General features: G+C 41.7%; 2 protein-coding genes across 6 annotated transcripts; both read right to left on the bottom strand.

Moving 5' to 3' along the window:
• Positions 1–14,105: 14,105 nt before the first annotated feature.
• Positions 14,106–24,408, bottom strand: NKRF (NFKB repressing factor). The gene is made up of 3 exons (XM_089684904.1): positions 23,998–24,408; positions 22,320–22,444; positions 14,106–18,935 (listed from the first exon to the last, which is right to left on the bottom strand). Exons 1-3 carry the CDS (start codon positions 24,198–24,200, stop codon positions 16,858–16,860), a joined length of 2,406 nt encoding a protein of 801 aa, XP_089541030.1. The 5' UTR covers positions 24,201–24,408; the 3' UTR covers positions 14,106–16,857.
• Positions 24,409–36,863: 12,455 nt separating this feature from the next.
• SEPTIN6 (septin 6) lies at positions 36,864–121,630 on the bottom strand. 5 transcript variants are annotated; one of them, XM_089684902.1, is made up of 11 exons: positions 121,476–121,630; positions 85,258–85,372; positions 78,929–79,124; positions 73,145–73,331; positions 70,171–70,332; positions 69,905–70,001; positions 69,006–69,174; positions 67,892–68,024; positions 63,472–63,662; positions 61,697–61,733; positions 51,535–54,526 (listed from the first exon to the last, which is right to left on the bottom strand). In XM_089684902.1, the coding sequence occupies exons 1-10, from the start codon at positions 121,503–121,505 to the stop codon at positions 61,730–61,732; spliced, it is 1,284 nt and encodes a 427-aa protein (XP_089541028.1). In that variant the 5' UTR covers positions 121,506–121,630; the 3' UTR covers positions 51,535–54,526; positions 61,697–61,729. The 5 variants fall into 5 exon arrangements, with proteins under 5 accessions (XP_089541027.1, XP_089541025.1, XP_089541028.1 ...); XM_089684901.1 differs by lacking the exons at positions 51,535–54,526; positions 61,697–61,733 and adding an exon at positions 36,864–43,325; XM_089684899.1 differs by lacking the exons at positions 51,535–54,526; positions 61,697–61,733 and adding an exon at positions 50,504–51,459.
• Positions 121,631–122,101: the final 471 nt, after the last annotated feature.

Raw genomic sequence — 122,101 nt, 5'->3', positions numbered from 1 at the left:
TGAGGGCCGCAATGGGTTCATATATTGGACCCAGGGGCCGGACCAAGAGTAGATGAATGATGTGTATGTGTCATCCATAGTAAGTATAGTAATATTCCCCCATAGTAATTCATCCCCCATATAGTAATTCATCCCCCATATAGTAATTCACCCCCATAGTAATTCATCCCCCATATAGTAATTCATCCCCCATAGTGTAATTCATCCCCCATATAGTAATTCATCCCCCATAGTAATTCATCCCCCATATAGTAATTCATCCCCCATATAGTAATTCACCCCCATAGTAATTCATTCCCCAGATTAAGTCCCCAAGTCCCCCCTGTGTCAATTCACTTACCTTTGCTCCACGCGTTCCTCTCGCCGTGTTCCCGCGCCGTTCCGCCGTAGCATGAAAATCTGTCTCCTGTGAGGATCTGTCCAACTCGACGTATCTGCGCATGTGCCAGTTTCAGGCATTAGCAGCCGATCAGCGATCTCCGGCACATGCGCAGATACGTCGAGGGGGACAGATCCTCATAGGAGACAGATTTTCATGCTACACCGGTCTTCAGGGCAGACTGTGAGAGGAGCCTAGCTCCGCGGGCCGAATTAAAAGGTCCGCCGGGCCGTAGTTTGCCCATTGCTGGATTAGACATTCTTATAATATGTCAACAAAAGTTAGATTTTATTTCCATCATTTACACTTTCAAAATAACAGAAAACAAAAAAATGGCATCTGCAAAAGTTTGGGCACCCTGCAGAGTTAATATCTTGTACTGCCCCCTTTGGCAAGTATCACAGCTTGTAAACGCTTTTTGTAGCCAGCCAAGAGTCTTTCAATTCTTGTTTGAGGTATCTTTGCCCATTCTTCCTTACAAAAGTCTTCCAGTTCTTTGAGATTTCTGGGCTGTCTGTCACGCACTGCTCTTTTAAGGTCTATCCATAGATTTTCAATTATGTTGAGGTCAGGAGATTGTGAAGGCCATGGCAAAACCTTCAGTTTACGCCTCTTGATGTAATCCCCCGTGGATTTCGAGGTGTGTTTAGGATCATTATCCATTTGTAGAAGCCATCCTCTCTTTAACTTCAGCTTTTTCACAGATGGCATCAAGTTACCATCCAAAATTTGCTGAAATTTTATTGAATTCATTTTTCTGTCTACTCGTGAGATGTTCCCTGTGCCACTGGCTGCAACACAACCCCAAAGCATGATTGATCCAACCCCATGCTTAACAGTTGGACAGAGGTTCTTTTCATTAAATTCTGTACCCCTTCTTCTCCAAATGTACCTTTGCTCATTCCGGCCAAAAAGTTCAATTTTAACCTCATCGGTCCACAGAACTTATAGACAAGCCTGATGTATTTTGGAAACATGTTCATTTGCAAAGTTCAAATGATGATTTTTGTGGTGAGGACGTAGAAGAGGTTTTCTTCTGATGACTCTTCCATGAAGACCATATTTATACAAGTATCTCTTTATGGTGGAATAGTGTACCACAACTCCAGTGTCTGCCAGATCTTTCTGGAGGGATCGTGCAGTCAAATGTGGGTTTTGAATTGTTTTTCTCACAATCCTGCAAGCTGTTCTGTCTGATATTTTTCTTGGTCTTCCAGATCTTGCTTTAACTTCCACTGTTCCTGATGACTGCCATTTCTTAATTACATTCCAAACAGAGGATATTGACATCTGAAAACGCTTTGCTATCTTCTTATAGCCTTCTCCAGCTTTGTGAGCGTCAACTATTTTCAGTTTCAGTTTTCTAGACAACTGCTTAGAAGAACCCATGGTGCTGATTGTTGGGGCAAGGTCAGATGAGTCTGGGCATTTAAAACCTTTGAGATTGACATCACCTGGTCTTCCCAGACGATGATTGAGAACAATCCATGACACTGGCAGGTCTCAGCTTGGCAAAGGGGGCAGTGCATGCTATAAATTCTGCAGGGTGCCCAAACTTTTGCAGATGCCATTTTTTGGTTTTCTGTTATTTTGAAAGTGTAAATGATGGAAATAAAATCTAACTTTTGTTGACATATTATAAGAATGTCTACTCTGTAATTTGATGCCTTTTGGAGATTTTTTCCATCTTTCCTTGGCTTCTTTATGCACATTAATACAAATTTTTAGCTGGGGTGCCCAAACTTTCAATCCCCACTGTACATAAATATTCACAGCCTTTCCTCAATATTTTGTTGAAGCACCTTTAGCACCAATTACAGCCAAGAGTCGTTTTGAGTATGAAGATACAAGCTTGGCGCACCTATTTTTAGGCAATTTCTCCCATTCTTCTTTGCAGTACCTCTCCAGCTCCATTAGGTTGGATGGGGAGCGTCGGTGCACAGCCATTTTCAGATCTCTCCAGATGTTCAAGTCTGGGCTCTGGCTGGGCCACTCCAGGACGTTCACAGAGTTGGCCCATAGCCACTCCTTTCGTTATGTGGGTTGTGTGCTTAGGGTCGTTGTCCTGTTGAAAGATGAACAGTCACCCAAGTCTAAGGTCCAGAGCGCTCTGGAACAGGTTTTCATCAAGGATGTCTGTACATTTCTGCATTCATCTTTCCTTCGATCCTGACTAGTCTTCCAGTTCCTGTCACTGAAAAACATCCCCACAGTATGATACTACCACCACCATGCTTCACTGTAGGGGTGGTATTGGCCAAGTGGTGAGCGGTGCCCGGTTTCCTCCAGATGAGACGCTTGGCATTCAGGCCAGAGTTCAATCTTTGTGTAATCAGAGCAGAGGGTTCTGTTTCTCATGGTCTGAGAGTCCCTCAGGTGCCTTTTGGCAAACACTGATAAATTAGAAAAGGGTAGGGGCTCAAAAATATACTATATCGCTGAATGTATAGTTTCTGCCCAGTAACCAAAAAACACGCATACAAAAAAAGAACCGTGAAAAGAGATTCACAAAAAAAGTGGTTACATTATAGACAGAATGCCATACTCAAAGTAGTTCCAAAAATTATGCTTTATTACACAATATAAATGTGGACAATTAAGGTAAATTCCCTGATTCACCATCACCTCAGTATGAGATAATACAAGCACAGACCTAAAATCACATAAAAACAACATCAAGACCGGTCTTAGTAGTAATGTGCTGCATATATAGTGACAAATACCTGTCTAATACATTTGCAGCACCAACACATTGGTTACACCACCAGGTAGGGAGTGTATCAAAAAATTGTACCATATAGGTATAACATACTTGGTACTGATGAAGCCGAGTGAGATACGCTCATCGGTGAAACGCGTTGACGTCATATGTCAGACACGTCACTTTGGCGCCATACATGCTGACTACGAGGGGTGCAAGGCTGCACAGGCACCAAGGGGGGAGTGGAGCCCGCCGTATAATAGTCCCGATAGTGGTGGCTGCCTCCGGGACTCCGCCTGGTAATGCAGAGGAAGGAAACTCTGAAAGAGTATCACTTATGGCTTGGGTGGTGAGTGAACCGTTACACAGCAAAACGGAATAAGGCGCTTGTCCGCCATTGCATATATTTACCACCAGGAATACAGTACATATTGACTGTCCATTTGTCACCTATTTGTTACAGGATGGGGACAGTATGTTTCACTATTTAGGTGCAAGGCACCCTACATTTATTACAAGACACGGAGGACCCAGCAGTTTTTATTATTTCATCAAAATTAAGGTGGTTAATAGTCCGCATGTCACGGTAAAGAAACTCCTTGGAACATTAAGGAATTCAACGGTGATTCTTCCATTACTTACTCTGTATCCATACAATATGGACATGTCCACTGTGATTCTACATATTTTCACCACCTACTCTTGCCTTAAACAATCATCTTTGCAATACCTTATCTGGTTATTATAGAGGCATCCGCATCCCAATATGTGTTTACAAGTTTTCACCCACATTGCCTGCAAGGTTTATGGGTAATAATGTTTTTGCCATTTGGTGCCTGTTATCAGCCATAATTGCCAAGTATGTTATACCTATATGGTACAATTTTTTGATACACCCCCTACCTGGTTGTGTAACCAATGTGTTGGTGCTGCAAATGTATTAGACAGGTATTTGTCACTATGTCTGCAGCACATTACTACTAAGACCGGTATTGATGTTGCTTTTATGTGATTTTAGGTCTGTCCTTGTATTATCTCATACTGAGGTGATGGTGAATCAGGGTATTTACCTTAATTGTCCACATTTATATTGTGTAATAAAGCATAATTTTGTAACTACTTTGAGTATCGCATTCTGTCCATAATGTGACCACTTTTTTGTGAATCTCTTTTCACGGTTCTTTTTTTGTACGCTTTTTAGCAAACTCCTGGCAGGCTGCCATTTGCCTTTTACTGAGGAGTGGCTTCCGTCTGGCCACTCTACCATACAGGCCTGATTGGTGGAGTGCTGCAGAGATGGTTGTTTTTCTGAAAGGTTCTCCTGTCTCTACAGAGAAACGCTGGAGCTCTTTCAGAGTGACCATCGGGTGCTTGGTTACTTCCCTGGCTAAGGCCCTTCTCCCTTGATTGCTCATTTTGGCCGGGTGGCCCGCTCTGGGAAGATTCCTGGTGATTCCAAACTTCTTCCATTTACAGATGATGGAGGCCACTGTGCTCATTGGGACCTTCAATCTGTGTCTTGATACAATCCTGTCTCGGAGGTCTACGGACAATTCTTTGGACTTCATGGCTTGGTTTGTGCTCTGACATGCACTGTTAACTGTGGGACCTTATATAGACAGGTTTACCCCTTTCTTAATCATGTCCACTCAACTGAATCAAGTTGTGGAAACATCTCAAGGATGAACAGTGAGAACGGGATGCACCAGCGCTCAATTTTGAATGTCATGGCAAAGGTTGTGAATACTGGTATACATGTGGGTTTTTTTTTTTTTTTTTTTAATAAAGTGCAAAGATTTCAAAACAAACTTCTTTTACATTGTCATTATGGGGTATTGTTTGTAGAATGTTGAGGGAAAAAATAAATTTAATCCAATTTGGAATAAGGCTGTAACATAACAAAATGTGGCAAAAGTTAAGTGCTATGAATACTTTCTGGACTCACTGTATATGCAGGTTTTGTGTGTGTGGTTTTTGTTTTTTTACAACCTGACTGTGTAAGCATGTACAGATATGCAATTGAATCGGTGGTTAAACCTGTATGCAAATAAATTCATGCCGTTTTTATCTAGTGAGCAACAGTAACCTTTAAAGTTATCAATCTTTATAGGCCAGCTAAGAGCTGGTACAGCAAATCTGGATGGATGCATGAGAATGTTATGGTCATATACCATCTTGTGTACTTTATTGCTGCAGTAACTCCCAATGTGTTGGTTGTGGCTCAGAGATTATGGACAATCAAGTGATTAGTTCAGGCCATAAAGTAACAGAATCTTCTGTAGCCACTTCAGGAACAACCAACAGTGTATTTCTAGTGTGGGGGGGGACCTCTTGCAAATATATTTTCATTATATTGTACAACTACATTTTTAAATGTGCTTTTAATCCACTCAAGCAGTTTGAACATGTTTTTGTTGAGAAAATTAGAAAACCTTCTGCAAGAGATTCAGGATATTTGTCTTGACACCCGAATTATATTTTGTGTTTTAGTAATAAGACCATGATGATCATTAGTGTCCTTCAGAGCACATCATTAAAGAAGAAAAATTACTTATTTACAAAATTGCATTCCAGAAACTAAGAAACTTTTTTTTATAAATCTTCGGTCCTGATTTTTATTTGTTGCTAAACCAAAAAAAATAAAAACTGATTAAATACCATCAAAAGAAAGCTGTCTCAAAAAAACTGATTAAAAAAAAACAAATTTCAGAATTAATTTTGTATCTTCAGCATTAGTTTTCTATGTTTGGAATGGCATTAAATTGAATCCAAATTTCCAACTAATGAAATTTGTGCCCGAATTTCAATCCAGGATGAAATGAACCACACGTCTAATGGCTCTGACTGCAGAGACTTGAAGTGCACTCCTGTGCCTTCCCTACAGATTTTATGGTTGATATACCTGCAGCTATAGTAGCTTCTGAGCCATCAGTTGCAGTAGCTTTATCTAAATTCAGAGTGTCTCTCGGCTGCGCCTGATGCAGTTATCCTCAAGGAGTTAGTCTCCTGCTATTACTCCGGAATTAAAAAGTCTGTTTCAATGCTTAGGCTCCATGCACACTGGGCATTTTAATAATGATGGTAATGTTAGCTGTGTAAAGTCATGTTAAAAAGGTAAGGTTTTTTTTTAGCGCTTTTGCATTAACGTTTAGCCACGTTTGCATTTTTTTTTATATATATATATATATATATATATATAAAAAAAAAACAAGTCCAGAAATGCTGGTTTGCCGCGTTCTTCAGAGTGTTTTTACAGCTAAAAATCTCGTCTGGAAACCCACTAGTCCTGGGTTTTTTTTGCCCCTGCCAAAAATCGCTGATTACAGTCTATGTGTGCATGGACACATAGGATAACATGTTGGGGAGTTTACTGGCTGCAGAAAAACGCCAAAAGCAGCAGCTGTAAAAATGTCCAGTGTGCATGAGGACTTATAGATGAGGTACACACTGCTCTGCAACTAGAGGATCAGCCTGTTCTTCTGATGCTGGTCTTTTGATGCTCTTGCAGCTGCAAGGACCTTTACATTGTTCCCACTTTTAAAGGTCCTCCTCCCATTGGGGATTGGTGGCTCTGACATGCCCCTGCCACCCCCCATACACTTAGGAGTCTGTTTACTATTGTTATGGATTTTTCTGGTTGAGACACAAAAAAAAACAAAACTGCATAGGGAGGAACAGGTTCACAGGATGCAATCTCTATGTTTGAAATATCTATCATCTAACAAAATGTATTATTACATTTTATACAGAAGATAAGGGGTTGGTGTGAGAGGTTATTAAAAACTAGCAAATAGGCTGATGACATGAAATGTGCCATAATTCTAAGTCCAGAAAAGGAGCTGTGCCCATTCTATGTCACCCTCTGTGAACAGCTCTCTTTTGAACACGAACGGGTATTCTGGACTTTGACCTGGTCATGCCGTATCTTTGCAATGCTATGGGTTGTATACAATTTTAACGTTTGGATAAAACGATTATATGCCTCTATTCTCACAAACCCAAGAAAAAGAAACCATTTTTATTTTAAAGGGTATCCTCATTTCAGGATTTTCTTGCAATTACTGCTGTGAATCCAGGTGGGATTTCCTTCCAACTTGATAGCAGAACCTGTTGTCAGAACCACCCAACGTGGTCCATCAAATTTTGGCTCTAGAAGCTTTCTGTGGTGTTGCTTGACCACCACCCAGTCACTTGGTTGGATTCTGTGAACACCTGAAACAGAATCTAAGGTTGGGGATAGAATTGTAAAGACCTTCATGCACATTATTTAATGTTCTTTGCACAATCTGAGCATATTCTAACAGACTAGAGTGCAAAGGCTGCAAAGGTTGGGGGAAATATAGCACTGCTTTGGGTGGTCCTCTAAATCTCATAAGGTGACAGACCATGTGGGAGTATTGAAAGCCTACTGTATGTTAAGTGCTTCCATTACCTCTTTCATCACTTCTCCAGTAAAGTGGGTTCCTCTGTCACTCTCAATAGTGAACTCCCTATCTGCAAACTATTTAATTCAAACATTTCTTTGCTGTCGTTTTTGCATTTGCCTTAGCCACTGATCAGACTTCAGGTCACCCTGAAAACATGTCAACACGCACTTGAGCATGCTCATAGGTACATATTCTGGGGATCCGGATGTAGTTCATTTGAATAGGAGGGGTAAATCCGGCTTAAGAAAATACTTTTGGGAACCTGAACAGGCCTCCCTGTGTTGTGCAGAGGACAAGTGAGACGTGAAGCACAAAACCTGGCTGCAAATGCACTAAATCTAGGTGCTATCCAAAAGCAGACAGTAAATGCCACGATTGTGCCCTTGATGCAAGATGACTGATGCCATGTACCAGTTGTGATAAAACTGGGTACAAACGTCTGGATGGACACCACCTGTTCTCAGCGCTCCACAGGCTCCTTTTGGGTAGCATTAGATTTGATCCACTTCCCTCTCCTCATCAGGCGCCTGGTGAGGCAATTGAATTAAAAGCAAAAATTCACCTTTTAGTGAAAAAAAATTATAAATGCACATTTTTTTGCAGGTAAAAAAATGTGCATTTATTTCATTTGTCTGCAGCAGCTTGTAAAGCATTGCACCAGCGATCAGCAGATCGCTGGTTAAAATAAAAATAATGAAGTCACGTGTTGAACGTGACGCAACGCGTCGGTACGTGGGGAGGAGCTTCCGGCAAACGCGGTGACGTCATTTCCGGCGTGGGGGCCATATTGGATCACCCTGTGTATTACCCATGCAGTACACCCATAGCATGTGGTAGGAGGCTGGAATATTCGTTTTTTATGTGAGTGGAAATCTATTTTATGTACTTATTGCTGAATAAATTACTGGCTGCACTATGGAGGGTCTCTGCTTGTGTCTCACTATGACCCTGGGAGGAGCTGGCTGCTAAACTGGTGGATGCTGGAGGTGGAAGGCGATATCTAGAGAGGAATCCATACTGGTAGGATCGTGTGATCCTGAAAGCGTGTTGGCCCTTTGGGGTCTAAGGAAGGAGGTGAGGGGGCACTTTGGCCCTTAAAGGGTTGTCACATTTGAATCACACACACTGCACATTACTTTTGCATGAAGAGTGGAGTGTGAAGATCATCATTAAGCATTGCATCATTATTATTATTACAATTTTTTTGGACTTTTCTCGTGTCTGAGTTTTGGTTCATCTTTTTTGAGCACTATATGTGTGTTACCACTTTATTATTATATATATTTGTCACTTTTTGCACCAGATATTCCCTATGAGGGAATACACGCATGCCACTTTATATTTATTGAGTACTTTGGATTTTTTGTAGGGGTGTATTGAGTTTTGATTTATTGTATCACGCATTCATCAGATATTTATTTTGATCATCAATTAGCGCTGCACTTTTTATTTTAACTGATCATTCACTTATTTTTGGGTATAAGTTTAGTGCTAGCAGCTTGTGGTTTAGGGTAGGAGTCCATGTGAGCGCAGGAGGTTTTTTGAATTATAGCAGATCGCTGGTGCCATGCCGGTCTCCTGCAGATCTGTAAAAATATCTGTTTGCTCATATGGGATGTACAAGCAAGCAGTAAAGGTTGCTACCTCATTCTTTTAAAACTGAGCACACATCAATTACACAGGTTCTGTGGCTGAATAAGGTGGTAATTAAAAAGCATCGGAACCTGTGTAATTAATAAGTGTTCAGTTTTAAAGGGATGAGGTGGCAACCCTAGCAAGCCGATATACTGACAGGAAGAATAAATGAACTACCACAGAGCTCCACAGCGCCATGGTAGTTCATTGAGGACTACAAGCTGACAGCTGCTAAGTGCCGGCACTTGTAGTCTCTTATTCACAGAGGACTGTGAATGAGTGACACAACTGGGTGGGCGAAGCCCCGATCAGCCACTTTTTAAAAAATTTGACAGCTAGTGGGGAGAAGGGGGGTCGAAGATCCCCGCTAGCTTTCAAAGTGTGGTTTGGAAGGGGGGAGGGGGGTGTTAACAGGACCCCTCAGATCGAAACATTTTACATGTTACACCCTGAATATGGGAGAAAAATGTAGCATGATATAAAAGGTGAAATTTTTATATCCCACTTCTCTTGATGAAGGGAATCTTTCCCCACTACCTGGGAAACCCCTACAGTGGGTATGATTTTAGGTCTTCTCAGCAGCTTGGTCGGCTAAAGTGGTTTCTCTGGCTGTCACGTCATTTCCTCTTTACCTTCAAAATGGCTACTTCTGCTGGTGTCTCACACAGCAGCTCCATAAGTTTTGAATGTCTTACTGGCTTCCATGCTTTCCAAACTAGTCCTAAATTATAAACTATTCCTAAAGCATATCTGCTGCCAGTGCAAATGTTTCCCTTTTGATTTTCTAAGAGTTGATATGCCTTGATAACTGCACCCAACTCGGCTCCCTGGGCTATCATCTGGGGTGTTAACGCTTCCTGATGTAAGACCGTGTCAGTATTGGTTACAGCAAATTCCATGTGTGGCAGACCATCATCAGTGTACAGACCGCAAGCTACAAGGTGTTTTTTTACCAAATGCATTAAGGTAAAAATGATTTGGCTTTATAACCCCTAAACCAGAATTAGGACAAAATCTTAAAGTGGTTCTAAAGTTTGAAGGTTTTTTACCTTTAAGCATTCTATGCATGACGGTACAAAACCTTCAGTATGCAGCTTCCCCCCCCCCCATACTTATCCGAGCATGATCGTGATGTGCACGAGAGCGGCTGCTTTCCCATGTCTTTCCCATTATCTTCTGCTGCTGTCAATCACAGCCAGTGAGGAGGGAGTGTGTTGCTGAGCCTTGTTCTGTGTATCTGATGGACATCCTAAGCGGGCTCAGGAGTTAGCACGCACGAGTGTCCTCAAAGGGACTTGCTCCAAGGATCAGGGCTGATCTGTGCAAAGCCATTGCACAGTGCAGGTAAGTATAACATGTTTGGTTTTTTTTTCATTGAACCTTTAATGTCACTTTAACCACTTCTTGACCATGCTATAGCCGAATGATGGCTACAGCATGGTAATCCAGTTCTGAGAGGGCGTCATATGTCTTCCCAGAACGCACCCCCAGCACTCTCTGTGATCACTGTGTCCTTTGGACACAGCTGATCACGACATGGTAAAGGGCCAATCACAGAGGCTTTTTACCATGTGATCAGACGTCCAATCACAGCTGACCCCATGTAAATAAACTTGCCGGTTATCAGCAGTACTTGTACTGTGCTGCTGATAAGCGGCAACTATCAAAGGAGACATCGGCACTGATTATCAGTGCCCTGATTATTAATGCAGCCCCAAAAGTGTCTATCAGTGCTGCCAATCTGTGACCCGCAGTGCCGCCTCTCAGTGCCCATCAGTGCAGCCTCATCAACGCACATCAGTGAAGGAGAAAAATTACCTGTTTGCAAAATGTTATAATAGAAACAAAGAAAAACTTTTCAAAATTTCCGGTCTTTTTTTGTTTATAGTACAAAAAAAATGAAAACCCCATTGTAATAAATCTCTATTTGTGTGAAAAATATGATAAAAAGTTCATATGGGTACAGTGTTGCATGACCGCGCAATTGTCAAAGTGCGACAGCACTGAAAGCTGAAATTTGGCCTGGGCAGGAAGGGGTAAAAGTACCCAGTAGGCCAACTAGAGAGGAGAGATTGTGTCAGAGACACAAGCGGTTAACCTATAATGTATTCAAACATGAAACACAGCGAGGTACTTATCAGTCTTCATGGACAAAGTTAAAATGAGGTTCCACAACTACAGCTAAACAACAGACCCATTGGAATAAATAGATAAGGATTTTTCCTCGACTTGGACATCAAACATAACACAAGTGCAAGAAATCCTAGCTTTGGCACCCTCAGACTTTAGCAATGAGGTGGTAGCAGCAGCTACAAGGGGGCTGTGATGTGCTGTACGCACTTCACTATGAGTTAACATAAGTCAAATACACACTCGGCACAGAGACACTGCCTGATCACCAACAGCGAAGCGCAGCCTTGCCAGTTATCTGCTGGCTTTTCTGCTGATGGTAGAATCGTGGTTATCCTATGCAATTAGAAATATGAGGCTGACTAGTTTTTATTTTTTTAAAGATACAAGCTGTAGTATTGTTATATGTGGGCCTGCCTTCACAGCCCAATAAGGAGAAACAAAAAAGCTAGTTTCAGATGTCCTGGACTTTCCATATGTTATTTTCACTGTAAAAAAGCCAGGCATAATCTACAGCACAATGTTCATGTTTTTTGTTTTTTTTTATACCTTGTGCTGAAGTACACTAGAAATTCGAACTGCAGCTCAACACAGTTTGTAGATAGGCCAACAAACTCTCTACCCAGTGCTCCAATCAGAAACACTCATGGTACACGAGTCAGTTTGCAAGTAAAGCAACAAATATGGTGTTTTTTTTTTTTTCTTTTCAGTCAAACAAACCCCATGCTCCAATCAGAAGGGATGCTCAATAAGTGGGAGCGCTGCTGCTAGAAGCACTGGCCAGGAGACATACTGAACCACTGGAGACTTAGGAGTCTCTGTTGATCAGCTTTCCAACTTTCTAGAGTGCCGATAGATTTTTTTTTTAAACCTCTGTTTCAGCACAAAAAAACAAAACACTACTATACACAATGCCTGAGTGCATTACAGTAATAAATATGGAAGCTTTGATGCGTTCTTTAACCATTTGCCGCCCGCCCTATGGCCGAATGGCAGGCGGCAAATGTCATCAGCGTTCTGGGTGGACGCCAGAGTTCTGGGTGTCCTCCCGCACATGCACAGATTGCGCTCCTGCAGAGCGGCGCAGCGGCGCGATCTGTCACCGGCCGTGTACCTCGGACACGGCCGATGACAGATCTGAGTATCGGCCCCGTTGCCGGTACCATGTGACCTGCTGTGACCAATCACAGCAGGTCACATGACAGTTGTATACAATGGATGGCTTCATTCATGCCATCCATTGTATACTAGTGTCTAGCTGTGAATGGTCACAGCTAATCACATGCACATGTCATGTGATTAGCTGTGGCCAAATCACAGCTAAGCACAAAAAAAAAAAAAAAAACCCTGAATGAATCGATGTCATTCAGGTAAATGCTTGCTTATAGCAAAGTAATTCTTTGCTATAAGCAAATTGTTTAAAAAAAAATAAATACTGATCACTTCCCCAAAGTAGTACAATGCTACTATGGTAACATTGTACTACATTGGTCATAGTGAAATATAAAAAAAAAAAATCTTAAAAAAAAAATAAAAAAATTAATTATATATATATAATTTTTTCTTTTTTTTTTCATACCGTCACCAGTCAGTGTCCCTGATCACCGCCATGCCAGTTATATGATGACGCTGTACTGCACTGGTGACAATATGTAAAAAAAAAATAAATAGTGAAACTAAGTTTAATTTTTTAATTTTACGAAAAATTATGACCAAAAAAATACAACTTCAAAAAACTTGCCATGCCTCTTAGGAAGTACGTCGGACTGTCTACTTTGCAAAAAGGGGTCATTTGGGGATATCTGTACTGTTCTGACATTCTTGGACCTCAAGAAATTAGATTGGCTGTCAGTACTTCAGGATTGATCAATATTCAGATCTATACCATAGTTTGTGAACTCTATAACTTTCCTACAAACTAAAAAATACATCCTAATTTGGGTTATTTTCACCAAAGACATGTAGCAGAATACATCTCGGCCTAAATTTACGAAGAACAATTATTTATTTGCAAACTTTTATAACAGAAACAAAGAAAAACTTTTTTTTTTTCAAACTTTTTGGTCTTTTTTTTGTTAATTTAGCAAAAAAATAAAAACCCCGGCTGTGATTAAATACCACCAAAAGAAAGCTCTAGTTGTGTGAAGAAAATTAAAAAATTTTAGTTAGGGTACAATGTTGTATGACCGCGCAATTGTCATTCAAAGTGTGAGAGCGCTAAAACCTGAAAACTGGCCTGGGCAGGAAGGTGTAAAATTGCCCGGTATTGAATTGGTTAAATAGGTAGGATCAGGCTGAATGCCACAAAAGTTATCCCTAGAAAAAAAAGAAAAGAAAAAAAATGGCAGCTAATTTGCACCTCACGAGTTTCCCTTTAAACTGCCGCATTACAAGTTAACACTCCATAGTGTATTTTATTTATTAAAGGCACTTATATTGCGTTCTCAACGTACACAGTGCTTTACACTATGAAAAAATGCAATATGTGCAATGTTATTTCTGACCTCCCAAAACTGGCAGTGGGCTGCCATTTTCTGACTTCAGTCAGAGACAGTCGACGACTTTGAATAAAGTCAGAAATTCTGATTTGCATATTTGTTCCAGATCAATAAGAGTATTAGAACTGAAAAGCCAGCATTGGAGCCAGGCAAAAAGATTTGTCAGAAGGTGGTCAACAATGGCAACCACCATGTTTCTCTCACTACAGGTCTCCTTTAAACAGTGTAATAAAATGATGGAGAGCCCAAAAATAAAGAGCATGGCACTGAAATAATAGATTGGAAAGCAAGTGACACACACACACACACACACACACACACACACAAAGTTGATATATTTGTAAAATGGAGTCATCAGAGGTTTACTGTGTACAATTATCCTAGAAAGGAAAAAATACACCAAAATAAACTTTCCATAAAGCACAACTAGACTCATTTTCTGCACCTTGAACCTATTTAGCTGATATAAACTGAGTATAAAGTTGTAGTCCTTAGAAAGTAGCCACAACCTGAGCAGAGAAGCCTGTCTCCTGTCAGCATTTGTCAAAGAAGGAAGCAGTAGTCATTCTGTAAAGGTTCAACACACCTGCTGCATCAGAACTATTCTCCCCAATCAGCAAACTATATGCTTCCTGCTGTTTGGAGAGCTCAGCAGGGGGTCTGATGGACCTCTGAAGAGAGACCAATGCTTTACAGAGAGAAAAAGTTCTTCTTTGAAGTATGCCAGCAGGGGGTAAACTTTCCTACTCAGGCTGTGGCTGCTTTCTGAACCAATAACACTGTTAAACTTTAAACATTTTTTGTTTCCTTACATGTTAAAGTGGACCTCCCCCCTTAAAACTCACATGAGCATACAGCTCTGCATGCTGATATGAAATCATTTCATTAGTCAAACATTTTTTTTTCGCTTTTACTTACACTTCCTGGTTGAGTGAGGCACTGGTGATATGACTGGGGCCTTATAGATACATGCTGGGAAGTTCCTGTCACATGTTCCAAGAGGCAGGTCTAAGCAGAATTCCAGAAAGTAAATGGAGGTGCCATCTGTCTTTAGTAAAAGTGGCCACAGTTAGAAGGAAAAGAAAAATAATGTATGCAGAGAATAATACGCCTGCAATTATCTAGAAGGGTCTCTTTGGAACTCGCGGTTACTAAAAATGACTATAGGTGCCTTTGTTGTAATTTATGAATAGGGTGAAGTTCCTCTTTAAATATATTTAGCTGATTTACACTGAAAGTTTAATAGGGCTTTAACGTATTTCTGAAGTCATTTTTTTCTAATTTTCTAAATCTAATACAGTAGTTGGATCTTTGACAAAGTAGATGTTAATCTTAAAGATATGGCAGCAAAGTCCCAACTCTGACCACAACCCCCCTTTATCCATCTCCAAAATTCTCTCTGGAACCTTCTATAACCCTTCTTTTTCTACTCTGGTTCCCTACTTTCACTTTTGGCCAATCTCCAGGCATACATCCCTTCTTTTTGGTTCCCTTAGGGAATATTGAGATTCATATAATCTATAAAATAGGTTTCACTTTTTAAAGAGGGTGCTTTTATGACAATTCTTAAAAGCAGAACTAAAAGGCATTTTGGATAGAGTAAGGGAGAGTTATAACCCCCATTGGTTTAGTTTTTTTTGCCATCTGCACCTCATTTGAGATTTACCTTCATTACATGTCCCATAGCCAAAACAGGAAGTGGAAGGAAATCCCTGCGAATTAAAGTGGTTGTAAAAGCTGAAGGGATTTTTTTACCTTTATGCGTTAAAGTAAAAAACCTTGTGTGTGCTGCTCTCCCACAGCCCCCCCAATACTCACCTGAGCCCCCTCTCGATCCAGCCATGTGCATGAGAGTCTCAGCTGTCCTGGGACTCCCTCTCTTTACTAGCTGAGACAGCCTGTGAGCCAATGGGAGGGGGTGTCTTAGGAACACAGAGCTGGGCTCAGGAGCGAGCAAGCACCTGTGCCTCCATAGCAAGCAGCTTGCTATTGGGGGCACTGGTCAAGGGGGAGGAGCCAGGAGTGCTGAAGGGGAACCCAAGAAAAAGAGGATCTGGGATGCTCTGTGCAAAACCACTGCACAGAGCAGGTAAGTATTACGTTTGTTATTTTTTTAAAGAAAAAAAGCCGAACCTTTAATAACACTTTAAGGGATTCCTTGGGGACCCCCAGGCCATCAGAACTAGTGTCTCCATTGGAAGATTTCCTCTCAATTACTTTTCTGAGGACAACCCAAAGTTTGGGATTTTCTTTTACTTTCAATGATAAAATAGTAAACAGGACAAATAAGAGAGGATGAGTCTCCCTAATGTGGGCATGGACAGCAATAAAAACAGACAAGTGTCCTCATCCTTCTGCACTCTATCCAAAACTATATAAAAAGTTTTGCCTTTAGTTCTGCTTTAATAGTAATCCTTGAATATTGTATCATTGTTCTGTACCAGTCTGCCCCATTCAATAAAAACGTATCAAAACGAAGAGACAGTGGAGAAGTTTAGGCTTAGAAGTTTAAAAACAAGAAGCAGAGATCTGTAGAACAAACCATGCAAAAATAAAAGTTCAGTTGTCTCAACCATAAAAAACATACAACTTTTTCCATAATAAATAACATATGTAACATAAACAAAATTAGTCCATTAGGGTTCCCAGTTTGAGAAACAAATGCCAACAGGTTTCAGTAGAGTCTGGTGAGAAATGATTGGAATGTCCTGCACCACACATTTTGCTGGTCCCTTCCATCTTCCTAAACCTGAGAAACAGATTTGTTAGAGGCTTCTTTGGGTCTTACAACCTCTCATAGGCAAGGTGGAAGAAACTAGAATATTGACAGCAAAAAAAAGGATACAAAATTCAGGTTTAGACACCAAGCTTACCTCCACTTTCCTCACCCATATTCACGGAGTGGGAATTTTTATCAACATTGCTGGCTGGTTTTCTACAGACATAACAAGTATTTTTATTTTTATTTTATTGGTAAACTAAAATAAGCAGGAATCATTTATTCAGTCCTTCTTTTAGAAGACATCATACACTGTGCTCTGTTGTATACAGGTACATCCTTAATTTGATCAAGAAACGCAACATCAATTAATCGGGCATAACAAGTGCATAAGATCCAACCTGGCCTTCTTGTTTAAGCTGAAGTATGAGATCTTGTCTGCTTCTTTTCCTACTTACAACCAAGAATCTCTCAGATCCTTGTCCATGAGATTTACTTTTGAGACCGTATTTCTGAGCTATCTGATGAATGTATTTTCGTTCCTCATTGGTCAACTCCCTGGAAAATGTTAAATCATCCTGATTACAGGAGGCAGCATAATTTCTTATCATCTGTTCAATGTCTCTTTTGGTGATCTTTTGGTTAGTTGTCATTAAGCCAAGCCCCTCCCGACTAAACTGCTCTTTTACAGAAATAGGTTCAGCTATTCCTTCCCCTCCTTTTCCCAAACCTCCACCAGTCCATCCCATCTTTCTTAGGAGCTGGTTTCCAATATTGTCCTCTTTGATTTGCTGTTTGTATGCATCCTCATTTGATAGCCCTCTGATCTGATTTCGAGAAATGGCATCTTCAGCTGGACCCTTTTTCAGATTGTTAACCATGACAGGCTGGGTCCTCTTTAAAGCGTCTACAGCTGCCTTTGCAGCGTCATGTTTTACGGTTTTCTTAATTCCAACAGCTTCGGCTACAAACTGTTGATCTATGAGAACCCTACACTTCCAATCCAGTCCGGAGGCCCTCTCAAAGACATATTCTATGGTAACCTTATTAAACTGAGCAGTGTCATTTAATGTGCATACAGGATTTGAGGCATTTTCATAAACCACAATGTCTTTCAGCTCTTTTGAAACACCATTGCCTGTGTTTTCTGCATTAATGGTCCTATGTATGTTAGGTTGCATCGACTTTAGAATTTGTACTGCTGACTCAGCTGCTGCATGCTTGCTGCTCTTTTTATTTCCAAATCCTTCAGCTATACAATGATCTTGCACATACACACAGCAACGCCACATATTGTTGGACATCATGTCATACTTGTAGTCAACTGTCATTTTGTTGAAAGTAGCTGAATTGTTCAGAATGCCTATTGCATCACAAGCATTTTCAGTAAGCATGAACTCTGACCATGGTCTGGTTGAAGTACCTCTAGTTGCCTCGGAAAAGGGTTGGTTTGACAGACCGCTGTCATTTACAAAAGCATCCTCTTGCTTTAGTGCCGGGGGGAAGTCATTCATGCGAGTGTCAGTTGAGCAAGCTACCACGTCATCGCGATAACCACGTCCACACTTTCGTTGAACGGTGGCAACATCCACCACTGGCTTCTGTAAAAGTTGTATTGCCAATTCAGCAGCTCGATCTCTGGCTCCAATTTTGCTCCATGAATATCCAGTAGCTAAGTACACATCTTGGTACCTTACCTCACAAGCATAGCCATCAGGTGGGACTCTCTTATGTTTTGGGATGCTGCCAGGAGGAAGGTCTTTAATAGGTACATAAATATATTCTGGATTGGTTTTACATGCCTGAATGCTCTGCGTTAATACATGGGTGAAGTTAATGTGTCTGCTATCTGAAGCCATTTTGGGATTTACTAAATTCTGTTTCACAATTGCAGATAGTTGCTTAATAATGCTCGATTTATCTGTAGAATGTATTGCACGAGCCATGAAATGGTTTACACCACTTTGCTTTTCTATTCCAGTCCTGCCCGTCTTTTTCAATGGCTTTACAAAGCCGATTCCTTTTCTCCCTTGCTGGCTTACACCCTTCCAACTATCAAGAACATTAGACCGAAAATCTTTGCCCAAGGATGAATAATGAGATTCAAATTTTGCCGAGTAGTCTTGTTCCATTTTGGTCATAAAATTGCCAGAGTCATTTCTATTCTGATCTGTATCATTTGGGTCATATATATAGGGCAGACAACTCAACTCCATTTCAGTGTGCTCTTCTGCATCTGAATGGTCACTCATTGTGACACAAGCAGCAGATGCTTGGGACTTGACATCTGAGGGATGAATGCTGTCCAACGGTTTCTGTATGTCTAAGTTTGTATTGGTTTCTCGTGTTTTTTGGAAAATTTTATCTTCCTCCACTGTGCTGACTACAAAATGCACAGGTTCAAAACGTGGCCGCGGTCCAAACTTTTTCTTTGAAGGTTGTCCATCTGAAAGCACATTAAAAAGTATTTTCAAAATTCAAATATGTTAAAGTGATTCTTTAATGTACAAGTAACACTGCCAATTATAACAAGTCTAACAGAAAGATCAAACATGCAAAACAACAATCATTATTATGCATGACCAAAGTATTTCAAAAGGATTCCTATCTACAGACATTGGTGCCTTTGGTTATTCACTGGCAAATCATGATTTTGTGTGTATCATGTAACTTTTATAAAGACAATCCCCTACCCATTATAAACCTTTCACTACTTCAAAGAAGACCATGCACAAAGATAAAAATGTAGTACTTCTTAATAATATTGTGCAGGATTGTGTTAAAGGACTTAAAGAGACAGTGGACTTATTTGCTACAAGACCTATGTGCTAAAAGGACTTATTTATCTTTGTTCAGTTTCTCTGAGCTTGACGCTTAAGGGCTCTTTCACACGGACATTCTGATCGAGTCCGGCAGCCCGTTTTTCAGGCGGAGCAGATTGGAACCTCCATTCTCTTCTATGGAGTAGCGGGTATGAATGGACATGTGTCCGTTTACACCCGCCAACATCCGATCCGCCAAAAAAGACGGCTGGGGATCCAATTCCTCTTCCGTCCATTGGATTGGGTCGGATGAAAACAGACAGAACTCCCATGAGCATGTGTGGGATGATGTCAATCCCAGACCAGCCAATCAAGAGGCCAAAAACCCAGCACTTGGAAGTAGCTGGATGACGCCAGCTGGCAAAGGATTAACCGCTGCAGCGCTGGAATGAGCGGGTGATTTTTTCTGTTTTGTTCTGCTTTCAGCTAAGGTGCCAGGGGATCACAGGGAACCTGTCTGTCGTCACACGCTACATACTCAGATGATGGAAAACAGTGCATAAATAAAGTCAGGCAGGGTAAAAAGGTAGGAAAAAGACTTCAGGTGTTCTGTGACCCTCTTGCTATCTCAGCTACTGAACATTCCCATATTTCTGTCCCGACAGGCTTTTTAAAGTGATTTCAAAGGTTCGTTTTTGGGTTTGTTTGTTTTTTTTAACCACTTGCCCTACAGAGGATTTACCCCCCTTCCTGACCAGGCCTTTTTTGTGATATGGCACTGCATTACTTTAACTGACAATTGCGCGGTCATGCAATGCTGCACCCAAATTAATAATTTTAAGATAATCGTATATTAATTGGTTTACATGAAAGTTATAGCGTTTACAAATGGTGGTATATATACTGGAATTTTTATTTTTCTTATACTAGCAATGGCGGCGATCAGTGACTTATAGCGGGACTGTGGCAGGCATTCGGACACTGGGTGGGAACTGACTGCCACCGACATCCCCAGTGAAACGAATACAGTGCTAACAAAAAGCCCTTACACTGTACTAATGACACTGGGCAGGAAGGGGTTAACATCTGGATCAAAAAGTAAACTGTGTGCTGTGTGTGTTTTACATTGTGTGCTGTTTTACTTGGGAGACATGCTGCTTTGTATCTCTCTGCTGTGCAGAGAAATACAAATCAACATGTCCATGCTGACAGGAGAGAAACCTATGTTGTTTACACACAGGTCTCTCCCTTGTCAGCTTTGCCGACAATCAGAGCCAGCGGGGACCCAGTGATTGACAATCCCAGCCGCCAATAGTGGTGCGCACGCCCCCTACTCAGAGATGCAAATCACGATTATATAAGTGATTTTGCGCAGCTGTGCCGCCCTGTAGCAGTACTTCTGCTATAGGGCAGATGGCAAGCCGTTAAATAATAAACATGTCTCACTTACCTGCTCTGTGCGCAGAGCAGCCCTGATCCTCTTTTTTTTACGGGTTCCCAACCGGCACTCTTGGCTCCTCCCCATCCCCCCTGCTCCCAGTAGCAAGCCACTTTCTATTGGGGCACTGGTGCATGCTCACTCCCAAACCACGCTCTATGCATCAATAAGACAGAGCTGCGACTCTGCCCCACCCCCACTCTCTCCTCATTGGCTCACTGGTTGTGACTGACTGCAGCGGGAGCCAAGGGCTCCTGCTGCTGTACCTCAGCCAATGAGGAGAGAGAGAGACCCAGGACAGCCAAGGTCCCCTGCACATCCCTGGATCACAAGAGGGTTCAGGTGAGTATTGGGGGGCTGTGAGGGAAGCAGCACACAGGTTTTTTTTTACATTCATGCACGGAGGGCTGCCATTGCAAGCTGCTTGTTGAATGAATATATATATATACACACACACACATACAAATAAACTTGTGAAGTTTCTTTAAAGTGGTTGCAAAACTAGGTGTGTTTTTTTTTTACCTTGATGTATTATATTTAGGTAAAAAAAAAAAAAAACCTGTGTTCTGCTCTCCCTCGAGGTCTCCCCATACTTACCTGACCCTGATCTCAATCCAGCGCTGTGTTTGACAGAAGCGCCTCTCTCCTTTCTTAAAGGTCATTGTCTCCCAATTCTGTCAATCAAAGCCAATCAGGAGACAGCAGGGAGTGGGGCAATGCCGCGCACTGTGTGTCAATGGACACACACAGCGTGACTAAGGAATGAGCCCGCACAAGTGCCCCCATAGCAAAGCCACTTGCACTGGGGGCACTTGGCAGGGGGAAGGATCTAGGAGCTCCAGTGGGAAACCCCAGAAGAGGAGCCTACTCTGTGCTAAACCATCACACAGAGCAGGGAAGTATGACATGTTTGTTATTTAAAAAAATAAAATTTGTAGGTTTACAATCACTTTAAGTGAAAGGTCACACCTTTGATCTACATTTACCTAGTTCAGCTATTACTACGAATGTCCAAAGAGTGAACTGTTAATTCCAAGCTAATGACTTGCATAAAGAGGGATAACAAGGAACTAGATGTTAGATGGTCATGCTTCCGAACAATGTTCTTAAAGTTTTTTTTCTTGTATATTTTTTATGTTATAAATCCTGAAGTTGGTAATGTATATACAGTACAATCTAAAATACAACCCATACCAAAATTCCTGGATTTTCTTCATAATTCTTGGCCTTTGCAATGTCCAAGTCTGACAGACTAACAAGGGTTACTGTGGTTCAAAGTGAGCAAAAGATTCCCAAGAAATGCTATGAAGTAAAGTATGGCCATCATAAAAGAGAGGTCCTCCCACATTATTCCAAAGACACAATTATTCCTCATTTAAAGAAAATAATAATTCCTCGGCACTCCTGACCATATCACTGCATCCCAAACTATTGGTGTATGGTATACAGGCCTAAAATAGAGACAATTATTAATCTTTCATACAGCTCTTTCAGACTTGTTAGCCGTTGTCATTGCAAGATATAGAAAGCATGGCTTCTAGATAAAGGGAACAAAGAACAAAGACAGTGTGAAGATGAACCTGTGGAATCCTGTGCATCATTTAAAGCAGCGGTGAACAAGGCAACCTACCTGCATCTGATGAACTGGGTCTTTTTGCAGCTTTGGCACCGGGAACCAGCTCAAAAGATGGCATCTCTCCAATGTCAATTCCTTCAGCCATCTGGTAAACTTTCTGTGTCAGCTGCTCTCCATAACTGACCAACAAAACAAGAATCACAGGTGAGGATTATACATACAGTGTGTGGAAATGTTTTTAATAATTTCTTTCTACGTTATTTTATGTAATTCCAGACCTCTGGTGTCATTGATGTTCAGGTGCCTCCTAGACTTGTCAGTACAAAGTTTTCTAACCTGCATGCTTGGCTGTGCTAAGGAAGGTATTATGAATCATATGACATAGGCACAGCCGCTGGGGGTGGGGGATGACATGTAACATGGACATAGCCACCACATGGGGGAGGGGGGTATACATGTGACATGGGTACAACAGCATCATGAGAGGGGAAAAACACACGTCATTGGGAAATACATGTGATGCAGAGAGGTCATAGAGGGACATACGCGCGACACAGGTGCGGTCGTCATGGAGGGGGGACGGAACGTACGTGCAATGCGGGTACGGTCGTCGGGGGGGAACGTACATTCGACGCGGTTAACAGCCGTGGTGGGAAGGGGGGGAGATACGTGCGGCGCGGGCACGGTCGTCATGGGGGAGGGATGCGTGCGACGCGGGCACGGTCGTCATGGAGGAGGGATGCCTGCAGTGCGGGCACGGTCGTCATGGAGGAGGGATGCATGCAGTGCGGGCACGGTCGCCATGGAGGAGGGATGCATGCAGTGCGGGCACGGTCGTCATGGAGGAGGGATGCATGCAGTGCGGGCACGGTCGTCATGGAGGAGGGATGCATGCAGTGCGGGCACGGTCGTCATGGAGGAGGGATGCATGCAGTGCGGGCACGGTCGTCATGGAGGAGGGATGCATGCAGTGCGGGCACGGTCGTCATGGAGGAGGGATGCATGCAGTGCGGGCACGGTCGTCATGGAGGAGGGATACATGCAGTGCGGGCACGGTCGTCATGGAGGAGGGATACATGCAGTGCGGGCACGGTCGTCATGGAGGAGGGATACATGCAGTGCGGGCATGGTCGTCATGGGGGGGGGGGGGGGGAGAGATATGCGACGGTTGTCATGTGGGGGAATACGTGCTACACGGCTGTCATGGGGATATGTGCGACACCATAGGGGGAGGGGTATGTGTGGCGCGGGCCCGGCTGTCATGGGGATACGTGCGCTGCCATGGGGGGAGGGATACGTGCGACGCGGGCACGGTCGTCATGGGGGAGGGGGGGGGGGGGGAAGAGATACGTGTGACGTGGGCACGGTCGTCATGGGGGGGGGGGGAAGAGATACGTGTGACGCGGGCACGGTCGTCATGGGGGGGGAGAGATACGTGTGACGCGGGCACGGTTGTCATTGGGGGGGGGGGGGGGAGAGATACGTGTGACGCGGGCACGGTCGTCGAGGGGGGGGGAGAGATACGTGTGACGCGGGCACGGTCGTCATGGGGGGGGGGGGGGAAGAGATGCGTGCGACGCGGGTACGGTCATCTTTGGGGGGGGGGGGTACATCTGACGTGGACACAGTGCGTGCGGCTGTCATTAATGGGGATATGTGTGATGCAGCAACGGTCATCTTTGGGGGGGGGGGGTACGTGACGTGGACACAGCGGTACAGGCCCTGCTCTCACCGGTTTCCAATGTAGACGATGTTGCTCCACACCACAGACAGGGCGATAAGTTGGTCCGCCTTCCTCCCGGGGTAGAGGTGGATGTGGCGGCCCAGGAACTCCCTGCGGGCCCTCCACTGCTTGTCATTCTCATGGTACTGGCGGAAGTCCTCCAGACACACCGGCCTTTCCATCTCAGGGTCGTACTCGCTTTGTCCGGCCATCTTCTTCTCCGGTGATCGGCCCACCACACGACAGGACCCCCGAGCTTCTCCCGCCTGGAACCTCACCGCTCCCTCCACACCAGGCCGGGGTCTCTCTATGAGTAACACTGGAGCTCCATTGCCGGACGTCTTAAGCGGCGATACAGACAAACCATAGAGGAGAGGAGGGGGCCACAAGAGAACGGAACTATAGAGACTTGCCGACTGCTATGTGAAGCCGCGCAGCGCCCCTGGTGGAGGGCCGGGGAGTGGGCCGAATGTCTCAGTTCAGTGGACAGCAGAATTGGAGGAAATATCTTATAACAATCAGATTGGTTTTAGTCGTCTCTTCAATAAAATATAAAATTACTGTCTGATGGAGGATCTTTTCTTGAGTATTCATCCTTACAACTTAGACCCCACACCTAGGACAAGTACAATATCCAGGGGCCTGTACCATCCATACACTGCTCAAAAAAATTAAAGGAACACTTCTTAATCAGAGTATAGCATGACGTCAATTAAACTCCTGGGATATTGATCGGTCAGTTAAGTAGCGGAGGGGGTTGTTAATCAGTTTCAGCTGCTTTGGTGTTAATGAAATTAACAACAGGTGCACTAGATGGGCAACAATGAGATGATCCCCAAAACAGGAGTGGTTTTACAGGTGGAGTCCATTTTTTTCCCTACTCATCTTTGATGTTTTTCACTAGTTTTGCATTTGCCTAGGGTCAGCGTCACTACAGGTAGCCTGAGGTGATACCTGGACCCTACAGAGGTTGCACAGGCAGTTACTCTAGGAGAGCTGGACAGGGCCATAGAAGGTCCTTGACCCATCAGCAGGACCAGTATCTGCTCCTTTTTGCAAGGAGGAACAGGATGAGCACTGCCAGAGCCCTACAAAATGACCTCCATCAGGCCACTGGTTAAATGATACCAGATGACACCAGATACCAGAGTGTGGTTGTAAATGGGGTCCATTGGAAACAGAGAGCAGTCACTAGAGGTGTAGCCAGGGGCGTATTTACCACAAGGCAAACAAGGCACTTGAATAGGGTGGCATTTTTCAGGAGGGCAGAACCCCCCCCCCCCCTCCCCAGAAGAAGGGATGAAAAAAGGGACACATGCTCCATGGGAACCAAGTGGGATCCAAGAGAAGGTGCGGGCTGCTTAATGGTGTATGTAGAACCTGACCCTCATTCCTGTGGATGTCCGAAGATGAAGATGAGTGTCTTTCTCTCTATGGCCTGGGGGGGGGGGGGGCATAGTGGAAGGCTCTCCCAGGTGGGGGACAGGGGTTTTGTTGGTCAATGTCAAGCTTTCTCCACAAGAGGAGCAAGAGGGCGGGGGGGTTGGTCGGTGCCCGTGGGGGCGGACGACCTTTGCGTTGCCTAGGGCAGCACAAAACCTATATAGAACAATGGGTGTAGCCCAGGGATATGTACTAGGTCCTGTTCTATTTAATCTATATATAAGTGATATAACTAAAGGTTTGTTGGGTAAGGTATGTCATTTTGCTGATGACACAAAGGTATACAATGGGGTTGATATCCCAGGAGGTGGGAAGCATTATGATATTTACTTTGAACATTTTAAATGAGAGGTAGCAGTCTCATTTGAGTTGAATAGATTTGTGAAAAAAGGTGCAACCACATCACTAAGTTTCTTGTAATATACTGTAAAGATGAGAATCCATCAGGGCCAGAGCACTTGTGGATCTTAAGTTCCTTAATAGTTTGAAGTACTTTCTCAACAGTGTTGTGTGCTCCTGTAGTAGCAACTTTGGGAATACCTGGAAAACTCCGGACACGAACTTGAGGAAAACAAACTTTTTAGTAATCAGCGCTGAGTAACCTAGCAAGCAGGTCATACCAGCAAGCCAAGTAGCTTGAGAAAACATCTCACAGAGTATACATATTAGCAATTACTTCACAATACATATATTTCCTCTTTCACTTTTTGTAAATTCAAAAAACTTTCTAAGCAATTCAGAACATGACCTTGCTAGATAATTTATCTTCCGCTACAGATAGGAGTACCAGCTACAAGCTGGAACACCTTACTTCACAGTAAATAAGGGAGGGGGGGGGAAGTGAGCTGACAACCTTGTTTTTTGCTGTTAGAAATGTTAAAGTTTAAAGGGGAACTCTGCAATACTTGGGTGCTGCCACATTCCCAGCATCTGTTGATCATCTGTAATTTTGACAAGAAGAGTATTGTTCAAAAAGAAAGATGTCAGTTGCAGAAGCATCAATGGATTTGGTATACAGGTTTAGCAAGACGATGTTGGAATTCATCCAGGATATGTAAAGGTTTGAATGTATGTAAATTATATCTAGTTTTAGGAGAGAGGCTGCAGTGTTTAGGAACAAGGGAATTTTATTAGATTCCAATTTTATTTCCATGGGCATAAAATGTTTGACATGTCCACCCTATGTGACATTCTGCTTTATCAGGAAGACAAAGGTTAACATCCATGTAGATGCTGTCACCCTGTTGCCTCTTATGAGCAGTGGGTGACTGCTTGAACTGTCCAAAGGCCACATCCAACTCTTTTTCAAGACATTTGGTGTGAGACGCCTGTTCTTTTTTCCAGAGAAATGCATGCTGTATGCTATATTTTTGAATGACAGATTTATAGGCTTCTCAAAGTGTGGTGTAAGAGGAACACAAATGTTCATTAAGGCAGAAGTATTCAGCAGAGTGCAATGTAAGTCTTCCAAAATGTGGGCAAAAAGAGAGCAGAGAGTCATTATTCAGACTCCAAGGTGAAGAGCATGTGTTTTGCAGTAGTGAGCTCCACCGAATGAGAATAGGTCTGACCATGGAACACCAAGTACATACTCCGCAGTCTCATGTGCTCAGAAACAACACCCACAGCTTGCAGTAGGCTAGACTTTAATCTTGTATATGCTAGAAAATACCTCGCTTTGCTGCCCTCTCAAGACTGGGGACATTTGTAAATACTGGACAAGAACAGAAACAGAGGGCACACCAGCCTAGTGCATTATCCTCAAGGCTTCACTCTAATAATTGAAAAAATGTGGTAAGTATCATACTCACAAACCAACAGATGTGTCTCAGCTTACCACAATAACCGTAAGATCCAGAAAATGGGGCATGACGACTGATGGTACAGATGCAAAGAACCAACTGTCTGAGTCATTTCGAGGCTTTGCCTCTTCCTCAGAGCCATAAGCTCCCGATCCGGGGGACCATATTTGAATGATATGGGATAGGAGTAGTCAAAGGGACTTTGACCACTTTTTTTTATTATTAAACTGAAGCCGTGAGCATAACGCACTAAGCTGGTGCGTCCTCTGTTTCTTTTCTGTTTTTGTCCATGGAACACCAAGTGCAAGCTCAATCTTTCACTGCAAAAGAATAATTCCAGTTATCAGCATTTTATAAATGCGTTTGCCAGTGCCACTGGTCTTTGAATGAAGCACTAATGGAAGGATATGTGAGAAGCGTGTCTTTATACCACTTTTGTGGGTACTATGTTTACTTCAACCAAATAAAGATAGTTTGCGGATCTTTGCCAGTGCATTCTCTTTTTTTCTATAACATCGTATTGAATAAAGAGACTCTGCCAATAATTAGAACTTTGGAAAAGACTTGTAGATCCCAGCACTTTTTATGCCTCAACTTCAGCTTAAAGGTAAAAAACACTCCAATACATTTGTAGGCTCCCTGTCCCAAAACACCTTTGTCCTACTCCTCAGTAGCTCTAGGTTCCACCCATCCCTCAAATTTCCAGGTTGTAGAGCAGGGGTCTCCAAACTTTCTAAACAAATGGCCAGTTTACGTTCCTTCTAACTTTAGGAGGGCCAGACTGTGGTCATTGGGAGTAGAAAATGTTCCGGCATCAGTGGGCGTACACAATGCCTAATTTTTGCTGTCATTGGAAGGAATTGTGCCCCATTGTTGGTGTCATTAGCAGGAATTGTCCTCCATCGATGTCATTGGGAGGAAATTGTGCCCTTTTGTTGGTGTTAATGGGGGGGGAATTATGCCCCATTGTTGGTGTCAGTGGATAAAATATTGTCCCAAAAAAGTAAATAAAGAGCCGCATCCAGCCCCCAGGCTGCTGCACGAGGATCGAGGTAGCTGATCGGAGTGAGGGAGCGGCAAGAGCCGGTGAAGAGGAGGAGAACAGTGGAGAAGGAAGACAGCTGGTAGGTAAGAAAGAAGTTATAGTGAGAAAATTTCGAAATGCGTTGGGTACCCTAGGCTGACAAATCGACAATTAAGATGTTCTATTTGTAGGGTTTGAATATGAACAATTCAGGCTACCACTAGGAAGATTCTTAAGAAAGTGAGGGGATCTCAAACTCTGCAGGTTAATAATCCCATCCAGCCACAGTCCACAAAAGGGACACGCGCTATTTATGACCTCACGGTTTGGTCATATTTACCAGGTGAGAGCACAACTGGTGAAGGTGCACTCATGGTTGTCATAAATATGCAGAAGAGGTGAACCAAGCACAAGTCGTTTTCATCACTGTAAAGAGTGTGAAATCACAGATGAAATATGGACACTTAATTAATGGAATATTGCATTGATTTTGGCAAGGTTTTTGCAGATTATACATGTAATTTATGTATTTATCAGTGGAGCGCGACATCATTATATTTATTTTGATTTAGGATAAAAAGAAGATGCTACTGATTTTTAAGGCCCAGTGATATTTGTGCAAATGTTTATCAAATTGCTATTTTCACTAAGAAACACTAAAATCCTTATTTGCACACAAACGTAACATAACTTACAAACTTCCTGCTAAATTCCTACTAAGGTCTCGCTCATATGGGGTGTACTAAAGTGTATGTCCATGGAGGGCCATGTTTACCTGCATGGGGATGCATAGGTGTTCTGTGCAGGCAGTCCCATTCATGTCAATTGGGACCTAGAGGCTACAAGGACAGAACTAACATCTATGAGGGTGTAGGTGCATGGCCTCCAAACGCAGACAGTGCGAGTTCAGAGACATGCACCCACATGGATGTCAAGTTGGGAGCAGTGGCTGTGTCCATGCATCTGCTGTGTCCTAATTAGCATTAATGGGACGGCCTGTATGGGGATGCACAGAACACCTGTGCATCCCTGTGCAGCTAAGCATGACCTCACTGTAGTATGACCCACGTGAGCAAAATCTTAGGCAAAAATGTGCAGTTGAGTGGTGTTTCTGCTATCCGCCAACCACCCCCCATAAGCTTCAATAGACAGCGGAGGGGGGTGTTTACATGCTGCGGCCGTGATGCTTCGCTTCACGCCTGTAGCATAGTTGACCCAACTTGCAGTGATGCCATTTTCCGAATGCTGCACATTCAAGTCAATAGGGATGCAGCACAAAAGCCCCACAACAGCATGCAATGCACATGATTGCAGCACATTTGTCGCCAAAAATGGGGTTAAAACAGGTTGTGAGGTGGTGTGGAATTGCTTCCTCGCCGCCTGTCAGTAGCCTCTGGAGTGTGATCTGAATGTAGATCGGGCTTCAGCGACAATGGAGATTTAGACTAATGTTTAATCTACCCTTATTAGGTTTTTTATTTTTACAATTGTATTTTTTTTTTAATTTAGCTTTTTAAATTTTTTTACATAGTGTGTGTGTGGTGGGGGGTGGCTTTGGAGAGGCATCAGGGGTCTAAACAGACCCCTAATGTCTCTTTTTTTGAGACAGAGAAAGGGAATGAAGTGCATCTACTGTGATGAGAGTTTGTGCTGGGGGAGGGGGGGGGGGGGGGGGAATCACAAGCATTTTAGACAGGAGGGGAGGAAGCAACGAATGAGAGGTAGAGTGGCTTAGGCAAATAGTTTTGATCAGCGGCTTGTTAGCCAATAATCAGAGCTATTTTTTTGTTCAGCAGAGTCTGCTGAACATTTCTGCTATAATTTCATGGTCACTGAAGTGGCCAGGAGCTTATAGCAGCGGAGGAATATATGTCTGTACGTCGTAGTAGCCTGGCAGCAAAAGTGTTAAAGCATGATTCAACAAATCTCTTGCAAATCAAATGCAGGCAGATTTGCTCATGCCTAGCCTTTAAAGCAATAGTAAACTCTTAAAAATAAAATAATAAAAAAAAAAAAGTTACTTGCTGCAAGGGAATATCATAATGTGCTAGTATGGATCACATACTGGCACATTATGAAAGACTTACCTTGAAACAAAGCCCTCCAGTGGTGAACTGTCCCCTCTGTAAAGCCTTCCATCTTCACCCAGTCTTCCTTCCAGGTTGGAACACAACTCTGAAGGAACGGCATGGGTATGCCATTCCTTCAGAGCGCATGCGACGGTGATGTCACCAGCTGCTGCTCACTACAATATCTCCTAAACAGTACACGTTTAGGAGATATTCATTTTACCTATAGGTGACTTTACTACCACTTTAAGAAAAATGTCAGATGGAATGGTACAGTATACAGTACAGAATCAGCTTCCACTGCTCCGTCTGAGTGATCTCAATAGATAATTCAGCTGGATGAAGTTCCACCTCAACCTACATGGCATTGAATCTTCAGGCAATGATCTTGATAATTAGAGCTTGCTTTAGATTTCAAGCAATAAGCTACACGTCCCAAGAACCTTGTGGTCAAAAGTGGCTGCGAAAACATGACACATGACACCAGCTTGTATGTTGAAGGATCTGAAATAAAAGATTTTTACCTACCTGTAATTTTTTTTTCTCCTGTCAGGATGCAGTGGAGTAGGCTCCAATCCATCTCTATTATCCATAACACCCGGGGTTCTCTGCTTTGCAAGAGTAAATCTCTTCACAGCATAAATGGAGCTCTCTGATAATCATTGGTGTATCTCAAAATAAGGATTAGTCCTTAAAACAAAAATCCAGACCAATGTATATTCATCAATGACTCAATAGCAAATGTCATATTTGTTAAGTAATCCCAATAAAAGATTTTCTTGCTCATCATGTCAGTTTATTAAAGGCGGGATATATATGTAACTGTTGCTCACAGTTCCAAAGACCTCTCCCTAATTCTTTTGATGTAGTAACTTTAAAGCTAGGTTCACGTTGATGCGGTGCAGAATTTGCAGAGTTTTCTGTGCGAATTCCACACAGCATCAGAATCGCACCCCGTTCATGCGAACCAATGCAGGTGTGTATGTTAACAACACCCCGAAATCGGTCCGCAAAACATGGTGTGATGTGCAGAATTGGATTTCATAGGTGTGAATACGCGATCCGATTTTAGTGTGGACCCAAAAAGGGTCCTGCACCTTTTTGGTGCTGGTGCGGTGCGATTTTAGCCATATAAAATGTATGGCTCCAATCACATCGCACACAATTTGCATGCGATTTGCACAGGAATGTACTGCTGTTATTGTGCGAATCACATGCGATTTACCACACTGCATTAGTGTGAACCTAAAAGAAGTGTCCACTGACATTTTTATCCAAAGCCAGGATGGTTTCCAAGCCATTTATGTTAGATGCTTTAATAGTAAAATGCCAATCCCCGACCAGAGGTTGCATCCCCATGTTGATCACAACAGACTTTCCAGTAAACTTAGAGTGAAAACCTGTTCCATTATAATAAACATGAATCTAAACTAACGACACCAGTACTTGGTGTGAGTGCTGGTACAGTACTGCAGTTTTGTTAAAAGCATTATTATGAATGATCCCATAAAAGGCATACATATGTACACAGCTTTTTTTAAACTTTCTTTTAGGAGGTCCTCTAGGGCTGCAGTGTAGTCCAGGTTTGGCCACACGCTTGAAGCCCTACTCAGCGATACCTCCTGTTCATTTTTGATACAGAAAGGCTTTGGGACTGTCACTAGTGCTATCCTGTTGAATCTGTGTGGCGGTGGGGGACAATAGTGTTGTACCGCAGCGCCCTCCAGGGGGGACAGTCGGGTGGGCTTGCAGGGGGGGCCCTTGTGGGGGATTTGGTGATCTTGGGAGGGTCCTAGGGGACAGTGGGGAAGGGTTTTTGGTCACACATAAGTGATGCATTGTATTTTTATCTTATTTTTTGTGAATAAATATTTTGTATGAGGAAATAGCCTTATGGTGTGTACAGCCTCGTTTTTCTTTTTACATAGTAATTTGAATCTATCCTTAGACGGGGTTCCTCAAGACTGTACAAAGGTTGAGGAACACTGCTTTAGAACCTAAGTTTCAACAGCCATGTCAGGGCCCTATGACAGGAGGCCTGGCCTGTTTTAGGAGGCCAAGGCCCATCCACCAGTTATCTGTGTATGTTATGGGAAGGAATGTATGCGTCAGTCTGGTAAAGGGACCAGCTGAGAAGGTAAGGGGATCACTATACCTGGTTAAAAATCGCTATACCTGGCTAAAAACTTGTCCAGATTCTGTCGACTGGAGGCCATGAGGTTCACATCTGGTGTTCCCCATTTTTGACAGAGTAACAGGAAGATCTCATGGTGGAGGGACCACCTGAGTTAAGGTGTTGGTGATTAAGAAGGCTTCTTGACAATTTTCCACTCCTGGTATGGAGAGCTGGAATATGGTTGTCTGATGATCATGTTCTGTCAAAATGGGAATGTTGGAAAATTTTTATTCGATTATCAGCTGCAGCCAATTGGATACAGTGCTGCTCAGGGCAATCTAACAGGGGAGGAGTCTGTGCTGTCAGGATACAGTAGCACTGCAGGGAGGATTGCTCCATCCACCTCACTTGAGTGGATGGGGGAACCATCAGGTTTTGTTTTTACCAGCCTAGTGGCTGATCAAAGAAAAATGACCCATGTGTGGGCAGTCTAAGTGAGAGGATTCCCTCTAGAATACTCATGAAATGGATGTGGAATGAAAGGGCATTGGTGTGTCCAGCAAAGGATCTGCAATGCAAACACACTTTTTGCTTTCTCAGGGGAGATGGCAAGTGAGAGAGCATCAGTCAGAAGGCATAGCATAACTAATCCATCACCCAAGCAGCACCACTGTGTGGGGAAAAAACGCCCAATTATGAGAATTATGAATTTTCTCCACATGCATATACAAGACCCAATCACAAATACAGGAAAACCCTATCTTACTTTACCAATTCTGCAGGTTCCTGGAGGGGACCAAACTTCAACCGTCATGCCCCCCCCCCCCCCCCAAAGGGACTTAAAAGGTACGGTTGCCATAGGAACTAAACAGGACCCTGCGGCTAACTACACTAGCTGTCAAGGTGAACATCTGCATGCAAGAGTCACTGCCAGAGGCAAACACAACAGGCTGGCCCTGCTGCTGCGGGGTCCGGGTACAGTTCCCAAAATGTATATCAAGGGTAACTGATGCGAAAACTGCTAGTGAGCCCTGATACAATAAGCAGTTGGCTCTTAATAGAAGTGTCAGTTGAAATAGTGAAGAAAAATGTAAGAGGGTACACTGAGGGTGTTCCCAATATAGCTTTTGCCAGTATCCAATCACCTGAAGGTAGTGGCATATAACCCATGGTCTAGGACTGGCCTGTACTGTACAATTGGAATAAAGCTTTTGCCATTAAATATACTGTACTTTAATGATTTTAAATGTTTTCTTGAACACTGCTCCATATGCATCCTGAATCATGGGCATAATGAAGACCTGTACCAAGAAAATAAGGAGGCTGCTGTCAAGGATCTGGGTGTGACCAGAGGTGTGTGGATTGACACAGGGAAGTAACAGGCTTCAGGAATGATATAATAATATAAATTTATTATTAGCTACCTAAATATACAACGCAGAGTAGATAAACCAACCTTCCACTAATCTTAGTATGTGCAGAAACACAGGCGCAGTCAGGGCTGGAGAGGTGGAAGGGTCAGGCCGGCCATATGGTTCTGTTAACGACCGTCTGGTGGTACCCCTAGCAGTCCTCAGGACAGGATTCCCCAGGGCGCGGAGTCTAAGTCCCAGTCTGCTTATTCACCAGGGCCCCTGATGGTGGGGATGGACTTAGAGCAGACAGGAACTAGGTCGCGGCCCCTGAGGACACCTGCTCATGGTAGAGGGATCTGCCAGAGGTATATGCAGGGATGGCTGGATCTGTGCAGGATGGATGGATCATCTGTGTAGCGTAAGGCGTAGTCAGGCAGGCCAGGTCAGCAACATGCAGGCAGCGAGGTACCGAAGGAGCAGGCAGAGAATAGTCAGGGTCACAAGCTGGGTTCAGTAACTCACAGGCAGCGCGGTACAGAGGATTAGGCAGAGAATAGTCAGGGTCACAAGCCGGGTTCAGTAACTCACAGGCAGCACGGTACAGAGGATCAGGCAGAAGGATGGTCAGGCAAGCCAGGGGTTAAACAGGAGACTGTCAGGCACAATGCAGAGTCGGCAACAAATCAGATAGGCAGAGGAACAGCAACATGGGATACAAGGTACAGGGGCTCATGGGCAACATGGCACTGATCACAGGCCTGGTCATTCCTTAAATACACCTCCTGCAATCAGCCCCAGGTGTTGGCTGACTGCAGGAGTGAGCTTCTGGCTGCTGAGAGCACCTGCTGGTCAGCCCTGGTACTGCAGCCCACACGGCAGGTGAGTCCCACCACCAGTGCTGCGTCCATTCCTGACAGCTGCTATTGCTGTCCTTCTAAAATTAACAGTTGCCTGGCTGTTATCTTGATCTTTTCACTTCAATATCTTCCAATACTTTTGACTGAACTAGTATGTAGGCCATTAGCCAGGAGTCCTTTTTTGTGTCCCAGGTCAGCTTTTCAGATGGATCCAGACTGAACCACAATGTATGTTGATGGGTGGGCAGACAATTGGACATATGCCTGTTTACATACTCTTAAAAAAATTGGAAATGTTCTTTCCATTTTGCAACAGATGTCAGTTTATGTCATTTTTTTTAAGCAAGACAGATATACATATATATTTTTTTTTTTGTCCACCTATGACTTTTTCTTCATATAAGGAAGTCAGTTTTGTGATGGAACTGATGACATTTGTGTGAAAGGACCCCTAAAGCGCTGAAGTACATCAGGCAATGTGACAGCCAGGAACCTATAATTTTCCAGAGGAAAGGTCAGCAATGGCAGCCTCCATGTTTTTTTGCGTGACTGCAGGAGACTTCTCTAGACTTAATCTGTAACATACATGGAAATCAAATTTGTCAAAAAAAACAAGATCCCACTTTAGAAGCTGCCATTCGTGAAATGAAAACCAGGTATACATTTCAGGGGACTGTCTTTACTCACAGTGAAGCTTAATTATAGGTGGTGACATTTTAAAATGTTCACAACACCTTGATACCAAAGCTGGTGTTCCCAGGTTTTCTGCAAACATGGCTTTATTACAATTGGCCACTGGCAGGCCAATGCCTAGAGTGGCAAGGTGAGTGGCGGGCCACACCAAGCCTCAATATTTAGAGTGTAGTAAAATGTACTTACAAAATCTGCAGGGCATTAAATCATTATTTTCACCACTGTAAGTTTGCCCACTTACAAAGACATGAAGGGTCTATAAATTTTATCATAGGGGTCTTTTAAATGATAGACAGAATATCAACCAAAAATCCAGAAAAAAAACCCACATGATACAAATGATATAAATTGAGTTGCAGTTCAGTGAGTAAAATAAGTATTTGATCCCCTACCAACCAACCATAATTTTGGCTCCCACAGACTGTGCTCATGTGGTATACAAATTAGTCCTGTCAATTTAAGAAGGCGCTCCTAATGACAACTCGTTATGCGTATAAAAGAGACCTGTCCACAGAATCTATTTCTTCCATTCAAACCTCACCCCCATGGGCAAGACCAAAGAGTTGTCAAAGGGCGTCAGGAACAAGATTGTAGACTTGCACAAGGCTGGACCATCAGCAAGAAGCTTGGTGAGAAGGAGACAACTGTTGGAGCGATTGGTCACAGATAGAAGAAGAAGAAGTACAAAATAACCATCAATCACCATTGATCTGGCGCTCCACACCAGATTTCGCCTCATGGCGTAAGGGTGATCATGAGAAAAGTGAGGGATCAGCCCAGAACTATTCATGGAACTGCAATTCAATTTATAACATTTGTATCATGTGTTTTTCTGGATTTTTGGTTGATATTCTGTCTTTATTATTTAAAATACACCTATGATAAAAACAATTATAGAGTCTTCCTTTCTTTGTAAGTGGGCACACTTACAAAATCTGCAGGAGATCAAATAATTAATTTCCCCACTGTACTTTCATCTCCTCTTCTGTCAAATTCTTACCAAGGCCCATTCTGTGGCAAGGCTTAATTTAGCTTTAGAACAAGCCCTTGCTAATTTCTGGAGCTGTAGATACTGTGAAGAAATTCATCCTCAAGGTTACTAGCAGAAGCACTGAAGTCGTTCTTTCAGCATGGTGAGGTGAGCCGGCTTAGACAATTTGAGTTCTTCTACTGTGAATATTGAGAATAAACGGATTCACAGTGCCTGCAACTACAAAGATCAGTTAGACAGGCCATGTGCTAAAGCTCATTTACTGCTCGTTTAGGATATACAGTATTAAAAACAAGAAATGTAGTTTGCCTGATAAATTCTGATCACTTGTTCAGTGCAGTGCAGGAACCCAAACAAGCCGATGCCATTTACAATTGACCCATAAGTTAAATCATACTCAAGGTCTATCTTCTAGGAGACACTTTACTACAGTATGTACACTACCAGTGCTCTTCATACTTGATTTCCAAAGACCAATATAGCTGTCACGTAATGCAAAGCATGGGAAAAAAAAGGCACACTGTCTTAGTTTGTTTGTTTTTTTATTTAAAATGTACGTAAAAGTATTACATGAGATAGCGTTGGTTCTTTAAGTTCAGAAATATGTATCAGCATCTTACCATCCACACATTATCTTCATGTTTTACACCTTTAAAGGAAACCTGCATCTATGGGAATATGTAGGCTGCAATGGGTGAGCTTTTGTTTTTTTAAAAGCTGGTTGCTTGGCTGTCTCTGCCTTTGATATTTCATTTAACAAGCATGCACGAGATGATTCAGTGCTAAGCAGATCTCCAAGTCAGTGACTCAAAGTAGTAAAGTCATTGGATCAATAAAACAGCCAGGCAATAAGCATTTTGAGACCAACACTGGCAGCTTACACATAACCCTTAGAACAGGCTTCTTTCAAGCAAATTCTGCCTTTCTAGTTGTTGCTGAACTATTGTTACACTTCATTGTGCAACTGGAAGAGCTTGCTGGGAATTGTAGTTCAACAGTGTGTGGCGTGCTAAAAGTTTCTAAACCTTATTTAGCAAGAACACAAAGAGCATTGTAAAGCACTGGGGACTGTAGCAGAGATAAAGGAAATACAGTTTCTGTACCCAGTCACTAATGGGAGAAGGGGAAACATTTTTGTATATGACCTAAATGTCACAGATGTGGGAATAATAATTTCATTGATGAGTAGCTTATCAATGTGGGAAGATACTTGTACGGAAAATACAGATATGACTCTAGCAGGGCTTCAAACAGTTTTGATTTTCTGTTTTTTTATAGGATGGCAAAGTATATTTTCATATGTAATGCATGTACGGCTAGAGCAGGGATCTTCAAACTTTCTAAGCAAAGAGCCAGTTTACTGTCCTTCAGACTTTAGGGGGTCGGCCTGTGGCCAGTGGAAGAAAACAATGCCCCATCTTTGGTATTAGGGGAAGAAATCATTTGGTGTCGGTGGGAGGAATAGTGCCCCATTGTTGGTGGCAGTGGCAGGAATTATGCCCCATTGTTGGTATCAGTGGCAAGAATAATGCCACACAGGCCAGATAAAGCAAAGCAAAGAGCTGCATCTGGCTCCCAGGCCACAATTTGCTGATTACTGTGCTAGAGCTTGGACCTATGTGGATGGGTTTTGATTGCTTTGAGCAGGTTTTGCATTCCCATACAAGTCTGTGGAAATGCAAAACCTGCTGGAGGCAGGACAAAAGTTGTCAACTGCAGATCAATTGCAACTGTCAGTAAATTCATAATGGTCTCCAAAGCATCTTAAACTGACTCCATAATGTTGTCATTGGCACAAGCCCAAAGCCTGTTGGCACAAGCCCTACAGGTGGACAATATGGGTGTTAGAAAACCAACAAATTTAAGCTCCTTTTATCCTAAAGTATTATTTAGCCCTGGCTCACACCAATGTGGCTTTAAAGTCGCACTACTTTGCACAACTTCAAAGCTGACTATTCAGTGCGACAACATTGCGGTTTGCTGACAGTCTGTGCGACTTCATTTAACATCTGTCAATGAAAGTCACACAAAATAAGTGCAGGAACCGTTTCAGAGTTGCAACAATTTAAACGATTCCATGGCAGCTAATGGGGCGAGTCTTTGAACTCTCAAGTTGCATGACAAGTCGCACTGGTGTGAACCAGGGCTTAGAGTGTCTACTTACACAGCTTCTATTAGTTTTACGACTAAAGCAATGAGCAGAATTGTGTTTTAAGTACAGAAACAGCCAATGAAAGAAGCTTCGTACATCACTGGTAATCTCATCCATTGGGTTTTAGAGTAAAACTGAGATTTCAAGAGAAACTGAATTGTGAAAGCTGTGGTGAGAAAGGCACGCAGAGGGCAAAGGACTAGTCACAGCTTAAAGTTACACTAAACTCAGATTTAAAAAAGAAATTCTATTGAACAATGTATTCTTAATTAAAAAAAAAAAAATATTACTCTCAGTCCAATTTTCTTTCTTTTTTGCTTCTGTGATCTGACTTCCTGTTAGAGAGTGGCTACATTCATTCTTTATGGTCCCAGTGTATGTAGGGACATAGCCACCCTCTCTTGCTTGCCCCAGAGGCGTACTAGGGATCATGGGATGTATATTGTGCACATAGTAATGTACGTGATGGCAAATAATGTGTGCTGCTCGTTATAAATAAACGAAAGTAAGGGGGGGGGGGTCTCATGGAGGGTATTACAAGGAGGCAGAAACGGTTTAAATAAAAAATACATTCCAGAACCTTTAAGTAGTGGATGTGAATTTTGCAGTCATCTTTTAGTTCCTCGTGTCAGAGTCTCTAGTAAGACCAGCACAGACGTGACATCACCAAATTTCATAAGACTAGCAGTCAGAGGCAGTGCCTTGGCTCTCACACTGCAGATATACAGCTATGAGGCTGTAGGCACAGGAGTGCCTAGGCACACTCACATACAGGAAGTGAGCTGCTTTGTCCAATAGCAATGCAATGGACACATTGCAGACCTTCTTGCTTCAATATTGAGTCACTAACACAACACAAGTATGCCAACAATGGGTTTAGTCTGGGTCAGTGAGTCAAACCATTTAAACCAGAGGATCAGCATAAAAGCCAAGCAACTAGAATTTTCATAAGGAGGTCAGCAAAGGCAGCCATGTTTATTTCAGGAATGGTTTATGTTAACCTCCACTGATCTAGGGGTATGAACTTTAGAATCTTTTCTTGCAATATGAGGCAAGTCTGGTATGAATTTCCCTATGTGCCTACTTTAAAGAATTCATAATTATTTAAATGTTACAGTATGAAATATAAAAAAAAAAAAAAACACCTCACAATAATATGTTAAAGAACATCTGGGTAGAGAAAGCAAATCAGAGTTGTTACAGTTAGTTTGGGCAGTTTGGTTACAAACTTGGTAAAAATCACACACATACAGGGCACACATGCATCAATATCAGTACAAGAGTGCAGGAGGCACATGAAGGATCTGTACACAAAACATCTCATTGTGTCAATACTAATCTTATTGATAACCTTCATTTCTTTGCAAATTCTGATTCACAATTTCTGCTAATATTGAACTGAGCAATAATTTTAGGTCCGGTTATGGTTACTGTGGGATATCTGTATAGCAAATACACTATATGACCAAAAAGCATGAGGACACTTGAGCATCACAACTGCACTATATGGCCAAATGTGTGAGGACACCTGACCATCACACCTACTGTATGGTAAGGTGTCTTCTTACTTTTGGCCATATAGTGAAGGTGTGATGGTTAAGTGTCCTCATACTTTTGGTCATGTAGTGTACATCATCAGTATTATTATTATACAGTGTTTATATAGCGCCAAAAGGTTTGCTCAGCGCTGTATGTTAAAGTGGGGGGGACAGTACATGAGACAATATGGTGACAATACAATACACGAGGGGTTCGAGGGCCCTGCTCTTTTGAGCTTACAATCCAGGAGGGAGGGGGTAGAGGTACAGGAGGAAGTGGCTGAGGGGGATGGAGTGGTAGGAGGACGGCTGTTAGGTGAGGGTGGGGTAGGTTTGCCTGAAGAGATGGGTTTTCAGGGTGCGCCTGAAGGTGAGGAGGGTAGGTGACAGTCTGATGGATTGGGGTAGGGAGTTCCAGAGGATGGGGGAAGTCTTGGAGAAGTCCTGCAGTCAGGCGTTGGAGGAGACCAGGGAGCTAGAGAGTAGAAGGTCTTCTGAGGAGCGAAGGGCACGGGTAGGGTGGTATTTGGGTATCAGGTCAGTGAGGTAGTTTGGGGCAGCGTTATGAATAGCTTTGTATGTCAGAGTTAGTAATCTGAATTTAATGCGTTGGGCAATCGGGAGCCAGTGAAGGGATTGGCAGAGGGGGGTGGCAGAAGTGGAGCTGTTGGTGAGGTGGATGAGTCTGGCCGCTGAGTTCAGAATAGACTGGAGTGGGGATAGCGTGTGTTGGGGTAGGCCGGTGTGAAGGGAGTTGCAGTAGTCCAGGCGTGAGATAATAAAGGAGTGTACGAGTTGTTTAGTGGTGTCTGGGGTGAGGAAGATACGTATCTTGGAGATGTTGCGGAGGTGGAGCCTGCATGAATTTGATAGTGATTGGACATGAGGTGTGAAGGAAAGGTTTGAGTCCAGGGTGACACCTAGGACTTTGGCGTGTGGGGTGGTATTGATGGTGGTGTTGTTAGTTGTGATGGAGAGGATGGGGGCACGGGCTGGGGGGAAAACTAGGAGCTCGGTTTTGGAGAGGTTTAACTTGAGGAAATGGAGTGACATCCAGTCTGATATGTTGTTTAGGAGGTGGGTGATGCGGGCGGAGAGTGAGGGGGTGAGGTAAGGGGTGGAGAGGTATATTTGTGTGTCATCGGCATAGAGGTGATAGCTGAAGCCATGGGAGTGTATCAGTTTGCCAAGGGAGGAGGTGTAGATGGAGAAGAGAAGGGGTCCAAGGACAGAGCCTTGGGGGATCCCAACAGAGAGGGGGAGAGAGGGGGAGGTGACAGCGTTATAGGTAATGCTGAAGGAGCGTTGGGATAGGTAGGAGGAGAACCAGGAGAGAGCAGCATCGCTGATGCCAAGGGAGTGTAGTTTATTAAGGAGAAGGGGGTGGTCAACTGTGTCGAAGGCCGCGGAGAGGTCGAGGAGTAGGAGGACTGAGTAGTGGCCATTAGCTTTGGCGGTTAGCAGGTCATTAGTGATTTTAAGTAGGGCGGTTTCGGTGGAGTGTAGGGGACGGAAGCCAGACTGTAGTGGATCAAGGAGCTTGTTGTCAGTGAGGTGGGCGCTTAGGCGATTGTAGGGTATCTAGGGTCATTCAACTAGTAGTAAAGGTCTTGCTTTCTTACAGTGGTGGTCACAAGTTGTAGTCTTTGCTCATTTGTGAAAATGTCAAATCCTACTTTAAAATTAATACAAAATTACTGCTTAGCTTAAACACTGATCTTCTGAGTAACTTGACTGCCAAATCTGAAGTGGAGTAAAACAAAGCCTTCACACATCTTATGTTGGACATGTACAAGCAGATGTCTCAGTAAAAACACTGGGGTTTATTTACTAAAGATGGAGAGTGCAAAAGAAGGCTCACTTCTGCATAGAAACCAATCAGCATCTAAGCTCAGCAATAAAACCTGGAAGCTGATTGGTTTCTATGCAGAAGTGAGCCTGATTTTGTACTCTCCAGCTTTAGTAAATAAACCCCATTATGAGCAGTAGGAAATCTGCACATGTTTAAACAAGTCATTTGCCACCAAGACCCATCAAGATCAGCCCTCCTAATCAGCAGTGTGAAAAATGCTGCAATTTAAAAACTACCTTCATCTCCTGCACCATGTTACACCCGTATTTAGGATCGAACATGTAAAATAATGCAAAGTGGCTCCCTCCTCCCTCAAACTGCACCCCTTTCCCTTCTAACCAGTCTTCCATTCCTCTCTCCTGCAGTCACTGTCACTTTTAAAAATAGCACGGCTGTGTAGGGGTCAGCCGTGGTGATCTGTGAATGAATAAACTACAAGTCTCCTCTGGCACTGTTGCAGATGGACTTGTAGTTCTCAAAGGAACACGATTGCAGTAATCACCGCCCTCATAGTCCATTGATACTTCTGTGTAACTGAAAGCCTGTACTTCTGTAAGGGCAGAGCCTAGAGGATGCGAACCCACTATCCACTGATCACGGTTGCAGTACTTTGCAGGCGCCTGTAAAAAAAAAAAGCACTTGTTTTCTGCAAAATATGTGCATTTATTATTTTTTAAAAAGGTTCCGGTTTCTCCAGTCCCAAAGTCTTGAAGAAACTCACTATCTGTAGTATAATTATATGAAAACATGGGACCCGTTCAAGCTTTCGGACAAGACCCTTTGGTTTTCCACAGCACATGATCTCATATCTTAATAAAACATGCTGGGACTTTAGGAAACACTGTTCAAGATCTAGAGAAAGAACACCAGAACATTTGCAAAAGCTGCAGACATAGACAAAGAGCATGTGCTTCAACATACCATCACACATCCACACTTACCATTTCCCTTAGGCACTACCCCACTATCAGATAAAATGACTCCCCCCCCCCCCCCCCCTTCTCTGCTCCATCATCCAACACATTCACAAAGCTGAGGACTACTTGTGAAAATGGCTTTGTTAGCACTGACCTGAGCATTGCTCTCTGGGTAAACAGGACAGCAATATGCATTAGCCAATGTCCATCACAAACATGGCAATAGTTACAGTATGTATAGGTACATTTGTTAGTGACAGATGTTATTATGCAGTACTATTTAATTGGATTATTGATAGGCTGCATATACCTTCAAAATGTTAACCATTTCCTAACATCTCAATGGATACCATGCAAGTCACAGAAGCACACTGTTCAATTATTGACACCATTGGTTAGGATAATTGTGTTTGTTTTTTTTGTTTTTTTTAATCTATTATTCCTCTCTCTCCCAGATAAAACGGACCTCTACATCTTCTACAGAGCAGTCTTCTCCTTCTGACAGATGCGGAGACAGATTAAAAGAAGCTATGAAGAGAAAAAAAAGGGAGAGAAAAGAGGGCATTATCAAGAGGCAGAAAAATAAAAGCGCAGTGATTAAAGCTTTGGCGGCCAAAGATCATTAAGGTTATTAGCATTCAGCAGCAGTAAAGAAAATAGCAGTTAAGGAGGGCAAAAAATCCATAAACTTGACTGAGATACAAAAATAGATTAACATAGTAAATGCCATCCAGCTTAGAGCAGACCTGTATTAAACCTAAACCTGTAAAAGGCATCATAGCATCTTAAAAATAGGTAAACAAAATGGGGTTTATTTACTAAAGCTGGAGAGTCCAAAATCAGACTCCCTTCTGCATAGAAACCAATCAGCTTCTAACCTCAGCTTGTTCAATGAAGCTTTGGCAATGAAACCTGGAAGCTGATTGGTTTCTATGCAGAAGGGAGTCTGATTTTGGACTCTCCAGCTTTAGTAAATAAACCCCAATGTGTCTAAACCCAGGGACAAAATGTAATTATTCAGGTGTCAGACCTTACATCTATCAAACTGGCACTTGCAAATAGTGCAAACCAAAGTATAGAAGGTTTCCAAACATATTACCCGTTCATAAAGGATAAAAATGAGAAGGTCAATTGAAACAAAAAACTTCTCAGAACAAATCAAGAAGTGCATAATCAAACCTTTCTTTTTAGCTTCATAGGAATATCGCAGATGACATTGGTGACTTCAGGTGCGCAGGTACTAATCAAAATCTGTACCCCCCCCCCCCCAAAAAAAACAAAAAAAAAACCTGTAACTCAGTTTCAGGCTGGATGGAGGGAAGGAGTGAACCAGCAGTACTTCACATTTTGAGTGAAGTTACACTTTAAGGCAGCATTATGATATGAACAGGGCACACAGGAAAAAAATTTGTGTGCCCTGGCAGTGAGTTTGCATTGATCTGTGCAGAGCTCCAGTCAATATAAACTACACCAATTTATTCAGTTCTGCAATTAATACATTAAGCCCTGGTTCACACCGGTGAGACTTGTCATGCGATAGGACAGTTCCAAATGGAATGACAGGTCACATCCCATTGCCAGAAATGGAACCATTCAAAACCCATCTCTTCAGGGAAGCCCACCCCACCCTCACCTAACAACTGATCTCCTCCACTTCTCCCACCACTCCATCCTCCACTACCACTTCCTTCTTCCCCTCCCTCCTAGATTGTAAGCTCGAAAGAGAAGGGCCCTCGAACCCCTCGTGTATTGTATTGTTATTGTCTTGTCTCATGTTCTGTCCCCCTTGCTATTGTACAGCGCTGAGCAAACCCTTTTGCGCTATATAAATACTGTATAATAATAATGTCGCAGTGATTATGAAGAAGGTTCCTGCGCTACTTTTTGCTGATCTCATTGCGCCTGGCATAGACTTTTGCTATATGAAGCCACAAGATGCAATGAAATAGTCAGTGCAAATCGCACTGAAATGCAGCTTTGAAATCTCATTAAAAGTAGCACGATTCCAAAAAGGCACCAGTGTGAACAGGGGCTAAATATGCCTTTTTTTCATAAAAACACCTTTTTTATGCTTTTTTTTCATAAAAACACCTTAATCTGACTGTTAATGGCCTCTTGTCTATACAGCAAAGCTCAAACTAGGAGAAAGAGAAGCAAAGGAGCCAGAAAACTGTACTGCAATGTTCATGTGCCAACAAGCAGCAAGTGGGAGAAAGTGAGTGGGAGTGCGGGTTATTAGTCTTCTGCTTCTCCTTTCATGGTCTAGTCACTGACTGGAGGAGGGAGAAGAACCGTGTTAATTACAGCAGAGAAAATTCAGGTCTTCTGTCCCATCAAGCTGTGCTGTGTGGCAGAGCTTTGTAAACCTCAGGACAAGATAGACAAAAGTTAAAATCCTGTAGCAGGCAAAATAGCTGCTTTCACACAGAATGTATTTCTTCTGTGTATTTAGCCATTTAAATTCTTTAAACCTGAACTCCCAAGTAAAGGCCAAATTCACCTTTGAATCTTGTTACATGTTCCCCCCTTTTTAAGAGTATAACATGTTCCAGGTCTTGCATCACAGAATTCTGTGAATGAATGAACCATAAATAGGGTCAGCCACTGCGGCCAATGGCTTGTAGTTCTCAATGAGCTGGGGGACACTGGTGACTGCTCTTGTAGTTTGTTGATTCTTCCTACAATTCAGTAGCTGTACGAGGAACCAAGCAGACAGCTATCCTGACAGTCTGCAGGATCCTGGGCATTGCACATGCAATCTGCTTATTGCAGGTGTAATGCTTTACAGGCTCTAGTGTGTGTAAAAATAAATACAAATTATATATATTATATATATATATATATATATATATATATATATATTTTAAAAAAAAAAACCCACAATAAATGCACTTTTTTTTTTACCAGAAAAAAAGATGTGCATGTGTTTGTTTTAAAAATGGTGAACTTATCCTTTCACTTTCTTTGTTATGGCACAACTATTTACTCACTAAAGATACTTTATCAGGAATTTTTTTTTCATTCACCACTTGGAATTGATTCTCTCTTTTCCTCCAAGTCTCTGGCTCATAGGGATCTATATGGAGTCTCAGATGGACAGTCTACAAATGAGAAGCTAATTGCTTGGCTTTCTAGAAACCCAGAATGCTTTGAAAACGGTCATTAAAGACCACGTATTAAACATTTATTTTTTTTAAATGATTTTATAGAAATAAAAAAATGACATACGTTCATACACTGTTAGACATTCAATAAAACAGCTTCGAATAGACCAAAATGTATATTGTTTTCCTGCATCATGTCAAACCCTATGTATTGTAGGTGTTATTCTTGGGCATTTTAACCATACTTTGATACCACAGAAGTTATGTTGGTGTAGAAGTGACCAGAGTGCCGCTAGTGCAAATATTCATAAACGTCAGTTACTTGGAAGTATTGTGTAGAATAGTCACCATTCCCAATTTATAGAGCTACCTGTCCACCTACACTGGTAGACTGCTATTCATTTACACATGCTTAGATTAGATTAATTACCACTAACTACTAAAGTCCAATCAGGATGCTACCTTCTGCCATGGCTATTGGAGTCTAGTTGCGCTTTCCCATCAGTTAGTCCCACTCATTGTCAAATGCTTGGCAGACAGCAGAAGCTGTCTTTAGAGCAGAGGGTCTCCAATCTTTTGAAACAAAGGACCAGTTTATTGTCCTTCAAGGGGGCTGGACTGTGGCCAGTGGGAGTAAAAAAAATGCCCCGGTTATCAGTGGGAGTAAACAGTACCATAAGCTTGGTGGTCAGGAGCAAAAAAAAAAAAAATAATGCCCCATTATTGTCTGTGGAAGGAATAGTGCCCCAAGGGCCAGATAAAGGCAGGCAAAGGGCCACATCTGGCCCACAGTCCGCAGTCTGGAGATCCCTACTTTAGAGGCCATATGTTCTATTCCAAAACTACTAGTTCAGGTCATCTCTAGCCCTAATCTGCTGGTCTTAGCATGAACACTGTCTGAATATAAACAGTACATTTGCCAAAAGAAAACCGCATTATGTCGTTGCAGCCCTGCCTTTCTGGAAATTCTAGCTGCCTGACTGTTATTCTTATCCAGTGGATTTATATAGACTAAAGACCAGTTTGTGGATTGGAAATTCTTGTAATTTCATTCACTGCATGCTTTTTCCCATGTCAAGGACTCGGAAATCATAGAAAACATTTGGACCAGCAAATCTCTAATCACTGTTTATTACTATTATTCAGGGAAACCTAAAAGTGGAAGTTCAATTGAACACTAACTACATATATATACTCCCATCTCCATTCTAATCCTATTCCATATACCCTGTGAAAGGAAAGACCTATATACTTACCTATTCTGAGGTCGCTCTGGTCCAGTCACATGATTGAGTCCCAGCTCTGGCTTCAGTGTAGTGGAAGGACAGCCAACAATGGACGTCCCATAGTAAGCCTTTAAGTGACATTACTGCCCAGGCTCCGCAGTCATTGTTGGCGATCTCTCTTCTTCTCTAAAGCCAGTCGTTGGAGAGATCATGTGACCGGACTGGACTTCCCTCTGCATAGGCAACTATACAGATCTTTCCTTTACAGGGTAGATAGAACAGACTTAGAATGGGGGTGGGAGTAGATGAAAGAATTGTTGGTGTTTGACTGAACTTCCGCTTTAAGCTGTTCGTACACAAAATAAGTCAGATATGAATGAGCTATAATGACTGCCCCAAGGCAACAGAAATTGCCCAGCATGGTCATAAACTCAATAGTCAGAACACTTGTAGACAAAGTCATTGCACAATCCAGATAGACTGAGTGATGTTTTTTTTGTGTCTATGGGCTGTTCATAAAGAATTTATATAAAGGATTTAAGGATTAAAAAAGAACGCATTCATTACACATTATTTCATTAAAGTTGATGAAACCTCAATCTCATGTTACCAAATATACTTTTATTAACTACAACACAAGCAACATATAGACAGATATAAATAGGAGAGGTTGAAACCATGAAATGACTATAGGACAGAAATGCTTTGGGTGTAACATTTAAGGAAGATATGGATCACGTAACATCACCAAAACATTTAATGACTAAACAAATACAAGGGTTACACCTCACAATAAAGCCTTTAATGAATAACATACCAATATTTAAATAAGATGAAATTTAAGGAGAATCGGGTTTCCATAGTTCTAGAACAAGCCTGAACTTGGCATATACTCAATAAAATAGTGCAAAGCTAAAAATGTACAGTGATGCACAGAAACTATCAAGGGTAAAAACTTTTTAGCCTGCTGTCTCAAACTTATGAAAACTACATTCTGATTGGTCATCCAAGATCACTACACTAAGATCAAGCCTCTGTTACGTGACAGCTTAAATAGAGAAAATCTAAAGTTGAGAAATCCTTTAAAACCTAGCACCAGCCAATACCTTTAGGCACCTTTCCCACGGGGTGGACTCCAAATACGGTACACTTGCTCAAAAGGGGATCTGTCTGCTGATCCCCACCACCGAGCAGAAGGAGGACAGGTCCATGTCAACTCTGCTTATGTAGAATCGACACGGACACAGCCCACGGTCATCTATGGGCGGTCAGCTGTAAACAGACCGCCTGTCTGTTTACACCCAACTGCCATCCGATACACTGGAAGGAAGAAGGAAGGGGAATGGATCCCCATCTGTTTTTTAACGGACCGGATTGGATGTAGATACGTGTAAACAGACACTGGGCCTAACCCCAGGATTCTAGGAAAGCTGATGCCTTCAGATTTTGCGAGATGACACTACAGCACTGCACAGAAGCACATTTTTGTGGGATCTTCAGCTTACCCAGGATCCCAGAAGAAGAGCCAGAGACAGCCAGGGTATAAAATAAATATCCTTGGATGGATATGGGGGGGTTCAGGAAACTTCTCATCTTGAAGTGTTGGCATGTTATGAGCATGTAGAAATGCAATAAAAGGGTAACTAGAGTGCTGCAGAGTGCCCACCGTTCTGAAGTCCCACCTCGATTAATACAGAGAAAGGTCATCAGAATGCTACTTTTCATTTTAAATGAGAAAATTGGACTAGAAAGGACAATAATTTACTTATGTACAGTCATGGCCGAAATTGTTGGCACCCTTGATATTTTTCCTGAAAATCAAGTATTTCACACAAAAAAGGTATTGCATTAACACATGTTTTGCTATACACATGTTTATTCCCTTTGTATGTATTGGAACAAATATAAAACAGAGGCAGAAAAGCAAATATGACATAATGTCACACAAAACCCCAAAAATGGGCTGGACAAAAGTATTGGCACCCTTAACTTAATATTTGGTTGCACACCCTTTGGAAAACATAACTGAAATCAGTCGCTTCCTATAACCATCAATAAGCTTCTGACACCTCTCACCCGGAATTTTGGACCACTCTTCCTTTGCAAACAGCTCCAGGTCTCTCTTATTGGAAGGACACCTTTTCCCAACAGCAATTTTAAGATCTCTCCACAGGTGTTCAATGGGATTTAGATCTGGGCTCATTGCTGGCCACTTCAGAACTCTCCAGCGCTTCTTTGCCATCCATTTCTGAGTGCTTTTTGACGTATGTTTGGGGTCATTGTCCTGCTGGAAGACCCAGGATCTTGGACGCAAACCCAGCTTTCTGACACTGGGCCCTACAGTGCGACCCAAAATCCTTTGGTAATCCTCAGATTTCATGATGCCTTGCACACAGTCAAGGCACCCAGTGCCAGAGGCAGCAAAACAACCCCAAAACATCATTGAACCTCCACCATATTTTACCGTAGGTACTGTGTTTTGTTCTTTGTAGGCCTCATTCCGTTTTCGGTAAACAGTAGAATGATGTGCTTTACCGAAAAGCTCTATCTTGGTCTCATCTGTCCACAAGACGTTTTCCCAGAAGGCTTTTGGCTTACTCAAGTACATTTTGGCAAACTGTAGTCTTGCTTTTTTATGTCTCTGTGTCAGCAGTGGGGTCCTCCTGGGTCTCCTGCCATAGCGTTTCATTTCATTTAAATGTCGACGGATAGTTCGCGCTGACACTGATGCTCCCTGAGCCTGCAGGACAGCTTGAATGTCTTTGGAACATGTTTGGGGCTGCTTATCCACCATCCGGACTATTCTGCGTTGCAATCTTTCATCAATTTTCCTCATCCGTCCACGACCAGGGAGATTAGCTACAGTGCCATGGGTTGCAAACTTCTTGATAATGTTGCGCACTGTGGACAAAGGCAAATCTAGTTCTCTGGAGATGGACTTGTAACCTTGAGATTGTTGATATTTTGCCACAATTTTGGTTCTCAGGTCCTCAGACAGTTCTCGTCTCCTCTTTCTGTTGTCCATGCTTAGTGTGGCACAGACAGACACACAATGCAAAGGTTAAGTGAACGTCTCTCCTTTTTATCTGCTTTCAGGTGTGATTTCTATATTGCCCACACCTGTTACTTGCCCCAGGTGAGTTTACAGGAGCATCACATGCTTGTAACATTCTTATTTATCCGCAGTTGTGAAAGGGTGCCAATACTTTTGTCCAGCCCATTTTTGGAGGTTTGTGTGACATTATGTCGAATTTGCTTTCTTTCCTCCCTTTTTTTGTTTTGTCCCAATACACACAAAGGGAATAAACATGTGTATAGCAAAACATGTGTTAATGCAATACGTTTCGTGAGAAATACATGATTTCCTGGAGAAATATCAAGGGTGCCAACAATTTCGGCCATGACTGTATATGAAGAACAGAAGTTTGGAGTCCACTTGTAATATGAGAGTTATAAATAAGATTGCAGACTAAATTAGCATGTTCCTATGAAGAAATAGCTTCTAATTTAGAATAGAGCTCATTTAATAAAGCCTGGATTTAGCCTCAATGTAGAATGCCATGTTTAGGGTTCAATTCTGTAAAATTAGCCTGTAAACATTTATAATTTTCAGTAGTAATTTAAACTTTTTTTTCATATTTTTAGGTACATTTTTAGTTTTTCAGAGCATGGCAGACAGATACGTATAAGCATGGCGCATACTTATAAAGCACTCTGTTGGAATGATACTTTAGGACATCTGGGACTGAAACCTAATAGCATTGTATTGTCTTTTCAGCATTTTTTAATGATATTAATATATACCAGCATATGTTGAATGAATGTGTATTTTAGAATCGTGTATGTACAGTATATAAGAAAGCCCCTTGTGCCTATTACAAGCAGCAGACTTTGCCTCCTGCTTTTGCAAATGCTACACATCCACCCTAGTAGAGAAACTTGAGCAAGCCAGTGTTTGCTAATCTAAAATTCTTATGTGAACATTATAGAACAAATAACTAGGCAAAGACTGCAATAAGATCCGAAAATATAAAGTCACTGAAATGACACTATACTTTCACTTCAAGCTGTTGTAAATAGCACCAAAATGCAGGCCTGAGAATGGCTGATAAAATGTGAATGGTGACTATGTACAATGGTTTTATCTTTGCCCCAGTATTTAGAAAACCTTTTCAAATGACAAAAAGGAAAAAATGATAGTGACATAAGCTAGATGTAAACTAGCATACGGATTTGATCTTGCATCAAAATGATACACAGGATATAGATGCTAATTTAGAAAATGCATCTTCCATCATTGTAGAAGGCTACTCAGTGCACAGCCAAGGGTTACTGGAAAGAAAAAAGTGCAATACGAAGTTAATATGATGTAATCAAACATACAGTTAATAAATCACCAGTACAAAGTGAGGTTTGCATTTTTATTTAAACAGAAGTGAAAAATATCCCAAAATGTATTATATATCATCACATATATTAACTATTTTTGCACAGATATTGACATGGCATTTGTATTGCTAATAAGGCTATTTCTAGTCTTGCTCACTTATTCAATCTGCAGGATTAGAAGAAACATGTACTAAGAGATAGCATTTAGCCTGCCATTGCCAACCCCTGCCTTCCTAACCACTTGCCTACAGGGCACTTATACCCCCTTCCTGCCCAGGCCAATTTTCAGCTTTCAGTGCTGCCGCACTTTGAATGACAATTGCGCGGTCATGCAACACTGTACCATATGAAATTTTTCGAATTTTTTTCACACAAATAGATCTTTCTTTTGGTGGTAAGTACTCATCGCTGGGTGTTTGTTTCATTTTTTGCGCTATAAACAAAAAAAGGGCAATTTGAAAAAAAAATAAGCATTTCTTTGTTTCTATTAAAATATTTTGTAAACCGGTAATTTTTCTCCTTTACTGATGTGCGTTGATGAAGATGCACTGATAGGCAGCACCGATGATGGGCACTGATAGTGGGCACTGAATGACGGCACTGCTGGGCACAGGTGGGTAGCACTGCTGGACACCGATCATCAGTGCCCTGATTGGTGCCGATCCCTCCTCTGACAACTGCCGATTCTCGGCAGTACTTTCCTCACGTTGTGACATCGTGAGGAAAATGCAGCTGACAACTGGCAATTGCAGTTCCCGGTGATCAGTGTGTCATTGGACACGTGGTAAAAGGCTGCTGTGATTGTCCTTTTTACCACATCAGGTGATCAGCTGTGTCCGCAGGATAGTCATTCGGCTATCTGCGGTCGGCAAGTGGTTAAAGTGTCTGTAATGCGAAAAGTATGGGTGCTGCAATTGCTGACCTTTCCTTTGAATATATTGGATCCCTAGCTGTTATGTTGATGCTTTAGCTCCAATACTTTCCAAGTCCCTGACCCAGAGCAGGTACAGTATAATAATGTTTTGTTTTTTTTCCCAACACACTTGTTTGCCCAGAAGTATTAAAGCAAGAAACCAGCATTTTTAAATAGGACCAACAATGGCAGCCACCATAGTTCTCATGACAGAATCACTTTAAAAATTGTTACCTGTCTCGGTAATTGCAGTCACTGACCCAGAAGAATCATGCAGATATATAAAGTTAAGAGGGAAGTCAGAATTCCTGATCCCTATACTTGTTCCAAGTCAGAGAAGCCATTATAGCCAGGGAATTTGCATTTTTCCAAAGGAAAGCTCAGCATGGTTATCCTCAATGCTTTCCAAGTACAGGTTTCCTTGAAAAAGCAAATTTTGGGCAATAAGTAAATGTAATCGTTAAACTATAAAATGGTATCCCAGAAACAGTGCAGTTTTTGATAACACCGTGGTGTGATGGATATATGCAAATGAATTTGCTTGGGAAGGGGGGGGGGCAGGGTTGATTATTGTCACATATTGCTACAATTACCCATTTTCTGTCTGCATATAATTGTTGCCTCTATATTGTCACATGATGTCATAATTGCACTTTTTTGCACACATTGTCATACTTGTGCATTTGTTACCAGCATATTGTCAGATAATTAACTCCCCTGTAGCCCTGTCAATATCAGGCAATGTCGCTATTATCCTCATTTCATCACAGTGCAATATGGGTGTCACGATTAAACCCTGAATTTGATTTAGAGCACCGTTATCATTGCCATGTTTTGCCATGGCTCACTAAGCAGTTGATTTACTAAAACCAGAGAGCTCAAAAATCTGGTGCAGCTGCGCATAGTAGCCAATCAGCTTCTCTTCTCAGTTCAGCTTGTTCAATTAAAGTGTTACTAAATCCAGAATCCTGCACTCACTCTCTCTGGTCTCCCACAATACACTGAACATGGAAATGCAATTATTTTAGTAAATATAAACTGCTAAATACCTTTTCTCATCAGCAGTTAGAGCAGTCTTGTGACTTCTATCAGTGTTCAGCCGAGCACTGGTTAAAGCTTGTAGGAGTTTTCCCTAAGAGGATGTAGAACCCCTGACCTCTGTCTGGACAGCGCTGATTGGCCTTGTGCTGATAACATGCACTCTCCCAATAAATTAAAAAATAAATAAATAAAATTACACACCAAATTGAGCATGTGCAGATTCTCCACACGATATGTCTTATCGGGAGATGAGAGGTGCACTGGAAGAAGGGGAGGATCAGAGAAGACAGGATCAAGCACCCTTTTTTTTTTTTCTTTTTTTTTTTTTACACACTGCAGATGATCAACCCCTTAGGTTCCACAAGGAGTATAACAAGCATGCTTACTGCATATACAGACTGATTTTACTGTTGTGGGTGTACTAACACTTTAAGCTTTGACAAAAACAAAACAAAAAAACTGAAAGCTGATTGGTTTCTATGCAGAGCTGCACTAGATTTTAAACCCTGACTAGATGTCATATTAAAATGGGGGGGGGGGGTCAACTAGCCCTATTTAAATACTGCCTTTCTGAAAGCATAAATCTGTATAGGATACTAGGGAAGGTAAAAGGGGGCAAAATAAAGGGGATAATGTTCAACTCGAGTGGTCAGTTTTCTACACATAGTAAAATGTTTGCTTTCAGATTATTGCAGGAGGATACACAAAACTATTCTGGCAGCAACTTTATTACTGAAAATCTAACCCTAAGCATGAACAATAATGTAGTCAACACCCATACAATTCTAGGCATGTTCCATGCAACACTTACTGAAAAACAAAACACAAGTTTTGGTTAACAACTCCGTGTAATTAAACATGCATATAACAAAACATGCAAATGAAAAATAAGGTAACAATGAAATGTATGTTATAAAAACTCAACATGCTATGGATCACGTCTTGCAGATTTTCATGCAAAGGAGTGAATGACGATTGTCTGGGGGTCAAGGTTCATTAAATGAATGATGGAGGGGAATAATGTGCCAGGAATAAGCATGTTACAGGAAACCAGAACTGTAAATGAGAAATTAAAGGATTAATATTTACATGTTTGTAACTTAAAAATCAATTAGTGAATAAAATGCAGCAGCAAAATATAACCTCAAACAACAAACTAAAAAAAAAAATAAAAAAAGAGAGGAGGCTGAACATGAGGGTTAACACATTACTGGCAGAGTTGCAGATCATCCAAGCATTTCATGTGTCTATCCATTTTTGGCATGCACAGCCAATGATCTGCCACAAGGTGGTGTCCAACCCACACTAAGAAGCAATGCAGATTTTAGGATACAACCACCTCCCATGTAAAACCATCTATACCTGCCAAAGCCAAATCATAGCAGTGAAAGCAGCTGCTAGGGGTACAACGGATCATTGTGAAAAAACAACCTGCAATGGTTAATCCTAGATTACTAATCTGGGGGTTGTTAACCCACCTTTTAGAATAGGATTTTGTAATAAAAATGTGTGATTTTTATACATGCTTTTGTGTATTTCTTCCTGAGGGTAGATACAATAGCACAGATAAAAGGATAAGTTCACTAAAAAATAAATAAATAAATATAATAATGATAATAGCAGTTTATTTGCAGGTAAAAAAAAAGTGTATTTACCATTTTTTTTGTAGGAACCTGGAAAGCATATCACGGGTGCAATGCAGGGCTTCTGTGGACTGTCAGTGTAATCTGTCTGCTCGTACATTTCACACTGACAGGAAGAATCAATGAATTACCAAAGCGCTCAACAGCGTCATGGTAGTTCATTGAGAACTACAAGCTGCCAGCCTCAAATTATGTTGGAACTTGTAGTTTTCCCATTTACAGAACTCTAAATGAATGACATGGCCAGGCTGGGAGGGTGAAGAGGGGAGGGTGGTGGCTGCAGCATTGGGAACATGTTACATGTTCCACCTTAAAAACAGGTGGAAGATGTAACAAGTTCCCAAAGCTGAACTTATCCTTTAACCACTTAACTACTAGGCACTTCTACCCCCTTCCTGCCCAGGCCAATTTTCAGCTTTCAGAGCTGTTCCACTTTGAATGACAATTGCGCAGTCATGCAACACAGTACCTATATGAAATTATATTTTTTTTCACACAAATAGAGATTTCTTTTTGTGATATTTAATTGCCACTGGGGGTTTTATTTTTTGCACTATAAATGAAAAAAAAGAGCAAAAAAAAAAATATATGTTTTCTTTGTTTGTATTATAAAATTTAGCAAACAGGTAATTTTTCTTCTTCACTGATGTGTGTTGATGAGGCTGCACTGATGGGCATTGATGAGGCTGCACTGATGGGTACTGATGAGGTGGCACTGATCGGTAACACTGATGAGGCGGCACTGATAGGCAGCAATCATGGGTACTGATAGGCGGCACTGACTGATAGCACCGACTGGAGGCACTGACTGGCGACACTGCTGGGCAGCAATGATGGGCGACACTGCTGGGCGGCACTGATAATCAGGGCACTGATTATCAGTGCAGATCTCCCCTGTCAAATCTGCAGCTTACCGGCAGTACTTTCTTCACGCTGTGACGGCAACTGTATTTACATTGTGATCCGCTGTGTCATTGGACACAGCGGATCACATGTTAAAAGGCCGCTGTGATTGGCCTGTACCATAGGACACAGTGATCACCGACGGCGCCAGGTGTTTGCCGCAGGGGGTGGGTTCTGGGAGGATGTCCATGGCCACCCTCCCAGAACTAGACAACCGCTTTGTAGCCACTGGGGCGTTGTCCACCTTCAATGTGCAAGTAGAAGAAAAATGTTGCCATATTAATCAATAATAATTACAATTCTGCATACCTGGTAGAACAGGTGTACAGCTCCCTACAAATAATTACAGCTTACATAATCAATTCATGGGAACATGGAAAATAAAGATTGTGTTCAGGTATTAAAATTGCCAAACAGGTTCATAGACTATTGCTGGAATGAAATAAAATAATCCCAGGTTCCCATATCATTTAGAACAAATTCAGATTTTAAAAATGTATTCTGATAATTGTACTGTAGAGCACTATTTTTAACCACTTATCTACCGGGCACTTTTACCCCCTTCCTGCCCTGGCCAGCTTTCAGCACTTTGAATGACAATTGTGCGGTCATGCAACACTGTACCCAAACATTTTTTTGAGACAGATAGAGCTTTTTTTTGGTGGTATTTAATCACCACTGGGGTTTTTTTTTATTTTTTGCTAAACAAACTAAAAAGACAGAAAATGTTATAAAATTTTGGAAATAAGTAATTTTTCTCCTTCACTGATGTGCGCTAATGAGGCTGCAGTGATGGGCACTTATAGGCGAAACTGATGAGGAGGCACTGGTAGGTTGCACTGATAGGCATTGACAGGCATCACGTGTGGGAATTGACAGGCATCATGATGTGCACTGGTAGGCACTGACAGGTGGCATTGATGGGGCTACACTGATCATCAGCGCCCTGATGATCAGTGTAGATGTCCCCTCTGAGGAATGTGGCTTATCGGCTCTCCTCACACGCTGTCAGCTGGAGGAAAGGACTGCTGATAACTGACATTTCCTTGTTTACATGTGATCAGCTGTGATTGGACACAGCTGATCACATGACAGAGCCAACGTCATTGGCTCTTTACTCTGATCGGTGATCCACTGTGTCCCAGGGATACAGCGCACCACCCATCACGCAGTTAGAGTGGGAGGACGTAATAGGACATCCTCCCAGAAGGAGAGAACTGCCGCCCGTCTCATTTCCTTATATGCTTAAAGTGGTTGTAAAGGCAGGTTTTTTACCTTAAGGGGTAACTCCACTTTCATAGGAAAAAAAATAGCAAATTTAAAAAAAAAAATTAATAATATAGCATATACAATTGCGGCAGAAGTCATCTTGTAATTGATGGTTATTACCTTTCCTTTTCAATCTGCAGTGCATAATTTTCTGTAAACTGCACTGCAATGTGGCTACCTGGAGGTTTTCTGTACACAGAATGTATACAGAATGTCCCCAGAAATGTCATTTCCTGCTTGTGTGATTGGCTGATTTCCCCAGAAGTCTGCACTAAGATACAAGTCAGATTACAGGCATCCCCTGCAACAAAAATGTTATTTTTGGTAAGATACTCCCAATAGGAAATAACGTCTAAAGGGATGCAGACCCTGCAATTTTCCTCATTGCCCTGCAACTGCAGCAACTGATCAATAATTATGAAACCACTCCCATTAGATTCACTTTACACATGGACACAAGCAGCTCTTTCTTCAGAATCACAAAAAGGTAAGAATCTGCAACAAAGTTGGTTAAAATCCTTGCAATGTACATAGATCACTGAGAAGGGAATGTTTTTTTCCCCTCAACAAAAGCAGAGGTACTCTTCAAAGCAGTCTCTGTTCAGCTCCCCCCCCCAGCCCCCCACATATTTATGTGAGCCCCGATCTCGATCCAGTGATGTGCATGAGAGCAGCAGCTGTCTCCTCGCTGGACATGGAAGCTGCAGCGGGAGCCTATTGGCTCCTATTACTGTCCATCACAGCCTGTGAAGAAGGAGTGAGAAGTTAGGTCATGCACCCATGGAAACACAAAGCCCAACTCATGATCGAGCCTGCACAAGTGCCCCCATAGCAAGCAGCTTGCTATATGGGCTAGCGGAAGGGGGGGGACCAGGAGCACCAGTGGGGGACCCCAAAAGAGGAGGATCGGGGCTGTTCTGTGCAAAACCATTACACAGAGGAGGTAAGTATGATAATAACATTATTATTTTTAAAAAATACCTTTACAAATCACTTTAAGCTCCCTTGGCACATCTAAAAATAAAGAAGCAATAGTTTATACTGAATACTGACAGTTGCATGCATTAAACAACATACATTTATCAAATTATTATTGTGATAGTAGTACTACAGTCTAATTGGTCACATCTGCAGCCATTTGTACTACAACTCACATAATGATACCTCCTATTTCCTGCTACAGCAACATGTGCAGTCCAAGCATAATCCCAGTAACAACAGAAAAACCAATCACATAAGCAGAAAATGCCATTATATTGGCAGGTTATGCACACCAAAATGATACAAATTTCCCCTATATATGGGAACCATGTTCAATTTTTCCAGTTTTTTTTCCCCCAGAGTCTGCAGATTGAACTGGACAAGTAATTTTTACAAACACCGAACTATAAAAAAAAGGCTTGCACAAAAATGAGTATATGCAAACAAGTGTAAAAAAAAAAAATTCCAAGAAAATTTGCAAACCTCCAGAAGAACTGTCTCAGCAGAATATATATAGCAATTTACTATATTGTTCCAGCTTTATTTTTCAATTCACAGAAATGCCTAGATCCTAAAGTTCCTTGCTCCTCCCTGCTAGCACAATAGTGGAGTGTTCTCCTGCAGGCCTTTAAAGGAAGCTTTATACCGGCTTATACAGCCTGTCACTATAGCTTTCTCACAAAGACAATTGCTTCAGGAAAATTGTACATTGCCGTGGCTAAGGCAGATGTGTCGATTTACTTAATGCAAACAAAAAATACAGACAAACTAAAAAAAATAAATAAAAAAATAAAAAAAAAATATAAAAAAAAATAAAATTTATTATAGCTCTGTGTGCAATTTAAATGCCATTGGTTCCTAGTGTTTAGTTTAAAAAAAAACCTGACCAACTGAGATTGATTGTGGTGACGTATACAAGCATAAAAGTTAGCAAAATCTACAAGGAATACTAACATTCAACTAAATACACTGATTTAGTCATCAATGTTAGACAAAATGTTTTGCATTGATTACATTTTTAGTGTTTAACAGATGATTTATACAAGATTTAAAAAAATATATGAAGTGCTCAAAAGCAGTAAGTGAGTTTGCCTGAAATGACTAAAGTGTGAAAATGCACATCAGATAAAAGGTATATAAATGATTGGGTCCCTGCATGTTTGGCTGGCTCGATTAGCTGTATAAGTAGTAATGAGAGGGACCTGAAAAATATCACTAAACAATTGAAGAATGATATTCTAGCAATGCAAAGCAACTTCCAGATTTTCCTTACTGGTCTCACTTGTATATATGAAAATATTGGTGACATTGGAGTTGATTTACTAAAACTGGAGAGTGCAAAATCTGGTGCAGGTCTGCATGGTAGCCAATCAGCATTTAACTTCAGCTTGTTCAATTAAGCTTTGACAGTAAAACCTGGAAGATGATTGGTTTCTATGCAGAGCTGCACCAGATTTTGCACTCTCCATTTTTGGTAAATCAACCCTGTTGCTGGGGACATGGGACTAACCAAGTGTCCCCATGGGATGTGTTACCCCCTACAACCAGCCCCTTTGTCCCTTATGGTCTTCCATGGTTCACAGCTTTAATTAAATTAGCACAATAAAAAGGTATAGAATCACTCGGCTAGTTTTCCCTGTTTATTTTTCCAAGTCCCAGGTCGTCTGCCCCCCTTCCCACTTCACATCCTAGTCACTGATCAGATGGAGCAGAAGACAGCTATTGCCAGAAGATCATCTCCGTTTTGATCCTGGGCAGTTAAAAAAATGCTTAGAAGCAAAATTTGAAAGCAAATCAAAACAACCAATGGAGATGAAGTGTTTTCCTTTATAGGTGCCAGCATCTGCGGTCTGATACAACAGTCTGAATCTTCAATCACGCTGTCATATTAGTCCCACAGGTGAGGGAGGACACAGTTTGTTTGTACGGCTCTTGGTGCTCGAGTCAAAAAAGACGGAGCAGGGTAATGTCATCCCACAGGTGTGGATGAACAGTGTTTATGGTGGTTTGGTGGAAATTTTAAAACGGTGGTATTGGTCTCTTTTACAACCCAAATAATGGGGCCGTAGCCATAGTTTTCCACAATTCAGTTTTAATTTTTTTCTTTACCATCTTGTTTGATCAGATGGTTATGTTGGAGTGGAATTGGGGTGGTTGTTTGTGGGGGGGTACAGTCCCATGTGTAGGTGCTGTAGGTAGTTTTGTCAGTTTTAGACATTTTAAACTATCCTCTTAAGCCTATTATTCATAACACCTTGGACATCACCCTGATAACCTATCTGAAAAATTGTTTCTGCATGGAAAAAAAAATTACGCTTGTTTATGTAGAATAATTTTAGGCTTGGAATCAATTTTTACACGGTCACTTTAAATTTTTTAATCACTTTTATTGCTGTCAAAAGGAATGTAAACAGCAATAGACACGTGGTATTTTTATGGAGGGATCTGGGGTCTATGAGACCCCAAACCTTTTCTCTGCACTTGAAAGCATCCAAAACACCAAGATCGGTGTTTTGAATGCTTTCAACATTTTCAAAAATGGCACAGAAAGTTTCCAAGTAAACAAGGGATGTCAGGTCATCGCTTCCAGTTTACAATAAAGGAGAGCTGATCTAAGCTGATGCAGGCTTTTTTTGGCATGTCCGACCAGCTGGTGGACATGCCAGGATGGAAGAACATGAGAGAGTGGCAGCAGGTGGCGGGAGAGGGAGACATCCCCTCCATCTGTTTGTACAGGCAATTGAGCGGCTAGTAGCCGCTCTGATTGCTTGTACAAGATAGAAGATCCCCTGCTCCAAAAGAAAAAAAAAAACAACACAGAAAGTCCAGTGACGTACGGGTATGTTGCTGGTCCAGAAGCGTTTTTAAAGAACTGTTCAAGTGGGAAAGTTTTAACAGCCAATGGGGGTTGATTTACTGAAAATGGAGTGCAAAAATCGAGTGCAGCTTTGCATAGAAACCAATCAGCTTCCAGGTTTTATTGTCAAAGCTTAATTGAACAAACTGAAGTTAGAAGCCGATTGGCTACCATGCACAGCTGCACCAGATTTTGCACTCTCCAGTTTTAGTAAATATACCCCAATCAGTTTTTCCTGTTCCTTCTGCTATACAGTTTTATGAAAACCTAGTTCATGTAGAGAAAGAAGAAAAACCTCCACCAAATAAGGTTTTATCCACAAAAAAAAAAAAGAAAAAGAAAAAAAGCCTCAGCCCAAAAGGTAATTCCTTTTAATTCCTCTCTTGATCACAAGCATATTATTGCTTTAACACTACATTAATGGAGTAGACATTTACGAGTGGCAGCAGTGTTTGTCATTTTTGTGTTAGGATATACAGCTTGCTTGTACAAAGTGGTTATACACATTGCCACCTTCAGACATGTTTGTCCTACATACAAAGCCTGAGTAGTTCTAACATGTTAATAGCTTACCAAAGCCATGCGCCCATGCAGCAAACAGCAGAGTTAACTGTAAAAACAGCACAGAGGTAACAACGAATGGGAGAATGAAATGTTAATAGAAAAAAAACTGAAGAATGAACTAAATAAAAACAAAACAAACAAATGACAATGAGCAAACCCAAAAGCAAAAAAGGATCATGATGTATGGGAATGCAGTGCATAATTGCCTCTTTCCTTTTGTCACACAGCTGACATTTAATGGTTATGTAGTGAGCTTGGCATTAGTGCTAACTACAAACTAGAGTGATCCGCAAAACCCCAACAGAGCGGTGTATGTGGGCGGGGCATGGAGACACCCCGGAACAAGAAGTACAGAGGACTGACGACTGCATGGAGTGTGCTCTGATGACAGTCCATACACACTGGAGAGAGCTGCACATGCACGCCACCCTGACCACCAGAGCGGTTTACAGGTTTCTTCCATGTAAGTGTTCTACAATAAAGTGTTGCTGTTTATATCCAACACTCATCTGGCGCCCTGCTTTGTAGTTTTGCATGTCCATGAGGGATTCCCCATATCCTTGGTGAGATGCTGCTGGAATTGTGTGTGTTCTACCCCTACTGTGTTCCAGCTGCCCCACTCTTTGAAGCGGAGTTCATTATGGACTGACATGTATTTGACACTCCTTATATTTCTTTGTTTCCATTTCAGTCTATGAGCACTGAATTTGCTGGCTTGTTATTGTTTCAAGTAGCTCTTTATTTATTCTGCAGGGATTATGGCCCATTTTCGATGCTAATTCACAAGTTTGTAGCTCATCAACCAGTAGTTGGACACATCTAGCCTTACCCACTGCTTTCTTTATTGACAGCACACCCTATGCTGCTACAAACCCTTCCACTATAGGCTGCAGTGTCTGGAAAGGGGAGTATGTGAGACATTTTTTTCCACATTAGAAGGCTTGTGCATCACCCCTGTGGGACTAGTCTTGAATCTCACACAGGGGCTTTGTATATATTTTAAGAACATCATAGTTCACTCCATAACCTAGTGAACTCGCAGTGTTTGGTTGCTGTGTATTCACAAACACTTCACAGGCAAATCAGTTTTCCACAAAAGGAGGATTCAGAATGCTTAGGTAAACAGCATTTTATTACTGCAGGCCTTCAAAAGTATGCACTGCCTACTGGTTTTTTTAAAATGCATGGTATATCTTTGCTGACCCAGAACACATGGGCAGCATTGTTTGGCCTCTGCATGTGACTTGCAGCAGCAATGCCTTACCTGTAAAAGCAGCTGTACTTTCATATGGTATTGTCTGGGAGATGTAAACAAAAAATTCTGCCCACGATTTTTTTTTTTATAAATGCCTTTATCTGTAGGCAAAAAAGTTCCAAACAAAAATGTATCCTACTCATTAGTAAAAAAGTAAATAAGCCCTGTCTTGAGCCCGCTTATAAGGCTGCTTTCACACTGATGCGCTGTGGTTTCCGCACACCGCTGGGGCAGCACAGTGCACCTGCGGCTTTGCTGCGGGTTAGCTGTGCTTTGCCATAGACTTCTATTATATCTTGCAGGTGTGGTACACAATCTGACAGCACCAAAACTTCTGCATTCAATTTGAGGTGGAGGGCCACATTAGAGGGCTCCAAGGGCCATAGTTTGAGCACCTCTGCAATACCCATGTTAATTCTGACAAACTATGTACAAATATACACACCTTATATGATGATTATATGATTCATACATTAGTAATTATTTTCTGTATACACTGATCACCACTGGTTCGAATACATTTACTTACTTTTTCCTCTCCTTTTCCCTTTTTAGGGTCTGTGATCCCCCTGCTTGTTGTGCTTGGGACTGGAGTAATTCTGTTGCCGTCTTGCGTTTCTTGAATTCGTTGACTTCATCCTCCAGGCTTTTCTTTTTATCCTCAAGCTTCTTCTTCTCCTCCTGGTGCAATTTCTTCAAGCGGTCAAACTTCTCATGCAGCTTTAAAAAAGAAAAGAAAACAAAATTATCAAAAAACCAATCAACCCTCAGTGGGCTGCCTGATATAGAACTTTTCCAGAGCAGAAAGACTTAGCAGAATAGATTTGTTTACTTCTGTATTCTTAGATTAATAATCTACCATCAGAATGTCTTTATTTACGAAAGCTTCAAGAGAAATAGATGCTATTGAGCTCAGCAAGAAGGTATTGAAATTGCACAGGTATTGCCTGTAAATTATTTATATTTCCCCCTTTAATTATGCAGAATGCACATCACTTATTTTCTCCCCCCTCTATATTTAGATCTATTTACTTTAAAGCTGAACTAAAGAGATCGAAGTTGGATCACAACTGGTCGTCTTTGAAGGCTTTCTACAGTGCTACATGACACATATACCGCTAGCTGATATATTACACTGGCAATATAGCAACCATATTCATTCATGAATCTGTACAGCAAACATTACCAATTGGTTTTAACTGATCAGTCAAAACCATATTAAAAAAAAAAATGGTGAAGGGCTATAGTACACTTAACATTGTCAATAAATGTTAAAAACAGAAAACTGTCTAATCCTTACCAGTTATTTCAAGCATAAAATTTACAAAGCAACTCTTAATGGAAATCTACACTGCTCAAAAAAAATTAAAGGAACACTTTTTAACCAGAGTATAGCATCAAGTCAATTAAACTCCTGGGGTATTGATCTGGTCAGTTAAGTAGCAGAGGGGATTGTTAATCAGTTTCAGCTGCTTTGGTGTTAATGAAATTAACATGTGCACTAGATGGGCAACAATGGGATGACCCCCAAAACAGGAATGGTTTTACAGGTGGAGGCCATTGACACTTTTTCCCTACTCATCTTTTCTGACTGTTTTGCATTTGGCTAGGGTCAGTGTCACTACTGGTAGCATGAGGAGATACCTGGACCCTACAGAGGTTGCACAGGCAGTCCAACTCCTCCAGAATGGCACATCAATACGTGCCATTGCCAGAAGGTTTACTGTGTCTCCCAGCACAGGGGGTGGGGAAACGGGGACACAGACCTCTACAGGCTAGACAATGGCACCCTGACCAGATTAGGTATCTGGATGAAATCCTTGGACCCCTTGTCAGACCCTACGCTGGTGCATTAGGTCCTGGGTTCTTCCTAGTGCATGACAATGCCTGGCCTCATGTGGCGAGAGTATTCAGGCAGTTCCTGGAGGATGAAGGAATTGATACCATTGAATGACCCCCATGCTCGCCTGACCAAAATCCAATACCCCAGAACACCATCCGTCTCATTAGGAACATGCCCCGATATTGTCATGCATACAAGCACATGGGGGCCATACAAACTACTGAGTACCATTTTGAGTTGCTGCAATGAAATGTTTTCTGAATAAGGTTGGCAATGGCAGCCTTCATATTCCTCTCAAAATAAAAATTTCCATTGAGAGGCAACTACAAACCACAATCAGAGGAGTTCAGGAGTTCTGAGAGAAGCATGTGGCTCCCACACCACTGGCTGGGAATCAGACACAAAATTATTTATAAGAGAATTAACATCTGCTGTCAGTCAGCTGAAAGTATAGGTCTCACTAAAAAAAAAAAAAAAAAAAAAATATATATATATATATATATATATATATATATATATATATATATATATATATATATATATAATAATAATATAATCTCTTTAAAGTGAATCCAATGCCAAAACATTTTTCTTTTAAATATATATATTTATTATTACACATACATATATATGGATATAAAAAGTTTACACACCCCTGTTAAAATGTCAAGTTTCTGTGATGTAACAAAATGAGACAAAGAAATTTCAGAACTTTTTCCACCTTTATGGTGACCTATATACTGTACAACTCAGTTGAACAACAAACTGAAATCTTTTAGGTGGAGGGAAGTAAAAATAAAAAAACTCAAATAATAATATGGTTGCATAAGTGTGCACACCCTTAAACTAATACTTTGTTGAAGCACCTTTTGATTTTGTTCCAGCACTCAGTCTTTTTGGGTATGAGTGTATCAGCATGGCACACCTTGACTTGGCAATATTCGCCCACTCTTCCTTGCAAAAACACTCCACATCTGCCAGATTGCGAGGGCATCTCCTGTGCACAGCCCTCTTCAGATCACCCCACAGATTTTCCATTGGATTCAGGTCTGGGCTCTGGCTGGGCCATTCCAAAACAGTAATCTTCTGGTGAAGCCATTGCTTTGTTGATTTGGATGTATGCTTTGGGTCGTTATCATGCTGAAAGATGAAGTTCCTCTTCATGTTAAGCTTTCTAGCAGAAGCCTGAAGGTTTTGTGCCAATATTGACTGGTATTTGGAACTGTTCATAATTACCTCTACCTTGACTACGGCCCCAGTTCCAGCTGAAGAAAAAGAGCCCCAAAACATGATGCTGCCACCACCATGCTTCACTGTGGGTATGGTGTTCTTTTGGTGATGTGCAGTGTTGTTTTTATGCCAAACATATCTTTTGGAATTATTGACAAAAAGTTCAACCTTGGTTTCATCAGACTAGAACAGTGTTCCATGGTATATTTAATGCTTTGGAAATTCTTTTGTACCCTTCTCCTGACTGATACCTTTTAACAATGAGATCCATCTGAAGCTTTGGAAGCTCTGCAGACCATGGCTTTTGCTGTAGAATGCGACTAAGAAAATGTCAGGAAAGACCTACAAGAATAGCTGAACTTTATTTGGGGCTAATCAGAGGCACTTTAAAATGATGGCAGGTGTGAACTGACTCCTATTTAACATGATTTTGAATGCGATTGCTTAATTCTGAACACAGCTGCATCCCCACTTATTAGAGGGTGTGCACAACTTATACAACCACATTATTTTAGTTTTTTTGTGTTTACTCCCCCTTACTATAAGATTTCAGTTTGATTTTCAATAGAGTTGTACAATTTATAGGTCACATTAAAAAGGTGGAAAAAGTTCTGAAATTATTTATCTTTGTCTAATTTTTTTACATCACAGAAACCTGACATTTTAACAGGGGTGTGTAGACTTATTATATCCACTGTGTGGATATTTCTCTCTCGCTTGCTAGAAGTCTACTCTTGGAAAAAAATAATTTAAAAAATGCAGGCCTTAGATATACTTTTAAGTATAGTGAGGAAGGTTTAGGACCTCTCACCTCCTGTCCTGTTGATTAGCATGGGAAATCTCTCCCATGAGCACTACAGTCCTTGCAGTCTAACAGAGAGCACTTGTGGATAAGTGAACAGAGTGATGACTTCATAGGTGTGCCACTGCTTCTTCACCACCCCGTCACAGGCTAAACTCCAAAACAGGGGTTTTTAATCAGGGGATTCAAGTCAAAAAGTTTTCAGATTGATGTGGGATTCTCCTTCCAAAAACAAAGTTTGTCTGCACATATAATTTAATGTACATATAATAAATATTACATTAGTGTAGCCTCCTCACCTCCTTTCAGCGACCCCTAGGGGCCCACACACCACTGCACAGAGCAGGCATCTCTTTTTTTGAACTCACTATTATGAGAGTGAGAATCTACAGAGGATCGCTGTATAGGACTCCATAAGGCTTAAAAGGTGAAGGTGTGGAGGAGGCCAAATAGGAGGATAGCCTGAGAGGTACCATCCAGGAGTGTTGAGGATCCAGGGTGATCCGAGAGGCGTGTGGGCCCCTAGGGGTCGCTGAAAGGAGGTGAGGAGGCACTGCAGCCAAAGTGGAAGAGTGTGTTTACACGAGTGGCACTATGAAAATACACTGCATGTGTATATAAGCATCACTTGGATTCTATTGTTTTACATTGTTTTTTGATTTATTATTTGGACATTGGACGATTGATTAGTATAAATTGACCTGGCACGATCACATGATATGTTTATTTGAGGTGGCACTATCACAAAATATGTTTAACAGTTAAATACAAAACAGCACTATTATGATATATATTTTATTAATATTATTTATGAATTAAGTGACACGTGTGAAGAGCACAGAGGTTTACAGGCACTGTGAGATTTCTCACAAGGTTAATATATATAGTTTTATCATTCACATAAAGATTGTTTGGAATATGTTTTTTAGCGCTACACTAATGTAATATTTATTTGAGCACTGTTTTTGGTATCAGTTGGAGTGTAAGCAGCTATAAATTAAAAAAGGGGGGTGGTCCATAGAAGCGCAGGAGGACTTACAATAAATGTACATATGTTTTAAAGCAAACTTGTACCTCTTTTTCTGCTTCTTTTAATTCTGCTTCCTTCTCTTTTACCCTCTGCACAAACATTTGTCTCATTTCTTCCTCTTTCTTCTGCAGTTCACCTAGAAACTCATTCCTTTTTGCTTCATATGTCTCTTGTAGGCTAAATACAGAAAACACATTTAATTTTTATTCAATGATTTAAAACAAAAGATAAGTTAGGTCCAGGTATAATAGTTCTACCAAACAAAGCTCACACGTTAAAAGAAAAAGGGTTTACTTAAAAAAAAAAACATTTATACTTACCTAGGTGGATGTAGCATCGAGCTGATGCTGCATCTGTCCCCCGCCGGCTCTGCAGTGAGAACTGAGCAATCAAGCACCGCTGATCGCTCAGTTCTCCTCTTCTGCTCTGAGCAGAGAGCCGTGATTGTTAGTCACCAGCTCTCTGCTCTAAACCCCCCCCCCCCCCCCCCCCCAAGTGCTCACTGTAGCGCTGAGCTGGGGAGGATCTGTCTCGGGGTCTTGGCGGTTTGCTGAGAGGTTGACCCAGGTATCTGTCTGCATCCCAACCATATGGTCGAGATCTTTTCATAGCCTGGACCAGCTGAGTGATGTCAGCCGACAGTGGGCTAAAGTCTGCTGTCGGCTGAAAATAAGCCATAGGAGTGTATAACTAATTGCACTCCTGTTATCCATAGGACAAGTATAGCCAAAAAAAAAAAGTTTTGGCTATACTTCTCCTTTAAAAAGGGGATCAGATGGTTTATGGCAAACTACACCCCAATATGCATAGTTGGTGCTTTGTGACAACCATTTAGACAGTGAACTCAGTCCTTGAGTACTGGGGCCAAAAATCAAGAACTAATCCATAGGAAAGAACAGGATACCTTAGATGGGACAGAATATTGATCTATATTACTAGCTACATTGCTAACTATAACAAAAAGCAAGTTGTATCCACCAGTGAAGTAGGTAAGAGTAAAAAATCTTTTCATTAATAGTTTACTTGAGAGCACAGCATGACCACTGGGGTGATGCAGAAACAAGATGGATGCAGTGAACAGCCCGACCACTAGGATGCAATGATGTCCCTACACTAGGAAGAATGACTGTACATGATCCTCTGCAAAAATAGCAATACCTGAAAGGTTTACTGTCAGGGTCGGTGTCCTGGAACCCCATTTCCTCTAATTTGCACCGTCGGTACAACTCATAATGACGCGTGTGTGTCTGTTCCCGCAAATCTTCCATGTTCACCCGTATAAGCATTTCTCGTAACTTTACAAAGTCACAGTGTGATTCATTTTCAACTGGAAGAAAAGAGATCCTGCAGTAGGTGTTTAAATGTACACACAAATATGCATTTGTCAAACAGCAAGCAATGTGCTGTACTGAATTATGTATATGTACTGTATTAGTCCTCATGCACACTTGACGTTTTTACAGCTGCTGTTTTTGGCTTTTGACTTTTTTTCTACAGCTAGTAAACCCCCCAGCATGTTATCCCATGTGTCCATGCACACACAAACTGTAATCATTTTACGGCTTGGACGTTTTTTGGCTGGAAATAGCAAAAAAAAAACAAAAACACGTTTTTAACGTGACTTTGAACAGCTAACTTTACCAAAACGTCCAGTGTGCATGAGGACATAGGGGGCCTACACTCTGGATGAGAGACTCCAGCTCACTCATTTCAAGCAGTTACAGCAACATGGCTTGATCACCAGGTGAAAATAAAGGAAGGAAGGCCTAAAAATGAAAATCAATGCAGCCATCATATCTAAGAATTTCTAAGTCGCAATATAATCAATCTTAGCTTTTGGGCTTAATACCATTTTAAACTATTTTTTTTTTTTTTTAGAACATAACATATTCATTTAAATACTTTCTTGGGCTTCATCTGAATTTACACCAGTACACAGTATTCAGCATTACTTCAGGTTCTGAGCCATGAAAGGGAATATTTCCATGTTGAATTGGAAGATTCAGGCACAACCAGCTGAAGTCAGAGACATGAAGAATAAACAGTCAACCAAATACCTTGAACAGTGCCCCATGGGTACTGCCGGACCTTCATCATCTTGTTTCCTATTTTGGTTTCCTCTGTACTCCCAACAACTGCAAATGGCAAATGAGCCTACAGAAACCAAGAGTGTTAAAAAGCAATAAAAGGAAACAATACAAACATGCATTTATAAATTTATAATATATACACAATTTTATTCTGCTTCATTTTCATACCAAATATTTGCATGCTTTGTGACAAGTTAACAGTTTATGAAAGAAACAGTCTGGAGAACACTTACATTCATTGTCCCATTAATTTCTGCCACAGTTTCATCATCAGTTGGAAACTGATAGATCTGCACCCCATTACTGACCAGTTCACTCGTGATTTTAATCTTAAATTTAGTTAGTTCGCTTTTTGAAATGGAGTCGGACTTTGCAATGATGGGAATGATGTTAACCTGCAGAGGAAAATGAAACACACCACAGTTTATCATCACTTATGTGCCGGACTTTACCATGTATGCACAACCATATAGGACACTGTCATGGAGTCTGGTAATGTGTTTGTTTGAATGTGATGAATTACTTAAAGTGGAATTTAATTCTCTCAATCAACATTGATTATTCTTAATCTTTATGCTGTATTAGAAAAGTATATCTATTTACTATCACATTTAATTGTTTTAAACTTTGTTTTTACATTTCTTCAGATACTTCATGGTTACTGAGCCTAGACAATTGATGTCATGCATCCCAGGAAGGAGTCTTAAGGATGGGAAGAGGGGATTTCTCAGCTAAACACACCCTCCTATTTGCATGCCTGAGCCAAGGGCAGATGTACTCCAGGAAGTAAATGCTACAAGAATCATCCGCCCTTATTCAAGATGGCCATGGCCAGAAATGCTAGGGGGTGTTTTTCAAAATGATTTTTCAACAAAATAAAGCTTGAATACATGGATGCATAGGTAAGCTTGCTTTGAACATTAAACATTCATGAAATAGTGTTTTTGGTTTGTGGTGCGCAGATGCAGTGCAGTTCTGTTTTAATATAAAAACAATCATGCTTTTTTCAAATTAAATTGCTCAACACTGCAATTACAAATATGGTATGCACATTTATCCTCAGTAGAACAATTTACAGAAGCAATGAATACAATTGCAATTTAAAAATGGTTCTAAGGGCTAGACAGTTTTTACCCTAATGACTTTCTGGCATGAAGGCGAAAAAAAAAAAAAAATATGTCCTAGAAGTACTATCACTGCTCATCTCCCTATATATCTCAATCCAGCATTGTGCCCATCTGTAGCAGCGCTCTTCCTCTTCTCACAGGCTCCTGCTAGTGTCAAAGAACATCATGTCTTTAATTTTAGAAGAGAAATTCCAGCCTTTACAACCGCTTTAACTAATACTTATGATTAAATCTGAAGGATGCAACTAGTTAAAGTTAAACAGCCAGCTTACGCTATGTGTAACCTCTGTGGTCCCTCGGGGGAGGGCACCAACAGCTAGAATTCCATCTCATAACAAAGACTAGCTAACAGGTACATCCTAAAAGCCTCTCAGATATTCATCTGGTGATCAGTTAATCCTAACAATGCATGTTCATGGTAAAAAACAAAAAAACAAACACAGTTTTATATGCACCATATACAGTATATATCTATATCTGAATCCTGCTACATTACTACACAATGGCTGCCTTTGCTGCTCCTTTTCACAAGGCAAGTCTATGAGCTGTCCTTATCTGGGCCAGTTAATTGTTAGTCTCTGGGTCCCCGGAGCCACCATGTGGGAAGTCGGCTGTGACTTCCTGTGGCACCACAGTCTGCTTCCCACTGAGCATTCGCGAGCAGCGCTACACTCTCTAAATGGTCCCACAGGCTCCTGGGACTGCTGATGTGTCCCATGAGGTTGCAGGCAGGGAGGCAAGAGGGCAAACTTCTGCTGGGATCGCCTAGGCCAGGGGTGGGCAAACTTTTTGACTTGAGGGCCGCAATGGGTTCATATATTGGACCCGGGGGCCGGACTAGCTGCTGGCCGGCCCAGCCACTACCATGCCATCCATAGTAAGTATAGTAATATTCCCCCCATAGTAAGCATAGTAATTAATCCCCCATATAGTAATTCATCCCCCATAGTAATTCATCCCCCCCCATAGTAATTCATCCCCCCCCATAGTAATTCATCCCCCCTATAGTAATTCATCCCCCCTATAGTAATTCATCCCCCCTATAGTGTCAATTCACTTACCTTTGCTTCGCGCGTTCCTCTCGCCGTGTTCCCGCGCCGTTCCGGTCTTCAGGGCGGACTGTGAGAGGAGAGGAGTTCATCACGCTGCCCAGCCTACATCCTGACAGCCAATGTTTGCCACGCTCCGCAGGGCGGATTAAAAGGTCCGCCGGGCCGTATACGGCTCGCGGGCCGTAGTTTGCCCATTGCTGGGCTAGCTGCAGAGTCCTGACTTTTGGGGCAGCCGCCCGAGAGGAGGGAGGGGAGCGGGCGCCCGGCACACAGAAGAGCCTCATTAAAGTGTGTAAAGAGCCGCGGCTTGCCGACCACTGGCCTAGGCGATTCCAGCAAAGTGGGAGCGGGTTCCTGTTTAGATATACATATATGGGTTAAAAAGAAAAAAAAGAAAAAAAAAAACGGAAATTCTTGAAAACATGGGAACCATGGTTGACATGTGCTTTTCCCGCGCTTCCCTCAGCTAGTCTAGGTTCATGACAGTATTGGCGTTCTGGGATTCCTGCTTCGGGTCTTGCTTTCTTCTTTATTCCTTTTTCCTTTCTTTTCTGTTTGAATCTGTGAGGCGGTAGATACTTGCCTTTGGTATCTTGTTGGTGTTATATCACTGTTTTTTTATTTATGTACCTTTAATGGCCCCTATGTGGGCGCGCCTTTTACATTGTTGGCCATTGATAACCCCTGCGTGGGCTTGTCTTTTGCTCCAATTTTCCTTTGTTAAAATTGTTTAAAAAAAAAAAAAAAAAAAAACTTTATAAAAATCATTGAAATTAAAAAAAAACAAAAAACAAAACTAGATACTCCTTATCCTATCTACTTATACTTTCCTTTATGGGCAACAAATGTATGGCCAATATTTTTCGCGCATGAGCAGAGCCCTGTAAACCCTCTTGTATTGAACTCGCTTTATTTTGTAAGGCTGTGCACAAACTGTTGGCCCTATCCTGTATTATAATAATCATCATCAGTATAACAAGTTAAATAGGAGATGGCTATGCAATCTTAGCCTGTTTTCCAACACTGACCTTGCTGTCCAGTTTCTTCATAGTGACCAGGTCTATAGATTTCAGGGAATGACCAGTGGGGGCAATGAAGTACAGGCACGCATGAATACGAGAGTCGTGGTAGTTATGAAGAACTCGCTTAATCTTCAACTCTTCCTGCAAGTAGGCTTCAAACTGGAAGTCAATGAACTCGACAAGGGACTTGTAACTAAGATAAAAGTGAACAAGTGTGTGGGTATTTAAAACAAGAGAGTTTATACAACCTAGTCATGTGTATACAGTGTCCGCTCTGATTGCTACAAATCACCTTTTAGATTTACTACATAAAGTTCACTAAATATAGAGGGACCAATATGAAAAATCACAAGAATTAAATGTGAAGAATACCCAAAGAGATCCCTGTAACATCTTCTGTATTACAGATGAGATAAAAACAAACCAGCAACTGGCTTTGACAGCAAACAACTAAAATGTTCTGGGATTTTTCTGTTTAGCGTGGAAATATGCATTAGTACCATACACTTATATTTATACAGGAAATATTTTACATGTACAGTGCATCCAAAAAGTATTCACATTTTTTGTTACAGCCTTATTCCAAAATGGATTCAATTCATTTTTTTCCCTCAACGTTCTACAAACAATACCCCATATAATGACAACATGAAAGAAGTTCTTTTGAAATCTTTGCAATTTATAAAACACACACACACACACACACACACACACACAAACCCCCTTTGCTCAATACATTTTTGAAGCACCTTTAGCACCAATTACAGCCTCAAGTCGTTTTGAGTATGACGCTACAAGCTTGGCACACCTATTTTTGGGCAATTTCTCCCATTTGTTTTTGCAGTACCTCTCAAGCTCCATCAGGTTGGACGGGGAGCGTCGGTGCACAGCCATTTTCAGATCTCTCCAGAGATGTTCAATCGGGTTCACATTTGGGCCACTCCAGGACATTCACAGAGTTGGCCCGTAGCCACTCCCTTGTTATGTGGCCTGTGCGCTTAGGGTCATTGTCCTGTTGAAAGATGATTGCCCCAGTCTAAGGCCCAGAGCGCTCTGGAACAGGTTTTCATCAAGGATGTCTCTGTACATTGCTGCATTCATTTTCCTTCGATCTTGACTAGTTTCCCAGTTCCTGCCACTGAAAAACATCCCCACAGCATGATGCTGCCACCACCATGCTTCACTGTATGGATGGTATTGGCCAGGTGGTGAGCGGTGCCTGGTTTCCTACAGACATGATGCTTGGCATTCAGGCCAAAGAGTTCAATCTTTGTTTCATCAGACCAGAGAGTTTTGTTTCTCATGGTCTGAGAGTTCCTCAGGTGCCTTTTGGAAAACTCCAGGCGTGCTGCCATTTGCCTTTTACTGAGGAGTGGCTTCCATCTGGCCACTCTACCATACAGGCCTGATTGGTGGAGTGCTGCAGCGATGCTTGTTCTTCTGGAAGGTTCTCCTCTCTCCACAGAGAACCGTTGGAGCTCTTACAGAGTGACCATCAGGTGCTTGGTTACCTCCCTGGCTAAGGCCCTTCTCCCTCGATTGCTCATTTTGGCCAGGTGGCCTGCTCTAGGAAGCTCCTGGTGGTTCCAAACTTCTTCCATTTACGGATGATGGAGGCCACTGTGCTCATTGGGACCTGCAATGCTGCAGACATTTTTCTGTACCCTTCCCCAGATCTGTGCCTTGATACAATCCTGTCTCGGAGGTCTACAGACAATTCCTTGGACTTCATGGCTTGGTTTGCACTCTGACATGCATGGTTAACTGTGGGACCTTATATAGACAGGTTTATTCCTTTACCAATCATGTCCAATCAACTGAATTTCCCACAGGTGGACTCCAATCAAGTTGTGGAAACATCTCAAGGATGATCAGTGGGAACAGGATGCACCAGAGCTCAATTTTGAGTGTCATCGCAAAGGCTGTGAATACTTCTGTACATGTGTTTTTTTTCGTTTATTATTTTTAATAAATTGCAAAGATTTCAAAACAAACCTCTTTCATGTTGTCATTATGGTATATTGTTTGTATAATGTTGAGGAAAAAAATGAATTTAATCCATTTTGGAATAAGGCTGTAACATAACAAAATGTGGCAAAAGTTAAGCGCTGTGAATACTTTCTGGATGCACTGTATAAACCTCATTTTAGTACCTACCTATGATATATCTGCTATGGTTTTTTTCTCAATTATTCAACTTTAGCCAAATCACTAAACACCCAGCAAGAACTGGTTTACCAGAATAAGAATGATTCTGTTCATTAACATACTGCAAAAATAGCATAGTGTCACCTACCTGTCCCATCCTATTGACTGGACAATGAAAAAGCAGCAGCTCACTGATTAAACCAAATCTATGCCTCTTGGGGCTCATTCACATGGAGGTATTATATTCTGCATACAGCATATAGTTCTGTACACAGTTGTGCACTAGTCTATGGGACCACTGAAGCAGCTGCATTAAAAAATCCAAGGCTGTAATTTCATTCATATTCATGATGTATGCATGCATCATAATGTTCACAATGTATGCAAAATTTGTGCTAATGAATACAAGCAGGAAGCATTCAGAGACCCTACTGGAAGCCACCAATAGATTGACCATTGATAGTCATTCTGCCCATGAACTATGGGTGATTCAATGACTCATTCAGACTGACAGTGTATAATCAGCAGGCGCCACAGATTGCACACTGTTGATATTGACAAGATGTCTCCAGCAGCTGCAGCCAATAGAGTCCCTGTACATATGCCAACGTTGCTCAAACATTACACGCATACAGCAAATACACAGGGAGGCTTGATCTACTAAAACTGAAGTGTGCAAAATCCAGATTTTGCACTCTCCAGTTTTAGTAAATCAACCACAGAATATTTCAGTCAGCCTCTGCCAGCAAGGTCCTGTGTATATGTGGACAGATTTCAGATACATCCGTGTGAATAAGCCCTTGTTATATTATTCTGTTTAGAGTAATATATTGGCAGCACTACACAATAGAATCTGGAAGGCTTTCATGTCATAATCAGAGCGCTGCCATGCAGGGAATTTACAAATTCACATACCTATGACAACTTTAAAGCTAGGCTCCAGGTAAGGATTTTGTTGCATAGTTATATCAGTCTATGCTCAGAAAAAAATAAGTATACTTTACATATTCAATTAAATAAGGGGTGGACTCCTGCGCTGCCAAATATCCTCTCAAGGGATGAAGTAGTTGCTAACACCCGATAAAGATAAGATGAAAAATAATTTTGTAAAAGATGGTGTAGCGCTGTGTGTGCTAAAATTAAATATTATCAAATCATATTATTGTGAATAAATGATATAACCCAGTGTATCCTCATTAACTTAATAGAATTATAAAGTGCAGTATAATCCAAAAATTAGATCATTACAATCAAAGTGACCAAGTATTACACCATGACATACATAAGTTGCAAAAAGTCCCAAAAAGTGAAAAAATTAAAATGTACAAAAAAAAATTAAATAAAAATATAATATCTAGATTTTTCAATTCTTCAACTATATATTACAACTTTACATTGCGTGCTCATGTAAATGGTGCCAATCTATCCGTCATCTTCTGGTGTGTGCGCTCATCTCACAAATTCAACCCTCAAGAAGTCATAGAGCAATCAATATCGCCGGATGATTCCAGGCTGGATGGATCTCTCCCTTTAAATGGACACAGGAACAGCTCCCACCGAAATCAAACAAACGGTCAAACACATCTTTAAGGGGTCTTCAAATGGCTCAAAAAGAAGTCAGGGAATAGAGCGTGGTGACATCATTATGTATGGAAGGCAATCACCATCTTGGGACTCCTTATATGTACACCTGACTGTGGGATACACAGTACATGCTTGATGGGTCTGTGACCCTTGTTTTTAATGCGAGTAGCCCTTTGGCATGGAATCTTTTTTTCCCAATAAACATCATAAATTACTACACTATGGAAGTTCTATCTCTGACTTCTTTTTGAGCCATTTGAAGACCCCTTAAAGATGTGTTTGACCGTTTGTTTGATTTTGGTGGGAGCTGTTCCTGTGTCCATTTAAAAAGGGAGAGATCCATCCAGCCTGGGATCATCCGGGGATATTGATTGCTCTATGACTCCTTAAGGGTTGAATTTGTGAGGGGAGCGCACACACCAGAAGGTGATGGATAGACTGGCACCATTTATATGAGTACGCAATGTAAAGTTGTAATATAAAAGTTGAAGAATTGAAAAATCTGGATTATATATATATATATTATTTTTTTTTTTTTTTTTTTTGTGCATTTAAATTTTTTCACTTTTTGCCATTTATGTATGTCACAGTGTAATACTTGGTCACTTTGATTATAATTATCTAATTTTTGGATTATACTGCACTTTATAATTCTATTACGTTAATGAGGATACACAGGGTTATATCATTTATTCACAATAATATGATTTGATAATATTTAATTTAATTTTAGCACACACAGCGCTACACCATCTTTTACAAAAATACTTCACATATTCCATACCTGTGGAACTGTGGTGGAAGCGGACAAATCGGTGCTACTACAGTGGTCTTCCAAGTTCTGTGCTGTGTAGCTGCCCTTTTGCATAGTGAACCCAGGGGGTTGCTCACTCGGCACAGAACACCCATTCTTTTTTTTTTAAGACTACAATGTGTTTTTTGATTAAAGTAATGCATGCCATTTAATTTACATTATCCCTTCTCTTTCTGTATGTGGATGATGGCACTAATTATTTTAATAAAAAAAAAAAAAACACAAATCAAGTACTTTTTTCCTAATCCTTTTTCCTCCTCCCTCCTCCTCCATGCCTACTAACCAGCCTGTCTGCAGGGAAGCATAAGCAGGAGGAGCTTCTAGTCCTCTGGGTTTAGCTGGTTAGTGGGCATGCAGGAGGAGGGAGGGAGGGAGGAGGGAGTGGGCTGTCCTTTACCACTGAGTATACTTCCACATGTGTGACTCTATAGTCACATGGGCTTCTCATATGTGATAGAGAGGAAATGCTCAGCATAGAAACTCACTGAAAACTGAGCATGTGCAGTAGCAGCCAACTGCATTGGGGACATGGACAGGAGGGGGAGATAGAAAACCGCAGGATGGACCAGGCTTTTTTTTTGCAGAATACAGAAAACAAATCCCATAGTGACTGAGTAAGTATGAACAGCATGCAATACAGCATTTATTGATAGTTCTTTATGATGTGGGTTTAATGACACTTTAAATATGGTAGGTGTGTGTAGGGTCATGATCGACACCTCATTAAGAGCACCAATTCCCAAATACCCAAGTAATATGGAAGTGCAAAAATCGCTTAGAGAGTTTCCTTTGTTTCTTGCTCTAGCGGCAACTCTAAAAATGTGTATTTTCCTACCATTTGTTCTGGTGATAATGGTCACCAAGACAAAGAATGAATCACTCCAGCAGGGACACAGAGGAAAATGAAAGTCTGGTGTTAATTTTTTCCCAACTTCATCCAGAACTAGAAGCGTCCTACTCCTGCATGTGGTACTACAACACTGTGGTTGCTAATCTACAATTAAGAATATGTGCATGTCGATGAACGGGAGATAAACATTTTGGCTGGAGTTTTACTTTATTGACCAAGCTTCAATTAAAAGAAAACCTTGAGTTTAAAAAAAAAAAAAATCCATTCTGGCCAGCGCTTACAAACATTTGAATGGTGATAATCTGAATTCCATATTGAGTCTTTACTTTAAAAGGTTTAAATTGAAAAGATTACAATTGCCATGTGCTTGTTGCATAATCTATACAAAGCTCACCTGTCTTCCTTATTAACTTGGTCCCCAAATCCTATGGAACTGACAATAGTCATTTTCAGACGTACACTACTCTCTGTGAGATCATATGTGCAAGTTTTTAGTTGAACTCCAGGCTGGGCGTGAGAACTTTGTTCACCCTCAAATTTTGTGTTAAACAATGTATCCATAAGAGTGGACTTTCCAAGACCAGTTTCACCTTTAAGACAAAAACATTAGTAAAATCAATACCCTGCAGCAGCAATAAAGAACAAACCGCTACAAAGTGAGGAGAGAAAATGTGATGTGTGTAAGTGTGGTTGTGGGGCGGACATAGCCGCCATTCATCAAGACAGAATCTAAAAAGCAGACATGTTAAAAGCTGATCTCCATTTAGGATGAAAGTACAAGTAGCACAGCCTTCCATGCAGTAACACTATAGGGACCCCACCCCGTCACAAAACATATTTATTACAGGTACTTATACAGCGCTGTCAGTTTACGCAGCGCTTTACATATATATATATATATATACACATACATACATACATACATACACACACACACACACACACACACACACACACACACACACACACAGTGGGGATCGAAAGTTTGCGCACCCCAGCTAAAAATTTGTATTAATGTGCATAAAGAAGCCAAGAAAAGATGGAAAAATCTCCAAAAGGCATCAAATTACAGATTAGACATTCTTATAATATGTCAACAAAAGTTAGATTTAATTTCCATCATTTACACTTTCAAAATAACAGAAAACAAAAAAATGGCGTCTGCAAAAGTTTGGGCACCCTGCAGAGTTAATATCTTGTACTGCCCCCTTTGGCAAGTATCACAGCTTGTAAACGCTTTTTGTAGCCAGCCAAGAGTCTTTCAATTCTTGTTTGAGGTATCTTTGCCCATTCTTCCTTACAAAAGTCTTCCAGTTCTTTGAGATTTCTGGGCTGTCTGTCACGCACTGCTCTTTTAAGGTCTATCCATAGATTTTCAATTATGTTGAGGTCAGGAGATTGTGAAGGCCATGGCAAAACCCGTGGATTTCGAGGTGTGTTTAGGATCATTATCCATTTGTAGAAGCCATCCACTCTTTAACTTCAGCTTTTTCACAGATGGCATCAAGTTACCATCCAAAATTTGCTGAAATTTTATTGAATTCATTTTTCCTTCTACTCGTGAGATGTTCCCTGTGCCACTGGCTGCAACACAACCCCAAAGCATGATTGATCCAACCCCATGCTTAACAGTTGGACAGAGGTTCTTTTCATTAAATTCTGTGCCCCTTCTTCTCCAAACGTACCTTTGCTCATTCTGGCCAAAACGTTCAATTTTAACCTCATCGGTCCACAGAACTTGTTTCCAAAATGCATCAGGCTTGTCTATATGTTCATTTGCAAAGTTCAAACGATGATTTTTGTGGTGAGGACGTAGAAGAGGTTTTCTTCTGATGACTCTTCCATGAAGACCATATTTGTACAAGTATCTCTTTATAGTGGAATAGTGTACCACAACTCCAGTGTCTGCCAGATCTTTCTGGAGGGATCGTGCAGTCAAACGTGGGTTTTGAATTGTTTCTCTCACAATCCTGCAAGCTGTTCTGTCTGATATTTTTCTTGGTCTTCCAGATCTTGCTTTAACTTCCACTGTTCCTGATGACTGACATTTCTTAATTACATTCCGAACAGAGGATATTGACATCTGAAAACGCTTTGCTAATTTCTTATAGCCTTCTCCAGCTTTGTGAGCGTCAACTATTTTCAGTTTCAGTTTTCTAGACAACTGATTAGAAGAACCCGTGGTGCTGATTGTTGGGGCAAGGTCAGATGAGTCTGGGCATTTAAAACCTTTGAGATTGACATCAACTGGTCTTCCCAGACGATGATTGAGAACAATCCATGACACTGGCAGGTCTCAGCTTGGCAAAGGGGGCAGTGCATGCTATAAATTCTGCAGGGTGCCCAAACTTTTGCAGACGCCATTTTTTTGTTTTCTGTTATTTTGAAAGTGTAAATGATGGAAATAAAATCTAACTTTTGTTGACATATTATAAGAATGTCTAATGTGTAATTTGATGCCTTTTGGAGATTTTTCCATCTTTCCTTGGCTTCTTTATGCACATTAATACAAAATTTTAGCTGGGGTGCCCAAACTTTCGATCCCCACTGTATATATATATATATATATATATATATATACACACACACATATATATATATATATATATACATGCATATATATATATATATACATGCATATATACATATACATACACACACACACACACATACATATACACACACACACACACACACACACACACACACACACATATATATATATATACACACACATATACACACACACGTGTGTGTGTGTAAATAATATATATATATAAAAATTACATTCACATCAGTCTCTAACCCTCAAGGGGTGTACAATCTAAAGTCCCTAACTTACAAACATACATACACATACTAGGAACCCACACCAGCACAGGGAGAACATGAATTGTCACTCATGAAAATTGGTATCTTTCTTTATATTCTCTGTGGCAAAACCCAACTCATAAGGGAAATGGTTTCAGTAAGATAACCTTTTTTAACCGGGGTTCCTCGAGAGTAGCTAGAAGTCCTTTGAGCTGTGGATAATTGACCTCCTATTTGATGGTGCCTGCATAGTCCCAGGGCCAACACTACTTGTCAGCTGTATGACACAAGTAAGCCTTTTAGCCTTCTGTAAGGGTGGTATTCTGACCACCACTGTAAAAGGAGGGCATTCCACTCACCTACCACCAACATAAGGGGCATTTTACCCAATGATCTTCAATGGTTTTAGCAGGGGTGTTCCCCAGAGCCTGAAAATTTCAATGGAATCTTTGAAGGAAAAAAGGCTGCAAAAGCCTGCAGTGGATTCTATAAATCGCAGCCTGGAAAATCAGAATACTTCAACATTTAGTTGAATTGCATGCAAAATGACCGATTTTGCATCAGCTTAAAGGCTAACTGCAAATTTCACACCATGTTATACTTGCATTTAGGGTATGAATTCACATGTTGAATTTAGAGTATGACATACAACATAGACAAGTCCCTTACCCAACTCTATTCTAAATGAATAAAAATTAGGTTTTGCTTTAGATATACTTCAAGTCTGTCTACTTTTCAACTTTACACAAGATAGCGCTCATAGAAAAAACAAAACACAAACACACTGGTTTTCTAAATATATCAGTGCTTTGATAGCACCAAGATATTTAGCTATATGTGGATATGCACTTTAAATTATACAGTCATATGAAAAGCAAATTACGGTTTCTTTATTTTATCTGCATGAATGGCTATTTTAAAGCAAACAGCTTTTCATATGTCTGCATTGCTGTTCACAAAATGTATTGAATGAAGCTTCTCCTTTCCTTTGGTAAAACAGCTTCACTGTACCCCTCAGAGTTGCAGCATTTCTACCAAATCTGGAAATGGAAATAGTATTTCCTCTTAAAAGTGAAGTAATGGATTTAACACATATGTAAAACAGGTTAAGGACGTTCTGAAAATTCTCCATCTCCAAGGTTCTGAAATAACATAACTATATTTAGCCAGTTTTTGTTCCCCAATGTATTTTAGGCACTAAAAAATGGAACGCACACAGCAAAGTAGTTCAGCTAAGTGGAAGATCTCTCTCTCAGTTCTGAATATTTAACTTTTGTTATAAAAACATATTTAAAAGAAAAAAAAAGCCACAAGCAAAAATAACAGTCAATATATAATAAACAGACATGCATTGGTGCACACAATCATTTATTTGTACTAAAAGCCTTTTTTTGTCAAATTTATTTGATTTTCTCACCTGTTTAGTTCCAGTCTTAGGATTTTGTTTGCAAGTTTTTCCTTTAATTGTCAATTTTATTCTCACCTGTTAAAATCCAGCATTTCTCTACTTTGCTGGCCTGTAGAGCTCTTCCCTAGAAATTTTGGGAAGCCATGAGCAAATTCTACTATAAAATTTTGAAAACAAGTGTGAAGTCATATGAGGTGTAGTATACCAGCAAATGAAGATATGGAGGTTTATGTGAATGATCTAACTAGAGCTGGGGAGCAATACTGCAGTACATGGCTGTAAAAATGCATAAGAGCCTTTTTTAGCAATGCAGCACACCACAACATATGGCATGTGTGGTTTGGTACATTATGCGGTGAACTCTACTGTACAGTGCATTGGGGTACCATTCACATTGCATGACATTGCAACACACTTAGAACAGGTGAATTCAGGTAATGCACGCCCTTAACGAACTACTGCTGCAACATACAAGTTTTAATTGGCCATCGTGTCAGAACAAACAGCAAATCCAGAGATACAGGCATCCAAATTTAAAATCTTGATTTTTTTTCTTTCCTGTAGAAGTTGAGAACTAACCGGCTTTCTTACACCTTCAAAGCCTCCCTATTTGCCAGTGCCACCGCATTAAAGTATATGTAAACACTCACCTTGTAAAACAACTCATCCAGTTTAAAATAGAAATAAATTGGCAAAACATTTGTGTATACATATAAAAAGGGGGGGGAAAAAAAAGTTTTTTTTATAAGTGATAACATACCCTCTGTTCTCAGCTGCTTAAGGAGCACACTGATCATTCAAGTGAATGGCTGGGGGGGGGGAGTCAGCACAAGCTTGATAATTGGATAAGAGCAGGCTGAATTCCCAGTACAGCTAGAGAACTGACCATGCTCTTCTCTCATGCCTAGTGTGAACAGTTTTTAATAGGAAAGCAGAGGGACTGGTAGGACAATCCGGAATTTCACATAAATAAAAGCAATGCAAGGAGAACAGGATACTTTTTCATATAAGTACATGGTACAGCAGGCACATATCAGAATATGAAATGTTGGCTTTAGATATTCTTTATAGGACCAATAGGAAGGTCCAGAAGGTGTCAGGGGAAAAAAAAAATTGCACAAAAAAAAAAAAAAAAAAAAAAAAACAAAACTTTAGCTGCCTTTATCTTGAGATGAAAAACTCTGCTTAGTCCTTTTTTCACTATACACTCTGGCTGAATTGCCCGATTTTGTGAACAATCACACATGGGTCCAGTTTAAGTGTCTTTTGTTTGCAGTCAAGATGCTTTTCTTTATGTCTAATAAGAAGAAAGCTGCTGCTACAGCAATATTTAAGGCTCCATGCACATATAAGCTCAAAAGAAAAAAAAAAAAAAGCTAGAAAAAACTCTGGATGCAAAATGCTGATAATAACATTGTTGTGCTGGCTTGTAGTAGCTTTTTAGAAGCATTTAGGTGCGTTGGCTTTTTATTAGCATTTTTACAGTACATGAAGAAAAATAAAATAAAAAAAAAAGCGGTTAGGAGCATTTAGGAGTGTTCAGTTTTTTTTTCTGCCTGGAATACGCACCCAAAACTCTACAATTTTTTTTTTTGCTCCTAGAAGCTGAAGCTTGAAAGAATACCTCCAGCATAAAATAGTGTGCATGGATACATAGGATACTATTTGCTTCTAGGTGCAGAAAACTAAATGCTCATAATAGCTTCTAGGAGCACTAGTGTACATGGAGCCTAAGGGCCGGTTCACACTATAAAAACGCAGTCCAGATGCATTTTGTATGCGTTTGTTGTGTGTTCCCATGCGGTTATGACGAGTTCCAGTGCGTTTTTTAAGCATTCTAGTTCATTTTTCCCCTTTTGCTTCAATTTAAATAGGGTTCTACTTTTTTTCTGCATCCGGAATGCACTGGAACTGCAAGCACTAATGTAAACTATGACATCGACAACCATATAACCTACTTTCTGTGCGTTTTGGATGCAGAGAAAAAAGCAACTGAAACGCATGGAGTGTGAACTGGCCCCAAAAGGCATATGGTGCTTTTGGTGGACAATTTCAGATGTCTTATTAATAAAATAACCGATCTCTGCGTTGCCATCTTTCGACAGGCGGTAAAAAGAAAAAACTTACATCCCTTCCCAACCGCTCTGATGACAAATCAGTGACAGATCATTCAAGCACCTGCAATGGATACATTATTGCCTAAGAAAGTCAAAACCATTTTCCCATACCATTCTTATGAGCATGGACGTACACTAAAAAGGTCCCATCTTTCTCAAATAAAACACTGCAGTGTTGAAGTGATCTTGAATTTGTCTTGTTACAAAGCACTGTGTAGCTGGCTGTAAACAAGTCATACACACAATACTGTATTCATCCATGTCCGGCCATTGAATGGGCTCATTTTCAGCACAGTTTGAGAAGTCTTGGTCTTCTGGTGCTATTCATACACAATCTTTTGGATCCTTGCCTCTCCTAACAAAGTCAGCATGTCTGCAAATACTCACCCACACAGAGGATATTGAAACAAAAGCCATGATTAATTGATTTGTTAACCAGCTGGTCCGGCAGGCTGTCAAATCCCACGTGCCCAGAAAGAGGAAGAGTACGGCACCCTTCACCCTGAAACAACAATAGAAAAGCACAGATCAAGTCCACTCTCTTACAATATTTACTTTTTAATGCATGAATCTATTACTAGTGTATTCAGTAAGGAGAAGGGTAATGTGCAAATTGCAGTGGGTCACAGCAGCCAATCACAATTTACCACCAATAATGTTTTTTTGTCGCTATGGGTTACTACAGTTTGCATACCCCTAATCCTTGTGTTCCTTTACTTAAGCCCTATACACACACAATGACAATAAATCGGCCACATTATTAGGTACACCCGTTCAATTGCTTGGTAGCACAATTTGCTAATCAGCCAATCACATAGAAGCAACTCAATGCATTTAGGCATCTAGACGTGGTGAAGACGACTTGCTGAAGTTCAAACGAAGCATCAGAATGGAGAAGAAAGGGGATTTCAGTGACATTGGACTTTGGTTGTGGGTGCCAGATGGGCTGGTCTGAGTATTTCAAAAACTGCTGATCTACTGGGATTTTCACGCAAAACCATCTCTAGGGTGGTGAAGACGACTTGCTGAAGTTAAAACGGAGCATCAGAATGGGGAAGAAAGGGGATTTCAGTGACATTGGACTTTGGTTGTGGGTGCCAGATGGGCTGGTCTGAGTATTTCAAAAACTGCTGATCTACTGGGATTTTCACGCAAAACCACCTCTAGGGTGGTGAAGACGACTTGCTGAAGTTAAATCCACTTTCTTCCCCATTCTGATGCTCAGTTTGAACTTCAGCAAGTTGTCTTCACTACCCTGGAGATAGTTGTGTGTGCAAATCCTAGTATATCAGCAGTTTTTTTAAATACTCAGACCAGCCCATCTGGCACCCACAACCAATGTCACTTAAATCAATTTTCTTCCCCATTCTGATGCTCCGTTTTAAGTGACATTGGTTGTGGGTGCCAGATGGGCTGGTCTGAGTATTTAAAACAAACTGCTGATCTACTGGGATTTGCACACACAACTATCTCCAGGGTAGTGAACACAACTTGCTGAAGTTCAAACTGAGCATCAGAATGGAGAAGAAAGTGGATTTAAGTGACAGACTTTGGTTATGGGTGCCAGACGGGCTGGTCTTAATATTTCAAAAACTGCTGATCTACTGGCATTTTCACACACAACCATCTCTAGGGTTTACAGAGAATTGTAAAGCGCTGAGCAAATTGTTGGCGCTATATAAATCCTGTATAATAATAATGGTCCGAAAAAGAGAAAAAATATCCCGAGAGCGGCAGTTGTGTGGATGAAGTGCCTTATTGATGTCAGAGGAGAATGGGCAGACTGGTTGCCTCGGCATAGATGAAAACTGTACTGATTAAACAAAAATAGTCAAAAAAAATGTTCGTGCTTGTCCTTCAAATAATTTCGGACAAAAGCTGTGTGCTAACAATCAGATTATCATACAATCGCTTCGAAAGTGGTATTTTTCTTACGCTTTTCTGATCGTGTGTAGTAGGCTTAAATAACCCCATCATCATGTAACCATGAGCAGTGATAAAATGTGCGATACTCTGCCATAAACCTGATCGCAATATAAATAAGAGCTCATTCCCCAGATAATAACAGCAGCATTCTCTAATAAACAGGATGTTCATTATTCGGCTCTGGGAAAGCAGCACAGAGGTGCCCTATGCGGCTGTGCATGCAAAGCAGGTGTTCATTGTATGTGTTACACGAGGCGGAACAGATATGGGCTAAGGAGCAGAAGCCACTAGTAAGCTGCTGAACCAATGACCAGATAAACACTGGCTTCTCAGCAAAAAACACACAGGGCTCGACGTTTAGAAATGAGGAAATTTAATTGTAATATTCTGCAAGTTGGGGAGAGTGACCAACTGACATGCAGCAGTTAAAACAATTATACCACTTACACATTTCTGCCCCATGCACAACAGACTATTGTCCAGCTCTTCTAAACGACTTTCTCCTCCCAGGAGAAAAGCAGCATCATAAAACGCACTTAAATTAGATTTTTTGCAAATGTGTTTAGAGGAGTCAAGCTTTTGGGCCAGAATGTTAGTTTATTCCAAAGTCTACAAGCATGTAGATGCGTCAGGCTTTTTTTTAGCTGTAAAACGCTCCTCTCCTGAACACGCTGGCTGTGGGTTTTGTTTCTGCCTTTAAACACCTATGTGTGCATGGATGCACAGGCCAACATGGAAGATCATTTAAAAGGCATTGAAGAAAAAAAAAAATTCCCCCAAGGCCTCACGTCGTCCCGTTCTCCACCCCTACCACCTTGCTACATCATGAATGAATTGATTAACCACATTTGTTGGAAAGCCAAGGTAAATGGTATATTTCACTTGCCATACCCAGGCCTGATTACTGCCAGACCTGTTGAATCAAGAAATCACTTAAAAAGAAGCTGACAGTGTGAAGCATGCTAAAAGATCTCAAAAAGCAACAAATCATGCTGCGATATAAAGAAATGCAAAAGAAACAAAGTAATTGACATGTATCAGTTTGGAAAGGGTTACAAAACAATTCCTAAGGGTTTGGGACTCCAGTGAACCACGGTGAGAGCCATTATCCACGAATGGAGAAAACTTGGAACAGAGACGAACACAAGGAGTGACGACTGATCCAGGAGGTCATAAAAGTACCCAGAACATCTAAAAGAACTGCAGGCCTCACTTGCCTTGTTCATGATTCAAAGAATCAGAAAGACTGGGCAAAAATGGCCTCCATGGGAGAGTTCCAAGGGGAAAGCCACAGCTGACCAAAAAGAACACAAAGGTTCATCTCACAATTGTCAAAAAAAAAAACTTGATTATCCAAGACTTTTGGAAAATTTTCAGTGGATTGATGAGACAAAAGTGGACCTTTTTGAAAGGTGTGCATCAAGTTACAGCTGGCGTAAAAGTAATAAAGCATTTCATAAGAAGAACATCATACCGACAGTCAAACATGGCGGTGGTAGTGTGATTGTCTGGGGCTTCTTTGTAGTTTCAGGACCTGGACGACTTGCCATAATTGATGGAACCATGAATTCTGCGATCTTACAGAAAATCCTGAAGAAGAATGTCCGGTCCAAAGTTCATGAGCTCAAGCACACTTGGGTTATGCGGCAGGGGGCTTAAGGGGTAATTACTTTTTCACATTGGGCCAGGCAGGTTTGGACAGCTTTTTTCCCCTTAATAAATGAAATCATTTAAAAATGCATTTTTTATTTACATGAGGTTATGTTGGTGATTTAAATGTGGTCTGAGCTGCGCATGTGTGGGTCAGACAGCATTGCCACTGACAGGCTGGGAGAGGCATGACAGTTGAGACCACAATGGTCTCTTCTAACAACCCTGTTAGCGTTTTTTTGTTTTTTTTTTCTTCATTTTAATGCATGCACTCTAAGGCCTCATGCACACTGCAGCTCACACAAAAAAAAAAAAATTCCTGTTTTACAGGCGTTTTACATTTTTTTTTTTTTCTAAAAGCCCCTGTATGTTAGCCTATGTGTCCTCAGGAGATATGAGCACATCATATGGATAACATTTGATTCATTGGATCCATGGTTAGCACCTCTGACCCATCATTTTCTTTTATATTGGGTTAATGTTATTGTGTTTTATGTGTCATTTTAACCACTTGCACTCCTGAGGACTTACCCCCCCTTACTGACCAGGCCATTTTTTACGTTATGGCGCTGCGGTACTGTAATTGACAATTGCGCGGTCATGCAACGCTGCACCCAAATGAAATTTACTCCTTTGTCCCACGAATTGAGCTTTCTTTCAGTGGTATTTGATCGCCTGTGCATTTATTTTTTGTGCTATGAAAAAGAAAAGAAGACTGACAATTTTGAGAAAAAAAAAATATATTTTTGACTTTTTGCTATTAAACATGTCCAGTAAAAAAAAAAAAACTTAGAAAAATCAAATTTCATTATAACTTTAGGCCTAAATGTATTCTGCTACATGTCTTTGCTAAAAAAAAAAAAAAAAAAAAAAAATGCCAATACGTGTAAATTAATTGGTTTACGTGAAAATTATAGCATTTACAAAATGACGGTATAGATACTGGGATTTTTTTTATATTTACTAGTAATGGCGGCGATCAATGATTTATAGCGGGACTGTGGTGGGCATTCTGACACTGGGGGGAATTGACTAGGTGACATCCCCAGTGACACCAATACAGTGGTCAGTGCTAAGAAAAAGCAGACACTGTACTAATGGAACTGGGCAGGAAGGGGTTAACATAAAGGGCGGTCAAAGGTTTAATTGTGCGCAGGGAGTGTGGGCTTTACTTTAATCACACTGCTCTGGATGGCTGTGCTGTGCAGAGCAGTGTGCCCGAGCTGACAGGGACTGTTAGTAAACAAAGCAGTCCTCCTCCCCGTCGGAGATGCTCGGTAATCACCGGGCGCCGGCTGGGAATCACCCACCGGGACTCGGTGATTGACAGCCGTGAATCGCGGCGTGCGCATGCCCCTACACAGAAACACAAAATCACATATACAGGTGATTTTGCGCACCCCTGCCGCACTGTAGCAGTATATCTGCTATAGGGTGGTTGAGAAGCGGTTATTATACAGGATTTATATAGCGCCAACAGTTTGCTCAGCGCTTTACAATATAACGGGAGACAATACAGCAACAATACAGTTCAATACAAGAGGGATAGGAGGGCCCTGCTCCTTGGAGCTTACGATCTAAGATCAATAAAAGGTTTGTTTTTGCGGTCAATCACAGATGGGATTCCTTTGTTCAGATACTTTGGGTTTGAGACGTTGAGCATAAGCCATCTTTTATGTGTATAGTATTTTTGAGTTTAGATAGGAGCACATCCTGCTCCTACCTCCAGTCATAGGCCTCCTACCCTAACCCTGCTACACGGGGCTGCTTAGGACTGGATGGGCAGAAATAAAACTACTTATGGCAGGTAAGCAACAAAGTGTGTGTGTGGGTTTTTTTTTTGCAAAATGTTGTGGTTTTTTTTTTGCAAAATGTTGTAAATTTGACAAAAGCACATTTTACACACAAAGCTACGCGACTCTGTAAACCGCAAAAGTTTTCCACCTAACAGTTGCACAGCCTAGAGACAAGCCACTTGACTTCATAACTTGGAAGTGGCTGTAGACTTTTGTCATGGTGATGATGGAAGTGTGTACTACAAAATATTTTTCCTGGGAAGTGGTGAGGATCACACATCCACAATACCGCACAACACTGCCTCTTACTAAAGCCACACAGCACACTGTTAATATTAAATTCTAAACATTTTCTTTGGAGTTCATGCCAACAGGCAAACCATGATACATTAGAGAGCGATGATAGTAAATCAAGTGTGACAAGTTTACGAAATATAAAAACATGCAGAGTATTAAAATCATTTGCTAATGGATCAGGTTAAAAGCCAGTTTACTTAACTCATTTAGGCCCCTTGTACATAGGGAGTCCAGCTCCTTTGTGCATTCCCAGAGTTTTAGTGCACATGGGGCACAGGTGTAGTGTCCAGCCCCACTGCCTGCAGCCTGTCAAAGCCTATAGCAGGCTGACAGCTGTACCCTATGGCACTTGTGTTTAAGTCCCCAAATCTTCCAATGGGGACACTAGTTGTGGTGACCTGGAGGTCCCCATGGAATTCCTTGAAGACCCCCAGGTTATAATAACAGCGGTTATAATCCTCCCTTTCTCTATCCAAAAATGAGGGGAAAAAAAAAGTTTGTCTATAGTTCTACTGCACTGATATACTGGCCACCGAAAATTATCGGCGTTTTGACGATTTGAAAAATTAAAAAAAAAAAAAAACAAAAAGAAAGAAAGGAGTGCTGTTAGCAATGATTGACTTCAATAGAAAAAAAAAAAAGCCTCTGTTAAGTTTTTTTAATTTTTATATATTTCACTTTTATTTTCTGTCCAATATTTGTGCGTTATTTTCACTGAAAGTTATTTAACGTTACTGGATTATATTTTTTAATTAAAATTCATGATATTAAATTAAAAAGTGGAATAAAATTATACGTACATAAAAAATATATACCGGTACATATTTTTTAAAAAAACTGCCCACTTTGGTGTCGGTTAAGTGCATCCTGAATTTTCGGCGTCGGTCAAACATTTTAGTGTGTGTGTGTTTTGTACCTCAGTCCTTGCAGCTAATCTATCCGTTCATAAAAGTTCTACTAGTCCATAAAAGATCACAGAGCAATAATGCACAACCCCAATTTAAAAAAAATGTGGGACGCTGTGTAAAATCTACATATAAAAACAGAATGCAAATCTCATAAAACCTATATTTTATACACAATAGAAATCAAATGTTTAAACTGAGAAAATGTACCATTTTGAAATTGATGGCAGCAACACTTCTCAAAAACAGGACAGGGCAAGAAAAGGCTGGCAAAGTGAGTGGTACTAACAAGGGCAAGAAAAGGCTTGCAAAGTGAGTGGTACTAACAAGGAAAAGCTGGAAGAACATTTTCAACAGGTAATGCTTAGTACACACTAGGAGAAAATCAGACCGTTTTTGAAGCGATTTGACAATCAGAACTTTGGTACACAGCTTTCAAGAGCAGATCATGACAGTTCATGCAAAATTATCAGGAGGGACAAGCATGAAAATTGTTCTTGTACGATACCAGAACTAACATTTTTGTTTAATCAGAACAGTATTTGCCTGGAAAAAAAACCAAAAAAAAAACTTGAGTGAACAAGACCGTGCATGCTCAGAAACAAAAGAATACAGTACAATACACCACTCCCAAAGTTGTATTCGGTCTTACAAGAATTTTTGTAACTTTAGTAACTTCATTTTCGAACAGAGACTAGCATGCAGGAAAAAAAACCCTATATATATATATATATATATATATATATATATATAAAAAGGAGGACAAAAAGGGTGATCATTCGTCTGGTATTCTCATGGTGTGTACTAGGCTTAAAGTAACATGATTGGGTACAATGGATATAAAAAAAAAGTCTACACACCCGTTAAAATGTCAGGTTTCTGTTATGTAAAAAAATGAGACAAAGATAAATAATTTCAGACCTTTATTGTGACCTATAAAATTGTACAACTCAATTGAACAAAAAAAAAAACTGATATCTGTTAGCGGGGGGAGTAAACTTAAAAAAACTAAAATAATGTGGTTGCATAAGTGTGCATACCATCTTATAAAACTGGGGATGTAGCTGTGTTCAGATTTAAGCAATCACATTCAAAATCATGTTAAATAGGAGTCAGTACACACCTGCCATCATTTAAAGTGCCTCTGATTAACCCCAAATAAAGTTCAGCTGTTCTAGTAGGTCTTTCCTGACATTTTCTTAGTCGCATCCCACAGCAAAACCCATGGTCCGCATAGAGCTTCCAAAGCATCAGAGAGATCACATTGTTAAAAGGCATCAGTCAGGAGAAGGGTACAAAAGAATTTCCAAGGCATTAGATATACCATGGAACACAGTGAAGACAGTCATCAAGTGAAGAAAATATGGTGCAACAGTGACATTACCAAGAACTGGACGTCCCTCCAAAATTGAAAAAAACCACAAGAGGAAAACTAGTCTGGGAGGCTGCCAAGAGGCCTACTGCAACATTAAAGGAGCTGCAGGAATATCTTGCAAGTACTGACTGTGTGGTACATTTGACAACAATCTCCCGTATTCATGTGTGGGCTATGGGGTAGAGTGGCAAGACCTTTTCTTATGAAGAAAAACATCCAAGCCCAGCTAAATTTTGCAAACACACATCTGAAGTAATCCAAAAACACATGTGGGAAAATGTGTTATGGTCTGATGAAACAAAGGTTGAACTTTTTGTCCATAATTCCAAAAGATATTTTTGGTGAAAAAACAAACACTGCACATCACCAAAAGAACACCATACCCACAGTGAAGCATGGTGGTGGCAGCATCATGCTTTGGGGTGGTTTTGTTTTTTTAAAAGGGGTGTGTAGACTTTTTAGATCCACTGTATAAAGTGTCCCAACTTTCTAGGAATTGAGGTTGTATTATATGTGTGTGTGTACACACACACGGGAGAGATACACTCCATCCCTGGAAACTATTCCAAAATGGCAGCTGTACATCAACAGATAATAAGATGACTTTCAAGACCAGCAACATCCCCCAGACATAAATTCAATTGCTTCCTGTTCCTACATCAGGAAATGCGGTTATGAAACCATTTCACCGCACCTCACATCCGTTGTAGACAGTTGAAACTACAACCTTAACATAGGTAATATTTAAAGTAAGTGTGAAAAGGATTAAAGTATAACTATTTAAACTCATCTCCAGCTTTGAGTGAACACCTCGTCTCCACACCTTGTATTCTTTTTTTCCCTGAAGGCTCTTCCGGACAGTCACGCAATGCAACATATTTCAATGAGTGAGAGCCAGTGTACAGCTGTGGCCAAAAGTTGAGAATGACACAAATATTAATTTTCACAAAGTCTGCTGCCTCAGTTTTTGAGACGGCAATTTGCATATACTCCAGGATGTTATGAAAAGTGATCAGATGAATTGCAATTAATTGCAAAGTTCCACTTTGCCATAAAAATTAACGTAATTCCCCCACAAATTTCACTGCATTTCAGCCCTGCCACAAAAAGGACCAGCTGCCATCGTGATGATCTCCAGCTTTGTCCTCATAAAAACGGACACCTGTGCTAAGGTGTCAGTATTTATGAGGACAAAGCTGGAGATCATCCTGTCATGCTGACTGAGGGAATAACAGACTGGAAGCTTTAAAAAATGGGGTGGTGCTTGAAATCATTGTCTTCCTCTGTAAACTATAGTTACCTGCAAGAAAACATGTGCAATCATCACAAAAAGGGATACACAGACAAGGATACTGCTGCTACTAAGAATGCACCTAAATCAACCATTTATCGGATCATTGAGAATTTCAAGAAGAGAGGTTCAATTGTTGTGAAGAAGGCATCAGGGTGCCCAAGAAAGCACCAGGACCGTCTCCTGAAGTGAATTCAGCCACGGGATCGGGGCACCACCAGTGCAGAGCTTGTGCAGGAATGGCAGCAGGCAGGTGTGAGTGCATCTGCACGTACAGTGGGGTGAAGACTTTTGGAGGATGGCCTGGTTTTAAGAAGGTCAGAAAGGAAGCCACTTCTCTCCAGGAAAAACATCAGGGACCGACTGATATTCTGCAAAAAGGTACAGGGATTGGACTGCTGAGGACTGGGGTAAAGTCATTTTTTCTGATGAATCCTCTGATTATTTGGGTAGAAGAGAAGAAAAAGGTGAGCGCTACAATCAGTCCTGTATCATGCCAACAGTAAAGCATCCTGAGACCATTCATGTGTGGGGTTGCTTCTCAGCCAAGGGAGTGGCCTCACTCACAATTTTGTCTAAGGACAAAGCCATGAATAAAGAATGGTACAAAAATCTCCTCCGAGAGAAACTTCTCCCAACCATCCAAGAACAGTTTGGTGATGAACAATGCCTTTTCAATCATGATGGAGCACCTTGCCATAAGGCAAAAAGTGATAACTAAGTGGCTTGGGGAACAATACATCAAAATTTGGGTTCCATGGCCAGGAAACTCCCCAGACCTAATCCCATTGAGAACTTGTGGGCAAAAACACCCCACAAATTCTGACAAACTCCAAGCATTGATTACAAAAGAAAGGGCTGCCATCAATCAGGATGTGGCCCAGAAGTTGATTGACAGCATGCCAGGGCGAATTGCAAAGGTCTTGAAAAAGAAGGGTCAACACTGCAAATATTGACCCTTTGTATAAACCTAATATAATTGTCAATAAAAGCCTTTGACACCTTATGAAATGCTTGTAATTATACTACAGTATACCATAGTAACTTCTGATAAAAACATCTAAAAACACTAAAGCAGCAGACTTTGTGAAAACTAATATTTGTGTCATTCTCAAATCTTTTGGCCACAGCCGTAGTAGTACTAGGGTCTACACTCAAAGGAACTGGGTTGAAAGATGCTGGGCACCATTTAACCTGGAAGGCAGCCCAATCTGGTGGAGGAAAGGACTTTTTCAGGGGGGGGGGGGGTCACAGGAGTCAATTTGGAGTTGGACACTGCATTACAGTGACAGCTTCATCAGCAGGTCAGGTCTAGGCACAGGCATAGCTGCTCAATGACCTCTTGCTTCACTGATTTGTTGGCTGCCTTGTGGTGGTGCAGTGCTTTGGATAGCATGGCAAAATGGCCCTAGGCAACTGAGCAGCAGAATGTAAATGTTCTATTATTTACAACTGACCTGCTGTGCACTGTTTAATGAATTGGGTTACCAGATTCTAGGTCCACTTTAGTAACATTTTTCAATAAGCAAGCACCAGTCTACAAAGTTTGTCCCATACTTTGTCCATGCCATTTCAAGTTCTACATAGTATTTCTACTGCTTGCTGCATGTTCAGCTACAGAAATTCACCATTCAGCCAATTTGTCTGCTGAGGACAAATGAATTAGAACTGCTAAATTTCCTTCATACAAACAGTACACTCTTGTATACCAAAAATAAGAAAGTGATAGAAACCAGACATTAACTTTGACCCATGTAATGGAAGGCAAGGCAAGGCAAAAATATTAAAAGAGAAGCTTTAGTCTCCCCCGAAAAAAAAATTAAAAGTCAGCATCTACAAATACTGTAGCTGCTAACTTTTAGTCCTCATGCACACTGGATGTTTTTACAGCGGCAGTTTTCAGCTTTTGACTTTTTTCTACAGCCAGTAAACCCCTCCAGCATGTTATCCTATGTGTCCATACACACAGATTATAAATCAGAGTTTTTTGGCTGAACACCCCCCCCCCCCCCCCCCCAAGAACTAGTGGGTTTCTAGAGGAGTTTTTTAGCTATAAAAAACACACAAGCACCTCTCTAGCAATACACACCAAACTGAGCATGTCCAGAGTGTCTCCACATGATATGTCTTATCAGGAGACAGGAAGCGGACAATGGGGGAAGGGGAGGATCCTCCACCCTTTTCCCTTACCTCTGTCTGGACAGTGCAGATTGGCCCTGTGCTGATCACATCCCAAGAAAGAAAAAACAAAATACATACAAACACCTCTCTAGCAATACACACCAAACTGAGCATGTCCAGAGTGTCTCCACACAATATGTCTTATCAGGAGACAGAAGGGGACAATGGAGGAAGGGGAGGATCAGAGAAGTCAGGATCAAACAGTGCTTTTACACAATGCAGAGGATTATTCCTTTAGGTTCCATAATGAGTATTACAAGCATGCTTTACTGATGTGGGTTTAGTAACACTTTAAATAATGAGGAGGAGGTAAAGTAAACCTAAAGACAAAACTTTTAATTTAAATTTTAGATAGTGAAAGGGAGGGTCATAGCCCTGTCAGGTTTTTTACTAAATGTGTCCAATTGGGGAGATTTCCCTTTCACTTTTGTCCAACAACCAACACAGGAATTGAAAGAAAATCTCTTTGAGGAATGCCTAGGTTGTCACCAAAACCAGTGTCCCCATTTAGAAGATGTCCCCTCTAATACTGTTCTGGGGACAACTCAAACTTGGGGATTTTCCTTTACTTTTGATGATCGCTGTAAACATGACAAAAAATGAGGGTGAAGCTTCCTAAAGGCCATACGGTCAGCAAGAAAAACCTGACAGGTACTCTAAACCAGCCTGTCTCAACCGGGGTGCCTTGAGGTTTTTTCAGGGGTGCTTTGGCAAAATGTCTAAAACATGCCCAAAACTTATATACAAGCCAGAGGATGGAACAAGCTGCCTTTTAGTTACACAAAGCCACAGGGTTTTCATTGTGCACCATTATGATCTTCTAGCCGCCAGAGTCCTGACAACAAATGACATCATCAGTTGATAAGGAGGATGTCAGCTGCCTGCACAGCATCCAAGTTTGGCCCTCCCCAGCTCCTCTCCATCAGTGCTGGCGTCACATTGGCTCAGTGATGGAGAAAAACTGAGGGAGAAGAGAAACATTGGAACACTAGTCAGTACCAGCGTGCAAAAGTGTATTTGCTTTGGAGGAATAAATCATTTCTAATGTTGGGTGTTCTACATGTGTGGATTTTGCTGCGTTATATAAAACTATTAAAATAGTTTTTCACATTTTAGAATGGGATGCCTCAAGACTGTCCATCATTTTAAAGGGTTCCTTGACTGAAAAAAGGTTGAGAAAACACTGGTCTAATCCCTCTCCCCTCTATCAATAACATAAAAAAAAAAGTTTTGCTTTTACTTATACTAACTTGACGCCAAATCACATACATCTTTTGGTGTTAAGCGGTTGTACCGAGATGATGGCATCATCCTGTAATAGTTTCTTTTAGAGCCGACAGACGGCTCTCTTGTAAAAGCCACTAACTAGCTGATGCTTTGCAATTACAACCAGCAGGAGGGGACGTCCCCGCAACAGCCTTCCGCCGCTTTAAAAACGGGCTGTCCTGTCCCACTCTATGATATAGGGAACTGGAAGCCATGACCTGACATCGCTTTCGGTGTAGACGGCATCATTTTTAAAAATAAACAGCATTTTTTAAATCACACTTATCTTGGTGTGATCAAATGCTTTTAAGGGCAGAGGAAGGTACCTGTCACATGCCTATTGCTGTCACAAGGGATGTTTGTATTCCTTGTGACAGCAATAAAAAGGGATACAAAATAAAAAGAAAAAAATGTAAAGCAACAGTGTGGGAAAAAAAAAAAAAAAAAAAAAAAAAAAAGGAAAAACCAGAAGAGATGACCTGACAAACAGAAATAAATGGTGCAATTTTAAAAAAATAAAACCATTAATTCACACCAATCTTGGTGTGATTTATTGCTTTTAAAAAGGGCAAAGGAGGGATTTGGGGACTTATTGACCCCAGATCCCTCCATAAAGAGTACCTGTCACAGGCCTTTTTCTGTCACAAAAAAACTAAAAATGTCCTGTCCCCCTGTGCTTGCGTACAAAGGCAAATTTGCGCGTGGGTCCCTCACACATGCAAACAGCAATTGTCCCACACATATGAGGTATCAGGTCAAGGGCAATAATCCCAGCACCAGACCTCTTCTGTAAATCTAAAGTGGTAACCTGTAGAGGTTTTTAAATCAGCGCCAAAACATGTTCATCATTTCTCGCTGTTGCATGGGCGTCCACAATTTTAAAGCGTGACATGTTTGGTATCTACTCACTTGGCATAACCTCTTTTATAGGTTACAAAAAAAATTGTGTTACCTATTGTGTTTTTTTGCATTACAATTAAAGAAAGTGTATTTTTTCCAAAAACATCATGTTTGAAAAACCGTTACGTAAATACTGTGTGACATAAAAAAATTGCAACACCCAACAATTTATTCTCTAGAGCCTCTGCTTTAAAATATATATATATATATATATATATATATATATATATATATATATATATATATATATATATATATATATATATATATATAATTATCACTGACATAAAATAAACAGCTTACTGCAGCAGATCAGACAGCGATTGCAATTGGTTGCAGCATATCATTACTACTTACTGACTGCTTGCTAGAAGTTACCGCACACATTATGGCTCACTGGTTGCTAGAGGTCACTGCACATTATTACTGCTCACTGACATACAATAAATAGCAGCTAAACTAAAATAAATTGGTTGCTAGAGGTTACTGCACATCCTTACCACTCACTTATTGGTTGCTAGAGATTACAGCAGATCACTTCTGTTCACCGATTGGGTACTAGAGGTTACTGCACATTATTACTGCTCACTTATTGGTTGCTATTGGTTACTGTGCATCATTACCACTTATTGATTACTAGAGGTTAGAGCACATCATTTCAGCACTAGAGGTTACAGCACTAAATTCTCACTGATTGGTTCCTGAAGGTTAACAGCCAATCATCTCCTTGCTGCCTGCACACCATGGACTGAGAAGATGAGGGGACCCACCAATAGACAGAAAACTCCTAGAGATCCCCAGCGTCCTGTGATCAGTGGCAGTGCTGGGGGGTTGATGGGATCAGTGGCAGTGCTGGGGGGTTGATGGGATCAGTGGCAGTGCTGGGGGGTTGATGGGATCAGTGGCAGTGCTGGGGGGTTGATGGGATCAGTGGCAGTGGTGTGTGTGATTGGGATGAATGAAAGTGCGGGATGGGGATGGGAGGTGACATTTCTACACCGACCACCAATGTTAGGGGGGGAATTTACACTGATGACCAATGTAAGGGGGATTTAAACTGACCACTAGTGTAAGGGCAATTCTCCACTTACCACCAATGTAATCAGGAATTTGCACCGACCACCAATGTATTAAAGAATTTATGTTGCCAACCAATGTAATGGGGGATTTTCACCAAACAACCAATACATTTACACTGGCCACCAATGTAAGGGGAAATTTACACTTCCCACCAATTTAAGGGTGGCTTCTACATGGCCCACCATTGTAAGGATTTGACACGGACCACAAATGCAAGTTAGGAGTTTTTACCGACTACCACTATAAAAAGAGTAGTCCCTACACTGGCCACAAACGTAAAGGGGATTTACACAAACCACTAATGCAAAAAGGAGCATGCACAGTTACCACCAATGTATTGAAGGATTTACACTGAGCATCAATGTAACGGGAACATTCACACTGAACACTAGTGTGAATAAAAGGATTCTACACCAAGCCCCAATGTAATGAGAAGATATACACTGACCACCTATGTAATTGAGGCATTTAACCTATGTTCACATTTGTACAAGCAGGGAACGCATGCAAAATCACTTTCCTGACACCACAGAAATGTGCTGCTCCTTAGCAGATACACAGCACTGCAATTAATTTTTAATGACACCCTCACGCATCTTCAGACGTGCGTGTTTTCACATGCACCAAAATTCATGGTGGTGTAGCTCAGTCAGTATGATTTTGAAAAGGGGTCAATTACTTTTTTTTTTTTTTTTTTTACACATTTTTATTGCACGTGAGATGTACATCTTTATCCAAACCATCAATATAACTTTGCATCCTAAATTTCCCTGCTAACCTCTGCACCCCAAATCTACCCCATCCTCTCCACTCTCCCCCCCCCCCCCCCCCTCTACTCCGCATGCCTCCTCTGCTCATCTTTGCACTCACCTTCCATACCCCTGTACATGCCCTCCTTGCTCACCTGTGTACCCCAAGCTGTAATTCCTTTTCTGCCCATCTCTGCACCAACCCCCCCCCCCCACTTTGCTTATGTTTGCAGAACAGGCTGATGGCAGGCTCAATGACCACAGTTGTAGGCAGGACTTGCCCCTGTTTACCTCCCCAGTGGGCAGCATTCAGCAGAGGTGATGGAAGCTCAGAGGGGTATAACATACATTTGAGTGTTGCCACCATTTACATACGAATGCCACATTTCTGCCACTATTTACATATGAATGCGGGTTATTTACATGTGAATGCTGACAAAGTCTGCACAGTTCAGTCACCTGTACATGGCAATAGGGCAGAGCTGGGCAACATAAGTGACAGCACTTCACGCAGAGATATCAGGCTCAGGACAAAGACAAAGGAACAAGAAAATGAAAACTGGGACAGCTGGCAAGTGTGGGGCAGCTGCTTTGGTCCCCACAACAACGACTGGGCCCAGGACAGCTGCCTCTTTTGCCCCTCCTTAAAGCAGAGTTCCACCTGAAAAAAATAAAAGTCAGCAGCTACAAAAACTGAAATACAGACACTTACCTGTCCTTCGGTCCAGCAGTGTCCTCACCACCGCTGGTTTCACCGGCCGTCTTCTCTTCCTGGCGCCGGCATATCAGTGTGGGCACCCAGCTGTGACAGCTTGCTGCCCACTGCGCATGCGCGAGAAGCGCTGCACTTTGTGAATGGCCCTGTAGTCTTCTGGGTCATGTGTCCCAGAAGACTACAGGGAGGGAGGACAACTTCCGCTTCCAATCACCTAAGCGATCACGGCGAAGTGGGAGTGGGTACCTGTCAAATTCCGGTACCCGCTTCCCAAAGGTGCCAATCCTTAATGGGGAGCAGGGGACAAAGGCTTAAAACGGAACTTCCCTTTTGGGTGGAGCTACACTTTAAAGACGGACCTGCTGTCCACAAATATTCCAATTACATGTACACCAACCGGATTCACACCTGGGCATTAAAGCACGGTATCACAGTAGGCAGAGTTCTGATTTATGGGAAGCAAAGTACATTGGTTTTCATTCATCTGCCCTAGATACTGCTCCTGCGCATTTTCTGTTGTAGCCTGACACAAAATAAAATGAATAGGCAGTATAGCACAGTTATAAGGTTTAAAAGCCATAAAATTTATTTATGATGTCTTAACATGCATATCACATTCCAACAAATTACAACAGAGAAATTAATTCCAGCGCTTTGCACTTTTTATGTACAGCGTGCGTTTTTCAGATAACAATGATGTCCTGGGGCAATGGAAAGATGTATTTGCATGAAGACTGAACAACTTTATATAGAGATCGGTACATGCATGGATGTGTTTGGTTGCTTGTCTAGAACAATAATCAAGGACTGCCTGCTAGAATCTATAACAAATCCCCATTTTCACATGACGTTACGTATATTTTCATGCAGACACTTTACTCGGCAGCACCACATAATGTCAGCTCTAATGCTTTCAACAATCCATATTCCACCCTAAGGCAATGCTAGTATTTATTTATTGCCAGGTTCTCCTCCCAGAACTAATTGGAAAGGACAGCAAGGTCGACGCATCACAGCACCAGGCAAAAGAGGATTTTCACCAATAGGGTATACCCTGGAACACACAGGATACCACCCTGGCTTCCAATTTAACCGCTTGTAATGCTTATGAGACCATAACATTGAATGGTCAGCAACTAATTCCCCCTGATCTTGTAAAGCTTACACAATGTAAACCTGTTCAAGTGTACAATACCCTTTAAATTGTAATTTATTACTGCCCAATGTCAGTTTATTTTGTTATGTCGCCCGCCTCCGTCATGGTGGATGCCCGGGATTGAGAAAGTGCTCACTCTCCCTACCTCCCACAAGAAAGCACTGGTGACTGACCAACCTATCACCAAGCAGAAATACTGCCACCTGAAGAATGGAGCTGCATGCAGTGGTGTATTTAAGTTACGTGCTGCCCTAGGCAACACAAAAATTGGATACCCCCCCAAACACCCGAGAGAGCTTTCCACTAACAAACCGCCCCCCCTCCCCCCCAGCAACTCTGGCCATCCCCTGAACAACAGCTGGGCTCTGCACACACCATCAAGCAGCCCACAGCCTCTCTTGGATCTCAACTGGTCCCCATGCTGCTCATGTCCCTTCTTCTGGGGGTCAGTGCTGCCTCCCTAAAAAATGCCGCCATAAGCAAATGCCTTGTGGTAAATACGCCCCTGGGGGCATGCATAGCACTGTGCAAATCCTGTCTTTCAGAAAAGTCATTATAGACATGCGATTCTTCTGGGGGTTAGAGGTCGATTCTCTAACACTGATGGTGGAAGCTTTGGGAACCAGATTGTCCCTGTTGTGTGGTGGAAAATGTTAAAACTGATTTTCAACTGAACATAACAAAAATGCTTCTACATGGATTAAATTAGGTTTCGATCTTCAGGCTCCATGCACACTAGCTTTTTTTTTTTTTTTTTTTTTTTTTAGAAACTATTTGTTTCTGCTCCTAGATGCTAATAGTGTTACAGGCACACTATTTTATGCTGGAAGCGTTTTTCAAGCTTCAGCATTTAGAAGCAGCAAAAAAAATAGTTTTTGGGAGCGTTTTCCGGGCAAAATAAAAATGCTGAATGCTCCTAAATGCTTTTTTCAAGCATCTTTTTCTTTCATGTACTGTAAAAACTCCTAAAACGATACTATAGGGATACTACAAGCCAGCACAAAAATGCTTTTTTCATCCAGCATTTTTTTTCTAGCATTTTTGAACTTAAAAAAACCGCTAGTGTACATGGAGCCTTAAAGTATATCTAAAGCCAAAAAAAACAAAAAAAACTTTTACCTACTTTGGATAGAGTAATCCTGCAAATTCAACATGAAGTGAAAGGCTACCTTTCCAATGTGAGGAATATGACCTCTTAGTTATCACCAAACAGAAGATTTCCTTTCTGTTCCTGTTCTGTAACAACTCACAATTTTAGATTTGTTCATACTTTCATTCCCAATGATAATGGGGATTAGGACAAATAGAGAGAATGTGGACTTCCAAAAGGCTCTACCAACCCCCCCCCCAGGACTCAATCAAAAAAATTCCTGTGATGTTGGAAAAATGAAATAAGAGGTAGCACTGAGCTGCAAATCACACACTGGATTTCCATGTCTTCTCTTCAGTGGAGAAGTCTCATCCCTCTGTCGAATCATGTAAAGCAAACCTGAAAGTGTGCCCATTTGTCAAATGATAGAAACACAGTAAAGAAAAAAGGGTGTTTGTCTGGAGGGAAAAAAATGGAATACAATATACTTTGTAATGGTGTACTAGGGAAGGCAGGGGTTATTTTCTGTTTGCTCTAGAAAAAACAGGCGTGTGCACAGTGTTCTAGACCAGAGGTCTCCAAACTTTCAAAACAAAAAAGGGCCAGTTTACTGCCCTTCCATCATTAGAGTGGCCGGACTGTGGCCTATGGAAATAGAAAATGCCCTGGCATCAGTGGGAGTAAACAATGCCATATGCTTGGCTATCAGGAGGAGTAAAAAAACTACATCATTGGTGTTAGTGGGAGAATTTGCTCCCCATCTCTGGTGTCGACGGTAGGAATAGTACCCCATTGTTGGTGTCAGTGGTATAAATAGTGCCTCATATGAGTGGAAGGAATAGTGCCCCAAGGACCAGATAAAGGCAAGCCAATGGCCGCATCTGGCCTGCAGGCCGCAGTTTAGAGACCCTGTTCTAGAGACATCCTGTGGCACTGATAGGAGGTGTCTAGGTGAAGACTTGCAATCAGCAGACTTCTTGACAATCAAGAGATTTCACGTGGGGCAAAGGTGATAACAAGAGCACATCACAGAGAGGAGCGTGGTGGCTTCTATGGCAAGCCCCATCTCTAGAAGCCGATGCAGACTTCCTCTCCTAACAAGAGGTCCAACAGTCACAGTTGCTAGGCTCTCCGACAGTTTTGCAAGATCCAACACCGCATGTGAGGCTAGAACAAGTACTTCTAGGATGACAGAAGCTGCACGCGCTTAAGTCAGCTCTACTGTCCTGCTAAATACTGTAGACAGATACAAATCAAATGTTCAGGTTCCATTCAGATCCTGCCTGTGAGCCTCACGTTATTCCTGTCACAATAGAAGTGTGGGGGTCAAGAATGATTTAAAAATAATAGTGGGGTACACAAGTAAGGCAAGTGGGTATGTATAAACAGTAGCAAGGAAGAGTCAGCTGACTGATAAAGCACAAGGTGGGGTAGCATTCATCTTCTGAGAAGATTTTTTCTCCCTCAGGGCTCTGGTTATGAGGAGGGACTGGTAAGATGCTCCCGGAGTAAAAGGGTCCAAGTAATATGGTAGGGATAAAGAGAAAAAGCCATATGGGCGGTGTACAGAAGAAGAAGGGACAAGTGCCTTGTTGCCTGATGGGACACTGGAATTGGAGACATCTGTTGGGAACAAAAGGTGCCATATGCACCCACAGCTAAAGACTCACAAATCTAGTGTTACAAGAATATCCTAGTCATGTCAAATCAGCCTCATCAAGTGTGATAAAAAAAACAAAAAAAAAAAAAAAACACACCACACACACACACACACACCACACACACACACACACACACACACACAAATGAGTGAACTGATGAGAAAAAGGATACCCTGAGGTCACTGATGTTCATTCCCCTGATGGGGTTGTGAGCGATAGTTGGGTCAGGAGCACACAGGCTATAATTAGTCAAGCAATCGATTGGTAAGGAGGATGGTCCCAGGAGGACAAACAGCAAATGGACACTGAAGGACAGATAACGAGGTCCCGGTTTCAGAACCAGAGAAGCAGCCAGGCTTTCTAGATAAAGCCCACCTATATCCATGGACAGGAATAGGACACAGAAACTGTGGGAAGGGGGTCGAGAAGGAGCACATTGCATATCACAAAATAGGCAATTCACAAAGCCACAGCAGAAAGGCAAACACAGTTTCCTAAAGCAGGAAACAGGAAACATTTAGTAGATTAGATCTTTTTGGAACATTTGCATAATTAGATTTTCCATTGCTAGGTAAAAAGGACTAATCGTACGTCAATTGTGCACGATCACATGGATGTAAGACTGCAAGATCATGCGACTTAATGTGATCAGAGTGCTTCTGCTCTTAGCTAGGAGAGGGGAGCAGGCTGTAGGGATGTAGAGGGTCACAGGTTTCATCAGTCCAGGGAAGGGTTGATGTCACCATTCAGCAGTAGGCAGTTACTACAGGGATTTGTAGATAGACATTAAAAAGGAGAAGCATAGCCAAAGCTTTTTTGGCTGTACTTCTGTGGATCACAGGATTGCAGTGTGTTTGCACTCCTATGACCCGTTTTCAGCTGACAGAGGATTGAAGTCTGCTGTCGGCTGACGTCACTCAGCTGGTCCAGGCTGGGGATAGATCCCGACTTCAAAGTCAGGATCCACTGAGAGCTTGAGCCAGCCGCTCCCGCCCCTCTGCAGCCCAGACCTCCAGTAAGCCCCAGGGGGAGGTTGAGCAGACAGCAGTGAGTGACAGTCCCTTTCTCTGCTCAGAGCAGAGCGGAAAACTCAGCAGTCATGTGATCACTGAGATCTCACCCTTTGAGACAGCAGGGCACAGAGGAAAACCCAAAAAAAAAAAAAAAAAAAGTCCCAATTCTTCTTTAAGACTCCTGCACAGCGCTGCCTAAAACTGCAGTGCTTTTCGGCATACATACTTTTTTTTTTTATTACGATGTAGAAGCAGACCATTTTTTTTAATGTGCCTCTACACACAGGCATATAAACATGCGCCGTGTATAGATAAGTAAAAACCAACATACAAAAATCTGCGTTACTAGTCAGTATTTTTGCACTTTGTGCATACACCACATGTCCTTCATTACAATAAAACTAGAAAAATGTTAAGTTTATGTGCATGTATGCGCAAATATGCACTAAATAGCCAATCTTAGTTTTTTTTTCCTGCAGGAATGTCTGATGTTCACACATCTTTACAGTGTGCAGAAGTACTTAAACCTCATGCACAAGGGTATATGAAAATATGCCGCTTTGTTCTGCCAGAACTTGGCATAAAAAAATTCCTCTAAGTGCGTTTATGAGCATACTGATATTTTTCTCTATCAGCTAAAAAACCCACCAAAGCTCAAAAATGCCTAAAAAACACTGTATGAAAAACACAAACTCATGCAAAAACCTCAGAAAAAAAAAACAAAAAAAAACGCTCAAATGTGAATGCAGCCTTAGGGATGAAGAAAAGTGAGGCATACTGCCCTCGTAAGATTGCCATGTTGGAAAGACTGCAGTTGGAGTAAACACCCTGTTATACTGGCTACAAATATTGTTTTCCATTCCGTAGTATTTTTTTTTTTTTAGGACTTTCATGCTTTCCTTGCAGGACAAAAAAAAAATTAATTACACCCACACTTAAAGAAAAATCATTTGTGGCATGCAATTGAAAAATAATTAAACAAGCACTCTTTGGGGCGCATTTATAAAGAATGTGACATTCACCAAAACATTCCTAGGTGAATATGAAAATTATATATATATATATATATATATATATACACACATACACACACACACATATATACATACACACACACACACACACATATACATACATACATACATACATACATACATACATATATATATATATATATATATATATATATATATATATATATATACACACACACACACACACACACACACACAGATACAGAACTATATACCTAGTTATCCCTTTTTATGTTACAATTCAATTCCACCAGATTGAGGATTTCAAACACATCTGATGAAAGAAAGCACCACAGACAGTACAATCATGGAACAATCAGATTGATTCCACATCTTCAAACATAATATATATAATAATAGTGCCTTATAAGAGGGACTGCCCCATGAAAGATGGCTCTGTTGATGACAAAGAAAGAATGTTAGGTGAAAGAGTGATGGGTAATAGTTTGCCCTGTAAGAGCAAAATTCGTGGTGGAAAACTGTGGGACAGTAGCCATGTGCAATCCAAGTCAGACTTCTATCTTAAAAATTGCAAGAAACCCCCATAATGGGGGGGGGGGGGGGGGGGAGAGGGAATTTTGACATACATCTCCATCTGTGCAACGTCCAACAAAGAAAAGTATACAAAAATATCAGTGATCAATGGACAAAAGCACTGTGCAAGAGAAAAGATTCAAAAGTCACTAACATGCCCATCAAACATACATATCAGAGGGAGGACAATAATAGTATATGTGCTGTACTGAGCCAATATTTTAGTAACATCCATTATTGTGAGGACAGGCAGTGGTACTTGCCCTGTAAACCCCATCAATTCACCTACTCTAATGCCTAGTACACACAATGAGAATATTGGATGGATGATCCACAGTTTTTTTTTGCATGCTGGTCTCATATATAAAATGAATAGGTTACTAAAGTTACAAAAATTTCCATAAAACAGAACACAACTTCAGAAGCGATGTAATGTATTCATCTGTTTCCGAGCATGCGTGGTCTTGGTATAGTAAATTGTAAGCTCGAAAAAGCAGGGCCCTCGAATCCCTCGTGTATTGTTTTGTTACTGTATTGTCTCATGTTCTGTCCCCCACTATAATGTACAGCACTGAGCAAACCTTCCTGGCATTATATAAATACTGTATAATAATAATATTATAATAATAATAGTATTTTACAAAAAATAAAAAATAAATGAGTGACTAATTATAAAATAACAGAACAAATGAATTTCATATAAGACAAATGTTCTTGCATTTCCCTCTGTAAATTTTTGCATGAAGAGTCGTGATCGGCTCTAGAAAACTGTACTAATGATCAGATTATCAATCACTCAGTGAGTTTTCTTTTCTTTTCGATTTTCTCAAGCATACCAGGCTGCCAAGTCTGCAAACAGCTCATCGCTGGAGTTCAGATTACCAAGTACCATTTCTGCTTTGTTTTTAAAAGTCTATTTGAAAGACAGAAATTCTCTGAAAATAAATACATAATACAAACTCGAGAATAAACACACTTTGTTTTGGAAAGATTGTACTGGGTTGATCATTGTTTTTCTGTACTCCTACAGAATACCCTGTTTATCCAATTTCCAAAACATCCACCAGAAATTCATATTTAACAAAAAAGGGTTGTGTTGCAAAAAAGGCTACTAAATGCATAAACAGCATGGATATAGAAAAGTACCATGACACTGACAGGTCATAGAGATCATCCCGTCAGACCATCACAATGAAATTGCTATCTACAGTAGCATTGTATTTTTTTGTACTGTTTGACACCAAAGATTATTCTAATCCTGTTTTTTGAATATCTGGAAACAAACCTTCTGCTACATCACCACTAATAAAATTCTACAATACTAGACTATTCAAGAGTTCCTCATTTGTATGCTGGGTGCCGTTGCGATATCAATGCTATTGTACAGAGCAGTCCCTTTCCCCCTCTTCTGGAGTCCACACTCAGAGCTGTCCGCTCCTCCTCTCCTCTGAGTGCCCCCTCAGAAAGCCATGTGCTGGAGGGGGCACACATGTGGAAGAACTTCTGAGCTGGTTGTTTGCATCCATAGACAAGCACACAGTGCAGCTTAACCACCCTCCTCACAGGAGCTGACTGACAGCAGCAGGAGCCAGTGCCTCCTACGAGATCAGAAAGACAGAGCAGTGCTTCTGCAAACAGGATGGGAGCTGGATCAAGAAAGGACTCAGGTAAGCATTTAGGGATTGGGGGGGGGGGGGGGGGGGTAGAAACAGGAATTAGAAGATTTTTCTACCTTAATGCAGCGAATGCAATAGAAAGGTAAAAACAATTGTTTGTCTTTAGAACCACTTTAAAATGTGACTGTCAGTGAAGAGTCAGTTTTGTACAATAGAAAAAAAAAAAAAAAAAAGACAATATACACTGCTCCGAAAGATTACAGGAACACTTTTTAATCAGAGTATAGCATCCAGTCAATTGTTTTTCACTATTTTTGCATTTGGCTAGGGTCAGTGTCACTACTGGTAGCATGAGGCGATACCTGGACCCTACAGAGGTTGCACAGGCAGGCCAACTCCTCCAGGATGGAACATCAATATGTACCATTGCCAGAAGGTTTGTTGTGTCTCCCAGCACAGACTCAAGACCATGGGAGGAGATTCCAGAGACAGGCAGTTACTCTAGGAGAGCTGGACAGGGCTGTAGAAAGTTCTTAACCCATCAGCAGGACCAGTATCTGCTCCTTTTGTACATGGTGGAACAGGATGAGCACTGCCAGAGCCCTACAAAATGACCTCCAGCAGGCCACTGGTGTGAGTGTCTCTGACCAATCAGAAGCAGACTTCATGAGAGTGGCCTGAGGGCCCAACGTCCTCTAATGGGCCCTGTGCTCACTGCCTGGCACCATGGAGCTCGATTGGCATTTGCCATTGAACACTAGAATTGGCAGGTTCTCCACTGGCACTCTTGTGCCTTTCACAGATGAGAGCAGGTTCACCCTGAGCACATGTGACAGACATGAAAGGGTCTGGAGAAGCCGTGGAGAACGTTATGCTGTCTGTAACATCGTTCAGCATAACCATTTTGGTGCTGGGTCAGTGATGGTCTGGGGAGGCACATCCATGGAGGGATGCACAGACCTTTACAGGCTAGACAATGGCACCCTGACTGCCATTAGGTATGGAGATGAAACCTTTGGACCCATTGTCAGACCCTACGCCGGAGCAGTGGGTCCTGGGCTGCTCCTAGTGCATGACAATGCCCAGCCTCATGTGGCGAGAGCATGTAGGCAGTTCCTGGAGGATTAAGGAATTGATATCATTGAATGGCCCCTACACTCACCTGACCTATGTTCAATAGAACACCTCTGGGATATCATGTTTCGGTCCATCCGACACCGCCAGGTTGCACCCCAGACTGTCCAGGAGCTCAGGGATGCCCTGGTCCAGATCTGGGAGGAGATACCCCAGGACACCATCCGTCATCGGGGCCATACAAACTACTGAGTAGCATTTTGAGTTGCTGCAATTAAATTTCAGTAAAATTAACCTGCCTGCTGCATCATTTTTTTACTTTGATTTTTGGGGTGTCTTTGAATTTAGTCCTCTGTAGGTTGATGATTGTCATTTCCATCAAACAATGGGGCATCCTTACATTCCTAACACATTACCCAGTCCATGTCAGTATAGATATCCAGCATGATATATTTCCTCACTGGAGATCTGATGCGTTTTCAAAAAGTGTTCCTTTTATTTTTTTGAGCAGAGTACTTAGCTCTCCAGTGGACCATGTGTTGAAATGCTGCCACAAGTATTTGATCTGTTGGATGGATTGAATGCCTGTCACACAATGTGAAGCGTAAAGCTGACTAATACATCCTGCAAGAATGCCCTCTTTTTCAAGGTGACTGACACAGAGACTATAGGACTGTATATATGTGGACTGATTTGCCAAATAATTTGTAATCCTGCTCAGCCATTTGTGATCTTAACAGCAAGCAGCACAGCCAGGTCCCCCTTCCTGAGACCTCTCTGCAGACACTACTGTAGGTAAAGAATACAACCTGGTCTAGAATCCACTCCCGCTTGTGATTGGGCAATGAAGGAACAGCAATAAACTGATGAGATTACCACTTACCTTCTATTTCTGCAGAAGCTCCTAGTGTTCAATACATATTGCAGTTCAATGTATTAAAGCCCAACGCTGGGAGGAGACCTATCATTTGTGTTGCTCCTCCTGCTGTCACACAGACATAAACAGCCCTCACTTCTAGGAATGACAGATGAGAAATGAGAGGCCCAACCATGCTCCTAGCTTGTGATACACAAGTGGTGTTGGACAACAAGAGCCTCCTTCAATCATGCTTGGCCAACAATGAGACATGCAGAGCAATTCTCCTGGTGTCTCTTGATACCTGTAGGCAGGATAATGGAGAAAATGTTCAATGTTTGTTCCCTTAATATGGGCCAAGAAAGTTCAGGGCATCATGATGCTGCTGCTGTTCATCTGCGTTTATTTATCTGTGCATTGGAAATAAGTCACCGATCACACCGCTGCGATTTAAAATCGCATGATTTGTGTGCAATTTCAGCACGGTTTCAGGTGCAATTTCTGAAGACTTTATTGCTACTTGTGAATATTTTCAACAATTTCTTGCAATTTGCAGTGCGATTTTCATTATATTCTATGTATGTGAAATTGCAACAAAAACTGCAGAAAAAGTAATGCAAGAACTACTTCAGAATTTGTGCTGCAGCAAATATGAAGACACTGACATTCACATTGATGAAATGCAATTTCAATTCCCAAATTGCACCGGTATAACCAGGCACTAAGGGACACCCCTCCAAATCATTGGATTCAGGTGTTCCAATCACCTTCATGGCCACAGGTGTATAAAATCAAGCACCTAAGCATGCAGACTGCTTCTACAATTATTTGTGAAAGAATGGGTCGCTCTCAGGAGCTCAGTGAATTCAAGAGTGGTACTGTGATAGGTTGCCACTTGTGCAATAGGTCCATCCGTGAAATTTCCTTGCCACTAAGGCTACGTTCACACTAGCCTTGTTAGCAAGGCGGCAGACGGGCATTTGGAAAGCGTTTTTACAGTTTCCCAAATGCCTGGAAAAAATTCTGCACATTGCAGCACATAGTGCTGTTCAAACGGGAGTGTTAGCGTTGCGTCGTGTCGCGGGCAAAACGGACGCCACTGGTCGAGGTCAGGAGCCGAAGCCTCCTTTTCAAGTCTATGGTGCCGCTCTGCAAACGCCCGGCCGGCGTATGCGATGCGGTTGCGGGGCGTATGTGGAGCATTAACACCATTCAAACTTCATTATAGGCGTTTGTGGGGCGTGTTTAACGCTCGACAAACGCCTAGCAACTGCCGCTGAACCGCGCATGCAGTGTTTGCGGAGCGTTAAAGACACTCCGCAAACGCCGAACCAACGCTTGTCAAACGCTATAGGGGCGTTTGGAAAGAGTTGGAAAAACAGTCAAGTGTGAACGAGCCTTAATATTCCACAGTCAACTATTAGCGGTATTATAACAAAGTGGAAGAAACTGGGAACAGCAACTCAGCACGAAGTGGTAGGACACATATAAATGACAGAGTGAGGTCAGCGCATGCTGAAGCGCACAGAAGTCACCGACTGTCTGCAGAGTCAATAGCTAAAGACCTCCAAACTTCGTGTGCCCTTCAGATTAGAACAAGTCGTGTTCTCTGGAGTAACGAATCATGCTTCTCGGTCTGTCTGACAAGCCAGAAAGGTACTTGCCTGACTGCATTTTGCCACGTGTAAAGTTTGGTGGAGGGGGGATTATGGTGTGGGGTTGTTTTTCAGGGCTTGGGCTTGGCCCCCTAGTTCCAGTGAAGGGAACTCTTAAGGTGTCAGCATACCAAGACATTTTGGACAATTTCATGCTCCCAACTTTGTGGGAAGAGTTTGGGAATGACCCCTATTGTTCCAACATGACTGCGCACCAGTGCACAAAGCAAGGTCCATAATGAGCGAGTTTTGGGTGGAGGAACTTGGCTGGTCTGCACAGAGTCCTGACCTCAACTTGATAGAACACCTTTGGGATGAATTAGAGTGGAGACTGCGAGCCAGGCCTTCTCATCCAACATCAGTGCCTGACCTCACAAACGTGCTCCTGGAAGAATGGTCAAACATTCCCATAGACACTCCTAAACCTTGTGAACAGCCTTCCCAGAAGAGTTGAAGCTGTTATAGCTGCAAAGAGTGAGCCAACTCAACATTGAACCCTACGGACTAAGTCATGGATGCCATTAAAGTTCATGTGCGTGTAAAGGCAGGCATCCCAAAACTTTCGGCAATATAGTGTAGCTGTTAATTGAATGGTGGTTCTTACACAATGGCCCTTCGCTAAATCTGCCACTAGTCTGACTGGCTTATCATGCTGCTTTCCTTACTGCCAGTGTTAGTGCTATACAGGGGATCTAAGATGTCTGGGATCAAAAATAAATAAATAAAAATGTAGAAACCTTTCCCAGCTGTAGGTAAAACTACTCAATCATTTGTTAAGAATTACATAACTGGAGTTAATGGCAATTTTTAATTTCTGTCTGAAGTTCTGCTTTAAAAAGGCAATTCCAGTAGTAAACCTTTCTTCATGATGAAACTGTAAAGCTCTATAGTAATTCTAATGTAAACCTTTTACCAAACTGGGAAACTGAGCACATTAGTCCCCTTGATCATGGCGCCACCCCCCTCCATCATTATGTTTGCTAGTCCAGAGCATGCGCAGACATGGCACAGAGCTCTCCCTGGCCTTCCAGACCTGGTACAGCCTTTTGGCACACCTGTGGATACACTGAGCTGTGCTCATGCATGCGGAGTGAAGAAGGCCCTGGACCTCCTTCTCTGTCCTCACAAGCCTTCACATGGAAAACCAAGCATGCACAGATGTGCTGAAGGTCTCTGCTGGGTTCCAAAGCCTAGCAAAGCCTTTCAGCATATCTGAGTACATGTTAACAACATCATTCCTACCTAGGTGAGAAAGGAGGAAGTGCTGACCTGCACAGTTGCCAACCACAAAAAAATTTAAAAAATTAAATAGGGAATTTTAAAATAAAAAAACAGTATATATATCCACATTGTGGCAGATTCACCCCAACTATCTTTTGGTGTGAAAGTCTGGCTTTAAATCCCAGCTTGCTTTCATAGAACACTGCAAGTCTGTAGCAAGGACACAGACAGAGGTGAGCATGTAATATCTTACAGGGAAAAAAAGTTTATTACCAAACTCTAGGCACCAGAAAAAAAAATAAAAAATACCCCTGTAGCGCTCCCCCTGTACCCACTAGAGTTAACAAGCATTTAACCCTTGCAGAACAGAGGGGCCCCACTGCAAGGGTATTTTCTCCATCAAAGAGGTGGACCTAAGATCTTGTTCACACCTGAGCATTTTAGGTGCAGTGCATTAAAAAAATCCTACTTGCTTCATCTTTGAAGTGCTTTCATGAAAACACATTATATAGTGTTTAATGGTAACGCACCTAAAACACATGTAAAATGCAGAAAAAGTCCAAACATTCCAACTCCCAAAAGGTGCTTCTAATGAACTCCTGAAACATAATCCTTTACTTAGTGCAGCCCCCCTCAAACTGGGTTATCTTCAACAATGCTGCAAAGGCACACACAGGAGGGCATAAACGCTAAGGCCTCTTTCACATGGGTGTTTTTTTTTTTCCCATCAGTTCAGTCACGTTTTTTCCAAGACAAAATGGATCAGTTCACATCCGTTTAATTTTTTTTAATGGAAGAAATATTAGGGGTTTCGTCTGTTGAAAAAAAAAGAAAAAAAAAAAAAAAGAGAACACAGATGCGGACATTAATGGATGTAAAACAGATATTCATCCATTTACATCCGCTAGTCCATAGAAATACATGGGTGTCAGTTTTTCAACCATAAACGGACAGATGAAAAACGGACATACGGAATGCCCATGTGAGAGGGGCCCAAGTGTATTACCACCATAAACAGTTACTAATAAAAACAGGCTTATCAAACAACTGCAGCCGTAGACAGTCATCTATTCAAGTACCGCACAGAGCTCTGAGGAAGGGGTTTATCCCCTGAAATGTGTCAGAAACCAACCATGTGGTACTTGAGTAGATGTCATCACCTACAGCTGGAGTTATTCTTTGATACACGTTTGAGAATATGCAATTGTTTTTGGATTACAGGTTTATGGTGGTAATGCGCTAGGTTTTTTCGTCATCTTGTGTGTATTTTTGCAACATGCAAAACGCACCTAAAATTACAACTCGCATTTGTGAACCAGCCCTTAGGCCTGTTTCATATTGTTGCGCTTTTGCCGCGCTGTTCTGGGGTGACAAAAGTACATCAAAACTACTCGCTGTTAAGTCCTATGTAACTGTTCACACTGCAGCTGCGCTTTGAAAAGTACTACATTCCGTGTCTTTGGTGCAGTTTTTCAAAAGCACACCAAAAGGGCACCTTCCATTGTAAGTCCATTGGAATGCAATAAAAGTGCGTCAGTGTGAAAGGGCCCTTAAACTACTAAATTGCTTTAAACACAAGTCAGCAATGGCAGTTACTCTATCTTGACAGCTTACTTCTAATTCAGGTCACCATGCACCAAATATGTACACTGGGTCTGTCTGGATTTCCAGCAAGATCAGATGGAAAAAGGAATCCCAATATCTAGAGTTCTTCAGCAACTTTAGCATTTTTTCCATCTAATAAGAAGCAAGAACCACCTTTTAGAGGCTGACAGGTTCTTTTCAACAGAGTTTTGTATTTAAAAGCCTTGGCGACAAAATGAAAGAGATTTAACCAAATTTATGTTCAATAATCCCAGAATAGTGCTTTGTCAATTAGATCAGTGATATTTATAAATACTAGAACATGTCCCTGGAAAATATTTTGCCCGCTGTAGAACAAAACAGGTCATAATGCCTTATAACAGCATGGATAAAGATGTTAATCAGTTTGGGTTCACACCTATGCGGTATGACATATCGCAAGTGATACACACAGGAACCACACTGCATTCCTGTGCAAATCACATGCGAATTCTGTTCGGTGAGATTTCAGCCATACATTTTGTATGGCTCAAATCACACTGCATCAAAAAAGGTACAGGACCCTCAAGGTTTTTTACCTTCATGAATTTTAAGCATCAGGCTAGGTTCACATCGCATGTGATTTGCACAGGAATCGCACCGCATGCGATGTGCAGTGAGATTGGAGCCATACAAGGTGCATGACCCTTTTTTGGGTCCACATTAGAATCGGATTGCATGGGTATTCACACCCATGCGATCCAATTCTGCACTTCGCACTGCGTTTTAAAAACCGATTTCGGGGTGTTGTTAACTTAACATACACACCCGCAGCAGTTCGCATGAACGGGGTGCGATTGTGATGCGGTGCGGAATAGCTGCGAATGCCGAACCACATCAGTGTGAACCCATGCTTACACAAAAAAACAATACCAGTCCAGTACTAGATGAAGGAGCGAAGTCTACTAATACATCCATGATTTGACAGCAGTGTCTCCAATGATGAGCTTAGTAATGATCACTGCTCAATCACTACTCACTGAGGGCCCTTTCACTCCAGGTGCAGTTGGATGCATTTTTGACTGCAGTCCAACTGCACAGCAACCCAAAATCCAGGGTGTCCTATGAGAATAATTGCAGTGCAGATGGGGAAAAAAAAAAAAAAAAAAGGGAAGGGAAGAACGCCGTGCTGCATTTTTCCACACTGCAAAAACGCACGCAAGCGCATGTAAAACACACTGCAACTCATCACAGTATACATAGAAGCCCAAGGAATGAAAGACGAAAAATGCAGATTGTAAAAGGTGCATCAACTGCATGTAAACTTACATAAAAACATGCAGCAAATGCAAGCAAATGCACAAAGAAAAAAAAAAAAAACATACAGCAGATGTGCACTTTCCGATGTGTATGGGCCATGAGAGGAGACAAGATAAACAAGTCACAAACCTAGACCACCCAATTTGAGCAGATAACAACATGAAAAAAATGGAGTGTACCTTCAATGACAACTTTAGGTCACATAGATCTTGAAGACATCCAACCATATACATATACAGTATCTCCCAGAAGTGAGTACACCCCTCACATGTTTGTAAATGTTTTATCTTTTCATGTGACAACACTGAAGAAATGACACTTTGCTACAATGTAAAGTAGTGAGTGTACAGCTTGTATAACAGTGGAAATTTGCGGTCCCCTCAAAATAACTCAATGTCTAAACCGCTGGCAGCAAAAGTGAGTACACTCCTACATTTACAAAAATGTGAGGGGTGTACTTACTTCTGTGATTGGCTGTCACAATGGTCACATGATTGGAAAGCTCCCGTTTGCAAGCATGCATTGGAAGCTTACTGATTCCCGCCGGCTACCATGCTGGGAGGGTGCAAGAAGGTGTGGGCAGATAAAGCCTGCACCCCCGATTTCCTGATCTGTCGCCTCTACAATGGCAAATCTTGCGCACACACAATGTGACCGCTGGCACCTCGCATGCGCACTGCTTGGCAGGTGTACTACGCATGCACAGTGCCAGTAGCCAAACTGCGTGCATGCAAAATTTGCAATTATAGAGGGCAGAGAAGCGGTTGGTTGGTGTAGTAGTACATCCGCACATACGCAGTATGGCCGCTGGCACCGTGCATGCGCAGTGCCTCTGTAACTTCCTCCAGCTGTCTTCGCCCTCCAGCCCTCTTCCAGCTCTGCCCTCACAGTTAATTCACACGCTAGAGAAAAAAAACCACCTGAAACTCCTGGGATCCATGACGAAAGTGTCCCAGGAGTCAATGAGACTAGAGGATTCTACATCAGGCGAAAGACTAGGGTGAAGAGGAGAAACAAAGTATTTAGTAACAGACAAATTCACTTTTTTTTTTAATTCCATTATTAGTAAGGGGGGGGGGGTACTAATAAAATAGAGCAAAGATGAAAAAGAGACTGAAGATGCACTTTGAAGAGCAACTCCACTTTTGTTGAGAAAAACACATTCCTCTCTGGGTCATCAATGTACATGGCAAGGATTTTAACAACGTTTGTTATTCAGAAGAAATGGCTGTTTGTCTGTCCATGTGCAGAGAGAATCTGTATGGGATTGCTTTTCTAATTATCAATCAGCTGCTGCAACTGCAGGGCTATAATGAGGACAATTGCAGGGACTGCATCCGCTTAGATGGAATTCTCTTTGGGAGTATCTCTTGAACAAAAATTACAATTTTACTGCAGGGGGGATGACAACAATCGGACTTGTATTTTTAGTGCAAACGTCTGGGAAAATCAGTGAGCCAATCATACAAGCAGGAAATTACATTTGGGGGGGGAGGGGGTGACGTTCTGTACATCATCTGTGTAAAGAATGCCTCCAGGTAGCCATATTGAGCTGCATTTTACAGAAAATTACAGTGGCTGCAGATTGAAAAGAAAACATCATTTTTTATAACATTAAAGTGTTACTAAACCCACAACAGTAAAATCAGTCTGTAGATGCAGTAAGGCATGCTTGTTATACTCACTGCAGAACCTAAGAGGTTAATCCTTCACAATATGTAAAAAGGCTGTTTGATCCTGTCTTCTCTGATCCTCCCCTTCTTCCACAGTGCCTGAATCCATCTGCTGATAGTACAGAGCCCTACGAGACACTCTGTACATGCTCAGTTTGATGTGTATTGCCAGAGTTTTTTCCTTTTTTTTGGGAGGGTGTATGTGATCAGCACAGGGTCAATCAGCACTGTCCAGACAGAGCATCAGGGTCATGCAGCCTCATAGGACAGTCAGAGGAGAATGAAAACTCCTACAAGATTAACCAGTGCTAGGCTGGACACTGATAGAAGTCACAAGACTGCTAATGGGAAACAAAAAAGGTATTTAGCAATTTATATTTACTAAAATAACTGCATTTCCATGTTCTGTGTACTGTGGGATACCAGATATAGTGAATGCAGGGACCTGGGTTTAGGAACACTTTCAATTATTCCACCTGCCTAGAGTTTGCGTGTTCTCACTGTGCCTGCATGGGTTTCCTCCGGGTACTGCGGTTCCCTCTAACACTCCAAAGACATGCTGGTAGGTTAATTGACGCTGGTCTAAATTGACCCTAGTATGTGTATGTATGAATGTGAGTTAGGGAGCTGTGTACACATGCTACTGTGCATATGGCCAGCGGACATTTTGGAAACTGGCAAGTTTGGATTTTTTTGGCAATCAATGCCTAATGATGTTTACTTACATGTGAGTGCAACTGTACTTTAAATAAATGTTGTGATTATGGTTTTACACTATGTGGAGCGCTCTTTCTTTGCATGTTTTCCACTACAAGTCCAAGCCTTACCAATTATTAAGTGGTTTAGCTATCCTAATTAAGGTCCATTGTTCGGAAGATTTTTATCTGCTCTTTTGATGATCTGGAAGAGGATTCAAGTGACCGGCTTTCTGGGTTGTTTAACAAAGCGCGATTGACCACTCTTAACAGGGGGTCACGCCTTTCTGATAAGCCTTCTGTATGAGTGGTTGGTGACACAGCAACTGTCCTTGGATTTCTTTTCTTTCATCACAGCCTCTGGGACTTTTCTTTTAATTGTCGATGGACTATTGTTTGACACATTTTTCACTGTTTTCCTGTGATTATTTGTCACTTTAAGCGCTGCACTTTTATGTATTTAGGGACCTTAGACTGTTGTATGCTTCTTGAGGGTTAGGGACTGATGTGATTGTAATATATACACACACACAGCTTTCTTTTCCAACAAATAGGTGCAGAAACTCCCCCCTTCTGAGTCACTTCTTGTCTTTGCCCCCTACCCACCTCCGAGCACCTTAGTTTGGTTCCACCTCCCTTTTAAAGCAACAACAGATCTCCCCCCGCAGCAACAACAGATCTCCCCCCGCAGCAATAACAGACCTCCCCGTCAACAATAGATCCCCCAGCAGCAGCAGCAACTGACCTCCCCGTCAACAATAGATCCCCCAGCAGCAGCAGCAACTGAACTCCCCGTCAACAATAGATCCCCCAGGAGCAGCAGCTGACCTCCCCGTCAACAATAGATCCCCCAGCAGCAGCAGCTGACCTCCCCGTCAACAATAGATCCCCCAGCAGCAGCAGCTGACCTCCCCGTCAACAATAGATCCCCCAGCAGCAACAACTGACCTCCCCGTCAACAATAGACCCCCCAGCAGCAACAACTGACCTCCCCGTCAACAATAGACCCCCCAGCAGCAACAACTGACCTCCCTGTCAACAATAGACCCCCCAGCAGCAACAACTGACCTCCCCGTCAACAATAGACCCCCCAGCAGCAACAACTGACCTCCCCGTCAACAATAGATCCCCCCAGCAGCAACAACAGACCTCCCCATCAACATTAGATTCCCCAGCAGCAACGACTGACCTCCCCATCAACAATAGATTCCCCAGCAGCAACAATAGACCTCCCCACCGAAACTAGACCACCCAGCAGCAACAATAGATCTCCCCATCGCCAATAGATCCCCCAGCAGCAACAATAGACCCCCCATCAACAATAGACCCCCCAGCAGCAACAATAGATCTCCCCACCACCAATAGATCTCCCCACCACCAATATATCCCCCAGCAGCAACAATAGACCTCCCCATCAACAATAGACCTCCCCATCAACAAAATATCCCCCAGCAGCAGCAATAGACCGCCATCATGTAAATGTTCTGTGTAAAATGAGGGCACTATACAAGTACCTGTAATAAATAAAATAAATTACAATATGGCTCGTCTCACAATTGTATATACTATATGTATTTTTTTAATTTGCAATTTTTCTTCCCACAACAGTGGAGTTACCCTTTAAGCAGAGCTAGTCCCTGCTCCTTTCTGGATCTCTCCCTGACCTAACACATGCTACCCCTCCTTGTACAGTAAAGTTGTTCAGAAGGTGGGGCCAAGTCCGACTCATACAAGAAAAGTCCAGATCTGCACATAACTTCAGCTGATGGACCATTGTGATGGGCAGCCTACACATTGTTCCTCATTGGCTCAGACTGCACTGCTCAGGTCAGTGACAGGTTCTCTTTACATGTACATGCCACATGATGCTGCATGGGGAGACTTGCATGTGCTGTGAATGATGGTGCCATGTAGAAGCAGAGAACCCACTATAGAGAGACATAGGAAGACGTGCCCTCCCCAGCAGCCTCCACAATCCCTCCTTTCATGCGATCAGTGGACTAGCAGGCTGCAGCCAGCATGAGATCAGTGCTTAGCTTTTGCTGTGCACCTGTTATCCCAGCAGATCATCCCCTCCTCCTGATCCTACACAGTGCCATCAGCATTGCCAACGCCCTGGCTGTGATGAGCAGAGTGTGGGGCGCCCATTTCTCCTCTACAATGGGGGGGGGGCTCCCCATCACAGCCAGGCATGCAGCAGGATGGGCACACGATGCAACCTGCTCCATCACACATGAATAATGCGCAGCCAGGCATCCATCACCCCCCCACAGATCGGAGCCCCCCACTGCACCCACACCCCCCGGTACTCACCATCTGCCGAGCGATCTCAGTGGCCGCCATGGTCAGTCCTCAAAGAAACTGAACAGGAAACCTACAAAGAGAAACTGTTACAATCTGGGCGATACCAAGTCCAAGTGGAGGGGGGGTCTGCGACACACGGATCTCTATCGTTCTCCGGCTTGACAATACTAGTTGTGCCGAAACATCGATCCGATTGTAGTTTCTAAATACAAGACATCGCAAGGGGGTGGAATTGTATTGTGGGTGTGTTAGAGGGGGTGGGGGAGGAGGATGCATACAGACCCCCCTCTTTCTGCAGGCGGTGGATGCGTCCACTTTTCAATGAAATGTCATTAATTTGACTTGTGTGAGGCTGCGGTGCTGTGAGGAGCTCAGGACTGACAGATCACTGCAATGCATTCTCCTCTGGTCCTATGACAGGGACTATGAATCCTGAGCATGGAGCTGACAGCATGGCATGGGGGTTGTTATCTGTCAGCACACTTCAAATGGTCACAAATAGAAGCAGGGACAGATCACATCCAGACTGACAGAGCCAAGGACAAGCTCGAGACCCACAGTCCTCAGAATGAAGGAATAGGGGGCCACTGAACTCTCCTTCTGAAAATGCTAACTGCCTGGCTCTCACTTTGGCT

This window comes from Staurois parvus, unplaced genomic scaffold (assembly GCF_062004578.1).
Source record: "Staurois parvus isolate SC_StPar_1 unplaced genomic scaffold, SC_StPar_1.0 ptg000361l, whole genome shotgun sequence".
NCBI classification, from domain to species: Eukaryota; Metazoa; Chordata; class Amphibia; order Anura; family Ranidae; genus Staurois; species Staurois parvus.
Note: the sequence above shows the minus strand (reverse complement) of the source record. Positions and strands in the feature narration are given on the sequence as shown.

Coding starts and splice junctions, on each gene's coding strand:
- NKRF (XM_089684904.1), bottom strand. CDS start 24,200: ATGGCCGGACAAAGCGAGTACGACCCTGAGATGGAAAGGCCGGTGTGT. Junction 22,445..23,997: donor ATCGTCTACATTGGAAACCG/GTGAGAGCAGGG, acceptor TTTGTTGGTCAG/TTATGGAGAGCAGCTGACAC. Junction 18,936..22,319: donor ACCCAGTTCATCAGATGCAG/GTAGGTTGCCTT, acceptor ATGTGCTTTCAG/ATGGACAACCTTCAAAGAAA.
- SEPTIN6 (XM_089684899.1), bottom strand. CDS start 121,505: ATGGCGGCCACTGAGATCGCTCGGCAGATG. Junction 73,332..78,928: donor CAAGTTAATAAGGAAGACAG/GTGAGCTTTGTA, acceptor CTTTTATCTTAG/TTACAAGTCCCTTGTCGAGT. Junction 51,460..63,471: donor AGGGAAAAGGAGAGGAAAAA/GTAAGTAAATGT, acceptor TTTTCTTTCCAG/TAACCCTTGGCTGTGCACTG.